Below are 142,931 nucleotides of genomic sequence, written 5' to 3' on the forward strand. Positions count from 1 at the left end.
AGGTGACGACACTTGAAGTTTGAGCTCTTGTGAGGCTAAAGTGGCAACTTGTGATTAAGACAAAGTAGTGAAGGTAAAGTTGGATTGTGTTGTAATGCTCATTGGTGCTAACATCGTTGATCTCCATGTTGTCAAGTACCGATAACAAGAGAACACGTGGAAGATCCAATTGAAGAACTTAAATATTGCGAATCAAAGCTCTAGCAGAAATATGACTTAAAAGGGATTGACAAAAAGTTAGAACATGACTTAAAACTATATAGTTTCACTCGATGGGAACATAGTCACCCAAACCAACTTATTATTGGGGATATTTCTATGAAAAAGGTACACGTCGGTTTAAGAAAGTAGCTACTTGAAGTTGGGGTGAAAGAATTTGATAGTGAGAAAATTTTTATGGGTCAATGTAAGTGTCATGTGTTATTTACATAATATTCATATAAATTAAAATAAATAATAGTATCATTCACATATGTTTAATGGAATTGGTTTTCTCTAACAACGAAAAATTAATTTATACATCTTTAAAAGTTGAAGTTTAATTTGATTTTTTTTTGTAGAAGTTGGGAGTGAAATCAAATATTTTAGACTTACTTTTTAATATTCACCCATATTTTCTATTTTCATATTTTAATTGTAGAATTTATTTTATTTACGTAGCGCACGTGCGTAGTCGGCACGTGTTATGAGTACTTTCAGGCTTTCCTTCAGAAGTGTATCTTTATCCACTTCATGTTTTGTCCTTTTATGCCACCGGTACATCCAACCAAACCAAACACCACTCTCTTTAAAGACAAAACCAAGCTTGATCTGCACGTAGCGAAAACCCAGACTGGAGCTAGCATTTTTTTGTTTTTAAATCTAATGCTGGATTGCGTGTAGCAAAACAGAATCTATCCATTTTTTTAAGTAGCGAGGTATGACTATTTACAGCAATCTCTCCTTCAATCTCTCTCTCTCTCGAGAAAGAATCTAGGGTTTTTACGCAGTGAATCTTGCTTCCCAGCTGCTGGGTAAGAGAATCTCCAAACTGTTTGGCTTACTCCTTGTTGTTGAAAAGTTCAATTAGGGTTTTAGGGGGGCGAGGTGTGTGTTTGTCTTCACCTTCTTTCATTACGCTTGGGGTTTTTCTCTTTCCTTGCGTACCTACACGCATTTCTTTTCATAGGTTTTTAAGGTTTCTTGACTAATTGTTGACTCTGCTGGGTTTCTTATGTAGTTATGTATGAATGCGAGAAGCATGTACCTATACACGTCAGTACTGTATGTATACACGTGTCTGCTCTGCTGTAATCTGTTATTCTTCCTCTCAGTGATTCTTTGTTCGTGAGTTTAACTTCGTATGGTTTCAAGTCTTTTACGGTTGTTAAATATTAGCCTTTTGTTTGGTAGCTTAGAATTCTGTAGGTAATTAAAAGTTTTTCAATTAATTGTACTTTTCGTGCTATCTGGTTTCGAGATTTCATGTCGCATAAGTTGATCATTTGAAGTTACTTCTCTTCATGGGTTGAATAGGTGAAGTCATCTTCTGTTTGAATATCTGCGTGCCAGAAAGATTATAATCGGAAATATGAACTATAACTTCTTCTTCGCCCGGAAAGTGTTTTGTTTTTAGTGTTTTTGGACTTCTGATTATATTTCCATTTGCAAGGGTGCGTTACATGTTGGCCTTTTTATTAATTGAAAGTGAATGAATTTTTTGGTTTCTTTTCAGAGTACCATGAATTATTTTGTGAGGTACTAGTGGCTGAGAGGGGGGAGTATCATATCCTTGTATAATGGCTACAGAGAGTCCAATTAGAATGCCGGAAGCCAGTCGAAAATGGCCAAATCACAAGGAGACTGCATCTTTTGTAACACCAACTGCTAATATGGCGGCAGAGGAGTTAGTATTGCTTAGGAAGAGTCCTATCGTTCATGGGAATGGAAAGGATACAGTTCCTAATCGAAGTGGGAGTGCACCCCCTAACATGGAGGGCTCGTTTTTGGCTATAGATAACCTCCTGTCACAGCAGAGCTTTAGCATGAATTCTAGCTTGCCAAGTCTGAATGGTGCTGCCGATCGGTCGTATTTAGCCTATTATCGCGCCAATGTCAATCTGAACCCTAGAATTTCTTCAGCACGGATCTCAAGGGAGAATCAGCATCTCATGCACCATATTGGTGAGTATGATAATAATTGGGGATTCACTTCAGTAGACGATGGTGGTAATGGTTCCTTGCGTTTGTCTCAAGGTGCCCTTTCTACACACAAGGAAGAGTCTGAGGATGATTGCTCTCCGCAACAGTCCCCTGATGGTATTTTGGATCAGACAAATCGGTTTTGGGCTGGACATAATGCAGCTCATTTGGCAGGCCAACAGCATAATTTGGTTGATTTCATACAGGTAAGAACCTTGACAGACAATATGTTCATGAATTGCATTATTTATACTTCTGGTTTTCAATGATGAATTTATTCAAATTTGTTTGTAAATTGAATCTCCATTACGAGGTTTATTCTTTTGGTTTTGAATGATGAATTTATTCGTAAGTTAGCAGTGTTCTGACATCTGGAACTCTTATGCTTGTTGGTGGGTAATTGAGTTGATAGGAAGTTGCCACTAACCTTTTCCATTTTTCTTTCACATTGTTTGGCCGTAAATGCATAGTTCCTGTTGCAAATTTACAGGAAGATGTTCCCAACATTTCGTCACCTCTACATAGTCACTCTCATTCTTCAAGCTATGAAATAACAGAAGAAGCAGATGATTGTGGGGTTGGTTCCAGTTCCCTGCAAACTACAGTGAATGCTAGCACATCACGTGCTGATCCAGGTAATACAGAGTCATCATCAGATGATGATCCTGCATCTTTTTCAAGCTTAGCATCATGTGGTTGTTCTGGAACAACTCCATCCATGCAACCTATTCAAAAAGTAGTTCCAAATGATACAGAGATCTACTTAAAGAATGAACTCTTGGTTGATAATGTCTCCAATCCTGATGTTCCTACTCTCATATCTGACATGAAGAATCTTAACATGTCTAACTTGCCCAATTTCGAAAATCAAGAAACTCAAGAACATAGGCCGAACAATTACCAAAATATTTTGCTTCAACACCAAGCACATCAACAGCGAAGCAATTCCATTCAATTTCAAAATGCCAAACCTCAGATGAATTCTCAAGGTGTAAATGGTGCATTCATTGGCTCAGATCAATTTCTTCATGCCTCATCCAAGTTCTCAGCAGAGATACAGCCTATGCTCCAATCATCGGGGTTCACACCTCCACTGTACGCAACTGCGGCAGCATACTTGACTTCACCAAATCCATTTTATCCTAATGTACAGGCTCCAGGTTTATATTCTCCTCAATATGGTTTTGGTGGGTATCCTTTGAATTCCTCTTTTTTCCCACCATTTGTTTCTGGGTACCCTCCCCATGATCCTATTCCATTTGTTTTTGATGGTACTGCTGGTCAAAACTTTAATGGTCAATTGCCTGGTGTTTCAAATGGAGGAAATGTTGTACATGGAGTGGATATGCAGTATTTCAACAAGTTCCAAGGACAAGTTGGATTCGGTGCACAACCTTCTTTTACTGATCACCTTTATATGCAATATTATCAACAGCCTTTTGGACAGGCATCTAACATGCCTGGACATATTGACCCTTCTGCCTTAAGAGGGGGTGTTGCTGGGAACCAAAATATTACACTTGGCTTGCAGAAAGGATCAGATATCTCTGCTTCCTCAGATGAACGAAAATTGTATCATCAGGGAAGTGGTCTGAGTAACCAGAATGCTGGTAGAGTGGGAACAATGAGTCCCCAGTATTATGGAAACCAGCCAAATCTGAGTATTATGATGCAGTATCCATCTTCAACACTTGCTAATCCAGTTCTGCCAGGATCACCAGTTGGGGGAACTACTCTTCCTGTAGGGAGAAATGAAATGAGATATCCATCTGGTACCAGCAGATATACTGGTCTGTATTCTGGATGGCAGGGACAGAGGGGATTTGAGAGTTTTAGTGATCCCAAAATATGTAATTTTCTTGAGGAGTTGAAGTCTGGAAAAGGCCGAAGGTTTGAGTTATCTGATATTGCAGGACATATTGTTGAATTCAGGCAAGTTTTGTTTTGTGCTAAGCTTATTTTGTGTTTTATAGATGCCTCTGGTAATGAAATAATTAAGAATTTTCAACTTCAGTGCTGATCAACATGGAAGCCGATTTATTCAGCAGAAGTTGGAAATTTGTAGTTTTGAAGAGAAGGAATCTGTATTTAAGGAAGTTCTTCCACATGCCTCCAAATTAATGACTGATGTTTTTGGTAACTATGTTATTCAGAAGGTTGGTCTTCAAAATGTTTATCATTTTCTTAAATTTGTTTAATTGCTTGTAAATGAGGCCACTTCATTTTGTTAATTCTTTCTCCTTTGTGCTCTAGTTTTTCGAATATGGAAGCTCAGAACAGAGAAAGGAACTTGCAAATCAGCTTACTGGTCAAATATTGACTTTAAGTTTACAGATGTATGGTTGTCGTGTGATCCAGAAGGTAAGTTCTTGTGCCTCATATATGTTGTCTTTCAAACCAGATAGGTATAACTATTTATGAGTTTCACTTCATCTCTTGTTTATCTCTATGTTTACTGCATTCTGTCTTCTTCACTATTCTGCATGATTTTTTCTTTATTATATGTTAAATAAACTTTGATAAAAAAATATTCAGAATATTCTACCCTAATTTTTCTTTTACATAAAGATTTATATTAAAATTGTCTACTTGTGGGTTCAATTATTGTTGGTTTGGTCTCCCTATTTACTTTTCTAGTATGTCCTTGCTTTATATGAGAAATTGTTTGCTTCATTTGCGTAATAATTTAAATGCCTTGCATGTTTATAAGTGGCGTTAAGGTTCAGTCGATAAATGACATGATCCACTGTCTGGGGGTGGTGACTTAATTTCTTTTCCTATGATAGATGCAGTCATTTTCTTTAAGAGTTCCTTTATAAGGATGGTTGACGACCATTTTTACTAAATTGTTTCATTGGTAACTGTTTCATCCCAAAATCTCATGGTTTCATGGGTAAAACATGGTGTTGGAAAATGTGGCTTTGTCACTCTGGCATATTAACTTTTTATTGAAATTTTTTTTTTTTTATGAGTGATCTGCCTTCCTGAAAAAGAAGTTTTATACGTTGACCTTGGAGATTTGGAGCAGTGTACTCAGGGGAAGAATGGGAGATAAGTTTGGACGAAGCTCACTTTTATATAGCCAGTATGTGTTGTCTACTATGTCATTTAGTTACATTTGTTTGTTTTCATGGAAGCTAAGTTGTACATTTCGGAAAAGGCTGCCTTACTAGATCCGCTGGAAGTAACCTTCTCATCTATGCAAGGAAGGCCCCTTACTATGTGTTGTCTACTCTCTTTCAGAAAAAAAAGAAAGTGATCATATTTTATTGGAACAAAAAAAAAAAAAGAGAAGAAATATTATAAACAAGGACACAATCGCAGAAAAACTTATACAATAGAATCCATCAACGAGTCAATGATGTCCCCAAAATCTTCTCCTCTAAGGAGTGGAAGACCTTTATCAAATACATTATGTAAAGACCCAAACCTCATTCTAGGGATTTTGGGCATTTAGTCCGATTATAATAATTTAGTAATTCTGAAATTATCATTGCGCAAGAGAATTAAAGGTTTGAATATTACATTTCTTGCATGTTTACTTAAAAATACCCAAAATAGGGGCTAGTGAAATGTTTAGAACTTAAAACAAAGATAACTACTACAATAATGAGTAACCTCAATTCGAATATGACGGGGTGGATAGGGATGATGTCCTAATCTATTCTCTCACTGTTCTTAATCTGGATCTGGATCTTAAATGTCCTTATTTAAAATGGTAATAAGAAGGGGGTGAGCAATACTAGCTTAATTAGAATGCTAAAAACCTCACCGCCAACACAGTAACCAAAAGATTGTAGAAAACTATAAAACAACTGATGGAGCACTCACTTTGTATTAAAAACCATACTGGTGTGGTCGCACTCTTCCTTTTTATGGAAAACAGTTTATTACTTACCTCCTTATTAGACAACTTTCATGCACAAACATTTAGATATATTCAGGAATATAATAAAATGTAATTAATTGTTTACCATTCCCTTACACATCTTTTAGTATTATTTTCGTCTACCGGTATCGATGGGCCTATAGGAATTCCTCTTACTCGTGGATACTTACATTTCTTTCACAAATATTGACCGTCCCATACCTCGTCCGATAATGGGCATCACTTGAACTGGCTACTCCATACCGTGTCCGATATGAATACCGCTTTTATCGGCCGTTCCCATACCCCATTCGGTATGGGTACCATTTACAATCTCCCAACCCCATACGACTAAGGTTAATGTCCACGATAGGAATCAGTCTATATACTCCCCCTCCTGATATCCAATGATGGTTTTATTCACCTCATTGCTCGATTTTATTTTCATCAACAAACCTGCTCTGCATCATACATATTTCCAAACAAGCCCATACCATCTTTCATTTTTAATTATTGAGATGCAACGTATGCATAAAAAGAAAAAATATTAATGCCAGAATACGTAATCTGTAATTTGGTGTGCATCATAGGAGAGATAATCATCGAATAGGCTAAAACAAATACAATGGAATTAAAATATCTTAAAATATCACACGACGAAATAAAGTAAATTCAATTAGATTCAAGTAATACAAAATCAAGTGGAACATAATAAAGTAAGAATGTTTCAAATGAAATAGAATGTACAAAATATCATAGTAAAATAAAATTATATGAACCAAAGTAAAACAAATAAAAATAGGGCAATATATTCACAAGTATATGTATGGAATAGGTTAAGAAAAGAAAAAGGCAGAATAAATTAGAATGACAATTAGTGTTTTGTTAGCTCCCTTGGGAAGTTTTATCCAACGTCTCTGACGCATATGGAAGTCCTTTTGTGTGAATGTGTTTCGGGCTCTTATGGTATGTGTAGATTTCAAACGTTTGCCCATACAAGTAACGACGCCAGGTCTTCAAGGCATAAATAATTGCGACAAGCTCCAAATCGTGAGTGAGGTAATTTTTTTCATGAATTTTCAACTGTCTGGACTCATAAGTTATGACCCTCCTGTACTATATCAAAACACAATCCAAACTTTGGTAGGATGCGCCATTGTATACCGTATATTTGCCTGTTCCATTTGGCAGAGCCAATATTGGTGTAGTCGTCAGTCGCTCTTTGAGTTTTGTAAAACTTCTTTCACATTTCTCGTTCTACTCAAACTTGACATCTTTCTTCGTGAGTCGTGTCAGGGGAGCATGACGCTTGAGAACTCTTCTACAAACCTACAGTAATAACCTGTCATATACAAGAAACTCATAACTTCCTTGATCGTGGTCAGTTGCTTCCAACCCATCACTGTTTTAATTTTGTTTGGATTCACTGATACTCCTTCTTTCGATACTGTGTGTCCCAGGAAAGAAGTTTGTTCAAGGTAAAATTCATATTTACTCAATTTTGCGTATAGTTTTTTCTCTTTGAGAATCTGTAAGATTTGGGTCAGATACTGAATGTGTTCTTCGCTGCTCTTAGAGTGAATTAGGATATCATTAATAAAAATTATGACAAACTGATCCAAGAATGGTCTGAAAATCTTATTCATTAAATCTATAAAGATTGCAAGCACATTAGTCAATCCGAACGGCATAACAAAGAACTCATAATGTCCATATCTAGTTCTGAAGGTCGTCTTAGGAATGTCTTCTGCTTTGATTTTCACTTGATAGTATCCTGAACGAAGGCCGATTTTGGAGAAAATTTGAGCACCCTATAACTGATCAAAAAGGTCATTAATCATGGGGAAAAGATATTTGTTCTTAATTGTGACTCTATTCAATTCTCTGTAATCTATGCACAACCTCAAAGTCCCATCTCTCTTCCTTGTGAATGTAACTCCAGCGCCTCAAGGTGATATGTTGTGTTGGATAAAACCATGATCCTGATAGATCTTTGATTTGTTTTATCAGTTCTTCTAGTTCGACACGGTTCATCCGATATGGGGGAACCGAGATAGGTTGGTTGAAAATCAATAGCGAATTTTACCTCTCGATCTACTGAGAGTTCTGGTAGTTCATCAGTGAATACATCAGGAAAGTTTCGGACGACAGAATATCTTGGATGTAAATCTCTTCCTTGGGTTTGCCTATCGTAGAAGAATTAAGTCAATAACATACGATCAAACTCAATATATTACCACCATGCGCCAATAATATCTGAGATTTTATTAAGTAGTAAAAAGTTTTTCATTAGAGATGTTGAATATAAATCTCTTGTGATAATGGTCAACGATAGTATGATAATTCGTTAACCAGTTTATCTCTAGGATTACATCAAAGTCTCACATATTTAGTGTTATTAAATCTACGCTCAGTTCCCTACCTGTCATTTCTATAATACAAGATTTGTTTATAATATCTTCCAGTAATGTTCCGTTCCCAGGTGTAGACACTAATAATACAGAATTAAGATATTCAGGTAATACATTTAAATATTGAGTAAAAGCATGTAAAACAAATGGATGCGAAGTACCAGTGTCAATTAAAACATGTGTAAGATGTTTGCAGATAGTATACATACCCTGAATCACATCTGGGTTGGCTTCAGCATCTTACTGAGTGAGCTGTAGACTTTGCCCTAGATCGCAGGGCTGACCTGATTCTGATTCTTCGGGCACTCTCTGGTGTAGTGTTGAGCACTCCCGCATATACGACATGTATTGTTGAGACGATAATAAGATCGGTCCCGATGATCCTTTCCAGAGTGCTAACAAATTTTATCACATCCTGCTATCGGAGCCTGGATAGGAGCCTGAGGTGTGGACTTTGGCCTCTTGTTCTGCTGGTTTGATGTAGTGGGTGCTGGTCTGCGATGCGAAATCAGGAGGCCTGAAATTGCCCATTGTTGGGGAAAAAATATGGATGTTCCTCTCGATCAACTGTGCCTTGGGTAAGATATGCTGAATATGTGCCAAGTTTAAATATATACAACTGTTGTTTGATCTCAGGGCGAAGAACCCATTCAAACCTCCTTGTTTTCTTGCCTTCATCTATCATACTTTCAAGGGAGTATCGACTTAATTTCAGGAATTTTTGAGCATACTCTGATACTGACAAATCTCCTTGGACCAGTTGTGCAAATTTCATTTTTTTCAGATGTCAGAAATGTTCTGGGAGGTACTCAGCATTGAAGGCTGTCAAAAACTATTTTCAAGTGATCGGAGTGGACGGAGTAGACTGCTTGAGTTGCCATCAACATCCTACCTCACTTACGAGCATATACGTGATAAGTACAACCTTCTGTTCGGGAATCACCCCAAGTATTGCAAAGGTCTTCTCTGTCTCTGCCAACAGTATTTAGCTTCCGTAAAAGTGGATGCTCCTGTAAAAGTAGATGAGTTAAGTCTATTATACTTCTCGATGTAGCCCGAGTCCATCGTATGCGGAGCTCATCTTTCTGGAGGAAAACTGGATTATGCTGGGGAGAACCGGGTGGCCTTGTGGTAGCACTAGATTGTATGGTGGAGGTACTGGATTGTTCTGCGGAGATGTTAGATGGTACTGTGGAGGAACGGGGTTGTACTGTGGGGTACTGGATCTTCTTGATGTGGAGGTGACTTATACTGTGGTAAGGGTGGAGGGAGATTAGACATCTCCCTTCTCTCCTCCCTAGCTTGCTGGGCAAAAATCAGTTTTTCAAGCATTTCGAAGAGTCGATCAACGTCCTCCCGTAGTGATCCCTCCTGGGCTGGTCTGTTTAGTGGGGACCTTCCTCTCCTCATGTTTTCTTACCTACCTTACATGACAATAGTTTGAGATTCGAATTGCATTAAATTTATTATAACCCTATGTGCAATGAATGATTCTGAGAAATTCGGCTTTGATACTAACTTTAAAGACCCAAACCCCATTCTAGGGATTTCGAGCATTTAGCTCGATTATAATAATTTAGTAATTATGAAATTATCATTGCACATGAGAATTAAAAATTTAAATATTACATTTCTTGCACGTTTACTTAGAAATACCTAAATAGGAGCTACTGGAATTTTTAGAACTTAAAACAAAGATAACTACTACAATAATGATTAACCTCAATTCGAATACGGTGGACTAGATAGGGACGATCTCCTAATCTATTCTCTCATTGTTTTGGATTTGGATTTGGATTTGGATCTCAAACATCTTGATCTGAAATGGTAATAAGAAGGGGGTGAGTAACACTAGCTCAATAAGAATGCCAAAAACCTTATCACCAACACGGTAACCAAATGATTGTAGAAAACTATAAAACAACCGATAGAATACTTATTTTGTATTAAAAACCATGCTGGTGTGGTCGCACCCTTCCTTTTTATGGAAAATAGTTTATTACTTATTTCCTTATTAGACAACTTTCATGCACAACATTTAGATATATTCAGGAATATAATAAAATGCAATTAATTGTTTACCATCTCCTTACCCATCTTTTAGTATTATTTTCGTCCACCGGTATTTATGGGCCGCCAATAGAGATTCTTCGTACTAGTGGATACCTACATTTCTTTCACAAATATCACCCGTCCCACACCGCGTCTGGTAATGGGCACCACTTGAACCGATCACTCCATATCCTGTTCGATATGAGTGTCGCTTTTATTGGCCGTTCTCATACCCCGTTGGTATAGATGCCATTCACAATCTTCCAATCCCGTCTAATATGGGACTTTCCAATCCCGTACGATTGAGAATCCTATCCATGATAGGAATCACCCTATGTACTCCCCCTCCTGATATCCGGTGACGGTTTTATTCACCTCATTGCCCGATTTTATTTTCATTAACAAACTTGCTCCGCATCATGCATATTCCCAAACAAGCCCATTCCATTTTTCATTTTTAATTATTGAGATGCAGCGCATGCATAAAAAGAAAAAATATTAATGCTAGAATACGTAATATGTAATTTGGTGTGCATCGAATAGGTTAAAACAAATATAATGGAATTAAAATACCTTAAAATATCACATGACGAAATAAAGTAAATTCAGTTAGATTCAGGTAATACAAAATAAAGTGGAATGTAATAAAGTAAGAATGTTTTAAATGAAATAGAATGTATAGAATATCATAGGAAAATAAAATTATATGAACCAAAACAAAACAAATAAAAATAGAGCAATATATTCACAAGTATATATATGGAATAGGTTAAGGAAAGAAAAAGATGGAATAAATTAGAATGACAATCAGCGTTTTGTTAGCTCAATCAACAACCTGGAAGATTAAATTAAGCAACACGCGGCACGGGTTAGATTTAGGTTTAGTCAAGTGTATTCATACATATGCCTATATATACACATACCACTATATTTATTACTATCACTATTATTATTATTATTATTTTATTAATATTATTATTATGATTATTATTATATATATTTTTCTATCTTTTTTTTTTATCTTCCAGTAACTGTTACGAAGGGAAGGGTTTGGGCATCCTTACACAATTGGAATGACGGGGATATCATTCCTCGTAGTTGTCGGTCGAGGTGGTGCTCCTCACTCTCAGTTCCCACCATTTCCTCCCTATTTCCATTTTTTTTATGCGAATGAAAAAACCAAACCTTCAATGCATACGGGAAGGGAAAGGGGACAAGGGAAGGAGAACGAGCTCACCGAAATCGGGTCCCGGTTTCGGATCGCAGACACGCGCCTCCCCCTACTCGACTACAGTTTTCTTGAGTCAATCTAAGGTAGAAAGGGTTAAAAAGGGGTCAGGAATGGATAAATAGGAGAAAAAAAGGGAAAATCGAGCTTACCAGCGTTATCCTCAGCTTCTGGCACTGCAGTGCCATCGTTCCCTGGTGCCTGTTGTCTTCTTATCCGGTTGACCTGGTGGCTAGGGTTTGGGAAACTAGTCGAATGAGAGGTTTAAATACCTTTCTCCCCTCAATCTGGGCTGTCCATCCAGGCCTTCGTGGATCAACAAGAGCCGTCCTATCTTTCCTATTTTGGCCAACCAAGATTCTCCTCCCTTACGTGTTTCCGACCGTCCGATCAATCAGTCTTGCGAATCAAAGCCGTCGATCATACGACCGTTGGATCCATCACGTGGGCGATCAGGGCCGTTCGTTTGAATTCGGGCGGGATTGAGATGTCGCCGTTCGTGCGAGTGGGAATGTATCCGAGCCGTTTGATCCCTCAGGCACGCGGATTGCCAACATAGCTCCCGCGTGGGAAGGTCCGCTGACATGCTTGCCACGCGACACGTCTTGATTTGTCATGCTGCTAATGTGACCATCCTATGTGGCCCGTCTCCTTTAATTTGCAAAATTGCCCCGTTTTTTTCAAATTCCTTTCAAGCGAGTCCCCTTTTTATTTATAGATTTGCCCTAATTTTCGAAATTTATTTCAAAGTGGCTCAAAAATTATTTTTTGTTATTATTATTATTATTATTAGTATTATTTTGATTATTATTAATATATTTTTTTTATTGTTAATTTAAATAAAATAAAATATCGATTTCTTTAATTCGAAATTAATCATTCCCAAACTCGAGATTTTACACACTAGGTTTTAAACCAATAAATCCCAAATGTAACTGCATTGGATTTAATACCCTCGAATACTCTTCTGTTTCTTTCTTCCAAAGGGATCAGAATATGTCATGGGGGTGAGGGTGAGCCACTTGTTCTTACTCTTGCATTAAAATGAACCTTCTCATCTTCATTTGTCTATTTATATAGTTAGCCAGAAGCTGAGTAGCTGTCAAGGTATCAAGCAAAAATAAAATCATTGGCATAGTAATTGTTGATTGTGATTTATGATCCTATCTGATTTAGTGATTTATGATCCTATCTGATTTAGTGATTTATGATCCTATCTGATTTAGTGATTTATGATCCTATCTGATTTAGTGATTTATGATCCTATCTGATTTAGTGATTTATGGTACAGTAATTATCAGCTAGCAATTCACATTCATAAGCATACATTTATGCATGTGTAGGGCATCTATCTTCTCGATCCATATGATCTCTTACCACTTTTATCATTACTGTGGAGTATTTTTCTTTCTCCTTGTTGCTTGAAATCAATCACCCAACCATCTGAATTTTGCTTTTTTTCTATGAAAACCAAATTTAGTTTTGAGGAAAAGGAAGTCCCTTCCTTGAGCTCCCTTTTTCTTTGAGAAGATTCCTAGAGCTATCTTTGAAATGGAAGGATGTAGCCGTAAAAGGCACCAAGGAGGTGCAACAAATGTAACTAGAGTTGTTTGTGAATGAGCATATGCTCTTTTTGAGGTGAAAAACATATAACACTAGAAGGCCTTTTTCTGGAGCTCTAACATTCAACTCATCATGGCATGGGAAATGAACCTTCTTATGTTGTCTCATCATGTAGTTGGAGTGAAGTATGCTTGCCAGATAGAACCTATTCAGGGGGGAGGAATGGGGTTGTGATCCTAGTCGGGTTTAATAGAACTCGCCAAAGGTAAGTGGCTGTGGAGGTTTATGGGGTCCAGGGGAGTTGTTGTTGGAGAGTTATAGAGGTGAGACATGGGGTAGAGGGGCAGGGTTAGTCCACCAGGGTTCCAAGGAGTTGTGGAAGAAAATTTGCATGAGAAGAGTTTTTTGTTCTTTTTCTTTTTTTCTCTTCAGGAGTGTATTAGATGGAGTGTGGGCTCAGGAAAAAAGGTGAGTTTTTGGAGAGATGAATGAGCAGGAGGAATTCTATCTGTACGACTCCCAAATATTTATGCTGTTACTTGCAACAATGAAGTGTTGTGTGTAGAGTTGAATAGAGACCTAAACGATTGGGGGATTGTAAAATATATGGATTTAATGAGCATCTTTCAATGATGAAAACTCTACACTGTGATAAACAAACCACTTTGGCAGCTGAAATCTTCTGGAGTTTTCTCAGTGAAGTCTCATCATGACCACTTGTACATCGAAGTGGGGAAGGGGGCTGAGTTCCCAGCCAGGTCGATTTGGAAGGTTCAAGCAGCCCTAAGGATTGCCTTTTTGTCTTGGAAGGCGGTTAGCAAATCATTCTTACTTTGGACAAATTAACGCGAAGGGGAAAGATCCTTGTGAAAGGATGCTATTTATGCAAGAGAGATACAAGATCCTGCACTCATATTCTTTTGTGGTGTCTGTTTCTGTTTTGCTTTGGACTTTGGTTTATGGTTTATTGGGGTGAGTTATGTCATTGCTGGTTCAGTTACGGAGGAACTTCTAGTGTGGAGTGGCATCGAAGGTTATAAGAGAGTAAAACCTATCCCTCTGTCATCTGAAAAGAAAGGAAGAGAAGGGCGTTTGAGGGCAATGGATCTAATTTTGATATGAGGATTCGTGGTTGCAGACTCTTTAAGTTTTTTTGATAAGGGGTCATCCCCTTTATTCTAGTGAAGATTTTTAGGACCTGATATATACTTTGATTGGTCTGTAACTACTTGTATGTGGGTCGTAACCCGTTTGTGCTCTTGAATATAAGTCACATTTTATTTAAAAAAAATTAGCTGGCAACATACGAAATGCAAATGAAATAGCAACATATTCGCTGCAAGGTTGTGATGTTTGTGGTTGCTGGTCATCTCATATTTAGGGCTATGGTAATTTTCGTCTTGTCATTGACATTCATAAATAGACAACCGTATACGCTTGTCTATGTTTCTAATGACGAAAACAGAAAAGACAGTAACATCAACAGGCATTAAGGCAGCGGTGCCCAAGTAAAAGGAGAGCAAAAGCCCGAAAAGGTGATTTGTCTCTCTCCTTCCAGATTGCATAAAAAGATGGGCATGAAGATAGGGGTACATAGATTCTTCCTAGATTAACAAACCTTAAATCAACACCCTTCACCCAGCCAAAAGAAAAAAACCCCCAAAGGACATAACTCATCGACAATTGGACGCAAAACGAACCATGTTAGATTGAGGAGAGAAAGCATGGAATCCTATAACCTTTTTGTCTCTTAGCTGATGTAGGACAAACAGGATGATTTGTTCAATTAGAGATTTGAAGATAAAAACCTATATATTACAATCTAGCATAAACCTATATATTACATCTAGCATTTCTTAGACATTCAAGAAGTCTTAAGCATCGTAGTTCTTAAGTATCTGATTGCATCAAATAATCAAGTATTGAGAAACTCTTGAAGTATGTTATTGAAGAATTGAATTCTATCCCGTCGTTTGTACTATTGAATATTTTTGTTTCTCCTTGTGGCAAGCAACTGCGCTGCTGACCTATCTTAGAAGACATATTAGTGATTACTACATTTAGTTATAAGTCTTTTATTTTGTGATTGATAAGTAACAAATCACATATATTTTCTTTGTTAGTCGTGTACCAATCTTTTTTCCGCATAAGTTGAGCTTTCCTATATTTGAAACCTAGCCATGTTTCATCTGCTTGCATGGTCCAAACAGTACCATTATCTTGTCTTATCTTATGGCTTTCTCACAAACCATTTAGTAAGTTTTGGATATACCCAAAGATCAGTTTAAGGTGTAGTTTACCGCTATCACAATTTTATGATACAATATACTGGCTTTGTGTATGCCCATGTCACTTTTAGTTGTAGCATGCTATATATTTCTAATGATTACAACATACTGCAATAAGGGGAAAAAAGGTGCTTTGTCTTCTCTCTCTTATTCATGCTTTAGATACCTTAAAGTTGTTCTTCTCACAAACCATTTACTATGTTTGGTTATACCCAAAGATCAGTTTAAGGTGTAGTATACTGCTATCACATTTAATGATACAATCAACTGGGTTTGCAGTATACCCATGTCTCTTTAAGTTGTAGTGTGCTATATATTTCCAAAGATTACAAAAATACTGCAATAAGGGCATAAAAGTGTTTTATCTCTCTCTTATTCATGCTTTAGATACGTTACAGTTGTTCTTCCATTTAAGTTAGATATTCTGCTTTATATATTTTAGCTTAATATTTATTTGGACTGTCAAAACTATGTACTTAGCTTCTTGTTAAGATTGTTTGCCTTAATAATGAAAAAAAATGTATATCCTGATTAAATGCTTGTGTAGGCTCTTGAGGTTATTGAGCTAGAGCAAAAAGCACAGCTAGTCCAGGAATTGGATGGGCATGTTATGAGATGCGTACGTGATCAAAATGGAAATCATGTGATTCAAAAGTGCATTGAGAGTGTTCCAACAGATAAAATTGGATTTATAATATCTGCATTCCGTAGTCATGTTGCAACACTTTCTATGCATCCATATGGATGCCGTGTCATACAGGTAATGGAACATAAAAAGCAATGTGGGAATATTATCTTTTTGCCTTCTCCTCTCTATTTTTCCACTATATGTGAATATTTCGACTCTTGGACTGTCTTTTGGAGGGGAATACTATGAGATATCCTGTGGTTTATTTCCTGTAGAGAGTTTTAGAGCATTGTACAGATGATCACCAATGCCAATTTATAGTGGATGAGATCTTGGAGGCTGTTTGTTCACTTGCTCAGGACCAGTATGGTAATTATGTAACTCAGGTTAGTATGTCCTTTCTGCTGTTTCTTTTCACTTGGCAATTCTAACTATTAATATCCATGTATGGGTTCTTTCTATTTTTTTATCTCAAAAAAAAAATAATAATCTGCTCTTCTGAAAACCCATAATATTTTTTTCAATAGAAGAATTTATCGATTTTTCAAAAAGTTACAACTGTATTTTCCTAGGTAGGTCTTCTTTTATATGGTTAATCTCCTGCTTATAGCTGTCCCTTTTCTTGGCATGGGATGCTTAAGGATGCCAGAATTCACCATATGAATTTTTCTTTCTAACATATGATTGATTTGCAATCCAAATGGAGATGTGTAACCATTTATTACTCTATTGTCCGGCAGTCCAACACATTTGGTCTATGGTTTATGGGCTATTGGCGGTTAGTTGGGTAATGGCTGGTTCAGTTAGGGAGGAGTTGGGCTTGGAAAGGAATTAGGAGAAATGGTAGATTTTTCAATTTAATTCCGTTGAGATATTTTAGATTATTTGGAAAGAAAGAAATAAAAGAGCTTTTGAAGGCATTGAAGGGGATATGGGTAAACTTAGAGATAGATGGTTTCACTTGTTTGGGTCTATAATTTTGGGGCATGATTTGTATAGGGCGGAGGATTTTGGGTATTTGATTGATTGCTTAACGAATATTTTATTTTTGTATATGGGATGCATTCCTTTGGTGCTCTGTTAATAGCACTACAATTTTTTTATTTTTTTATAAAAAGGATTGATTTGCAATACATTCTTCAACAACCATCTTTTAAATAATTAATTTTGATTTGACCTAATTTGAAATCTCTCTGTAGGCATTTTCTGTCAACATTAATCTTTTAGTTCTTGGTATATAGATTAGAGGTTATCTAGTTTAATGGAGCCTTGATCTTTTTGACTGTATTAATTATCCTTGCTTATCTTCTCTCTCCACTAGTCACCCTTAATCTACTTGGACATGTGCAATCAATATTTTATATAAAATTTTCCTAGTAAACTTGGCTTCCGAAAATACAGATAGACAAGAAATAACAGTTTTTTTTTTTTTTTTTAAGAAAATCTTCTTTCTCCTTCATCCACACTTAAATCTACTCGAACCTGTGTAATTTAATATTTTCTATATAAAAATTCCTAATAATCTTTGACTTCCTAAACTACAGATAGCCAAGTAGTAAGCAAATTTTTTAGTAAATCTGTTCCTTATCCTCATCTAGTTCATGTCATTTTTTTTATAAACTGCATTTAGTCCCTTTGAGATATATTTTCATTTATTCTTTCTTTTTGTCCTATTCCAGGAATAAATGTTAATTGTTGTCTATGCTTTGCTTTTGCAAATTACACATCATGCATCAGAATTTCATTTTCAGCGGAACTTCTGGTTTCAATTTCTTGATGCTGATCCAATTACAGCATTATTTGCAGCATGTATTGGAGAGGGGAAAACCTCATGAAAGAGCAAAAATTATTAGCAAATTGACCGGACATATTGTACAACTTAGCCAGCATAAGTTTGCTTCCAATGTTGTTGAGAAGTGTTTGGAATATGGTGGTCCTGCAGAGCGGGAACTAATAATTGAGGAGATCGTGGGGCATAATGAGGGAAACGATAATTTGTTGGTAAGTTATTGTTCTCAAATATAAGACTATAATTATTGATAATATTGACCTGTCAAAATAAAAACGGTTGATCTTCTGAGGTAGTTGATACACATTTTTTAGACTGTCAAGATATTTTGATTTTTTTTCCTCGTTATTATAAGATAGGAATTTAGATTGCTAAAAGAAGTGATTCCTAGCATGATGCAAGGTTTCATCCCAACTTACTTTTATGTATGTTATTTCAAATTTCACTTTGTTTCTGCATTCTTTTTATGTGCATGCTCTGTTGTAGATACTTCTAAATTCAATGTTATAAGGGAATGTTGATACATTTATGTTTGTTGTGATTCGGCCACTGTAAAAATGCTACTTCATACTTGTGGATGTAAATAAAATTTTGAATTCAGCGCTAAGATGTGCAAGAAGGGATTTTATGGGCTTAATTCTGCTAATATCTACTGGTTGAAGAATATTCTATTTAGCCTTTCGCAGATTACAGTTTAATACTCCTTGAGTTTTCTTTTTTCTCATTGAAAATAGTTTAATGTAGTTTCACAATTGATCATTTTCCATTGTATTGTTAGCTTTTTGGGGACACCTAAACTTATAAAAATGTAAAAATGGAAGTTTCTAGACTAAATAATCAAATTTTATGTAAAATGACAAAAATAAAAACTAGATATGTTGAAATTGAAAAGCAAATTGCATGTATTAAATGTTAGAAAGACCAATGTATTACTTTGTATTTTGCCTTTGTTTATTTTTTGATCTTCAAAAAGTTTGTGATAAGTGTAAATTTTCAACCTTTTGGTTACTGATAGATTAAATAACAAACCCAGAAGGGGCATAAACGGTACATAAGTCCTCACTGTGATTCTGTATTTTCCAAGAGATATCGTCATTGTTGAGTAGGTTGTTCTATCTCTATCTTCTTTTTTTGGGGACTTTTCCCTCTCTGCAATTACAATTCATTTTGACCATGTTGACCATTATTGTGATTTTGCATATTTTCTTTTCAGCTATAATTTTTTGGTACCAGAAACTGTCCTTTTCCAATAATTATTCTGGATATTGTTTAGCAAGGCAAAGCACAATGCAATATGATAACGGGACAAGACTACTATGCATTTCATATGAATGCTTTTTCTTTTTAAATTATATTTTGGAGCTTGTATTTTGCTTACCTGCAGTTTTTCCCCCCAGATAATGATGAAGGACCAGTTTGCAAATTATGTTGTCCAGAAGATTTTTGACAGGTGCACTGATAATCAGCGGGCAGTGTTGCTTAATCGAATCAGAATACATGCCCATGCTTTAAAGAAATACACTTACGGGAAACACATTGTTGCTCGGTTTGAACAGCAATTCGGAGAAGGTGTGTTTTCCTTCTAATCTGATGTCATCTTGAATGTAAGTAGGGAAGTTTTTGGTATAACTGAGCACTTTGAAGGACTGATCCATATGTGGCTGTTCTGTTCCCTTAATGTTTTATATATAGACCTAGAAGCATTTTTTGTGGCTTATAGTAGGTGGTCTAGATGAGTGGTAAGCAAATGTCTTGGACAATCTTTATTTGTTTAAGCCTGTGTTAAGTGGTTGTTGTAATGACAAAATCCATACATATTAGTTGTCCTTTCCAAAATCCTTTCCGGCATCAGTAGCTTTCATTAATCGTCTGAGAGTCACTTCCATGTGCAGAAAATCAAATATCGGGATCGTGAGCCCAGATGAAGAGAATTATTATGGGATTCTTGCCTCTGCAGCTCCGGCTGAGATGAATTACCGTGCATTATGTCAATGTTTGGGGATTGAAATGAGAGCATAACACAGTTGTTTTCCCCCTTCATCCGAAAACGCTGACATGATTACGTGCGCATTGATAGCTTCAGCTGTTGGAAGCTCAATGATGGGTAATAATAGAGGGTTGAATAGAGTGCAAAGTTGGTAAATATATGTATATCTGGTTTTAGGTATTTGCAGTATATTATTAAGAAAAGGAGGGAAAAGAGGGTAAAGAGTTTTTTATTTAGAAATTTCTCACTTTGGAACGTGTTAAAGGGGGAATTATTCGGAAGGAAACTCTTCCTGTTGTGTAAAAATTGCTTAAAACGACATTGTTTTCAGTGTGTTTTCTGACTTCTGATAAGGAAAAATGAAAAAACAAAGTGCATTCTCGTACTTATTTCTTATAGGAGTAGAGTTAACCTACTTTTTTACTATAATAACTAATGACAGTTTAATATTTGGAAGTCACTTAATTGGTGCTCATGCTTATTTCATAAATATTCAGAGTTAGTTGGATGGAAATAATTGTCTGGTCTATACTTATTTTTTAACAAGTTCAAACCATATAGTTAAAAAATTATAGTTATAAGAGATTATATATCGCACACTCTGGTTTTATATATATATATATATGCACACACACACGTGTATATTGGTCGGAGTGCTTGGTGATCAGGTAATAAAAAAGGTTAACTAAAAAAGTGTAAAAAGTTTTTCGAAAATATAATTAGCTTTTTAATAAAAATATAAATATCAATGTTAACTAAAATAGAAAGAAAAAAAACAAAACAAAACAAAATTTTGAAAGAAGTAAAAATTTAGATTTAACCCGTTTAAGATTGATATAACTGAAATTCAATGGTGTGGTAAACTATATTTTTTGGTAATTGGAATCTCTTTCAAACATGGTTGAGGTGTGTGTTGTGTTCTAGGTCATCTGGCAATAAATTACTATGATCATTCTATGTGTTTTGGTTGTCTATGTATCTTCTTGTAATAGTGAGAATTCTAATGAGTTATTCGTGTAATTTCAAAGAAAAATTTAAAATTTTAATAACTTTAAATTAATGATTGTGTTGGGACAAATAAAAAATTGGGGATACCTGCTAAAGGATTATGGATGCTTCGATTTGACTGAAAACTTACGAAAAATTCTAGTATGTGAATTTTTGGGATAAATATGGATTAGAGAATTTTAAATAATTAGGAATCACATGCTGGGCCAAGGTGTAATGGGCCCATTATCTATTCGGTCCTCATGAAATTACCTGTCCACCCCTTTCTTTGTATAAAATACCAAATTTACCCTCTGATAAATAGTTCGTCAAATTCCAAAACCCTGCTTCTCACTTCTCCCGCCCCAACACAGTTTGCCCTTCTTTCTACTCGCCTTCTTTCTCGCCGTCGCATTTATTTTCGATGAGCCATTGGATTAAAACTGAACTCAAGTGATAGGGCTTACTCCAAAGTTTGAAACCAAAGGTCTGGTGCGTCTCGCTCTTCTCGGCCTACAGCTCTCTCCAGCCGGTGAGTCTCCGGCGGATCAAGGACACTGGTTCTTCTGAAGTAAACGGTTTTCCTGCGTTTTCTCGTACTTCCTCGACAGCTTTCTGAGGAATTCCCGACCAGGTAGTCGCTAAGATCTTTCAATTATTTTGTTCTTCTTCTTCGTTTTATCTTTGGAAGAGGAAGCTCAGACTAAAAGGATGCAAAACGAAGAAAATTCAAAAGAGTTTGTTCTGTTTGGCTAAGAAATAAAATCTAGGTCTTCTAATTTGGTGTTTGTAAGGTTGTTGTGATTAGAGGAATAAGCTTTAGGTTTTAGTTTTCTCACTGTGATACACTCTGTCAAGACAGACAGGTTTAGTGTCGAAAGCTAGGTTTACTCAATTGAGTTGACATGTCAAATCGGCCCGAGTTACAAGCGCCGCCTGAGATATTTTACGACGATGCCGAGGCCCGAAAGTACACTTCTTCTTCTCGTATCGTCGAAATTCAGGTTTCTGATAAATCTTATGGACTATCTATAGTCTGCCTCCTTTTGCTCTTTTTCTCTGCTTCATCAAGCTTTTGATAATATGTTTTCTCTGTGTAACTACGTGATTTTAGGCAGAGCTTTCGGAGAGAGCTCTAGAGCTTCTAGCTTTGCCTGATGATGGAGTTCCCAGATTGCTTCTCGATATTGGTACACTTCTCTCTCGAGCGCGTCTATCAATGACTCAATCGTCCTTAAATGAATGGAAAAAGAAGTTGTTTTTTTGGCATCAATAATGCGATTGTTTGAAAAACATGATAATGTGTTTTCTCATAGTGTGATTTATGAACTTACATGAAGAAGAATGAGATACTTAAACTCTATGTTGCTTCTGTTAAGAGAAACATCTTTTGCTTCTATATGACAAACTGTTCTTGGGATCTTTCATGTTGAAATAATGAAGGATCAAAATTTTGTTAACATTTTCTCAACTACTAGCCATTTGTTAATGAACATTATAAATAATGATCTTCTTTAGGTGTTATCTCAAAGAGAAAAGATCTTCTTTAGGTGGACTTCATTGTCAGTCTTTTTGCATTATTTCTTTAGCACTTCAAGTGTTAAGGTTTCAATTGGTTATGTTATTGACTTCAATTTTGATATTAGTAGCTTTGGCTCATGCTTTCCCTAAATCATTATTTTCAAATTTATGATGATAGGTTTTCTTTTCTCTTATTCTTTTTCCAGGCTGTGGATCAGGGCTTAGTGGGGAGACGCTATCTGAAAATGGACACCAGTGGATTGGTTTAGACATCTCACAATCAATGCTTAGTGAGTAACTATTTCAGTTTGAAGGTGCTTGCTTCATGTTCTTGTTCATATTTGACAGAAAATAACTTTTTAAGGAAACATTGACTTGTAGATATTGCATTGGAGCGCGAAGTAGGAGGTGATTTATTACTTGGTGACATGGGACAGGTATCCACTCTTATTTGTGCTTTATCTACTTCATTGACTTCTGAGTTTGGCTAATGGTTCTGAAAAGCCTGTTAATTGGTATTTCCATGTTTTGTGGTTTCACATTTAAGGAGACTTGCAATGTGGTTATTCTTTCTAGTTGTTTTGGTTAACAGTAACCTGGATGATAATGGGTATATATTGCATTTCAGGGCTTAGGATTTCGTCCTGGAGTTATTGATGGGGCCATTAGTATCTCTGCTGTTCAGGTTTGGCTTTCACCTTAGCTTTTTCTGCTGTGTTTTATTTATTTTAACAGATTTTTTTTAATGATTCATTGCTTTAACTAATAAAGCTTTATAAGCTGTCATGTTGTATATCTTGTTCTTGCTTTTCTAAAATTTCCTTTTCCAATTTTTTATTTGACTCTTATCTGAGGGTTCTTTTTAGTTAGTTAAATAAAAGGCCGATTCATTTGATATTCTGTTCCCAAATTCTAATTTCCATATAAAGACTGATTCATTGTATTTATGGTGATGCACTAAGCATAAAATATGCAGATTTCAATTTTTGCGTCTTGTTTTCCAGCACCCTTGAACTTGTTCCTGAGAGCTCTAATATGAGATTTGCTATAGCCATAATTGAGGCCTAAATTTACGACAGCATTGCCATTTTATTTAGTAAAATCATCTATTGCTTTTCATGTTCTAAATTTTATGAGCTATGTATGGTTATTGATGTTAACAAATATTATCTCAGTAGACAATACTTTTTCTTATCTTTCTTTTGGCTGCTTTTCAGTGGTTGTGCAATGCTGACAAGTCCTCGCATGAGCCTCGATTGAGACTGAAGTATGTTTATACTTTTTATCTACTTAATAGTTACGCCAAATAAAACATATGACATCTTTTTTCATGACAATCTAGGTTGATATGGAGGCAGCAGTTATACAAAATTAACTTATTGTTGGAACTTGGTTTAGGGCTTTCTTCGGTTCATTATATAGATGCTTGGCTAGGGGAGCAAGAGCTGTTTTCCAAATATATCCTGAGAATCTAGCTCAGCGGGAACTGATTTTAAGTTATGCCATGCGTGCTGGATTTGCTGGAGGTGTGGTTATTGACTACCCCCACAGGTATTCTTAGGTTTGCTTCATTTATTTTTTTGGGGGTAAAATTTTCATTTGAATGCAATCTTGCTAGTAGAGTAACATGTTTAAAAATGCCTCCTTGAATTTTTGAATTTCATATGCATGGATCTCTGTCTTTGCATGCCCACACGAAGACTACTTTCCACTTTACTGATCATAGAAAATCATCCAGGGCATGGATAACTCTTCCATATGCAATTTTTTAATGAGGTACAATTATTTGGACTTTCTATGGCCTTTTCACCATATCAAGATCTGAAAACAGCACGCCTTGTTCTAGAGCAACTTAAAGTCTCCAAGTACAACATTGTTCTTTTTGTTTGAGTTGGTTAATGGTAAGGCTTGGATGCTAGTGCTTGAGAATCTTATGATAGTTGAAGGAAAGATGCTAAATTTGTTAGTAAGACCCTTGAAGATATTATTGACATGCTTGAAGGAAAAATCTACAACTTGATGGCTGGTATAATTGCTTCGTAACTGACAGCATTAAGCTTGCAATCTATGACTGACAACTGTTTAAGCTTTTAGATACTTAGTAACCTTCAGATAAGTTCTACAGAAACATCTTAAACACATTCTGTCAATTCTTCTCATACACTAACGCAAGAATTTTCAACTCATGACAGTACCAAGAAAAGAAAAGAATACCTCGTTCTTACTTGTGGTCCTCCATCTGTAAGCACAGCCGTTCCTAGAGGGAAGGGGGAAGATGGAGAAAGTACCTCTGATGATGAGAGCAGTGGAGATGAACCTGAGACGGTAAGCTGTCGTGTTATTATTGTAATTGTTCATTTTTCTTGTTTGGCTCTTTCACTAGCTGAATTTCTTGTTAAGTTTTTGGAAAAAAGAAAATTGAAAGGAAATTTTATAAATGCTCTTGTTAAATTAAATTTGCTATGTAGCGAATGGTTCTCTGATTTTTTGCATTTTCTTTCTCTTGGTCATGCAGGTTTGCATTTCAGATAGGCATAGGCCTAGGAAAAAGCAGAAGATTACAAAGAAAGGCAAGGGTAGAGAATGGGTCTTGAGGAAGAAAGAACAGATGAGAAGAAAAGGCAATACTGTGCCTCCAGACAGTAAATACACAGCTCGAAAACGAAAGGCTCGATTTTGATCTCCACCTTGCATTATGTACCTTATGGGAAGCTCTCTCATTTTGCATGTTTTACTCTTCATACTGCTTTGTTCAACTAAAATTACTATTTCGTTGGTGAATGTAATGTTTAAATATTTTGCATTTATTGGAATCCTAAAATTTTGGAAAGAGGATTTCTTCTTTTCTGGAGTTGTTTTGTGTCACTTTTGTAGTTTCTTTCTGGAACTGAATCACTTCGGTAGATAATTTTGAAATATATATAGATTCAAGCTACGCATTTGTCTTACTCAGAAGTTGATTTAAATCTTAGTTATAAAAACTTAACACGCAATTCAAATGTAAGTTTTATATGTGAGTTAAGTTGGTTTTCTTTATTAATTTTTTGATAAGTAGATTGCGAAAATGAATCCGTAACAAAAGTTGATTTAATTAAGTTATCTTAAATTAAAATATAATAATTGAGTATTAATGTATTTGGACCATATACTGTTATCTTAGTTTTTTTCTTCTTGAATGCTGGCACTGTTATCTTACTTCAGCAATCAAACTTTTCTGGCGAGATAATTTAAGTTGTTTGTCTGCATAAAGAGCTGTTTGTGTTAACTTTTTAGGGTCTGACATGATTTGCCCTTTAAACAATTCACTTTCACACTCTGTTGATAATTTCATCTCATATTCACTTCAAACAAATTTGAATCATGCTGTAAATCCACTCTGAAAAAAAGAAAAAGAATTCCTGCAGTAAATGAATTTTCCTCAATGCCACATTCGAATCATATTACTAGATTACTGAAAATTTAACAATATCAATCTCACGATTCTGGTAAGGACAAAGATGAAAAAATAACCATATGCTTTCCTTGCAAAAACCAATGTCAACAACTGACCCAAACTGGCATTAGCAATCAGGCTCAACTGGAAGTAACCAGAGAGGTAAGTGGTGGCATGCAACAATGGCACTACTAATCAGAGGCTCAACTGGAAGTAACCAGTGAGGTTACTGGCGGCAGGCAACAATGGCTAATCACAAACCCGATTAGCCAGAAACTTAGACAAACCTAGAAGCCCAGAGTAAACCCAGAAGAAAGTGCACCCTGAGCCTCAGTAACTAAAAATGCAATCTGGTAACAGCAGAAGCAAAGAGACTAAATCCACCTATGGAATTCTATAGAACTGATTAAGATTCGCAGCTTTGCAACACCGCAGAAAATTAAACTAATAATCGCAAAGTAATCTAAAATGATGCAAAAAGAAGCAATATCCAGTTATAAGGCAATCATATTCAACAGATAAGCTTTTCAACAAGAAATCCAAAACAAAACTTTTCAAATAAAGATCTCTTTGATCAACATATCTTCTTCCTCTAACACATGACTAACACCTCCATTAATGTCTCAACATGTAAAAAGAAATCAGCTAAAAGTTCAAATATGGTAGGAAAAATTGAAATCAACTAACAGTATCTAATCGAAAAGAGACAATCCCAAATCATCATCTTCCTCCTCGACTTCTTCCTTCTTCTCCTCTGCTGGGGGTGCCTCAGCAGCTGGAGCAGCAGCACCTCCGGCACTGGCTCCTCCGGCTGCTCCTCCGGCAGAACCTCCACCAACACTGCCGCCAATGATCACCTGCATAAGAATAATCCAACTCAGATTAAGCACTGCAGATAATCAAGAGATCAACAGCAATATTAGACCGCTTCCAATTGGATCATAATAAGCTGCCATAGAAATGAAAATGTCATTGCAGCCAAATCTAGCCTTCCAAATAGTGTTTAATAATTCGGAAATCTAGTGGAATCAAAGTCCAATTTCACACTAACAGAATTCCAGTAATTCACATGACAGATAACGAGTAAACGCGAAATACTGATTCCTACATGTATGACAAAATAGAAAATAATCAGGTCACTCAAAGAGTTCGTGTTAGATCAATACCCTATTACATAAAAAGTACAGGATAATAACAATACGATGGAATCTCGCTGTTTACTTGCATTTTTTTAAGGAACCGGACAGACTAGACAAAAGAAAAAGAAAAAGAAGCGACAAAACAGAAGTCGAGGGCGAAAATTACCTGGAATATGGCAGAGGAAGGAGAGACGGTAGCGAAAGAGGATTGAACACCACCGGAAGAGTCGACGGCAGTAGCGGCCTGAACGAGCTTTCGTTGTAGTTCGTAAGTAGAAGGAGCGGAGGCCTCGAGGCCGCCCTCGTATTGCTTAGCAGTCCACTCACCACCACTGCTCCTGCACACAAATGTGAATACGCCCATTGCGCCTTCCCTGTTGGCTGATCGGAAGAAAGAAAAACCCTAGACTGACTGATAGGATGCTGCGCGAGAAGCCTCTTCCGGATCCCATTTCTTCGCATTCGTGCTTTTATATTATACACCTGCAGAAATAAGTGGCGAACCCTAAAGGAGACTATCGACAAAATTACTCTTTTACCCCTACTTGTTTGAGCTGGGCCGGCATTTGTCAGTTGGGTGTTTGGAAAACAAGATGTGTTTATTCTAGACATGAGGCCCATAGCTATTGTTGTTAATTATAAAATAATTTTAAATAGCTCAAATTTTAATTTTATAAAATTTTAATAAAAATATAACACAATCATTTTAAGCTTAAAAATACCAAATTGCTACATTTTTAAAATTATATATAATTTTATTTCACAATAATTCAAATTACTATACGTAAAATTATAATTTTTTTTCTTTTAAAAATTGTCACAAATTTAATATATAGTTTCAATTCCAAAAAACGAAAAAGAAAAAAAAAAACCAAAAATTAACGGGATTTGAGAGAAAAAATATATTCTAGTTTCAATAATTTTTTAATGTATTCTCCTTTAAATACATGCCTATATATATATATATATAGGCTATAGAGACAAGAAGTTGTAATTGGGCTAATGATGGTTCTAATCTTCCTCTCATTTTTCTGGATCTCCATTCTTCTAACTCTTTTAACTTTAATTTCTTAAAACTGAAAAGACAAAATTACCCTTATACATACATTACGCTTTTTATTCTGCATATTATTAGTTATTTCCTAATTTACCCTTGCTATCTTGCAAAGATCTAACAGTCATAAGCACAAATGCAAACACTAAATTGTGGCGGTAAAAGATCGGAGCAGGATCCATGGCAGTTCAGATGTTCTGGAAATTTAGACATGCAGTTTTCGTCGCAGCACTTCTCATTACAAGCTGCAGTACATCTATCGATTCCTACATTACATCGACGACGTGGAGGAGGAGATAAGCAGAAATACGAACACCTACACACCATCACCGAAGCCTCATCCTCTACACAAGTTCCATTGCCTTTCGGATGAATCGATTTGCAGTTTGAATCGCAAATATTATCGCAGTATCCCAAATCATCCGAACAGATTTCACCATCCACCAACAATCCTCTTTCTGTCAATATATGTGTAATCAGAAAATATAAGTAATTGTTAATTTGAAAAGGAAGAAGAGAAATTATGAAGAAAGGAAAAGTAAAGGTACCGAATGCGAGCAGTAGAATAATGGCGATGAAGGAGTACTTGGCCATTTTCAAAAACTCGAAACTGTTTATAGTTTGAATTGATTATGTGTTCATCTCACAATGTTCTCATTACCACTGCTATTTATAATAATTAAGCTAATAAAAATTCAAAATTCAAGCTATTAATTCTATGTATGGAAAAAAATTGAAAAGGATGATAATTTTTGGAAAGATTATTCCTTAATTAGTAAAGGTATCTTCAATGGGAAAGTATTAAATTCTCATGTTTATATATATATATATATATATCTTTTATAATTGGAAAAAAAATCAAAGAGTTCATTAATATCGTGATTTAATGATAAAAAGGCGGACCTAGAAAAATGGGGGTGTTTCTTTCAAGAGATGGTTTGCGTAAATACCAGGTTGGACGGGGGCGAAACCGTAATTTAATGTGAATTTCTTCCTGCTTCGTTTCTGTTACGGCGTAGCTGCAGCGACGCCGTTTTTCCCTGAAGAAAAAGATATATCAACGAAAAATCCTCTCTCTATTCTCTGTCCCTTGTCTCATTGAGTGTAAACCCTAACGAAAGTATTCTTGCAGTCTTGTTCGAGGAGTGGATTGCGTAAAGCGAGTTAAATCAGGTATACCTATCAGTGATCTCTATATTTTGTAGCAGCATTTGAAGCTGATTGTACTGCCTAAATGAGATTTTACTCCGGTTCGATTTTTTGGTTGCTTATTGAGATTTTAGTTGTGCGTTTTTCGATTTCTATTAAGTTAATTTCGATTTTGCTTTACTGACACTGAAATATGAAGAAATGAAGAACGAACGGTAGTAGAAGGGGAAGAAAAATAAATATGAAAGCTGAAATACGTGTTTGGTCCCGATATTTGATAAAGTACCAACAGATGAAATTAGAGTATACAAGACAGATAAGGATGAGGTTATTTGTGCGATTGATTAGAGAAGAAACAGTCCTTTGCAATTTAGGTCAATCCTTGCTGGAGTTGTGATTGTGGATGACATTGCTGTTAGTCTTTAATGGAACAAGGGTGTAGGAATAGAAGTGTGATTGTCACTGAATCTGTCTCTCTCATGTAAAAGAAATGCTCGGGGGGGACAAGAAGGTTTGAAGAGGGTATTGTTACGCCATGTCACTAGGTTATCTTTTCCCCATCATATTTTTTCTTTCTCCAGGATAGCTGTAATATATATATATATATATATATGTTAACCTATTTGTCAATTATACTAACATAGCAACCATGTGGGTGGGAAACAAATTTCTGCAGCTAGCATTACTCTAAAAGAATAACCAGCATCTGAATCCTTACACTACGTGATCACAAAGTTCTTTTCTTTTTCAGTAGCTAGGTTTTTACAGCCAACTCTTTCTTTTTCAATTTCGTTTTTGTAAAATTAATAGAAAGGTATCAGATCAAGATTTTCACATAATCCAGATTTTTAATTCATTTGTTCCAAAGATAATAGTAAGGGTTTTGCTCTAATGTTTTAAGTGCAGTTGTTCTGTTTTTCTTTGTTTTATCACATGTCATTTGTTTCAGTTTTCTATACCATACATGTCCAAAAGGTATTAGATTGTTTGTAATATCCTTGTGGTTCTTATGGGATCACTATTGTTGCTTTACTGGTGTTTTTAACTTAGCTGCCCACCATTTGCTAGAGAATTGTAATTATACCATGAAGAGGGCAATGCGATGGAGTGATCAGGAGGATGATTCATTATCTTCTGATGAATCCTCAGCATCATGTTCAGATTCTGAAGCTGTTGAAAGAGCTGACAAGGCAAAGATAAAAAAGTCTGCAGGTATTTTAACATAATGTATTGTTCATATTTTTTTATGTTGCCTAATCTAGGAAAATTTTTACTCGGGAAATGTATGGTTCTTTTTTATCCTTGCATGAGAATTAGATGCAATCCAAGATTTTCCATCTAAAAAAAAAATTAAAAAAAAAACTAAATATGAAGGATCCTGTTGATTTTTTCTCATTTGATATGTATCAACTTTGGATCTGTTTGGAATTTGGATGGCTGTCATGGGAATATCAATATATTCCATATTTTGGCTATTCAAGTGTTTCCTTTATTTTTGCTTTTGTTTTCTTCTTGGGTAAATGGGGAAAAGAATATTTGTTGATTTTGGTTTAGTTGACTTGTACAGTCAGGTCTAGGAAGCAAAAAAGTGGTGCTACTGCTATTGACTTTGAAGCATTGAAGCGTCATGGTTATAAAGGCGGATTATCTGTTCTGAATATGCGTCCACCAGAAGAGAAGCCAAACTGGTCTTGGTCTACAGGCAAAGAAAGTAAAGGAACTGAGGAAGTTGATGAACGTTATGAAGACCGACAGAAAACTAGAGCTGCAGTATTGAGTGGCGAACAGCTGACGAATGTGCAAACTCAGAAAGAAAAAAAGAATATTTCTTTCTCGCAGAAAGAGAAAAGGAAAAGAGAACTGGGTCAGGCTAGTAGAGGGAAGAATTATGTCGAAGAAGAGAAGAGATTATTACGAGAAAGTGGCATTTATTCAGGTTTTGATACATGAAATGATTTAACCATGCAAGTCAGTTTCTTAATCGTGTTAAATATATGCATGGCCTGGCTCTTATTACATTATGGGCTGTATTTAGCAAATGCCATAAGAAATCGGTATGGTTGTTTTCCCTTATTGTCATTGCAAGATAGAATTAGTTTCTTGAGGTTTTTATGAACATGTTTATGTTGTTTCTAGCCGCAAGATCTATATCATCAAAGCTTTAGATGTTTTCATATCATTAAAGCTTATTTATTACTGAGGAACTTAACCATTGAACATTGTTTGAAGATGATAAAGATGCATATTTTCTTTAATTCATAACCAGAATGCTGATATGGTAAGGAATCTCATCTACTCGTGCTTGTGCTTTGTATGCTTTTCCTGCAATGACTTTGAAGGCAGTCTCAGTTGGATGGAAACCATCATAGTACATATATTTCTGTAAGCTCAAGGTATCGATAACCGATAACATTGCGCTTAATCACTTATACAGCAGTTGGTTGTATTTATAACCTTGAATCATGTACATAAGAGAGAGACATTCACTTCTTAATTTTCAGTTGAATATATTTATAAACTGTAGTCACAACTTCTAGGAGATTGAGAAGATTGTTCTGTGGTTGACACTGGTTGTTATATTTGTAACCAGTAGCATATACAAATCATTACAGGTTCGTGTTCTTCCATGTAGAATCTCAAGTCAACAAAGAATATATACATATATATAATCAAATAGTGACATGAAGCGACATGTAAACATACATACATATATATATGCACATATTGTTCAGGTACAAATTCTTGGTTGGCATTGTAAAATAATTAAATTGAGTTTTAAGTTTTAGTAAATTTATTATATTTTTTTAATAAAAGAAAATTTTTATAAAAATTCTTTAATCAAAATAATTATAATAATTAACTGTTTGAACTAATTTTTTTAAAACAAAAAGAATAAATATATGTAATTCTGACATAAAACTGAAGATGATTGTGAATGTCCACAAATGACATGTTACAATTTATAAAAAGAATAAATATATCAAATATATATGTATATACACGTGCGATTTAGATATGCAGAAAGATGTATGTAATTTTTAATATAATATGGGGAACATTCATATACTTGAACTCTTCTTTTATGTTTATGTTTACAAATAATCACTAAACATCATCTTGTAACTAAAATATATTACATACAGTTTATACAAATTTTATACGATGCATTAATCTAATATTGACTAAATGCATGTAATATTGAATTAATCTTAAATTAGATTAATTTTATTTAGATGAATGCAGTGATAAATAAGAATTAATTATGAAATTAATTAGTGTGATTTTTCAGAAATTTGCACTAACTCATTGAAAACGTTAAAAAGATTACACAAAATAATTCCTTGACCAAACGGGTTACACGAATGTTAAAATTAAGTGTTTCTCATGCATTGATGGATAAAATGTGTTTAAAATTTTGAAACTGTAAATACTTAAAGTTGAAAATTAAAACTTTAGACAACGTAAGCTTTTGTAACTTACGAATTTATTATTATCCATCTAGTTATTTCTTCCTCTGCCGCTGCTTTAAAAACAAGACACTTCACTGTTCTTTCTCGCACAAATACAACAACAAAGGTATTTTTCTTGTCCTGTAAATAGTTTAGTTAAAAATGATTCAGAAATGGTTTCCACCAATGATAATATTAGTCTTTGTAAAGATTTTACAAATACAACAAATGGGTTTTTTTTTTCTTTTCTTTTTTTGCCTATACAAACACATATATACACACACACATGCACATATATATAAATAGCGGTCTTTAAGGTTTCATGTTTCTTAGCCATCCGTTGTTGGATCCTGTCTTCCCTAATAAATCTCTGGTTGACTCGTTGAAATACTTTTCAACACAAAATCATATTTTTGTGTTCGTTGTCTCACAGATTTTCTAGTAATGGCGATTACGGATAAGGGATATTTGTGCGTGCTGCTGTGTGCATTTTTAATACCGGCAGTTGTAATAGCCGCCCCCCAAGTGCCATGTTATTTCATTTTCGGAGATTCTGTGTTCGATAACGGCAATAATAACTATCAACTTACCGTTGCTAAAGTTAATTATCCGCCTTACGGTGTTGATTTTCCTACCGGTTCTACCGGAAGATTCAGCAATGGCCGTAATCTCCCAGATTTTGTCGGTCTGTTCTTTTTGTTTTCTTCACTTTCTATATAAATTAGCTACATATTTATCTGATTTATATTAACTTAATGTGTAAATATTAAAGAGCAAAATTGTATTACATGTAAACAGCAAACCTTCTTGGCTTCACCAATTATATCCCACCATTTGCCACCAGTGGAAGAGGCCGTGGTGTACTTCAAGGTCTGAATTATGCCTCCGGCGGTTCCGGCATTCTCAACGAAACTGGAACCCAGATGGTAAATAATTAATTTACAGTAATTTTAATTTTACCCTCAAAGTTATTCCAAATTATACACACGAATGGTGTGTGTATATAACTAAATTTTGGTCTGAATGATGTGAAATATAGGGAGGTATAATAAGCTTGCATAATCAATTAAAAAATCATGGAGTTACAGTTTCAAACGTGGAAAAATTATTGGGAAATAAAGAAGCAGCCAAACGGTACCTAAACAAATGCATTTACTCAATTGGAATTGGTGCGAATGATTATATCAACAACTACTTCAGGCCTCAGTATTACAATTCCAGCAAACAATTCAACCCACAACAGTTTGCTGACCATCTCATTCGCGCCTATACCGGCCATATTATGGTATATCTATATACTCATCCCTTCCTTCATTAGTTTTTTTCTTCATTCAACATTTGGAGTCAGTCAAATTAAAATTTGACTCGGTTACTAAATCATACATATTACAATAATGCTTAATATTACACTAAGATACATGCATTAATAATGTCTTTTTTACTATATATGTGTATGTAGACTTTGTATAATTACGGAGCAAGAAAGGTGGCTCTTTTCGGAATTGGCCAAATAGGTTGCACTCTCAGGGAAATAGGTGAATTCCATGCACAAGGGTGTGTTCCGGAACTCAACAATGCTGCTAAACTTTTTAACGAGAGGCTTATTTCGTTAGTTGATCAACTCAATCGAAATTCAAAAATTTCTAAATTTACCTACATTAACATCTATGGCAGCGAGACCACTGATTTCAAATCTTTAGGTAATCATTTCCATATGAACGTGAATAATATTCAATTTTTTGAATTAGATTTCGACAACAATTAAAAATTTTTGTTTCCACAGGTATTAAAGTTGTAAACGCAAGCTGTTGCGAAGTAGCACAAGGTCAAGAGCTTTGCCTTCCATATAGAACTCCTTGTAAAAATAGAAATGAATATTTGTTTTGGGATTTAGTTCATACGACAGAAGCTATGGACCTGCTACTAGCAAAGAAGGCATATGGATCTCCTTTCCCGACAGATGCTTATCCCATTAATCTCAGTGAACTAGCTCGACTCTAATCACGAAATAAATAAGGATTATGCCGGAAAAAAAATATTTACCACGATCTAATTGTTAAAAACGATATCTAGCAAAACATATATACCGGATACTTAGAAGTGTCTATGTAGGTATATTGATAGATATTTTCTAGTATGGAAATAATGGTAATAAAATTTTTTAGTCCGCATGACTTGGAAATTGTCCCAAAAGATGTAGTCGGGAGCTAGAGCTCAAGGAAATTTAATTCATCTGCTTGATAATTTTAACTCTATTCTTTTTATCTTCATACGTTAAATCGAAAAAGTTAATTATTAATAAATTAATTTTAAAGAGCTTAATTAAAATCTCGTAATTAATTAGCGTGACTTTTATAAACGATTGTAATATATTATTTTTAATTTTTTAATGGATGTATAAAATTTTTAAATAGGTCGATGTTGAGTATTTTTACTAAGAAATAGATAATATTGATGTATACCAATAAATTTAACATTAAGTTAAAGTTTTAAATTTTTTGAATTATATTCTTCAATTTTTATTGAATCAATAATAAATATATTTATTTGTTTTAAAATATTGTGCTATTTTAAACTAAGCTATATACATATAAATATAAACACACATATGTATATATATACTTGTAAATCACTATATATATCAAAATTAATTGTCACATTTACTTGCAATACTTCTTTATTTATAGTGTATTGATTAACTTATAAGTATAATTAAATTATTAAAGAAAAAAAAAAAAGAGTCTCCGGGTAATTATTAAGCTTAATAATTGAATTTCGGTTAAAGAACTAAAATTTTGAATAAAGAATTTGCCGGAAATATGAAAAAAAATCTGACGGTCGGTAAAATTAAAAAAAAAATAGAAATATTATAAAAACAATATTATGCCGGTAAAATCATATGTTAATTTATAAATATATATTTTTAGGGTCAGTTAAAATGATTTAGTATTAAATTTTTTTAAAATTTTACTTGTAAATCTTCGTCGTATGAAACTTCTAATGGAAATAGGTTGAATCTTAGCACAGCATGACCGCATAGCGCAGTGGATTAGCGCGTTTGACTTCGGATCAAAAGGTCGTGGGTTCGACTCCCACTGTGGTCGGTGTTCTTTAATCAATATTGAACGCACTTTTTTGACCAATTATGATTTTTCTTAAAGCTAACAAAATCAGTTTTTGCGTTTTTTATTATCATATACGTGCGGGTACTTCTTAAAATCTCAATTTTGAACAAATAAATGAAAAAATTATTTATTTATATAAATTTAAAATAAATGATATATTTATTAATATTTTCAGGATGAATTATTAAATTAATCTTCAATATTTGTTAAAAAATAATTATATCTCTAATATTTTTTTTGTTATAATTTATTTTTTAGCGTTGTTCATTGGTTTTAGTCGTTTATTATTTTTTATTTATTTTATTAATGAAAAAAATTAAAATAATTAAATTATATTTAAATATTTTTAAAAATAATAATTTTTATGGATTAACTAAATTATTACGTTATTAATTTAATTGATTTATTAATTTAATTAATCAACTAGAACACTTTTAAAAATATATAAACATAATATAATTATTTTAATTTTTTTGTTAAAATATAAAAAGAATTTTAATATTTAAAATAAAAATAAAATGTTAGTGATCAAATTATAATAAAAAAATATTAACAATCAAATTGTTAACAAGTATGAAATTTTAAAATTAATTATTTATATTTTATTATAGAAATAGATAATTGTAATGTTTTATTAATATGAACAAAATTAAATGAATATCCTCTTATTAATGGTTCAAGATTTAAATGGCTGGAGTTGGCGTAGAAGAAATAATTTGTTCACGATTGTTCCAACATCGTATTCTTCTTTGGTTCGCCACTACTTTCTTATACTTACCTAAGTTTTTGCATTTCCAATTTTTGCTCTCTTTATATTTTTATTAAAATATTGGATATGGAGGGGTCCCCATAATATATATGATAAGAGTATAATCTATATAAGTTTATGAAATTTATAAGTTTTCAAATAAGGTGAAAAATATACTTTGTTTATGTGTTTTTATTTAATATTTATCTTTATAGAAAAATAACAAGACTTTCTTTTTATTATAACTTATTTCAAGAGAAATTTTTTTATTTTTTATTTTTTATTTTTTTTAAAAAAAAGTAGCTTATGAGAGATTTCCTAAGCTTATAAGTTGCCAATAATATGAACCAAATGTTTTGGTAAACTCAAATTTTATTAGTTGTATGGTTAAAATTTTATATTGTCTGAAAAATTAGAGATGGGTTATAATTTTTTAAGTAAAATATAATTTTTACTTTTAAAAATATAATAATTATTTAACTACAAAATTTAATTATAATAAAAATAGTATAGTAGTATAAACTCTATGTACAGTTACAATTACAGTTATAATATTATTCGGTCTATAAATATAATTATGGAAAAAAAAGAATTGGCATAAGGTAGGGTCACCTCATCAAATCGTACTTTAAATTTTATGTCTATATGTGCAATGTGTGCTTTTCATTTGCCTAAAATTATATGTGAGAAAGTAGATAAATTTGGCCAGATAGTTTAGGTGACTTTAAGAAAAATCAAACTCACTGATTGAACTCCTATCATTTGGTCCACCATCTATAAACCAAAAACTTTTTGAGTTCTTATATTTATGATATTAAAAAAATTTATACTGTTATGAATTCAACAAAAAGAATATACTTTGGATTACTCTTGTTAAAACAAAATATTTTAAATCTAATCGAATTTTTCCTATATAACTTAAGAGGTAAGATTCTCCGTAAAAATGAATGTTACAAACTAGTCCAATAATTGCTAAAAGAGCATACAAAATAGTAGTATGATAATATAATTAAGATATGAAGATATTATTAAATTCATATATAATCCCGTAAATTAAATCTAATAGATTTTTTTTCAATCAAAATCTGTTCATAATTTATGTACAATATGCAAAAACAAGATCCAATTATGAAGATAGAATGGCAAAGAACTTTCTTTTATGTATCAATAATAGCTTGCCTATCACGGAAATGAATAAACTAAATTCGAACATGAACACTGACCATGAAGGATGGCAACCCTTTGAATTTAACCAATGAGCATGATGGATCTCACAAAGTGGTGACTATAGTTTTCTTTTCTCAATCAGAAAATACTTGTTGATAGCAACAAGTAAAAAAAGATTCATCATTCATTCAACTTCACTGTAATGCAATGATAAAAAGTATCAAGTTATTAAAGTTTGTGATTGGAATGTATACAGCAATTAACAAACATTTGATGAAAATATTTTCTTTATCAACCCGTTAATTACTAAAAGTGAAATCTTTATTTTTTATCTAAAAATAATGTATCATTTAAAGTTTAAAATTTGCAGTTATAAATGACTCTTAAGAAGCTGTAAATCCTATTATTTCAACTAACATATACCCCAATTAGGTTATTGAAAATTAAGTTATTAACGTCGTAAATTTGGTTACTTTTTTTGTTAAAGTGCTATATTTTTTGGGTTTTAAATTAACTTAATGGTCTAGTCCATTATCTAGTGAAAGTAGGCAACCAATCTATCTTTTGATTGTTTAGTTCTTGTAAATATTTTAAATATTATATATAATTAATACATGTTTTACATTTTAATTAAAATAATAATAATAATTGACACAACATATGTGATAGCCTATGCCCTGTCCTAGTTACATTAAGATAGAATGTCCACTATCCTGCACCAAAATAATGTATCTAGAATACTTAACCAATTCTCTTAGTCATTAACTATAAGATAAACGAGTCTTGTTATAATGGATATAACTCTAGGCTCGTAGCAATTCTACAAACATAACCAAATACATAAAAGTTCTACCACTATTTTAATACAGTTAGTTATACTACTGCATCTCAATTTCAATAGTAATATATTGTTTCTTTTAGGTTGGGTGCTCCGTTGCTAAGCATTTCGGTTTTGATTTATGTCTCAAAGCATCTGAAAATGAAAGTAATGAGTATACATAACCCAGTAAGATAAAATTTAGAACTAAAAACTAAAGAATAATAATTAGCTAAACTCCCTCCTCAATATTATATATCTACTTCATTCTAAATACCATTCATCTTTTTCTCACTAACCACACTCTTTCCCCACTCAATACCTTCCTCACACCCACACTTAATTCTGATTATTACCTACTACCTCTATCACTCTATTTTCCTCATCCCGTGCCAACAAATGACAAACCGACTCCCTTCTACCTCTACAAACCCTCTACCGTTACCCCCCTCAACCCACCAACCATAGAACGTGAAAACACTCCACACTTTTGACCCTATTACCATAATAATTCAACACTAATCCACCAGTCAATACACTCACGCATACAACCTCCCAACACAACCAACCAGTCTCTCACATTCCAACATCCCAATACTGGCCCACAAGGACCACACACGCATACCATTGGTGAATCTGGGGTCTCACCCCAATAACAACCACAACCACAAATGTCAGCCACCAAGCGACCCCATGCACCAGCACATCACAACATCATATACACACCACTATCCCAGCATCAAATGACCACTAAATGGCCACTCTGAAACTCACCAATATCAGCCAACAGCCTCGCATGCACTTGACCAGGTAAGTGCCTTGTCAACCACCGAGTGGCCATACATACCGCATGCCACTACTCATCACTCTGCCACACCAAAACCTGTAAGCATCGGCCAAATGGCCTCACACACCCACGCACCTACACATACACATACTGTGAGCCATTAATCGCTATACCAGCACACCAGAACCTGTAAACATCAGCTAAATGGCCTCACACACCCATATTGTAATAACCGGATCCGAAATTTAGTAAATGATTAATTTTAAAATAAAAAAATATATAAAAATATAAATTTTAAATTTATAAAATTTTATTTAATGCAAAATTAGAAAAAAATATGTGGATGATGAAATTAAAAATAATTTTGGAAAAAATGAGTAAAAATTTGGGTTATGTGTGTATTTTTAAAAGAAAAATTAAAAACTGGAGATTAAAATGCAATTAAAAAAAATTGCACCACGTAGGATGTCCAGTCAGCAGTCCCGACGAACTGGAGCGCGCCGTGTGGCAAGGCACGCTGACTCAGTGCCACGCGGAAGGCCACTTTGGTAACTTGTGTGCCTGCGATCGGACGGCCCGAATGCGTTTCGACACGCGTGGACGGTCCAGATCCGTTCCCTATTCAAGCGCGATCGAACGGTCGCGATTAAACGCAATGAACGATTCAGATTCGTTCACTCTTTAAATGCGATCGTATGGTGCAGGTCAAATCGCGATAAACGGTCTAGATTCATTTTTTCTTTAAACGCGATCAGACGGTCGAGATCAAATGCGATGAACGGTCCAGATTTAAGAGAGACGAATATAAATATCTCATATCACATCGAACCCAAACCCTAGCCGCCAGCCCCCCGCCGGAGAAGAAGAACTAGTTACTAGAGAAGGGAGCTGACCGCCGTCTCCCTCGCACCGGAACCACCTCCGACTGTTAGAAAAAGTAAAAATTCTCCTATATGCTCGGAATTTGATTTCGAACACTTCCATGCTCAAATTGGAGTAAAAGGAACGTCGGATGAACTAAAAATTGCGGGTAAAGCCCGACGGTGCAGCCACGGACAAAAACCAAAATCGCCTCCGATGAGCCCCTTTCTGTTTCATGTTTCGTGTGATTTTTTCACCATTATGTTCACCATTCTGTTTTCTACAGATTGACTGTAGAAAAACGCTAAGTCATGAAGGTGAGCCGGCAGAGCTACCGCACCAAAAAATTCTGTCGCCAGTAAATTTTTGTTTTTCGACTTTTTTTGGCCAACTGAGTTCCTCTAATGTGTTTTCTTACAGGGATGAGTATATAACCGGCTGAAACTGGTCAAAACTAGCTGAAAATGGTCAGTCCAAGGCAAACTGCCGTTGTAGCAGTGCTGTCGTCGGAGCACGGCGATGCCACCATGTCGAAATTCTGAAATTGGCCGAAAAAAATTTTTAACACCGATTTTGAGTTTTATGAGGTATTTTTAGGTACGTGAAGCGTATTTTAATCTCCGTAAAAAAATTCAAAAAACACATGGACCACCAGTAAGCGCAGTAAAAAGTTCAGTATTTCAGACACCGATTCGGGTAAGAATCCCTCACCTTATTACCTGTTATAAAATAGAAGTTTAATTATCAATAATACGGTATTTTGTAAAATTTCAAAAACTTCGAGAATTAATTACAGGTTACTAATGGACACATAACCGGTTATTTATTATTGTTTGTTCTGTTTAATCAATTGTTTGATTTTACAACTTTAAATACATGATAATATACTGAAATTGGTAAAATGATTGAGTTGTGTTTACTTGATGTATGTATTGTTTGTCTTGCGCTGATTTACGATTAAATTGTGAAACCGAAAATTAAATATAAACAAAAAAATTGATTAGTTAAGTGAGTGAATGAATGATAGCCTTACTGGATATTCTGAGAGATGGTGGACGGACTGGGTACATAGAAAATCTTACTATGAACGTCACCTCATACCGGACAGGGTATCGAAAATTGGTATTTTTAACGCTCACACTGGACGAGGTATGGAGACGGCGTTCACCCTCATACCGGACAGGGTATTGAGGGATGATATTTTTAGCGCTCATATCGGATGGGGTATGGGGACAGCCGGTTAGTTGACAAGGTTGGATGTTGGTTCATGCGTAGTGGGACATCCCCATGGATACCCATGGATACTAGTAGACAAATAAAAATAGAAAATTGTTATTCTTACTTACTTGAATATGAGATTGTGATGTTCTTGAGCTATTGTCTCTATAGGTCGGTTTTGAAAATCTCGCAACGGTAAGCATGCAATAAATGATTTTACTTATGATAAATGAATTTACTTAAATTAAGAGCTCAATTTGTTATTTTTATGATTTTTACCCACCTTCAGTTTCTGTATCGGTGAGTAGTGTGATATTCTTACTGGGTTAGTGTAGCTCACTCATTCATTAACTATTTCAGATAAAAAAAATCAAGATTTAGATCCCGATCAACAAGGAGGTTGTAAATAGTTCACTGTCCGGACTCATTCAAAAGCTAGTGAATGTCGTTATAAAATGCTTAGTTGTTTACTTTTTGTTTATTTTTTTAATTTTTGTTTGTTCTTTTAGAATAGATATTTCCGTATCCCTATTGGTTATTTTAAATTATTGTGTAAGGAATGTAAATTTTAACTCTATTATTTTACTTTCGCATTTAATTTATAATTTATTTTATTTTAAGTTCCAGACCATTACACATGTACCTATACATACACCCACTGCGAGGCATACTGGCACACCTATACATTCACCTATACATCTAGTGTGTACAAACCTCTCCCATCACGTCTTGGTTACACATCAATTCCTCTTTCGAATGCTTTATTCTAGCCAACACAACACTAATCTTGAGTCCTTTCCGCTTCTATCTCTCGTACATACGGTATGCTCCTACCTACTATAACCATATTCATCCCTACAGCTCAAACGAAATGTTCTCTCTCTTCTTCAGGGTTCGACCACACCTCCTCATCTAAAACACCTCACATACTTCTGTCTTCCTATCTCGGTGCATCTTAGCTAACCTGCAACACACCTGCAACACAAGATTTCACAGTGTGTTGCCCTAATTAAGTTTGAAATTCCAAAATTTTCTTATATCTCACTTTCATACTCCTTTGTCTCACAAACTCTACTACAACCTCACCCCTTTCAGCAAACTTCCCGTTGATCGTCTCTCGCCCTACTTGGTTCCTTCTCTTCCTCCCGCACTCCCCGTCCTTCCCTTTCCTTTGTTTCCTTTCTCTCTCGCTCACTCTCTAATTTTTTTTCCTTTTTCTTTCTCAGCCTGATCCCCCTTTTATACTCAGTCTAATCTCAAATCTAAATCGTTGAATGCCCATCTAATATCAACCGTCCATTCTCCCTCCTATATCTAGGCTATTACAACATACAAAAAAAAAAAAAAATAGAATAAGCAAATTAAACAATTACATACTAAATGAAATTCTTTCTCATAATCTTTATTGACTTTGACAATATTTCCTAAGGCCGATATTTACTTATTTATTTATTATATATAGTTCCATGCTTGATATACACACGCAACGAGTTTAAAAGTCCATTAGGAACTTAATAAAAATATTATACCGTTGTTATTTTTCGTGGTGCTGTGAATTTTTTAAATAAAAAACCATAACGTATAAAATTACTTCTCATGTTTTTTTTTTGAAATTTAAATCAAAATTATCAGAATTAAACCTAAAATAATTTGTAGTTCAAAAACCCAAAAATTGATTAAAAATATTTATATAATAAATATTAAATCAGAAAACTCAAATGACATTTCTCAATTAAATTCAGTATGTAATCATTTTGTAAGCAGCCTCCAGACTCAATGTGGTTGCTGCTGGCGGCTCTGTTTGGACCACATCGGCGGCACGATTTGGAATTAAATAAGAACAGGATTTTCTTGTATGCACGATTTTTTACGAAGAATCTTTCAGATTTGTTTTTTTAAAATTCTGAAATATTATTTTATTAAATAATCAAAATAAAAAATACATTTTGTTACCGACTGAAATAAACTATTCTGGTATAGTTATCCCTGAATTATTATAACATGATTTTCTATAAAAAGATTACATGAAATTAGTGAAGACTAATTATTTATGTATTACTAATAATATATTAATTTAGGGATTAACATTTTTGTAGTTTTATCTAAAATTATGAATTTAAATTTTATTAAAAATATTGTGAGTATTTCAATAATAGTATTTAATTTAATAAATTATGATATATTTTAACAAAATGAATATTTTTTAAAAGATTAAAATTTTTTTAATTAAGGATTCACAACATAATAAAATATGTTAACGCATAATTTAGAAGATTTACAATCATGGTATAAAAGAAATTTGAGGGAAAATTTATTTATTTGAACACTAATTTACAGCATTTTGGGTATATTTATACTTTGTTATTAATATATATGGGTTAAAATTGAGAGAATCATTTTAAGTTGTGTTTGAAATAAAATTATATTTAAAATATCAGAAAATTCTGTCTAAAATTAAGACATTGTCCTTATAATTTTCATTAAATTTATCAAAACATAATAATTATTTTAGTTTCATATAAATTTTCATATCAATTTAATTTTAAAACATCTCTCTTAAAAAATTTACCTTTATCTTACAGTCAAACTAAATGTAAATAATTTTTTATTCTTAATCATATTGGAAAATAAAAAGTAAAAGAAAAAAATTGAGAAAATGTGTGTATTGTAGGGAGAGAAGAAAGAAAGTCCTTGTATGAAGCCCCACCTTTTTTTGCCTTTATGGCAATGCATGAATAATGGCCGGTGACCGACTTTCTTCCTCTTTTTCTCCCTTTCAATCGGCAAGGTCAGCTCTTTCTCTCCATCGCTAACTCATCGCTAATCTAATTATAGTCTTTTCCTCTGCTCCCAATTTTTCTTTTTCCTTCCGTTTTCTTCCCAATTTTTCTTAGAAATTTTTGTTAATTTATTGAAAAATATAGAAAATACAAAGATACACACCCTTACATTAATGTGGAAGGAATCTGACACCAGCAACACCAACAAAGTTTACCTGTAAGGGAGATGCTTGACACAAACAAACACATAAAGGTGTCTCCTTTTTTTTCTATTCTTTTTAAATTTTTTAACATTTTTAAGCTTTTACTGTTCTTTGATTCGCCTTTCAAGGAATACCCAGATGGTAAATTATGGTTATATTGGTGTTTTCCTCTCTCCTACGGTGCTGTTTTGTCAAATGGTGTAAAACCCAACAATATAAACAGTAAAGAACCTATCTTTTTCTTTTTATCTGCTGGAATTTCGTGAGAAAATGTTTTTGTTTTTAAGGTGTAGTTGTTTGATTTTCTAGCTTGGAACTGAAAACAGATGATACGTAATTATTAAACAATTAAAGAGATTTAATTAATTATTTTCTTTTATTAATTGGGTCGTTTGATTAGTACATAACTACATGTATATACACGCATGTTTATGTGTATATAAATAGTTTATTGCAATTTACAGTTCATGTCTGTTCTTGTGGGGTGGCTTGGCTTTTGTTGCCGTTAGTGATAAGCACGCCTGGCACTCATCATTTCCCTCCAACCCACCCTTCTTTCTCTCTCTATCTCTATATGTTTTTCTCTCTCTAACTTTAATTTCTCTACAGTCTTCACCTCGTTTTCTCTTTCTAAAAACTTGATGAGCTATCTTCTGCTTCTATAGAGAGCCCCACTTTCCCCCTTTTTCTCTCCCTTTCTTTCTTCTCGGCTTTTCTTTGGTCTGTTGAAAAAAAATCACCGTATAATTTTCTCTGTCTAATTTTTCTTCGTTAGATTGGATCTGGGTCGTGCTGAGAATTGGATTATATTCTTCAAAACCAGGTATTTTCGACTATATTTCGGAGATTTTTCCACTTTTTTTTAGTAAAATTCTTAATTTTGACTGGTGTTTGCCTTCTGGGTATCCGGAATTAATGTTCATTTCCATGAATTTTAGAGAAATGAACATTGAAATCGATTTGCTTTTTTTGCTTTTCTTTTTGGGTTTTTGTTGTATCGACGGATTGATCTGATTGGTGGATTGGTGTGATTCGGATTGAGTTTTGTAGATTGATCTACCATGGATTTAGGGGCGTCTTATTGTCTGTTCCCTGCTTATTCTGCACCTGTTTATGCCCTCGGTGAAGTTTCGCTTGTCTGGTCATGCGAATTTGAATGAGCATGCTTTTTTCTGGGGGGCTTACATGGTGTCAATTTCCGATATTTTGGAAGCTGGGATATATATAGGCATTAACTTTGATTTGATGGAGCTTCCCTTGTTGGATTTCCAATATCATTTTCATTAGTGTATATGAAATACATATATAATTGACACGTGTTTATGTAGTTCTTCAGTGGGATCTGCTTCACTTTCTGAGAGACTTGCCTCTTCTCCCTGCGAACAAATCTTCATAATTATCTTTTATGTTTGAATTTTTTTCCCCTTTCCTCTCTTTTTGGGTTGGGGAAGTTGATGTTTCATATGTTAATTTACTAAGTTTTAATTGCGTCTTTTTTAATTTTAACTATCATTTGCAAGTGTTAGTTTTTTTCCCCCTCTTCTACTTTGTCTTAGGCTGGCATTTGTGTAATATTTCATTTGGCATGGGCAGAAATGCAATTAGCTTTGGTACTACTGGTTAGAAAGAGTGTATTGGAAATAGGGGTTAAATTTCTATTCGGAGTTGATATTTGTACATATCTTTTTGACAATAACTTATCATATAGTATCGCAAAGCTGGTTTTTAGATATCAAATTTAGTTACTGTGGTTGGTTGAACTGTGTAGCTTGGAGAATGTGAAGTTCTATAAATTTCAAGTAGAAATGGTGTGGATGGAGAAAAGCTTGATTATGGGTTTGTTAAATATATCATTTTTGAGAGTTAGCTTTCCTGTAGCTGCTAGCATTGAACCTGGTTCCTGCCCTTACCTTTCCTTTTAGTCTTTAGCGAAGGTATGAACATTTGGGGAGTATGAGCGCTTAGGTTGACATTGCCTTATTGCTGGTATCAAAATGTTTATTGTATTGAACAGGGAATATACTACAGTGTCATGTTTGAAAATGAGGAACTGTTCTGCCATGCTAGAATAGGTAAGTATTGGATTTCCAACACTTGACCTGTCCTTTTGGCCTTTGCTAAAGCGTGGGTATATGTTATATCTATTAGACTAGGACTGGATAAGTAGGTATTGAATTGACTTGGAACTATACACCATTATCTTATGTTTGAGAGAACAAAAGGAATGGATAGTTGGTGAATTAACTGCCATGCTAGGATAGACAGACACTGGGTTTCTTACCATTGATAAATCATCTCTAGTAAAGAATCTTTTACTTTAGAAGACAGTATCTCTAATCAGTCTGCATGAGGAAGACATTATATGAAAGCAAGTTTACAATAATATAGGCAGTGCATGTATTTTTTGCTTAATTCTGAGTCAAATGAACAGATCTTGTGTCAGTTTATTTTGGTTGGTCATATTTTTTGGGATCTCTTTAATGGACTTGCTTTGAGATGATGTTTTGAGCTAGGTTTTTATCTGCTGCCTTTTTGGCCTTCCTCCCACACACGTATATGGAAATTTATTGTGTTATTCCTTTTGATTCCCAGTCAAATGGAAATTTGTTTCAGGGTAATTTTACACTTCTAAGGAAAAGTTAAAGCTGCAAAAAAAGTATGGCTGTTTCCATGAGAGATCTAGATTCAGCTTTCCAGGGAGCTGGGCAGAAAGCGTATCCTTTAATTAAGCAACATTTTTAACATGAATCATCGTCACCCATGATTTTATGCTCATGAGTTTCTGCTTATAAATTGTTAGTCTGAGAGCTTTATTTGTTCATCAAATTTTTGCTAGAGGTAAATGGTGGACAGGTCATGATATGAACTCTCCAATCATGTTGTGACAGCTTGACAATGTGACTGCTCCCAAACACAATAATATAATTATATCTGCTGCAACTGAGTCTTGGATGTTTGCTTTTGGTTGATCTCTGTCTTGCTTGTAGTCCTTAAAAATTTACAGTGGAATTGAAATATGGCGCATTGAAAATTTTCGCCCTGTTGCCGTCCCAAAGTCCTCCCATGGCAAATTTTTCACTGGGGATTCCTACATAGTTTTAAAGGTAAGTTTTTTTGCTTTTTTGTTTTAATCTGTTCTTCTTGTTTTATGATTTACTCTGCATCTGAAATAGGCTACTGGCACAGTGCAGTGGTGGCAGCTACACTGCTTCTCTCGAAAAAATTAGCTAAGCTGTTAGTTATCTTGCCTAGATTCATTTTAAAGATTGAATGATATGACTATGGTAGAAGTTATTATGGGGTTCAGAATGTAAGTGCTTAACATGTTTCTTACTAACCTCTTTGTTTTTGTTGATCAATAAACAATTATGATAATAATGGGAAAAAAGGCTTGTAAAGCAGATCAGGTGTTTTTTTTTTTATATTTAAAAAAGCATGTGGAGGCTTTAAGCTGTGAAACTCTGCTCTTTGACATGTAGTCTTTGCTTTTTGTCAAAACAGATTATAGCTTTGAGGGAGTAATATGAACTAATGCATGTAGACTCTGCAATTAGTCATCTGAATGTTTTATATACAGCCTTCCCTTGTGTGCAACTCTTGACTTGGAATTTAACCTTCTTTTGTGCAGACCACAGCCTCAAAAAGTGGTGCACTACGTCATGATATCCACTATTGGCTTGGTAAAGATACCAGTCAGGTTAGTTCTTTCTAATATGTTTATGAGTGTTTCGTACAATGATTTTAGTGCAAAAAAAATATTTTTGTAACCTTGTCTTTTTTAAATTAGGATGAAGCGGGTACAGCTGCTGTCAAGACAGTTGAACTGGATGCAGCTCTTGGAGGGCGTGCTGTGCAATATCGTGAAGTCCAGGGCCATGAAACAGAGAAATTCTTGTCATACTTTAAGCCTTGTATTATACCTCAAGAAGGTGGAGTTGCATCTGGGTTCAAACATGCAGAGGCTGAGGAACATAAGACACGTTTATTTGTCTGCAGAGGAAAACATGTTGTCCATGTGAAAGAGGCAAGTCAACGGGCTTAGATTCACTACTGTTAGTGACTTCTGATATATGTGCTCTTTTGAAGCTGATATTTTCGCTATTGATGACAGGTGCCCTTCTCCCGATCATCTCTGAACCACGATGACATTTTTATTCTTGATACTAAGTCAAAGATATTTCAATTTAATGGTTCTAACTCGTCTATTCAAGAGAGGGCAAAAGCACTTGAAGTTGTCCAGTATATTAAGGATACTTACCATGATGGGAAATGTGATGTAGCTGCCATTGGTAAGTGAAACTTTTGAAATTGATTATTGAATGTCTGTTGCTTTTTTTGAGCCTGATTTCTTGCCTTCCATATAGAGGATGGGAAACTAATGGCTGATCCTGAAACTGGAGAATTTTGGGGCTTCTTTGGTGGCTTTGCTCCCCTTCCAAGGAAAACTGGTAGTGAGGAGGACAAGACTGCTGATTCTCATATTACTAAACTATATTGGTAATTTTTGTCTCAGTTACTCTGCACATTTCACACCTTGCACAGTGGGGATATACCAAACATGCCTATATGCATGCCAATTCCTCTGTATGTGTGTGTCTCTTTTACTTAAAAAGCCACCTAATGTTTTTAATAAAAAATTTGAGAAAATGTCGTTACATATTTTCCAAAGCGAATTATTGGGAAACTTGAAAGAAAAAAAAGGTTAATTGCAAAGCCAGTGATTGTTACAAGAACTGTGATTAATTCTGCATTCCTTGTATTAGGCTGGGTTTGGTTCAATCCAATTCCCCTGCAATTTCGACACAATAGTTGCAAATCAATTTCAGCTCAAGTTTGATGTTTGGCTCAAACTTATCCAAATCCAAATTATTTTCAATTCAGCCCAGAATTTGAGTTTCTACCTCTAAATTTTCTGATCACGATTCATGCTTGCCCAAATCAGTACTTTTTACTATCTAGAGAAGAACACCCTTGATTAATTTTATTGTCCCTAAGTTTTCCTCTTATAGAAACAACCCTCCCTCCCTGAATGTCTCGCATTCCCTTCTGTCGCATCTTCCCCCGTCCACATCAGCAGCACCTTTCTCATCCTCTTCCATGTCTTTCTTCTACCAAAGCCTTTTCCTCTGCCAATAGTCCTTAGCAGCACCTTCTCCTCCAACTAGCTGGAGCAGTTTCACCATCACCGCAAGCATTAGTAGTGCCTCCAGGGGTCCTGTACAAGTCTTCTCTGCCAGCTTTTTGATCTCCACCTTGATCGTCACAGCATTGCTGCACCATAAGCAACTACTCTTACACCGCCACACCACAAGCAGCACCTCTGCTTTTGATTTCTTTGCATTTGATCCTGTAGCTCCAGAAATAGGGGATCCAAGTGAAGAACAAAAAAAGGGAGAGTTGGGTCTGAAGAACATTTTACTTAATCTAAAATTTGAGTATAATTCATAAATATTATTTTAGACATTATATGTAAGATAATTTAGTAATAGTCAAGAGATATTTTTTCTTTAAAAGTAATTGATGGAAAATGTTAGGAGTAATTTAGTCTTTTTAATTTTTAAGTCCCTTTTTATTCTGTTTTAAATCATTTTAAACCAAAAGTTGAAATTGGAAAGTAATTCTTATTTATTTACTGAAGCGAACATAAAAATACAATTGGTTCCAATCACAATTCTAATTCTTTGTTGCTCTGATCAAATCAATTTTGCTTTTTAAGTGTTGAGAAGGGGCAGGCTGAACCTGTTGAGGCTGACCCTTTGACAAGAGAATTGTTGGATACAAACAAATGCTATGTTCTAGATTGTGGGTTGGAAGTTTTTGTATGGATGGGAAGAAATACTTCTCTTGAGGAAAGAAAGAGTGCAAGTGGAGCTGCAGATGTAACTACTTGTCTTTTGTTCTCCAACAAAGGTTGTAATGTTAATTAAAAAATTCTCATACACTTTTCTCTTGTTGTTGATATGGCTGAACAGGAGTTACTCCGTGGTTCTGATCGACCAAAATCCCACATAATTCGTGTAATTGAAGGATTCGAAACTGTGATGTTTCGGTCGAAGTTTGACTCCTGGCCTCAGGCAACTGCAGTGGCTGTGTCAGAGGATGGTAGAGGCAAAGTTGCTGGTAATTAATCAAAGTACTCTGCTGATGTTTTAGTTCTTGCTATATGGGTATCTCAAGTAGAAATACTTTGTATTATGTCATTACATTGTTTGGATAATTTTTATTTGAAATGCTAATTTTCGTGTCTTTTTTCCATGATTTAATAGCTCTTCTGCAACGTCAGGGGCTTAATGTCAAGGGTTTGTTGAAGGCTGCTCCTGCAAAAGAAGAACCTCAACCACATATTGACTGTACAGGAAATCTGCAGGTGTGCACACATGCGCATGCTGTGAAATTGTCATAGACAATACTTCTTCCAGAAGGAAAATCTTAACTTCTTTTCAATCCATAATCTTTATTATTTTCATCATCATTATCATTGTTATTATTAATACTATTATTATTAAGTCTTCTGCTAGGCATACCAGCTTACTTTGCTTTGAATCTTCAAAGTTGCGTTTCTTGTCTTTTATGGGCGTGTTTAGAAAAGAAAAGTGCTTTAGAATGAATTTTGAAACTAAATAATGAACTGTAGCAAGATCAGAATTTCTGCATTGGTGCATGCCTTCTAGTGCAACACATCTAATGTGTTGGAGTGCAAAAATTGTGATGGGAAAACTACATTGAACCTCTAGGAAAGGATTAAAGTTTTTGTCATAAATTTCGTGTGCTCTTCTAGAAATCTTGGTGATGTAGGATGCAACTTAGGGATTTGAGGATAAAAGCATTTATATGACAGGTTTTTTAGACATTACATCAGAGAAGCCTTAACCTGTGCACTAAGAGTTTCATTGCATCATAGAATTAGAAAATTGAGAAGTTCTCGATATATTTTAGTGAATAGCTGAAGTTTATAGTGCCTTCTAGTGCAACACTTATAATGTGCAGGAGTGGAAAAATTGTGATGGGAAAACTACATTGAACCTCTAGGAAAGGATTAAAGTTTTTGTCATAAATTTCATGTGCTCTTCTAGAAATCTTGGTGATGTAGGAGGCAACTTAGGGATTTGAGGATAAAAGCATTTATATGACAGGTTTTTTAGACATTACATCAGGGAAGCCTTAACCAGTGCACTAAGAGTTTCATTGCATCATAAAATTAGAAAATTGAGAAGTTCTTGAAATATTTTAGTGAATAACTGAAGTTTGTCCCAAAAGCAAAACTAAAAAAATGTAACAATTTTTAAATAATATAATAATTTTATAATATAATCTTTTTATATTCAAGGCTAATTTATTTAGGCAAAATAGACATTCTGCATTTTTCTCCCATGGTTAGAGAAAAATCATCAACGAGTTTTAAAATGGCGAATGATTTAAAAGTAATAGGTGAAAGGACAATGAAGTAATAGGTGGTTACAAGACTCAGCATCTTCTTTGCAGAGGAAGCATCTGTTAGCCAGAATAATACCTTTTTCCAGTCCAGTATGCTAGTTGTTCTTCTTTGGACATTGGTAATGCATGTGTCCACTTTGTCCACACCTAAAGCAAACAATTTCCTAACCTCTGGAGGGAGTTTTGAGAATTGATGTTAATCTATTCTTCAGCCACCTTTTGATTAAAAGGTATTTTTAGGAATGAATTCCATAACCAGCCACTCAATGTTCCTTGAAATTAGACATTTCATATATTCTTCTACATCCATGACAGCTTGGTAAGTTTGGGCTGTGGGTATAAGAAGTTGTCGAATTAATTCTCTTTTAATTTCAGCCCTCCATCTTGCCTTGAGTCAAGATACTGCTTGACTATTATCTTCTATCAACTGCTTTTGAAATTTTTCCTCTTCAAACTTCTGTATAGTATTTAGTTATGGATATGTTTGCCTTAAATTGAAGTGTAAGTTTGATCATGAAATTTGTCAAACTAGTTCGGAGGTAAATACTTCATGAAGTGTGGCTTTTATCTCATCCCATGTGTCAATTTTTGGTTGTATGTTTCTGGTTATATTTTCATCAATACTTTTGTATAGTACAACCAGTTTTTGATAAGTTTGACTCTTTGTGCATATGACACATCATACTAGTTAAGACATTCTTCTATTATGTTAATTCAATTGAGAACGAAATTAGGATATCTTCTTCCATCACTGTAGGAGTTTCGACATCTACCTTTTTGTAAAGTCTCCAGCATTATTCAGTGTGTTTCCTATCAGCAGCTTGGGCAACTTACTAATTTTGAATTGATGAAGCTACTTGTGTAGTGTGCAAACATCTTAGTTCTGTCAAGATTACATTGGTTGTATTTTGCATTTTCTTGAGTCTGCTATTGAACTTCAAAATTGTATAACAGTTTTCCATTTAATAGAATTATAATTTATAATATACTTAGGCAATCTAGACTTGCCATTGTGGAGTAAAATTGAAGAAACACGAGACAGTCAGAGCAAAAGAGTTTAATTTTTTAAGAAACTACACATTGTTTGCTAACTCTTTTGCAAATGCATCCTTAAGAAAAGTTGTATTTCTTCCTTGGTAGCAGAAATTTTTATATTCTGATCTTGACTTTAATCAAATGACAGTATTATTATGCTATCTTCCCTCTTCAAGGCATGTGACTAATTTGGTTTATAACAATGCTATGTAAAAAAGCATTTTGGTTCTTAATATACGGTCAGTCATGCTTTCTAAATATGCTCCACTTCCATCACAGGTTTGGCGTGTGAATGGGCAAGAAAAGACACTTCTTGCAGCTGCTGATCAATCAAAATTTTACAGTGGGGATTGCTATATTTTCCAGTATGCATATCCCGGAGAAGACAAAGAGGATATTCTAATTGGAACATGGTTTGGAAAGCAGAGTGTGGAGGTAAATCGAACGCGATTTATCTTTTTCTTAATGGGAGAATGGATTTTGCACTTTGTTTTCTTATCTCAATTTTTTTGAGTGTGTCAAACTGTATTAAGAAAATAGTTTCTGTTGACAGCCAGTTGGCTTGGTATGAGCTGTTCTCCGACTTTTGAATGTGCGAGTCCACAATGCTGGTTCAATGCACATTACGTGAGGGTTTTGGTTATCTTTTCCTCCATTAAACTAAGTCAATTCCCTGCTTCTATTGTTCTTGCTGAGGAGGGATTTATCTTTCATTTCTTCATTCTTCATTCCTTTGTTTCTTGTCCTCTTTGTTAGGAGCACCAAGACATTTTGGAAGTGATGCATTTGGAGCTTTTGTTTATTGAACCTCCTTTTTTTTGTTTGCTTTTAACTAAATTAATCAATATTTTCTAAAAGAACAAGTCAATTTGGCGGCCGTACTTATTCCAGATAGATATATTTTCTTGTGTGCGAGTCATTCATTGGGATTTCGTAATGTTAACATACAGGGGCTTCTTTTCCTTTGGGAGGTGGGGGTGGGGTCCAGGTGGGGGGAAGTCTTGATGCTATCTATATGTATCAAACTCTACCTTCTGATGATTGAATATCTATCAGTATGAAGCCTAATAAGGTATTATAATGTTTAGCAAAACTTAAGCCAGATGTCCGGAGAAGTGCATGATAAAATTTTATTATAAAATTTATATGCTTTTCTTTCTGTTTTCCAAACTCTTTTGTTCATGTATGTGATATAATTGAAAACAAAAGCTATGAATATTAAACTCCTTTGTTATCATATTTTGGCTGTTCTTTTTTTCCCCCCTGAGATTTTGGACATAGTTGTAGAAAGTAGAATACATACATATATGTGTACGTGGTGTGGTAATTTTGATGCCAATACTTGGTAGTAATGATATTTTGCATATATTGCTTTTACTCACTCATGCACTTACTACTGGAAATAGGAGGAAAGAGCTTCTGCCATTTCAATGGTGACCAAGATGGTTGAGTCGATGAAGTTTTTGCCTGCACAAGTAGGTTTTCTTGGGCATGGGATTCTCTTATTACAAGATGAAAGAATATATTTTGACTTTGTATTTACCGTTTCAATTTTTTTTACTAGGCTCGCATCTATGAAGGAAAGGAGCCCATTCAGTTCTTTTCAATCTTGCAGAGCTTCATTGTTTTTAAGGTTTGTAGGGTTCTTATCAAGACTCTCAATTTTCTACACTTCACCCTTTCCATTTTCATTTTAACATAGCTACCAAACCAACTTGTGTGAAATTTGTCAGGGTGGTCTTAGTGAGGGGTACAAGAAATACATCGCAGAGAATGAAATCCCTGATGAGACATACAGAGAGGATGGTGTTGCATTGTTCCGAGTTCAAGGTTCAGGACCTGAGAATATGCAAGCAATACAAGTTGATGCAGTATGTTATGATTTCTTTTATCACAGTTATGGCTATAGAAATCATTATATTATTGTCCTTTTTTCATCTAGTAGAAAAAATAAATATTATAGAGAAAAGGCATCAAGGTGGTGCTACCCACGTACACAAGCAAGAAAATTACAGGGAAGGATCAACCTAAATATTAAAAAGGTCCCAAGACCTCCTTCATTGTAAAGAAGGTGACCGTTGAACAAAAGATGCAAGGTTTGGAACCAACTATATTGACTTCTAAAAAAATTGATGAAACAACTTTCAAAAATTTTCTGTATATTTTCTCCCGAAATAGAAAGTGGGGTATGATGGCAATCATCTTTTTTCTTACTGTCAGCTCGGGTACCATTCCGAGCTAGTAATTCAAGAGAATAGAGCCACTCACCACCCATTTAATGCTCGTCAAACTAGTTGAACACTATAAGAGAATAAGGTTAGGGGGTTCCATTGATTTGATAATATACATGCCTCTCTTTCCTAAGTTATACATAGTGAGGATGTGAACCCAAGCAGCTTCGCAAACAAAATGGGCTACCCAGGTAGAGGCTTTGCATTTCCCCACGGTTTTCCATGGAAACCTGTCTCCGAATAGAAGGAATCAACTGAGAACTTTCCACGCTTGGAAAGCATCCAAACTGGCTCATCTTCACATTTTGATGCATTAGGCAATTATCCAAACAAGAAAGGACTAAACTCCTCCACCTTCCAATCAAGTTATTGCTCTTTGTCTTGCTTTGGGAGTAGTTGAGAAATGTGACCATGTTATGCAACTTTGTATTGGGAATCTTGATTGATGGATTTCATTATAAAGTCGTGATGTTAAGGAAGACCAGACTTTCTAATCTTTAACACAACTCAAAATGATCCTCTTAGGTTAAAGCATCTTCCATTATTATTACTAAAACTTAGTTTCTTTCTCATTAGTTTTTGCAATTTAACTTTAAGCTAGTTGTTTACTGAAAATGAACATATATATATATTTTTTGAAATAAAAGTATGGTATGTATTATTTACAAGCACCAAGAGAGTGCCAAGCCATGTACAAAATTATTTACACCTCAATCAGGATATCAATAAGATTTCCAAAAGCTTCTGTGGTATGCATAGAATGACTCGTAATTGATAAGCTCACGATTTGGAACCATCTATCCTTAATCCTATCAAAGTTAGCTTCTACCATCTCAAAAACTCCTATTTCTTTCTTCTCACACAATGCAGAAAATAGCAAGGAGAATGAGACCCACATGCTTTTTCCCACCGCAAATATCCTTCCATGACCAGACTCATCCTTTACATTGCCCACCATGATCCAACTGATTCCTAGTAACTTGTACGCCCATGGATATGACAGCAATATATGATCGAAAGATTCTTCCACACTCATGCATAGGAAGCATCCATTTACCAAAATTTTTTTCCTTCTCCTTAGCTTGTCAATAGTAAGTATACACCTCCTCCCTGCCTCCCAAGCGAAAAAACCATTCTGGGTAGAGCATTCCTCTTCCAAATTTGCTTGTACGGAAGGCTGATATCAGAGGAGTTATTTTAAACCAAGTAATTGTAGAAAGATTTTACCATGTAAATAGCCTCAGCCCTTAGGCTCCAGACAGGTTGATCATTACTTTCATTCAGATAGATTATGGATATAGCACTGAAAAGAACTATATTAAATTGTTAAATTTTTGGATGCAACAAACAGTAGCCAATGCTCTATTATCTTGTCATTCAATGATTGTAGTCTGCAGCTGTATCTGGTTGGTCCAATATACTGCTGATTTGATGTTATTTGCAATTTAGGTAAAATTTTTTGTTTTCCTTTTATATGCCTGAAATATCTGGGTTTCTAGAGCATAAAGGTTCAAACTTCAGAGTGAAATATATTTTCAAGTTTCTGGTTCTCTAAGCAGAAGTATTTGTTCATTACTTGTATTATTTTGGGTGTATGCACAAGCTCTTTGTCCAAACATCATGTACTTGTTCTTCCTTCTAAGGTTTAATTAGCATTTTTGGGGTTCAAGTTTAAATAAACAGATCCTAAAGTAATTTTGTTTGTGACTTTTTTTACATGGTGCTGCAAAGAGGAGAAATAACACTTATTCATACTTATTTATTTCCAAATGAGAGTTGGTAGAACACATCTCATGGACAGGATAGATAGAATTGGATTTTCAAAACACCTCCTTGGAGAAGGATATTTCATCTACATTACGGGTTTCTTTATCATTGTTCATCAATGATTTATCTGTGCTATTGCTATAAAATGAAAATAAAAGACATCAATTTCGTATCTTAGGCCTGTGGTTTTATTTTTATCTTTAGTTATTCTTAGTCACATAATTGTTCAACTTGTCGCTTAAACCATCATTAGTACCTGGAGTGGAACCACATATTTTCTAGTTCTTAAAGAAAATGGCAAGATACCTGCTCTTTCTTTGCCTTCTGGTTTTATGTAACTAGCCTATCTAATTTTTTTGGTGATGATCTAATTCAGGTTGCATCCTCGTTAAATTCCTCCTATTGTTATATACTACATAGTGGTTCTACTGTCTTTACATGGTCTGGAAACCTTACAAACTCAGAGAACCAGGAACTTGTTGAGAGACAGCTTGATCTGATTAAGGTGGGATTGTCTAAGTGATTTTTTCTTTTCTTTTTTGTCTTCTTATACAGGTCTAATCATGTACTTAAATTTTTTTTATAATGGACTGAGTTGTAAGAATAACTAATATCATCATGGGTAGGATATATTGTCGTTTTAATTGCTACTTAAATTAGAGAACTTCTTGGGGGTCTGAATTTCTTTTGCACAATCTCTGCTTGCTGCATTAGGAGGCTTTTACTGAATTCACTCTTGGCTCCTGAAGGCTTTTTAATGATTCATTCTGGTACCTTGTTTGTTCACTGCAGCCAAATCTTCAGTCCAAGTCACAAAAGGAGGGTTCTGAATCTGAAGCTTTTTGGGCGTTGCTGGGGGGAAAATCCGAATATTCCAGCCAAAAGATTGTATGGGAGGCTGAAAGTGACCCTCACCTATTCTCTTGTACGTTTTCCAAAGGTATGGTAAACCATTTGCATTGATGATAATCCATCCTTTTTCTTTCTATTCTCTCTACTTAACACTTACTTAAATCTTCTTTTCTCCCTTTCTTGCACGGCCATCATTCCTGCCAATGGTTGCCAATCCAGGGAATCTGAAGGTGTGTATGCTAAATTTATGCTATTCCATCTGTTGTGGCATAATTTTTAAATTATACTTGGTTGTACTTGTTCTGATAGACAATGTGTGAAATTACCTTATAATGTAGGACAAATAGAGTTGATTTGTCCATATATGGAATTGAGGATAAAAACCTAGATATCACGTCTAGATTTGTTAGAAATCACATCTAGGAAATCTTAAGCATCATGCGTAAGAGTGGTTGTATAACACAACCAGAAAATTGAAGAACTCTTTATATATATTATTGAATACTTGAATGCTCCCCTCAAAGAGGTTAGGACCATATTTATCGAGTGCTAAGTAAGTCTTTCCCAATTAGATTAAGAATATCCAACTAATTTAGGAATACTATTTCTAGTAAAAAAATATTAATATTAAAAATATTAGGAATATTAATCCCAATGCAAATAAGAAATATTAAAACAAATAAGAAAAATACGTATTAAAAAGAATAAAATCCTGAAGTTATCGAACTATAATAATAGACCTCTAAATGGTATAATAATTTTATATTTAAAAGAATTATAATTTCTAATCTATTTATATTAACTCACTCAACATCACCTTAACAAGAAGATGCAATCAAGTATGGCAAAATGTACACTCAAAGATACTGTATGAGAGCATATGTACATGAAAAATGTCTTATGCTGGTAGAACTCTTAGTTTCCCATGGTTTTGAAATGAGTTTGCTTGCAGGTGACAGAAATTTATAACTTCACCCAAGATGACTTGATGACAGAAGATATATTCATCCTCGATTGTCACTCGGATATCTTCGTTTGGGTTGGGCAACAGGTTGATCCCAAGAATAAATTGCATGCTTTAACTATTGGCGAGGTAAGATGAATTTTATTTTTGTGGGAACAATTCTTCACTTGTATTCATGTCTAATGCTTTTTTAAAGTACTGCAATTCAATTTCTTTGCTGCATAATGAGCACCTTAGTGGAGATGGTGCCGGTAAACTATATTTCCTTGAACTATTTAGAGCTTAAACCTTAATCATCAAAGTGGGAAAAAGCCCTGAATCTGTTTTGGTTTATTAAGTATTTAAAGCTTAAGTCATTTGTATCTAGGCTTTGTCCCTTAGACTATTGATACTTGGATTCATATTACAACAGTGAGTTCCTCTTCAAAATGTTTTACTGTGCCCTTGAGCTATTTGTTAAGATTCTTAATATGAAGTTAGTTTCCTGCAACATTCTTAAGTTCTTGGTGTTCTTTCCAACAGAAATTTCTTGAGCATGATTTTCTCTTAGAAAAATTGTCTCATGAGGCTCCAATAGTCATAGTCATGGAAGGCAGTGAGCCTACTTTCTTCACACGGTTCTTCACATGGGATTCTACAAAATCTGCAGTAAGTGACGTTTGGGTTACTTTATTTTAGCTCTGAAACTTTATCAGTGTCTGAATGTTTTAAGAGCTGGATGCAGATGCATGGAGACTCATTCCAACGGAAACTTGCAATTATTAAAAATGGTGGAACACCAGTTCTAGATGTAAGATTCCATCCTAACCTTATTATGGCTTCAAAGGATCATTGAGTTTACAATATACTGTTTTTTCTTTTGATTAACATGTAAATAAAAATCTAGCTTAGATGCTTCGTTTAACGAACTACAATAGCTATCTGAAACTTTCATGGCGCTCCCTCATTTTGAATTGTTCTGTTATGAAGTGTTATAAGCAATTGGGAACTTTTGGCCCCAATTAACATTTTCTCGTTACCTACTTTCTTCTAGCTTGTAAATTCTCTTCCTTGATGTCTCATGCATTATTAGAAACCCAAAAGAAGAACACCTGTATCATACAGTGGAAGGTCCAGTGTGCCAGACAAATCACAGCCGCGCTCTAGAAGCATGTCTTTTAGTCCTGACCGAGTTCGTGTGAGGGGCAGGTCTCCAGCTTTCAATGCATTAGCAGCTACTTTTGAGAACCCTAATGCCCGAAATCTGTCAACTCCACCCCCAATGGTTAGAAAGCTCTACCCAAAATCTGTTACTCCAGATTCAGCAAATCTTGCTTCCAAATCTGCTGCTATAGCAGCTCTCAGTGCGAGCTTTGAACAACCACCACCAGCACGGGAAGCTATTATTCCTCGATCCCTTAAAGGTATGCTTGGAATTAATTGAACGCGATAATTTGCCACTATTTTTTGGTGGCTAATATCTTCTTGAATTTACATTTTCTTTTTTATGGACTGAAGTGAGCCCAGAGATAACCAAACCAAAACCAGAGTCAAACTCAAAGGAAAACTCAATGACCACCAGAATAGAATCCCTCACCATACAGGAAGATGTGAAGGAGGGTGAAGCTGAAGATGAGGAAGGACTTCCAATATATCCCTATGAACGCCTTAAAACAACATCTACGGAGCCAGTTACAGAAATTGATGTTACCAAACGAGAGGTGCAGGGTTACTTAGCACTAGATTATTCAAGTTAATATATAATATATTCTGGTGACGATTTACATATTTCTTAATCGAAATTCAATTCATGCAGACATACCTGTCATCAGAGGAGTTCAGGGAGAAATTTGGAGTGGCAAAGGACGCCTTCTATAAATTGCCAAAGTGGAAACAAAACAAGCTTAAAATGGCTGTGCAGCTTTTCTGAATCTTCCTCCAAACAACTTCTTCTTCCTCAGATCCCTGCAAATGGAATTGCAGGTTGAAAGAAAGCTTGCTTATATACATGCATGTGTAGAAATTCTTCCCTACAAATTTTGCATTTTTTAATTTTTGGTCCAATTCGAGTCCATAACATTCTAATATTTCGCTCTTTCTTTCAGTGTGAAAATCTAAACCGGGTTTCTCAGGAGAGAAAGGGACAGCACCAGTGCATTTTTAGCTGCTTCTGCTCCCAAGAAGCTAATTTTATCCATTGATAAAGCAAACAAGAATTCTTTTGTCCTCCCATTTTTTATCTGGTGGTTTGAAAGTCTTAGCAATTTTTTTTGGGCTTTTTCTGGTTGAGTTAGTTGCTTGATATTCTTTATGGTCACAGGTTTGATTGAGCTTGCAATTTTTTTCCTTTTGGGGTTTCATTTTTTAATTAAATTCAAGTAGAGTGAATAGTGCTTGCAATGCAGACAATGTAGGTTGTATTGAACTGAACAACTGAGGATGAAGTGTGTACAGCTGAGTGTAAAAACTAGTCCACTACCTATCTGTTTCCCTAATAAGATGAGTGTGGAATTTTGTTTTTGACTTTTTTTTTTTTTTTTTTTTTTTTTCTCCCAAAAAGAAAATCTCATTTGAACCTTTCATGGGTGTGAAAGTTAAGAGTTTAATTTTAAATCTTGTATTTGTTTTTGGGCAATTTATTATTTTGTTATTTAGTATTTTGTTATTTATGTATAAGAATATGTATAATATTACTATTTTTTTTTAATTTTTTTTTTATCAAGTGTTATTCTTTAAAAGTTATAATATGTGTAAATTATCTTTAAAAAATTAATGTTTTTATAGAAAATAATAAAAAGAGGAACAGAAAAAGGGAAAAGAGTTATAAGCTTGGGACAAACAAACCCAAAAGACAAGCAGATTGGTCGAGACTAAGAAAGAAAGGCCCAGTTGTTTTGATTGGTCTGGGCCAAACCGAATATAATTTATTTATTTATTTTTTATGGTTGTAATTAAATCTAAATTAATTTTAAAGGAACATTTTTGTTAAGTTTAGGATTAAATTTTCAAATGTTTTCAATTATATCGATTTAATATTTAATTATTTCTGAAAATATATATATTTTTTAAAAAAAGAGTCTGCAATTGGTGAATTGAATTATTTTAAAATGTCGTGGGGTTTATCAACCTGTAAATGACTTGATTTTATTTGCAAAACTAAAGTTTCAACTTTCGAATTTAATGAAGTAAATTACTTTAAACTGTCGGGTTTAGAAAGTCATAATCATTCAATGAAAGCAATTAAATTAAATTAAATTGATTAAAAATGGTCAGATTAATTTCATTATAGGAAATATTAAACATGCATTAACTATAAACGTGCGCCTCTCTTTCTTATTGGGAAAACCAGCGCAACAGGACAAAATGACGTCAATAATCTAATTAAATAAAAAATTATTAATAAAAATCAAAAACAGAAATAATGACAAGAAAGTGTAGTGTTACTGTACAGTCAAGTTTATAATTTTTATTCTGAGGATTGCTTTGAACCGTTGATGATTGTTTTTGAAGTCACTTGCTCTCGGTACTAATATCTAACCTTTGAAAATTCAGTAATTGGATCTCATATTGTGAGCTCGATCCGAGCGTAACATTCTAAGAAATGGAGTCATAAATAGAAGAGACGAGACTACGCGAGACAGAGATGGAAAAGTTGCAGAGCTTTTTGGGACTGTGGTAATGAGATTTCATCCGCCTTTTCTTTTTTCTTTCCTTTTCAGTTGTTTTTAGTTTAACACACACTAGTTAACAAACAGAAAGAAAAAGAAGAAGGAAGAAGCAGCGATCAAGAGGAAGGAGGAGAAACAAGGAGAGAGAGAGAGAGTAGAGAGAGAGGAAATCGAGATTTATCATGTCTGGCGAGAGGGTTGCGGTTGAGCTCTGCAAGGGCGTCAACGGCCTCGACAAAGTTGTGCTCCGCGAAGCACGTGGCAGCTCCGCTGAGGTACTCTCTATTGCCTTCTTTTTCGTCCTCATTCTCTACATTTCCGTTCCCTTTCTCTCTCTCTGTTTGTCCTGTACTCTCTGTTACTTGGCTTAGCTGACAGTGATTTGATCAATCTCTTCTCCGATCGGTGTATCTCATTGGTTCTAATGTATGATTTTTTTATCTCTTATGAATTGTGTTACGATTTTTATCATTTATGCGTATCTTTTAGAGCACTGTTTATTATATGCTTACGCTATTTGGGATTCCGTGGGTTTAGTAACTTAGTGGCTTGATTCGATAATTCTCCTTGATGTGTGTATAATTCTCTTCTTGTGTGTGTATCTTGTGTACCTATTTGATGTCCATATTATTATAACACACGAATGGATCTGTGCATTTTTACTGTTGAGTCTGTGTGTTCTGAGTGAGATATCCTCGATCTCTCTTGTTGATTACTTGAATGTTTATGAAATGATGGATAATCTGTTTATGAATTTAGTTTACTGAAAAAAGAAATCGAAAAATGAAATCGCAGTGATAGCTTCTATCTACAATTTTCTATACATTGAGGTGCTTCATGTGAAAATGATGAAATGCATCCGCTATGGATGCCAGAATCTTATATTGAATCTAGCTTGTCTGAAATGATCTTACTCGATCCGCACTTGAACAGTGCTAGTTCTTTTTTGCTTTGGATTTATTTTAGGATTTCCAGAAAATATAACATTTGTCAAATGATTATAATCTTAATTGCAAACTTAATTTTCTGGTGTGACACAAGGCAGGACTTATGACATGGATGGAATTTTTTCTTCTCATTTCAAGGGGACGAGGAAGTCTAATTTTGGGATCATTTTTCATTGGACATGTTGGCTCTTTTGTTGCTATGATGCAATTTCAGATAGTTGTGAATAGGAAATTAACTAACTGGTGATGCATTTTCATTCTTATACGAAAATCACATGTCTGCAAGAAGTAGGAGTTAAAGTTGAGGCTTCCCTTTCTTTATTAGAAAATATGTTGTGACTCAACCCAAAGAAAGAACATTTAAATTCAATAATTTTTAAAGATTTGGTTTAAGTTAGGTATGTCTTGAATCCCAGTCACAAGTTTGTTGAGGTAGATTTTGAGTTTGTTAACTAATTAATAATTAAGTACCATTTTCATTTTTAGTACAATTTTCAAGTGCTCTTGCCATATCTAAAACATGCTAAGTTGGTCTTTTTCCTTATGGAAAATGACATGCACTTCAATACGACTGATAATCACTTCAATCTAGTATTAGGAGAATTGATTTGGCCTGAAAAATTGTACATAGACATGAACTACATCCACTTATTTGGCTGTAAAAGAAGACACTGATAAAACTTGGTTCTTTTTGTCGTTCTATGAAACTGGTGCTATTGTCTTCATTATATACTTATGTATACGCACATAAGCTTTGAAAATAAGTGTTTTTTAAGGAAAAATGAACTATGTAAACATGAATATAGTTATCTAGTTAAACTCCTGCAAAATTGATTATGTATGATTCTCTCTTGTACATGTTCCTGCTTAGTTATCATTTGTCATTGCTGAATCTTATTCTCTAAGACTGATTATAGCTATATCTCTATTTCAGGATGTTTAAAAAATTATTACTAAACATGATGGTTTTCCCCATATTCTCACAACTTATATGCACACATCTCACACTTCTCTTCTGTCTGTATTCATTTGTTTATTTATTCATTGGTTTCCCAGGTGTATCTGTATGGGGGTCAAGTGACATCTTGGAAAAATGATCATGGGGAGGAATTACTCTTTGTCAGTAGTAAGGTGCTGTGAGATTTTCTTATGATAATTCTCTTTGAATTACTAGTGGATGCCTTGAGGAAGAATGCCTTTTCCAATAATAAGGTGCAATGCAATATTCTGTTATTTGATTTTTGGGTGGATAATAACCTATTTGTCAATAGTTAAATGCTGTTAGATATTCTAATGACAATTCTCTTTGGATTACTAGTAATAAGGTGCTAATGCTATGTTCTAAATTTTTATTTTTTTGGTAGATAAGTATATTTATTCGATTGCTGTTCTAAGATTTTGCTTGTGCATCATTATCTGTTAGTTGGAGCTAAATTGGTCTTAGATGATAGGACTTAGATTGGGTCGTAGAGCATAGATTGCATAATATTGGTGGAATATCCTTGACTGGTGTGTTGTTTCTTGTTATCATTATTGTTTGCTAGTTGTTTTTTTTATCAATTATTAAATCATCATTTTTTTTCAAAATCATATGTTTTTATTTAGAAATAGTGGGCACAGAATTACTTAGTCATTTTGAAGTGACCATGGCAGCAATTTTTTTTTTTCTTCCAGAAGAAAAAGCAGTAATAACAACAAGGGGGTGTGGCCCAGCTAAAAAAAGAAAAAAATAAACTAGGCAGAATTTACCAGTTAATTAATAGGTCTATGATGTGCCCTAAATCTTTTGCTGAATTAAGTGGATGTCCCTTGAGCAAAAAAGGGACTGGAATCAAATATATCAAACTCTGCCAAAAGAAAAAGAAACATCCTCAAAGGCTCTTCTATTTATTTTCTCTGAATTATCAGCAAAGTAGCTGAAGGAATAAGAAAATTAAGTTTCTTCTATCTCTAATCAAGTGACATGGCTTGCCACAGCTACAACTCTTTTGCTAGAGCCTCAGCCATGACCTGGTGCTCTTTGAGAATATTCAGGATCACAGTCCATAAAAAATATGAAATAATGCATCTTAACAACTGACCGTTCCCATAGTCTTGCCTTTTTCATGTGATTATTGGTAGTCAGATTATTCCTGCTGGCCGCTTCCTTAGTGAGGAAAACACTTCTAGGAGACATGTTTTTCCTCCAAATCAGCTGCCAAGGGAAAAGGACAAGAACCTTGGTTGGATGAATGCTGAAACATAGAACCATTCAACAGCGAAGGAGTCTTTTGACAAATGTTCCATACAAGTTCTTCCTCCCTAGACTGGGAAATCTGCCTAGTGTCAATTATTTGGAGGGAGTGCATGTAGTCTCCTTCCTCCTAATCATTTAAGTCCCTCAAAACCTCCCAGTCCTGCTCAACAGTGGCAGCAATTTTTGGACCTCTGTTTCAAAGTTTCCTTTCCATACATATAACTAATTTTTTTTTTTGAAATAACACACATATAACTAATTGTTTGCTAGTTTGGTGTAAATTCGACATTTTTTTGTCATAAAATTTTGGGACCACAACTTACCTTTTAAGTTTTTGATCAGAAGGAAAACCTTTTTCTTTGTCATACTTTAGGGCATATTGGCTCCATGATCAGTATCTGCCCTAATCTAGTCAATGAGAATACGCATATTTACCCTTCTGCAACACTACCCGGTTACCTAAATTCTATCATGTCTCTCAATGATTTTACAACATCCATTCTCTTATTTCACACTTTCATCATTCCGGCTTAAAAGGGCTTCGACATTCATAGAATTCGATGATTTCGGGAGTGTATCCTCATTTTGCTAGAATCAAAGATATGGCATATGTCTAGCTACAATAGTTTTAGTATGTTGACTGTTGATGACTAGCATTTGGACATGTCATTCCTGGAGATCGCAATTCAACATGGTGGATAAATACCCTTCTCACTGATAATCTAAAGATTTATGGATGTGCATATAGGATTAGAATTGTTTCAAATTGAAGTTGCAGTTTTTCCAAATTAAATTCAGGTTACTTCTTTTTTTTTTTTTTATTCTTAAATCGGTTTAACCCTTTTTTTTTCAATATGGTGGTCTTTTCTTCTTATTTTGAGGATTCACCAATATATATATACACTCATATACGTAACAGTAATTTTTTCTTTGTTAGCAGAGACTTATATGTGTATCCAGTTTCATACTTCTGTTTCTTGCAAATAACCAAATATGCTTTTTTTTAGAGAACAAATAACTACATGCACTGAATTGGTATTTGATGTTGTGCTGTGCAGGCTATATTTAAGCCACCAAAAGCAATCCGTGGAGGAATCCCAATATGCTTTCCTCAGGTATATATCTTCTGCAACTTTTTTTGTCCTCCTGACTATTTCTGTCATTTTGGTAATGTAAGGTTTGCTCCACATGCAGTTTTCAAACCTGGGTCCTCTAGAAGCACATGGATTTGCCAGAAATAGGTTCTGGAGCATTGAGACTGACCCACCTCCTCTCCCTACAAATTCTTCCAGTAAGGCTTTTGTTGATTTGCTCCTTAAGCAGTCTGAAGAAGATATGAAGATCTGGCCTCACAGGTGAAATTCTTGAGATCTCTCTCACGGTCACTGAATTATTGATGCAATTTCTTCCCCTAAAGACAGGTAAAGTTTCAAGATTTTGAATTTATTTATTTTATGTTTCACTAGTTATGAGTTTCGCTTGAGGGTTGCTTTGGGACCTGGAGGAGATCTTATGTTGACTTCTCGCATCAGGAACACCGGGACTGATGGGAAGCCATTTACATTCACATTTGCATATCACACTTATTTCTCTGTTTCAGACATCAGGTAATCAATGATTTTCTCTTGGTGTGCTTGATTGAGGAATTAGCTGTTCATGGTATTCCTTGAATGTAGCTGTATTCTATTTTTTGGTTTAAACTATTTAACTCCTGGTTCAAAGTTTAAACCAAGTTTTAACTTACCCTCAAATAATGTCCTATTCAAGCTCTTATTTATATTTTATCCTAACATCCACATTTTATTATTCTCAGAATCTTAAGTTGCCTTGCGTTGTATAAGGCACAGCTATTTTCCTGGAAATTAAAATTTCTCTTCATTCATCTTGGTTTTTTGCATAACCAACATGTCTACTTCATGTTACAGATCTTAGATTAAACAGAGACTATTATCAAGTTTAAATTCTATGTTTACCAGATAGTCATCATTATCTTGATTCAGTGTTCATGCCCTCTTGTTTATTTGGACCACCCAAACTTTTGAAGTTTTTCAACATTACAGGAAACTTACCTCCTATTGTACTTCACAGACAAATTTTGGTACTTCTGTGATTAAATTAAGATTTGCGATGACATCGCTGATCCATGGTTGTTTTATCTAACTGCCATAAGTGCAATGCTGTATCAAGCAATTGGTCCCAACTTGAAATTACCATTGCAGGATAACTTTGTTTAGGGGCCTAATGCTGAGGTTCATCCATTTTGGTTAATTGCCAAGCATGTTCTGGCATCGTAAAGTTACTTGATATTTTGCGTCCATCAAGTGCCTTATCTGCTATATTGAAATTTTAATAGTTAATTGCGCAATGTACTGTCATGCTTTTTCCTACAAGTTTAGATTGATATGTAACTTGATTAGTTGCTCACGTTCAGTGAAGTTCGTGTTGAAGGATTAGAGACACTAGATTATCTTGACAACTTGCAAAATAGGGAGCGTTTTACTGAACAGGGGGATGCAATAACATTTGAATCTGAAGTGAGTTCATGATAAACTTTTTCCTTCATTTGGCTATGCTTCCATATAGTTCTTGTTGGACTAATCTTTGAAGGTTAAATAGGTGGACAAGATATACCTCAGTACTCCCACAAAGATTGCTATTCTAGACCATGAAAAGAAGAGGACATTTGTAATACGCAAAGATGGACTTGCTGATGCTGGTTAGATTCATTATTCCTCTGATCTTATCATTGTTGTTACTTAGAGGAGGGAGCAATTTTTGGTGCTCGTACATGGTTTTCTACTTGAGCTTTTAGACGTTGCCACTAGTGAAAATGTAACTATCGTAAATGGGAGAACTCTCTTTAATTGCGAAAATGATATCTATAAATGTTTTGGAACAGGACAGCTAAATTTACTGGTAATTTCCATTGAGATTATCCATAACTCTTCCTTTTTCGTATTTATTCTCTTACATGCAGTGGTGTGGAACCCCTGGGATAAAAAGGCAAAGGCAATGGTTGATTTTGGAGATGATGAATATAAGCATATGCTCTGTGTGGAGGCTGCTGCTATTGAGAAGCCTATCACACTGAAACCTGGTGAGGAGTGGAGAGGAAGGCTGGAACTTTCTGCTGTTCCTTCCAGTTATTGTAGTGGCCAACTTGATCCTCAGAAAGTACTTCAAAGCAGCTAAAAACATCTTTAGTTCTGGCCATACTATGTACAGGTAATTTGCTTGATCATTGTAATTCTTTAATTTTTTTCTATACAGGACTATACTAATTTAAAATTAGCTATATCATTGATCTTTCATTTTATTGTTTCCTTCCTGCATATGCTTTTCTGTTAGATAGAAATGCTTCTCCAAATGCAATGTCCAATCATTTTCTTTATAATATCACTGCACATTTATTTCTTTTTTTTCACAAAAACAAGATTAAGTAGTCTATGCCTGATAGAAATGTCTTTCTGAAAACATTGGTCATGGGAATTTATTTTGCAGGTATTTTGTTGCCACATGTGGGTGGATTACGGTAATGGATTCGTAGCCCCTTTTAATTTTATATTTTTCTCTCTTGAACTTTTGTTGGGTGGAAAAGGACGGTTCATGAATAGCTGAGACTTCTGTGAAATAATGTTGCTTTTAGTGGTGATTGTTTTTCAACCGAAAACCAAATTAGTGACTGTTCCGGTCATGTTGAGATGGAGCAAACAAAGCATAAATAGAAAGGTTGAACTTGAACATTAGTACTGCTGTGACAAATGTGAAATTTGTTATCCTGATGGAAATGGAATCACTTAGCACTGAAAAATGAAAATCAGTGTTTATCTTTGTGTTCTTATGATGAGATTCTTCAACAAATTACTGTGAGCGTCCAGCAAACGAAGATATAAATGACAGACAATGATTTAATTCAGTTAGGTCGGTTCTGAAGAATTTGTCCGCAATATGTCACTATTTTGCTGTACGAGAACTATTTACTTTTGAATAAGCTTCCTCGTTTCTGTTGTTAGTAGCGTTGAATATCCTAATCGAACTGTTTCTTATTTCTTGAACCTTTACCCTCCAATGGGCCCAGCAGAGAAGTATGTTTACGTGTTTCCCATATCTGATCAGTTAGCATCGAGGACATGCTAAATGATTAATTCTACAGAGTCTAGTGGAAGGAAAATGTTTGATGGTGTTTCTAGATGCTTTGGGTAAGCCTCGCTCGTCTGATAGGTTGCTCAGTGTTAGTATATAAACCCTTTTTTTTTTATTAAAAAAAAAAAAAAAAGTAAATATCACAAAATAAATCTCTTGTTGCAGTCAAAGGTAAGTACGAGGTAGTATGGCAGTGTTCGGATATGTGCAAACCCCAATTGAGGTGCTAAAGGAAAATTAGACTTCGAATTTTTCAATATTTTATTTCATGGATATAATGTACCTTCTCAGATGAAACCAAATGCATAAATTTAATGACATGTATCAATTTGGTCTATTAATAAATCAACGGAATTTTTTTATTTACGTTTAGATCTAGCATTGTTTTTTTTTTTTTTTTTTTTTTAATTTTATACTATTTTTTTTGTAAGACTACATGAATTAAATTGAGAATTGGATGATTAATTCTCAATTTGATAAACTTACAAAGTTCATGACTACATAAAATCATTATGTAAAGATTATTAACATGGGTATTATCGGTTGGTAAAATTCATCTACTTAAAAAAAAAAAAGAGGGGGGTTTTGTTTTATGATAAAAATTTCATTAATCTCATTTCAAGAAGAAAAGAAAAAAAAAAAAAAAAATGAAATACATTAGCTAAATCCTGTACCTAAAATTTTACAAGAATGTAGTTTAATTAAACTCACGACATTCAGTTAAACAATTGAATATCTCTCTCAAAATTGATGACTATAATGAATTATGGTTAAGAGTAAAAATCGAGTTTTTTTTTTTTGTCATTGAAATAACTTGACGTAAATTAAGTTATTTTTTTTAATAAATTTATATTTTACGTGAATTAAACAAAACTTGTGACCTAATTATCTTATTTGGCATGGTAGTAACACTTATTTGTAGGATGAAAATGGGTATCTAACATTCGATTGGAGCACCAAACTGAGAGGGATATGGGTATAACACAAACTGGCCTCAGATCCATCTTCTAACTCCCTGATTATATCCCGTAGAAGAAGTAAGGTAATTATTTTTCTTGAAGTTATTATTATAATTATGGGTTAAAATTTTACATGACTTGAAATCATAAGGAAAACACAACTTCAAAAGTGATTGGCTGGCAGTTTTTGTTGAACTGTTAGTTAGCTGTAACTTGATAACAACTAGATTGATTGATTGACTGACTGACTGATTGACTTAAATCATAAAACTATTTTTTTTTTTTTTTAAAAAAATAATTAATTAATTTGATTAAAAATTTTAATTTTTAAGATTTTGTTTCTCCATGACTATGCACGTAAAGTAAGAAGACAACTTTCCTCAACCTTTTGACTTAATCCAAAATGCATATACACTCACATGGTCCATGTTCGCTATCCCTGTTCTTTCACGTTATATTGGATTTCAATAATTCCAGACTTTTCCATACACACACACACTTGTTTACTTACAATCAACTAATCAGTTATTCTTAATTTGTTTTAGTGACACAGTAATTTATACAAACGCAATTCCATATATATATATATATATATCAACTTTTTGGAATGTAAATTATTTTTTAGATCTCATTGTGATTAAGAAAAGAAGATAAACTATTTCTTGCTCTTTTGAATTATTTATATACAAAGCTGGGTCTTATACAATATATGTACATATGCTTTATAAAATTAAAATTGTGGCTTGAGTGCCACTTGGACGATGAAGTCGGAAGAGGGTGTTATTTTGAGGAGTAGTTGGTCGCAGGAACATGCAGTTGAGTTGGTAAAGACATGCATTCATGCTTAAAATATTAATCCAAGGAATTAATTAATTCTGCATTCTTAACACCAAGGCAGCTTATAATATATATATATATATATATATTTATATAATGTAATATTTTCATTAGAATTTAATTCATCGAAAAACTTGTAAGATCTTTACTTAAATTAATTATATACATGTATGTGACCTCTTCCTTCCCTCAATCTGTCAAATTTTATTTTATCATTAGCAGCCAGAGTGACCTCTTCCTTCTCTCTTCTTCTTTTTTTTTTTTTTTTAAATTATTAATTAAATAATTCTAAGATATCTATAAATTCATCCCAACCAACTTAAAAACTAATTAAGCTAGAAAAATCAACAGCCATGGAGATCAAATCGATCAAATCTCAAACCTTTATTGCTTTCTCATTCATAATTCTCTTCTTCGTAGCTTCTGCTTCTGCTCAAGCCCTCAGACAGAACTTCTACCAAAACGTATGCCCCAACGTGGAGTCACTCGTCCGCTCCGCCGTCCAAAAGAAGTTCCAGCAAACCTTTGTCACCGCCCCTGCAACTCTCCGCCTCTTCTTCCATGATTGCTTTGTCCGGGTAATTATTATCCACAAACATACAATTTTTGCAAATATTAATTTGTACGTAAACTATGATAGCATGTTTTTTATGATTTCTCCGTTTTATTATAGGGATGTGATGCGTCAGTATTGATAGCATCAGGTAATAATCAGGCCGAGAAAGATCACCCGGATGATATATCACTTGCGGGAGACGGATTTGACACGGTCATCAAGGCCAAGGCTGCGGTTGATAGTGATCCAAAGTGCAGAAACAAAGTTTCTTGTGCTGATATTTTAGCTTTAGCTACCAGAGATGTTGTTGCATTGGTACACTAGTATTAGTATTGTCATTTACACGAGACATAAATGTAGTGTGTGTGTGTGTGTGTGTGTATATATGTATGTATGTATGTATGTATTTTACATATACATTATTACATATAAATATATGTGGAATTATAAATATTGCAGGCAGGAGGACCATCTTATAAAGTTGAATTGGGGAGACGAGATGGAAGGATATCTACCATAGCCAGTGTTCAACACAACCTTCCTCGACCTGACTTCAGCTTAGACCAACTAAATAACATGTTTGCTCGTCACGGTCTCACCCAACCCGACATGATTGCCTTATCAGGTATTATATATATATATATATTTTGAAGTCATATATGCGCATTGTTATCATATGTTCTAAACTATGCACGTATATGTATATATATGTATATATGCTTATGTTTGTGATTGAGCTGCCAAATTATAAATGTTAGTGGTCTAAGGCTAATATATAGTTCATTTCAAAGAAAAATAAAAATTATAAATTTTACTAGAAAATTATAAAAGTTCATTTCAAATAAAATTCTATACAAACTTTGGAATGATGATTTTAGATAAATTTTTTTAACATTTTTTAATTAAATTAAATATATATTCTTAATATTGTACAAGTTCATATTCTAAATATAACCTAATTATAATTTGTGATATGATGTTGATGGTAAATGAAATTAACTTGAGAAATTGTAAGATTTTCACTTCAAGGCAAATTTACTAGTAGAAAAGATTTCAATACTTGATTTGAATTTAGATGATGTTCCATCATTCTTGGTCACATCAAACAAAACGACGGATCCCCCTATTCAACCAGGGGTGAAGTCCGGTTGTGAGATCAAGTTTTTATGAAATGGATAGTAGAAATCTCTATATTAGAAACTAAAATTAAATACTCTAAATTTAAGTTTAAAAATATAAATTATTTTTTAAATTTAGATTCATTTAAACCTATCAGTGATGAAGTTCTTCAACATAAATTGTTGGTTCGATAGAAAAAATAACTTGACTCAATTACAAAAAAACTCAGTTTTTATTACCTTTCAAGTTAAATTGACACTACTTATGTATTTTTTTTTTTGAATAGGTGCACACACAATTGGATTCTCTCATTGTAGCAAATTCTCAAAGAGAATTTACAACTTCAATCCTAAAAGTCGAATTGATCCAACATTAAATCGTAATTATGTCTTTCAACTCAGACAGATGTGCCCCTTAAGAGTTGACTCGAGAATTGCTATCAATATGGATCCAACCACACCTCAAACATTTGATAATGCTTATTACAAGAACCTTCAGCAAGGAAGAGGACTCTTTGTGTCTGATCAAGTATTATTTTCTGACCAAAGATCCAGAGGCACTGTTAATCTCTTTGCATCAAACAATACAGCCTTCATAAAAGCTTTTGTCATAGCAATAACGAAGCTTGGTCGTGTTGGAGTTAAGACGGGAAGACAAGGTGAAATCAGAATAGATTGTACACGTCCAAACTAGAAATTTATTATCACACTTATTCAGATTTTTTCCTTTTTTTTTTCATCTCATATCATCTTGAGTTATCTATCTTCTTAGACTTAATTCAATCTAGTTTGGTATTTTAATCTAAGGATTAATTCATCATTTGTAAGTGGATTAGTTCTTTAAGATGATGATCATTGTGATCACCATTTGAATAAATTAAATTGATACAACTGATAAATACATTTGATTAGAGACCAGGAAAATAATTAATTTTTATTTTACGGTAATAATATTATATAAAGACAATCACATTGATGAACAAAAATTAGTAGGTTTCAATATAAAGGATTTAAGTCACAAAACCGATTGGGCTTGAGTTCTTAAAGAACAAATTTTTTGGCCCAAAAATTGTAATACCCTTAATTAATTTTAATGTAATTAAAATTAATGTATAAATATAGTCTTTCAATTTTTGAATTTTTATTTAATGTAAAAATGAAGAAAAATAGGTAGATGATGAAATTGAAAATAATTTTGAAAAAAAAAATGAAAATATGGATTCTATGGGTGTTTTTGAAAGAAAAATTAGAAATTAGATGTCAAAATATAATTTAAAAAAATTATGCCACGTAGGACGCCCAGTCAGCAACCTCGACGAATTGGAGCACATCGCATGCCAAGGCACGCTGACGCAGTGCCGCGCAGGAGGCCACACTGGCGATTTGTGTGCCCGCGATCGAACAGTCCGGATTTATTCTGGCGTGCACGGGCGATTCGGATCCGTTTGCCCTTTAAACACGATCGGACGGTTCAGATCAAATCATGATGAATGGTCCAGATCCACTTTCTATTTAAACATGATCGGACGATCCAGATCAAATCGCGATGAACGGTCCAAATTCACTTCCTATTTAAACGCGATCGGACAGTCCAAATCAAATGTGATGGACGACTCAGATTAAAAAGAGACGAATATAAATAACTCTCTTCACACCAAACCCTAACCCTAACCGCCAGACACCCCCCGCCGGAGAAGAAGAGCCAGTCACCGGGAAGGGAGTCGACTGCCGCTTGCCGCTGTGCCGGAGCCACTTTTGACTGCCAAAAGGGGTAAACAATTTTTTATTCGCTCGAAATTCAATTTTGAATACCATTTTCAACGTTTTGTTTCGTGTAATTTTTTCACCATTGCAATTATCATTCCTTTCTCTATAGATTGATCGAAGCAAAACACCCAACCGCGAAGGTGAGCCAGCAGAGCCACTACACCGAAAAACTCCACCGTCAGTAAGCTTCGATTTTGCGACTTTTTTCGACCAACCGAGACCCTTTAATGTATTTTATCGCAGGGATGGGTACAAACCTGACCGAAATTGGCCGAAATCGGCAAACCCAAGACAAACTATCGTCGCGTGCAGTGGTGCCGTCACCGGAGCACGACGAAGCTGCTGTGCCAGAATTCCAGAATTGACCAAAAAAGGTTTCTAACACTGATTTTGAGTTTTTTAGAATATTTCTAGATACTTAGAGCGTGTTTTAATCCCTGAAGAAAAATTTTGAAAACCCGAAAACTGCCAATAGACACAGTTAAAAGTTTAGCCTTCGGACACTAATTCGAGTAAAAATCTCTCACCTTATTTCCTGTTATAGAATTTAAGTTTAATTATTAATAATATGGTATTTTGTGTAATTTAAAAAATATCCATAATTAATTACATGTTACTAATAGAGCTGAAACCAATTATTTATTACTATTAGTCGTGTTTAGCTGATTGATTAATTTTACAGTTTTAAATGCATGATAATACACTGAAATTGGTATAATGATGTGATTGTATTTTCTGAATGCATGTATTGCTTGTTTTATGTGATTATAGTTAAATTGAAAAATTAAAAATTAAAGGTAAACAACAAATTGTTTGATTAAGTAAATGGATGAACGGTAACCTTACTAGATATCCTGGGAGATGGTAGACGGACTGAGTACATAGGGAACCTACCGTGAATGTTGCCTTATACCGAATGGGGTATCGAGAATTAGTATTTTGGCGCTCATACCGGACGGGTTATGGGGACGACCCATTTTACTCTCATACCGGACAAAATATTGAATGATGATATTTTGGTGCTTATACCGGACGGGATATTGGGACGACCGGTTAATTGAAAATATAAAACAAAAGGGTTCACGCGTAGTTATGACATCTCTATGGACCCCCATGGATACCAGTAGGCTGATAAAGAAGAAAGTTGTTATTACTGACTAATTGCATATGAAATTATGATATTGTTTGTGTTATTGACTCTATAGATTGGTTTTGAAAATCTCACTATGGTAAATATACGGTAATGATTTTATTTATGATAAATGAATGTACTTAAATTAAGAGCTTCATTAGTTGTTTTCATGATTTTTTACTAACCTTCACTTCTGTATCGGTGAGTAACGTGATATTCTTACTGAGATAGTAAAACTTACTTTTTCGTTAACCATTTCAGATCAAGATAACCAAGATCCACAATAGGATTGCGAGTAGGATACCCATTTTTTATTTATTTCTTTAATTTTTCGTTATTTCTTTTAAAAAGGTCATACTCGTAACCCTATTTGGTAATCTGAATTATTGTGTAAGGAATGTAAACCCTAACTATTTATTTCGCTTCCGCATTCAATTTATAATTTATTTCATTTCAAGTTCATGGTGATCATTGTGATCACCATTTGAATAAATTAAATTGATACAACTGATAAATACATGTTGATTAGAGACCAAAAAAATAATTAGTTTTTATTTTATGTACTAATATTATATAAAGACAATAACATTGATGAACAAAAATTGGTAGGTTTCAATATAAAGGATTTAAGTCACAGAACCCATTGGGCTTGAGTTCTTAAAGAACAAATTGTTTGGCCCAAAAATTTTATTAGATTATTGGTATTTAAGCTTTTAAACAATAACAAATAATGTTAGAGTATGTGTGATTTGATTATTTTATTAATTATAATTTGTGATTAAAATATATAATTTTAACAAAAATATTAAAAAAAAGTTGAGTAACAAAAAAATATTATAATAATTAAATCATATTAAAAATGTATATGATCCTGAACATCTTATATAAGAGTTATTTTTCGAATAAATTCAAAAACGATTAATATTATGATACTCGTCCCCTATCAACTTTAGTATTTTTTAGAAAATGGATTCAACCCCGTCAATTAACATGCCATGAGAGCTAAAAGTCTAATATTTGAATTATAATTATTTTTTTGTTAATTTATTTCAACATAACATAAAGTTGATCTATACTTCGAAAATACTTTAATTTAGTGGTTTGAACCTTAAAGAATTCTTATAAATTTTTTAAAAAATTAATTTAGTTCTATTATTTCACAATTAATAAAAATAAGTATAAATTAGGTTGTCATTAGTTTATTCTAATTGTGCTAATAAACTAAGTTGTAAGTTCAATACGAATACATATTAAGTTCAATTCTTATGATTGCAAGAAGTGACACAGGATTCTCACATAGTGGTGGATGGTTTTACTTATAAAGCATAAGCTTTGAGAATGGACACGATACTTCACCCATGACAAACGTTAGGCTTACTAATCGAGCTCTTTGTTCCGCGATTCAAGAGTGGCAGGAACAAAACTGAAAAAGGTCTTAATTTTCTTCAACAAGGTGCAACAATGATAGGATTGAAGAACCTGATTATGGTAGGAGAATAGTTGATGATATGATGATAATTTATGTTTCCAATAGATACATATATGTGACAGCTGTTACTTGGGTGCTTGGATGTATTGTTCAGTTGGTGAGGTATGACTTTCTAATGTAATTTGCAGCAAGTAATTTGGTGTTTGATTTTGTTATTATAACATTGAAGCCATAGCTTCTCCATTTTTGAGAGTAACAGAGAAAGAAACTGCTAACAAGAACCACAAATGAGACTGACCCACTTAACTTTTGTCATTGCATTGAGAAATCTCTTTTTTAAGAATAAAAAAAAAAAAAAGTTGTCTTGAGTTAGGTTTCATTTAATTTAAAATGAATAACAATTCAATTTATATTATATTCAATAATTTATAAGGAAAAAACTATCTTAGAAAGAAAGGGATATAATTAAAAAATATATGAAAATATATTATAGATTTAATTTAAAAAATATATATATAAATAAGTGAGCATTAAATGATAAATTATCATTTTCAACTCAATCTAATCACGTTTCTCTTTATAAAATTGAATTTGCTTGAATTTTAAATAAAACATTATGACAAAACAAAATGGAATAGGATCATACTCTCATATCATATATTGAATGCTATTCTTGCTTCTGTTATGTATGTTTATTATTTTAATTTTATAATGATAGTCTCATTATAAATTTATTTTAAAAAACATTTTGAACCAAGTTTCTACAAATTATAACAAAAAATAAATAATCTATAACATAATCTAAAGTATAATATAAAAAAATTAGTATTTCAATAAAAAGTATATACCACATTTTGAATTAAATTATAAAAAAACAAATAATTTATAATCTAACCTAAAACGATGACTAGTCTTACATTTATTTTCTGTCGGCAAATATAAGAAGGCCATAAAATCCAAATTCTTCGGAGAGGTCTTCCGCTTTTATACGGATAAATTTCCACAGGACTAAGCTTATTAATAAACATTATTCGCAGTAGTGTCTGTAATAATGCGAGATTTAGTATTTTTAATATAAATAATTATTTTTACATAATTATTGGGTCTGGGCTTAACTGAAAGAGTTTTTTAATGTTGGGCGGGGTGTTTTTTGTTTTGGGTCTTTCATAGCTATCGGGCATGGGCTTAACTGAAGGAGCTTTTTAATATGGGCTTGGAGAATATTATGGGTCTTTTTTGTTTTCGGTTTTTAATAACTGATTTTTTGTTTGGCATAACTGAAAGGATTGTGCCCAAATCCAGGCCCATACACAGCAGACATACCCAGATCAAGGCCCAGGCAGTCCAAGGATCAGGCCCAGACCCAAGCCCAGACCCAAGCCCAGACCCATATCCAGAGCCAAGCCCAGATCCGGACCCAGACCTAGACCCAGACCCAGACCCAGATATAGGCTTGGCCCAGAACCAGGCCCAGGCTAGGCACATATCCAGGCCCAGACAAAGCCCATGCTTAAACTGGCCCAGCCTAGACAGGCACAGACCCACTCCTAGACCCCAAGCCCAGACCCAGGCCCAGACACACACCCATACCAGATCTAGGCTTTGGCCCAAATATAGGACTAGGCCAGGCCCATACCCATGCCCAGGCTCAGACTGGTCCAGCCCCAGTCAAGCCCCGATCCACATCCAAGCCCAAGCCTGTACTCAGGCCCAGACTCAGACCCTGGCCTAGCCAGGTCAGGACTAGGCCCAGGTCAGACCCAGCCCAGACCCATATTCGGGCCAAGGCCCAATGCCAGGTCAGACCCACCCCGGACACAGGCCCATGCCCATACCCAGACTTAGGCCGAGGCCCATACCCAGACCCAGGCCAAAACCCAGGCCCAGAGCCAGACTGATGCCCAAAACCAGGCCCAGAGCTAGGCCCAATTGAGGCCCATATAAGCCCAGTTCCGGGCCCATCTTACGTAAACTATTAACAATCTAAATTACTACATTTACAGAAACTATTTTACACCCATCTTTATGAATTCAAAATAATGCAGTGATTCTCCATTTTCGACATAAATCTTTTGTCTTCCTCCTATAGTTCCTACCGGCTATCACCATTATCAACTTGACTTGGAAACTCCTTCCCGTAAACAAGGAAATTAGCGGGTAATTGAGCATTCCGATTCTTATAGCTTATATCCATGTTTCCTCTTCTCTTCCATGTAGACAGCTCTCGGTATCTCGAACAGGTACGGAGAAAAAAGGCACGCATGGTTCATGATGATACAGTGTGTGTTGCTGTAGGGAAAGATGTCGAAGAAAGCAAGTTGACTCTGTTATGGGCACTGGAGAGTCTTCAAGCTAGGAATATTTGTATTCTTCATGTTCATCAGCCAGCCCAGATGATCTGCAAATTTCTCTACAATAGTAATTTCAGGGTTTATATGCAAATGTATGCATGGGTGATGTTCATGTCAGTGCAGATTTTTATTTCCTTGTATTTTTTTATTTGAATTAGAAGTTTTTCGGAGATTTCATGAGTAGTGTCGCATTTGGTATTTTAATCTACATCTTTTAAGGTAATGAGAAAGAGAAATTCTATAAAATGCTGTTAATTTGATTTGCTTTTCCTCTTGTGATTGTGGTAGTTAATGGGAATTTTCTGATGGACGAACTTGGAGAAGATGAACTCAGGACAATCAAAGAAGTGGAGGGAAAAGTTATGCATAGAATTCTGGACGATTACCTTGACATTTGTCGCCGAGCAGGGGTACTGTTCTCTCCCAATCTATGAACTATATGTATTGTTTTGTTCTCCTGCCTCCCTCTAGCGGTCCGCGCCCTTTCCCCATTATTTGAAGATTTACAATGTTATTTCTCAAAGGTGCCGCAAATTATTTTAGAGTCCATACTTATTTCAACAGGTGAATTGGTGAAGTTAGCAGCCCATACATATATATATATATATATATATATTTAAGACTTTGTTTTCAATTTGTGGTGGTGTTGAGTTTTGTTATTTAAGTAGGCAAATTAATTCAACAGTTAGTGAGCTAGAAAAATAAACTTAGTCCCCAATGTAACCCAATTCTCACAAAATTCTGAATAATGCAGTTCCGAGAGCAAAGTACATATATATATGTATATAGTGACTTAGAAGAACCTCCTAAATAACACGTCTTAACAAGTTTCTTGGCCTCAACTTGAAAAACAACACTGCTTGGTTTGTGAAGACTTTTCTGATGATAATAACCCAATGCCAAGTCTTCTTCAGAGTATTTGCTGTCTGAAGGGGAATTTTTTGAATCTAGATTTTTTCTTTTCAATGGTTATTATTCCTGCTGGGTAAACTACCACTGTAGTGTTCATCTTTTCAGGTCAACTTCAGTTTGATTTATAAGTGGTCGTCAAAGCAACAAATAATAGCTGTTTATAAAAATGGTTGCTCTGCTTGTACTTTCACTTAATCTGGCATACATGTCTTCTTTCTGCAGGTGAATGCGAAAAAACTTCTTATTAAGATAGATGTTGTTGGAGAGGGAATTGTGGACCTTATTTGTCAGCATAGTGCGAAGAAGCTTGTGATGGAAGCAGCAGCTGATAAGCATTATTCAGTGTAAATGAATTAGGAAATGATGTTCATTTAACTTGAAAATCATTGCATTCATTTACTTGTTTATTTTTATTTTTTACCATGGATCTCAACAATAAAGCATTTGCATGATGTGGAGAGGATATTGAAGTTCAGATCTTGTTCAGGTCAATGGATCAGTGAAATTTGAAAATATTGGACTTTGTCGATGGCCGAGCGAGTTAGCAGTTAAATTCGCACCTGTGCTGGCATTGCTTATAAAAACCTTTAACTATGCAGGAGAATGATGGATCTCAAGTCAAATAAAGCTAAGTACGTGCTCCAGAATGTGCCTCGTCCTTGTCAAATTTGGTTTATCTGCAGAGGGCATCTCATCCATACATGGTAAACCTGTTCTTTTGTTTTAGTTGTTTTTGCCTATGTGTATTTGATGGTTGAGAGATTCATAGGCTGCTGGTTATAGCTAAGGTGCCTTTTGGAAAGACGACTTGGTTTCTTAATTTCCCTTTTTCTGTCTCATATTAGACTCCTTGTATTCTTCATGGTATTTTTCTTACTTAAGATATTATATTTCTTGACCTTATTGGGCTCTGTTTTTCTCACAGGAATGAAAGCGACATTGTTCAGCCTATATCTGAAGATCATCATTCACCTTCATCTAGTATTCTGGTATATATTCAATTGGTACATGTTACAAATTTTAAAATTATTCAATGAGTACCAAAAAAGCCATTTTTCAAAATTTTTTGCTGTGGCTCTTTGATTTTTTAAAGAAATGTCCTGCATGATGTCTAAAAATTTTGTAGGAAGGAGGTGGTGACGATCACTTCTATAATCAACTCTAAAAAGCTATGGAGGAGGCTGAGAAATTAAAAAAGAAGCATTTGAAGAGTCTCTAAGACGCATCAGATCTGAAGTCTTATTGAGGCTACCCGTAAGGTAAGCTAGATAATTTTTTCTAAAAGTTTATTACAGTTTATGTATATAATATAATTGTTGTAGATAGAATATGAAAAGACCAATGAACAATAAAGATTCATGATCATGAATACCGTTGTATATAGTAATATTTGATAAGAATGCTATCAGCTGAATATGTTTTGAATGATTCAACCAACAATATGGTGGTTTAATGGTGGTTAACATTTTTATATTTTATGTAAAAATTATGAGTGTGAATTTCACAAAGAATCTAGAGTTCGCTGCTTTATGAGTGTATTATAGTCTGGTAGTGATAGGTTTTTAGTATTTAACTCAATAAGACCAATAATTTAGCTCATTAGTGTATTGGTGAAATTGTAATAATTAAGTTGGAGTTAATCTTAACAACTCTATTATATTTTTGGGTGAAAAGAGTATTTTGGGGTAGTTACATTTTTTTAATTAAGATAACCATAACGGATTAAAATTTGATCTAATTTTTTTAATTTTTTAAAAAGAAATTGTGAATGACTCAATGGATAAGATCATAAAAACAATTCATGGAACTTATTCTTTGCAAAGGACTATAAATTGGTATAAATAGAATCACTATAAATTGGTTATATGAAAAAATTGAGGATTTAAATTCCCAAAGGTACTTTTGGTGCCTCCAAAATGGATGGTTTTATGCTCTCTAGATTGTGTTTAGTGGAATATCCAATGCGAACAGGCATCAATGTATTCTGCTGTCTTTTAGTAACTTCTTTTCCTTCAGAGCTAAAATTTGGAAATCTGATCCAATTCAATTTCCTAAAAATGGCAAATGATTACAGGCTCTATCATTGGAAATCTTGTACAATGAAGAGTTAAGACGCAGGAAAGAAATTGTAGAAGTGTTAGCAAGAGAAAGAGAAGATGCTGAAAAGATGAAGCAGGAGCGAGATGAAGAGTGTTTGATTGCTCTTGATCAGAAATTGCTAATGGAGAGCCAAGTCACAAGTTGTGATTGTATGATAAAACACTTGTAAGATGAGTTGGCTTCTGCTCTGCAACTATCACAGATTTTCAAGAAAGAGAGGGATGACTTTGAGGAAGCGCGTGACAATGAATAATTGAGGAGCTTTTGAAAAAACAAGCAGAAGACTCCAGTGTGGATGTGCACTAGTTCTTCTTTGAGTTTTCTGTATCAGAGTTTCAGGGAGCAACCTGCAACTTTGACCCATCCTTGAAGATTGGGGAAGGAGATTATGGAAGCACTTACAAGGGTATACTTCGGCACACCCCAGTAGCCATAAAGGTGCTGCACACAAATAGCCTACAGGGCCCCTCAGGATTTCAGCTGGAGGTAAGGTGCTTTAACTTGTAAGTGCGTTACTTTTCTGAATACTGTTGAGGTATTGATTTTCACTATTCAAGTTAAAACAGAATAAGAAACATTCTCTGTGTTATACTTCTTTGAATATCAGTGATGATATATCAGTGTAGTATTAAGTGCATTACTTCTTTGAATACTGTTGAGGTATTGATTTTCACCATTCAAGTTAATACAGAATAAGAAACATTATATGTGCTTTGACTTTTAGTTTGTTTTCATTCTGAATATTAGTGCAGTATTAAGTGCATACTTCTTTAATACTGTTGGGGTATTGATTTTCACTATTCAAGTTAAAACAGAATAAGAAACATTATCTGTATATTATGACTAGTGAAATTAAGTTCAATGATAAGTTTGCCTCTTACTGTTAATTCAGGTTGATGTTTTGAGTAAGTTGAGACATCCAAACCTGTTGAGTCTCATTGGCGTCTGTCCTGAAATTTGGGCACTAATTTATGAATACCTTTCTAACGGAAGTCTTGAAGACCGACTCAACTGCAAAGACAACAACCTACCGCTCTCCTGGCAGACTCGAGTATGCATAGCTACTGAGTTATGTTATGTCCACATCTTTCTGCATTCCAGCAATCCTCCGGCCATTTCAAATGGCAATATGAAACCAGCAAATATTCTCCTTGATGCTAACTATGTGAGCAAACTTAGTGACTTCAGTGTCTGCCATGTCCAACGAGATCATGGAAATGGGATCACATCAAGGTCTCGTAGAACTGATTATCTGATAGACACTATCCCTTACTTGGATCAACAGTTGTCTCAAGGCGAAGAACTATCTCCGAAGTCAGATGTCTATTCATTTGGTGTTATACTCTTACAGTTATTGACTGGAGGAAATCCTGTGCTAATAGTTAAGGAAGTGCAACAAAGAATGGGTGAAGGAAATCTTGACAGTCTTTTGGATCCATTAGCCGGAGGCCAGTTAGGCATGCCAAGCGGTTGTTTGATTTGGCCTTGAGGTGCTGTGAGATTAATCGTGGAAGCCGACCGGACCTTGTGTTTGATGTATGGAGGGTGCTTGAACCAGTAAGAACTTCTTGTGGACCCTCCTCATCATTTGTGCCTCCTGAAGAGCAGAACCAGACTCGGTCATATTTTCTTTGTCCCATTTCACAGGTAACTCCAGATCTCTTCTTCTTAACATAATTTTGGATTGTGATTTTTCTGTTAGAGTTTTGCTAAGATCCTTCTAATTATTATTAAGATCACTTTGCTATTTCACATATAGATAATAAAATTCCTAATTATTCCTCTCTAGAGATTGCCAATATGTATAAATAATAAATCTACGCTTCTTCTAAAAATAGATAATAAATCAGACCATCTCTTATCAACTTTAGTATTTTTTAGAAAATGGATTCAACCCTGTCAATTAACATGCCATGAGAGTTAAAAGTCTAATATTGGAATTATAATTATTTTTTTGTTAATTTATTTCAACATAAAATAAAATTGATCTATACTTTGATAATACTTTAATTTAGAGGTTTGAACCTTAAAGAATTCTTATAAATTTTTAAAAAAATTAATTTAGTTCTACTATTTTACAATTAATAAAGATAAATATAAATTAGGTTGTCATTAGTTTATTTTAGTAGTGCTAATAAACTAACTTGTAAGTTCAATAACAAGTACATATTAAAGTCCAATTCTCATGATTGCAGGAAGTGATGCAGGATCCTCATATAGCGGCGGATGGTTTTACTTATGAAGCATAAGCTTTAATGCAATGGTTTGAGAATGGACGCAATACTTCACTCATGACAAACCTTAGGCTTGCTCATTGCAATCTTGTTCATAATTGAGCTCTTCGTTCTGCGATTCAAGAGCGGCAGGAACAAAACGGAAAAAAGTCCTTGATTTTCTTCAACAAGGTGCAATAATGATAGAATTGAAGAACCTGATTATGGTAGGAGAATAGTTGATGATATGATGATAATTTATATTTCCAATATATATATATACACACACACACATGTATGACAAAGCCGTTACTGGGGTGCTTGAATGAATTGTACAGTTGGTGAGCTATGGTTTTCTAATGAAATTTGCAGCAAGTTATTTGGTGTTTGATTTTGTTATTATAACATTGAAGTCATAGCTTCATTTTTTAGAGTAACAGAGAAAGAAACTGTTAATAAGAATCACAAATGAGACTGACCCACTTAACTTCTGTCATTGTATTAAGAAATTTTTTTTAAAAAAATAAATAAAAAAAGTTGTCTTGAGTTAGGTTTTATTTAATTTAAATTTTATTTATATATTTTTAAAAAATTTAAATTTTATTTGAATTTAAACTAAATAACAATTCAATTCAGCCTTCAAAAAGGCTATTGTCACGACAATAATAAAGCTCGGTCGTGTTGGAGTTAAGATCGGAAAGTAACGTGAAATCAAAATAGATTTTACGCGCCCAAATTAAAAGTTACGATTTCACTTACTCAAATTTTTTTTTTTTTTTTTTTTTTTTGTTTGTCTTCTACCATCTTAAGTTATCTTTTTAGACGTAAATTAATCTAGATTAGTATTTTCATCTAAGAATTCATTTATTATCTGTATGTGGATTAGTCCTCAAAGAGGATGATCATCATTTGAATAAATTAAATTGATCCATTCATGCATACATGTTGATTAGAGATCAGAAAAATAATTAGATTTTTTTTAAAAATTTTATTCTCTAATATTATACAAAGACAATTGCATTGATTGAACAAAAATTGTGGGTTTCAATTTAAATGATTTAAGTCGCAGGATCAATTGAGCTTGAGTTTTAAAAAATCAATATTTTGGCTCAAAAATTTATTAAATTATTGTTATTTAAGCTTTTAAATGATTACAAATAGTATTATAGTATGTTATAATTTGATTATCTTATATTAATACAATCTTATAAGTCGATTTTAAGTTATAATAAATTGTATAATTTTAACAAAAATATAAAAATGAGTAGCAAAAAATATTATAATTATTAAATTATATATTAAAAATGTATATTGTGATAACTTGAAAATATTTTTAAATTAATTTCTTATATTTAATATATTTAATATAGCATTTATAATTAAGGACATAGTTTATAGTCAAACGAAAAAATGATGGATAAAGATGAATGAAGTAGAATAAGCATGAAAAGATATGAAAAAAGGTGGGAACATTTTTAATGAAGTGGTATAATAAAAAGTGATAACTTTTAAATGAAGTTATATGTAAAAAATAGTAACTTTTATATGAAATGATATCACAAAAAGTGATAATTTTTATATGAAGTGGCATGTGAAAAGATATTTTAGATGAAATAGTATATGAAAAGACTTTTTAGATAAAACGTTATAAAAAAAGTGATAATTTTTAGGTGAAATGACATGAAATATGACAACTTTTAGATGAAATGGTATGACGGAATGGTAACAACTTTTCTTTCGTGGTTCCCTACTCCTATAAATAAGGGATATGAGAAGGGAGAAAGAGATATTCTGAATAAGAAAAAAATTGTGAGAAACATAGATGTGAATGAAGAAGAGGAAGTACAAAGTGTGTGATTTTTTAAAATATTTTGAGATTTTAGATAAAAATCTTGGAGAAACTCTGCTAAATTTGTGAAAGTAAAGAAAGAGAAGATAAAGGGAATAAGACTCACGATAAAAAAAAAGTTATAAATCATTAGAAATATAAGCTTTTTTTTTTTTAAATTTTAAAATTTAATTTCTCTTTGATTTTTTATATTAGTTTTTAACTATTGTGTTAGACATTTTTGAGTTAAGAAAGTGACCAAAATTTTTTCTAAAATTCTGCTTGAATTTTTAGAAGAAAAAAATCATAAATAAAGTCAGAACTCTACCGGAATTAAAACTATGATTGCTAAGGACCTAAGGTAAATATATATTATAAATTTATAGCTTACGTAGTTTTGAAGTATTTTATATATTTTGAGTATAAAAATGTGCAAGTGTTTAATTTATTTTTCGTATTTGCTAAGTAAGTATTTGTTAAAAGTTTTATTTTGATATAAGTGTTATTTCGTTTTATGTTTTCAAAATGTAATTTTGATATACATGCATCACTTATTATGGAAAAAAGTTATTCTGAAAGCACCTGTATTATGCTAGGATTCAATCTGTTCGTACATAACCGTTGCGTATTTGAGTGTATTAGCTAAGTGATAAGCGTGTACCTATACATAATTGTTTTGTATTCGTGTGTATAGAAAAACAATCTGATCTGCATACCCTAACTATTCTGTTTTTGAGGAGTAACAGTATTTTAAAGTACTCATGTATATCGTTCTGCGTTCGGGTACATGAGGAACTAGTAATAAGTATATGTGCTGATGCATAATGTATGATAACTAATTGATCATCTATAATAGTGATGAAGTATACAATATGAATATGTTTTTTGATTTGTGCATTTGTCTTTTGATTCGTATCTATTTTGAAAAGATTATATGATGTATGTTTTATTGTATGTAAAGAAACTATATATTGCATGTATTATGTTGTGATTTCATAATATTGTTTATTGAGATATTTTATCTCACCCTCCCCTATCATCTTGCAAATACTGAAGGTATCGTTGTAGAGTGAGCAGTGATACGAAAAAAATTTCTAAAGCTGAACTCTGACATTAAGATTACTATTTCGTACTTTTGTTTAGTAATGTAAATAAAAAAATGTAGAGTCTCGTATATATGTTTATATTTTACATTTAAGGGATGTAATACTTCTGTCACTTTTTTATAATTAATAAAAGTAAGTTATTTTACTTAATTTGAATCTATGTGATTTAAGTAAATATCATTCGGTCATTACTTTATAAGACAAAGTGTGGTCTGTAATATATATGATCCTGAACATCTTATGTAAAAATTACTTTACGGATAAATCCAAAAACCATTAGTATTATGAGGCCCAATCATCACATGTGCAACCTTAAAACTCGTTTTTAAGACACGATGACTTAAAAATGTCACAAATCATTGCTACTTAATTAATATCATGGTGGTATTTTGAAATTATATTTTATGGGTCTATATATTGTAATTATAAAACCATTGAAAATCTAATAATAAATGTCACGCCCCGATACTCAATATGAGGCGCAATTCTTACTCAAGATATTTTATACAGTGGGCCCACAAAATATATACATGCGTGGATCAAAAAATATAATATAACCTAGCATCCTATGTGATATGTACAGTAATTATATATACAAAACATAAGGTCAGAATTTAGAGTCTAACAGAACAAAATAAAACTTTTTGAACTTGCACAAAATAAAACTTTTCGAACTTGCACAAAATATACAAAAACAAGAACCCTTTTACAGGTTCTACTCGTCTGGCAATGGTGCTGACTCTTCATTCTCTTCTGAAAAATATCAAGGTGAAATTTAATGAGCTTCACTAACTCAATAAGTATTTCCGTTCTCTCAACCTAAATAAAATTTTATGCAAAATACACAGTAAGAAACAAAATTAATAAAAATATTTCGGTGCAAATTTATGTTCTTATTTTTACTATTTCACATGTTCGTGATCGATCTGCTCTCCCATATCATATACAGATATCAAATGTATATTCTCATACTCTTAAAAGTCATAAATAGACTTGAATATCAATCGTCATTTTAAAACATAATCACACATACAAAATATCACAGATACATTCGAATATCATTCATAATCTCGAAACATAATCACACACACAAAAAAGATCACAAATACACTCGAACAGTCATTTTTATGGTTTCATCGTGCGATGCTGTTAATTTTATCATCGAGGAAAGGCAAAATAGATCTCCCCATCGCATGGATAATACACATATAAATTACATAATAGCCATAACAGATACGTTTGCTAGTTGGCGTAGACTCACACGAATGCCTATCCACGTCTAGATTAGGTTTCAGACTTTGTTCATGTGCAGGTTCATCATGCCTGCTGAACTTCAGCCACACACACACACTCCCCTTATTGATTCAAACTAAACGAGAAGGAATTCAGGGTCCCTACCTTATTCACTCTTAGTCTCTCATTCCAAAATTCTCAGTTTGTTTAAATGATCATTTCTTAACCTCAATTATTTTTTTTCCTTTTTATTTTTATATTTTTATTTTATTTATTTTTCTTTTTCAATTTTTCCTTAATTGGAATTTTTTTTTTCAATTGCAGATTTCATTAGTCTAAATAATTATGTCCAAATAATTCTCAGTCCATTAGGTCTGTTTTCTGGTTTCGTCTCCTCAAAGAGTTTCAATTGCTTAGATTTACTGATCGTAATTTGGATTCTGTTTTTTTATTGAAAATTAGGTCAATATCCATTCAAATTTTAAAATTTATAATTTAATGAAATGAATGCACTTTTCGAAATTCAAACCCGGTTGAGATTTAGAAATACTTACCGTTCTATGCGTCTTTCCAGATCCACCTAAATGTCAAATTTTTCTATACACACGATATAATTAATTAAAATACTTCAAAATACTAAAAATTAATTTAATCAATTTACGGGTTCTGACGACCACCCAACGAAATACCCGAATCTATCGGGATCCATACTCGAAAAACCTTTTGCCTCTCCATTCAGTGAATCAGATTTTTATTTTCTCAGAAATACTTTTTAGCTTCCTGGACGGCAAATCAGATTCTTTTTTTTCGGTGAAGATTTTTCAGCTTCCCGAATGGTGAATCGGAACCCAAAATGGTGGATCGAGTTCCCATGCTTGGGTAAGACCCTTTGGCTTCCCGAATGGGCCGACTTTCCCCATTCCCGGGAAACCCCCTCGGTTCCCGCACGGGTTGACACCAGCCCTGTTCACCGACGCTCAACAACCAACCAAAACACACAAAAAAGCTTTACCTTTCTGACGTGGGGTGATTCGGCCTCGGCTTGGCTCCCGGTTGCATCCTCTCAGTCACCTCGTAACTCCCTTGCGTGCTTATGATTAGAATGGTAACTTTTACGCCTAAAACATCGATTAGTACAAAATAGAAATAGATTGAAAGAAAAATAGGGGAAGAAAAGACGAAAAGGATGAACCTTTAACTCACTTGCCTCGGTCTCCGCCGTCACATGATGTCTCAACCATTCTCTCTTCCTCATTCTTCTTTTCGGTTTGGCTTCCACACTCTCCCCCCTTCGCCTTTCTCTTGTTTTCTTCCTCCCTCGCAGTGGCCGTTCTTTGGCTCCCCTTCTCTTTCCTGCTTGACCCCTTATCTCTTGTCTTCTCCTTCCTCCTTTTTCTCTCATTTCCCTTCCTCTTTTCGGCTTCCCTCTTCCTTATCTCTTTTTTTTTCTTCTTCTCAGCTTCCCCGCGCGACCCTCTCTTTTTCCATCGTTTCCTGATTGCTCCTCTCTATTCTCCTTCTCTCTTTTTTGGCTACTCTTTAAAATGAAGAAAAAACCCTAATCTCTACTTTTTTATACATGTTCCCTCAACTGTTGGATCTTCATGACTCGATCTGGATCGTTTGTTTTCTTTTAAATTTCCTCCATAAGATCTCCTCAAGCAGTTCAATCTAGGCTGTCCATTCTCATATTTTCCTTTGCCCCTTCCACTTCTCCTTATTTATATTTTTGCCCCATTTTTTTTACCCACTTTCATTTAGGTCCCTTAAATTAATTAAAAGCCCCAAACTTTAAAAATTCCTTTCATTTACATCTAAACTCCAATTTATTTATTTATTTATTTTATATATATATTTAGGTAGATATTACAATTCTCCCCTCCTTATAAAAATTTGGTCCTCCAAATTTGATATGTCTTTATAGTAAGTGAGAAAATTGAGCTTGTATCAAATCTTTAGTCTCTCAAGTAGATTTTCCTCAATACCCATTCCTGTTTGTCCAATATTTCTACGGCATTTCCTGATAAGACATATCTTCTTCAATAAGAATCTCTTCATACTGAATTATATGTGATGGATTAGGCTAGTATTTACGTAACATGGACACATGAAATACATCATGAACGTTAACCAACTCTGGTGGTAATGCCAATCGGTAAGCAGTAGATCCATTTCTCTCTAGTATTTCGAATAGTCCAATGAAGTGAGAGTTCAAGTTGTCTTTCTTTCCAATTCTTATAAGGCCCTTCATTGGTGACACTTTCAAGAACACATGATCCCCTATTTCAAATTTCAAACTCCTTCTACGGTTATCTATATAACTCTTCTGTCTACTTTGGGCAGTTTGAAAGTTTTTCTTAATTAGGAAAATCTTAGAGGTAGTTTCTTCAATTAATTCGAGACTAATTAATTTCATGTCCCTAATTTCTTCCCAATACATAGGAGATCTACAAGGTCTGTCATAAAGTGCTTCATATAGAGCTATACTAATACTAGACTGATAACTATTGTTATAGACAAATTCAATCAATGGTAGATGGTCGTCCCAATTTTCTCCCATCTCTAATGCACAAACCCTAAACATATCTTCTAATGTTTGGATGCATAAACCCTAAAATTATTGTAGGTGAAATGTTGTGCTGAATGATAAGGTGGTGGTGCCTAAGGCTTGTTGAAGTCTCGTCCAAAACCTAGAGGTGAAACGAGCATCTCGATCTAAAATTACTGATACCAGGATTCCATGAAGTCTAATAATTTCCTTAATATATAATCTGACAAGTTTAGCTAGAGAATCTGTAACTTTTATTAATAGAAAATGGGTTGACTTTATTAATCGGTCAACTATCACTCAAATAGTATCATGGTTCAATCTAGTCCTAGGCAAACCTATCACAAAGTTCATAGTCATGTGTTCCCACTTTCACTCTGGAATTAGTAGAGGTCAGAGTAATCCCTTGGTTTTTATTGTTCGGTTTTAATCATCTGACATATGAGATATTTACTAATAAATTCAGAGATTTTTCTTCATCCCAATCCATTAATACCGAGGTTATAAACTCCGATACATTTTGGTGATGCTTGGGTGTATAGTAAACCTAGAATTATGTACTTCCTTTAATATGAGTCTCTTCAAGTTATGGTCATCAAGAATGCATAATCTTCCTCTGAACCAAAGCAACCCTTCATCATGAACTCTGAAGTCAGACCTTAAACCTTGTACAATTTCTTTCTTCAAGGTCCCTATAGTAGTGTCAGTTGCTTGAACATCTTTAATTTTCTGAATTAATACTGGCTCGATTCTCAAGTTGGCTATATATATTCTCCATTTGTGAATATTCCATTGTAATTTTTATAAGGTCTTTAGAGTCTTGCATTTGGAAGCCACTAGTTTTACAATCAAGTCAGATGTACTACGACTCAATGTATCAGCCACCACATTTCCTTTCCCCGGATGGTAGGATATCTTGCAATCATAGTTCTTAAGAAGATTTATCCATCTATACTGGCGCATGTTTAGTTCTCTCTGCGTGAAGAGATATTTAAAACTCTTGTGATCAGTGTAGATCTTAAATGTTTATCAATACAGATAATGACATCATATCTTAAGGGCATGAACAATTACAGCTAATTCCAAGTTATGGGTCGAGTAATTTCGTTCATGATTCTTCAATTGTCTCAACCCGTAGGTGATGACTTTGCTATTTTGTATTAACACACACCCTAAACCCTAGCCTGACGCATCAGTATATACGGCATAACCCCCTGGTCCACTAGGTAGTGTTAGTATTAGAGCTGTCATGAGTCAATTTTTGAGTTCTCTGAAGCTATTTTCACAATTTGAGGTCAATTCAAACTTAACATCCTTCTTAGTAAGCCGGGTAAGAGAGGTTGCAATCTTAAAGAATCTTTTCACAAATCAGCAGTAGTACCCAACCATGTTAAATTTTTTTCGAACACCTTTTACTATAGTGGGATGTTCCAATTCCATGATATGCTCAACTTTTACTGGATCTACAAATACTCCCTCTTTAGAAACTATATAACCCAAAAACGCGATCTGTTCGAGCTAGAATGCACACTTACTCTATTTTGTATACAACTTTTCTAGTCTAGGAGATTTAAGAACTTGCCTTAAGTGTTCAACATTTCTTCTCGACTCTTGGAGTAAATCAATGTATCGTCAATGAATATAATAGCAAATTGATCTAACCAAGGGTTAAACATCCAATTCATCATATCGATAAATACAGTCGGGGCATTCGTCAATCCAAAAGGTAAGACCAAGAATTTGTAATGGTCATACCTAGTTTTAAAGGTAGTCTTTGAAATATCCTCGTGTTTAATCTTCACTTGATGGTAACCACATTGTAAATCAATCTTTGAAAAGATCTGCGCCTCTTGCAATTGGTCAAATAGGTTATCAATTCTAGGCAAAGGGTATTTATTCTTGATGGTGACTCGGTTTAGTTGTTTATAATTAATACACATTCGCTTGGTTCCATCTTTCTTATTGACAAATGTTACAGGAGCACTCCAAGGAGAAACACTAGGGCGAATGAATCCTTTATCTTGGAGTTCTGTTAATTACTTCTTTAATTCTTCCACTTTAGCTCTCACCAGTTTGTAAGAAGCAATAGAGATTGGTTGGGTTCCTGGTTGTAGATTAATGAAAAATTCTATTTCACGGTCTGAAGGTAATTTTGGAAGTTCGTCAAGGAATACATATGGATACTCACGGACCACTAACACATCATAAAAATCAATCGTCTTATCTTTATCACCTACCACGTCAACCTTTACATGTTACGTTTGATAAATTATATAACTTAAATAACCATACTATGTGGTAAATAACATCGTTCAATTACGAAGTAAAAGTTTCTTCATCAGGAATATTAAATGCAACCTTCTTGTTACGACAATCTAAAGTCCCATGATGAGCCACTAGCCAGTCAATTTCTAATATTACATTAAAATCTTCTACATATAAAAGTACCAAATCTATTTTTAATTCTCTACCAGCTATCTCTATTATACAATTATTATAGATAACATCAGAAAGTAATACCTCTGTGCTTGGTGTAGATATTGTCAAGATATACCCCAAATAAACAGGTGTAACACCCAATCGTTGTGCAAAAGTGTGTGACATGAATGAGTTTGTGGAACCAGGATTTACTAATATCTTAGCTAGGTTCTTTGAGACAGGATACATACCTTGAACCATGTGTGGGTTTGCTTCAGCATATGCTGTAGTAAGTATGTACACTTGTCCCCCTCTTTGAGCTTCTGGCTGTTCCTTCATAAGTGGGCAATTATGAATCAAATGTTGTTGGCTACTACACTTAAAAAAGGATCAAATGACACGATGACATGACTGTTTATCATGAATTTTTTCCACAAGTACGATAGGTCGGTGCCCAACCAGGAGTTGATGGTGGTCTAGGAGATACCTCTATTACTATTATAGGCCTTTTATCTTATGAACTAAACCCTGAAATATGTCTTCTCGGAGGTACCGGGGGTCTAGAACTACGTCATTCAGAGGATAAACCCCTCAGTCTACTTTCTACTATTTCTACTTTCGTTAAAACCTCATCATAGGTCTTCAATTTTAGAACTGCAAGAGCATCCTGGATCTTTGGGCGTAGGCCCCAGTAAAATTTTCTTGCCCTCTGTCCTTCATCAGTCAAAATGGCTAGAGTAAAATGGGTCAACTCAGTGAATCTTTAAGCATATTCAACCACTGATAGGTTCTCCTGAGTGAGCTACATGAACTCTAACTCTTCCTAGTATCAGAGTCGTGCTGGAAAGTACTCGGCGTTGAACACCCCCAAAAATCCCTCCTTGGTGAGGGAACAAGTAAGGTGGTCTATCTGAATTCCCACCAACGGTCAACTTCACCAACAAGCAGGTACCTAGCCAGGATCACTTTCTGTTCAGATGTAACGACCCCAGAAATTTAAAAAGAAATGCATATAATAATTTTAGTGCGGAAGCGAAATAAAGGTTAAGGTTAACATCCCTTACACGATAAGTCAAAAGTACTAACAAACATCACAGAACAAATTCTTTGAAAGAAATACAAAAAATGAAAAAAATAAAGGAAACTATAAAGTATCTAGCATCTATTCGTAGCCTTCTTGCGGATCGAAATCAGGAACCGGGTCTTCCTGATCTGAAATAGTTAAATAAGGGATGAGCTACACTAGTCTAGTAAGGACATCACACTATATCACCGTCACAGAAGCAAAAGTTAGTAGAAAACAAAAAATAACCAATGGAGCACAAAGTTTAAACCAATACATTCATTAAAAATAAAACCATTTTTCCTTTTTCTTACCATTGGAGAACCTGTGAAAATAACCTATAAAGACAATAATATCATACAGATCATAACTTCATGCATAATCAGTAATATAGAACATATCATAAATTCATATTCATTAACAACAACTAATCATCACTGTTTTTCGTTTCACCAGCCTGCTAGTATCCATGGGGATCCATAGGGGTGTCCCCACTACACGTGAACCCTTTCCCTTAAACAGTCTTAATTACATAGCCGACCCTATACCCCGTCCGGTACGAGCACCAAGACATTAAATCTCAATACTCCGTCCGGTATGAGAGTGAAGCGGACCGTCCCCATACCCTGTCCGGTATGAGCGCCAAATGATCAAGTCTTCGTATTCCGTCCGATATGAGACAACATTCACGGTAGGGCTTTCTATGAACCCGGTTCGTTCACTATCTCCCAAGATATCTAATGAGGCTGTCACCTTATCTGTTTATTAGATCACATCCCTTTCCTGTTTATCCTTAATCTCTGTTACTAAATTAAACACAATCACATAAATAATGAACATGCACCCGGTAATACAGTCATATCTTAAATCCCAAAATCACATAGTGGTCAAGTAATACAGTAATACATGCATTTAAAACCATAGAATAGATAAACTAGATACCATCATGTATTTAAACTGTAAAATAAATCAACAGGAATCAACAGAAAACAATGTCCGATTTTGAGCTCCATTAGCAATCTATAATTAATTATGCATATTTGTCTAACTTGTACAAAGGATCGTATTATTATTTATTAAAACTTCACATCTATGATCGAAAATAGGGTGAGGGGTCCTTACTTGATTCGACGCCGGAAATTAGATGGTTACTACGCCCACGAGCGGTCCCTAGGTTCCCCGAATTTTTTTTCAGGAACTAAAATGCGCTTACGGTACCTACAAGTGTTCCAAATAAACCCAAAAATCAGACCCAGAGCCTACTCGGCCAATTTTAGAATTTCGGCACGGCGGCCCCGCTGTGCTCCAACGACGCTGCCCCCACCCGCGGCGGCGATCCTACTCGAGTTAGCTGTTTTTAACTGAACTTGCACCGGTTCCTGCGAGAAAATACACTTAGGGCCCTCGGTGGACCGAAAAAATGCAGAAAACTGAAACTCACCAGTGGTGGGGCTCTTTGGTGCGGTGGCTCCTCCGGTTCACGTTGCGGTTGGGTATTTTACTTCGATCAACCTGTAGAAAAGGAAACAGTGGTCACAACGGTAAAAAAATTACATCGAATAGGAATCAAGAAGGGCCTCATCGGAGGCATTTTTTGAAACACCCTACGGCAGCGTCGCCGAGCCTTGGCAGCGTTTTCTGGCCAATTAGCCAGTTCTTTTATTCCAATTTGGCCATGGGTGGGTTTAAAATTGAATTTCGTGCAAGAAAATTTTTTTTTACCTCGTTTGGCAGTCGGAAATTACTCCGGTTCGGCGGCGGGTAGCGGCGATCGGCTCCCCGGCGGATGGGTTGTCTTCTCCACCGAGGGGCTCTGGCGGCTAGGGTTAGGGTTTGGGTGTGGATGGGGTTATTTATACCCATCTGCTTTTGATCTGGGCCGTCCATCACTTTTAATCTGGACCGTTCGATCACAATTAAATAGGGAGTGAACTTAGGCCGTTCATCGCGATTCAATCTGGACCGTTCGTATGCGATTTAATTTGACCGTCCGTGCGCGATGCATATAATAAAAAGGGTAAAAAAATTGGTTAAGAATTTAATTGAAAATAATTTTGGAAAAAATGGGTGAAAATTTGGGTTCTTGAAGTATTTTTGAAAGAAAAATCAGAAATCAGGGGTCAAAATATAATTTAGAAAAGTTACACCACGTTAGCTGCCCGGTCAGCAGCCCCGACCAACCAGGACACGCCAGGTGGCAGAGACACTAACGCGAGAAGCCACACTGGGGGAGCCACGTGGGTGATCCGCATGCGCGCGATCGAACGACTGAGATCCATTCCCGCGCGCACGGACAATCCAGATTGAATCGTGCACGGATGGCTCAAATTGAATCGCGCACGGACGACCCAGATTCACTTCCTATTTAATCGCGATCGGAAGGTCCAGATTAAAAGCGATGGACGGACCAGACCAAAAGCGTATGAGTATAAATAACCCCATTCGCACCCAAACCCTAACTCTAGCCGCCAGAGCCCCTCGCCGGAGAAGACAACCCAGCCGCCAGGGAACCGACCGCCGCCACCCGCCGCCGTACCGGAGCAATTTTTGATTGCCAAACGAGGTAAAAACTTCATCTCTTATACTAAATTCAATTTTAAACCCACTCATGACCAAATCAGAGTGAAAGAATCGGTCGATTGACCAGAAAACGTCGTCGAAACTCGGCGGCTGCCGCAGGGTGTTTCGAAAAATGCCTCCGATGAGGCCCTTTCTGATTCCCGTTCGATGTGATTTTTTCACCGTTGTGACCACTGTTTCCTTCTCTACAGGTTGACCGAAGCAAAACACTCAACCACAACATGAGCCGGAGGAGCTGCCGTACCGGAGAGCTCCACTGCCGGTGAGTTTCAGTTTTTTGCATTTTTTCGGTCCACCAAGGGCCCTAAGTGTGTTTTCTCGCAGGAATCGATACAAGTTCGGCTGAATTCAGCCGAAAACAGCCAACCCGAGGTGGATCACCGCCGTGTTGGAATTCCAAAATTGGCCGAATAGGCCCTGGGTCTGATTTTTGGGTTTATTTGGAACACTTGTAGGTACCGTAAGCACGTTTCAATTCCCGAAGAAAATTTCAGAAAACCTATAGACTTCCCGTAGGCGCAGTAACCATCTAGTCTTCGGCATCGAATCAAGTAAGGACCCCTCACTCTATTTTCTATCATAAATGTGAAGTTTGAATAAATAATAATACTGTCATTTGTACAAGTTAGATCAATATGCATAATTAATTACAGATTGCTAATGAATGGCGAAATCGGATATTATTTTCTGTTGATTCTTGTTGATTTATTTTATAGTTTAAATGCATGATGGTATCTGATTTATCTATTCTATGGTTTTAAATGCATGTATTACTATATTACTTAACCACTGTGTGATTTTGGGATTTAAGATATGACTGTATTACCGGGCACATGTTCATTGTTTATGTGATTGTGTTTAATTTGGTAACGGAGATTAAAGATAAACAAGAAAGGGATGTGATCTAATAAACAGATAAGGTGACAGCCTCACTAGATATCATGGGAGATAGTGGACGGATCGGGTTCATAGAGAATCCTACCGTGAACGTTGTCTCATACCAGACGGGGTACGAAGACTTGGTCATTTGGCACTCATACCGGACGGGATATGGGGACGGCCCGCTTCACCCTCATACCGGATGGGGTATTGAGGTTTAATATCTTGGCGCTCATACCAGACGGGGTATGAGGTCGGCTATGTAATTAAGACTGTTTAAGGGAAATGGTTCACATGTAGCGGGAATACCTCTATAGATCCCCATTGATACTAGTAGGCTGGTGAAACGAGAAACGGTAATGATTAGTTGTTGTTAATGAATATGAATTTATGATATACTCTATATTACTGATTGTGCATGAAGTTATGATCTGTATGATATTATTGTCTTTATAGGTTGTTTTCACAGGTTCTCCAATGGTAAGAAAAAGGGAAAATTTTATTTTTAATGAATGTATTGGTTTAAATTTTGTGCTCCATTGGTTGTTTTTGGTTTTCTACCAACCTTTGCTTCTGTGACGGTGATATAGTGTGATGTCCTTATTGAGCTAGTGTAGCTCACCCCTTATTTAACCATTTCAAATCAGGAGGACCCAGTTCCCGAGCTTGATCTGCAAGAAGGCTACGAGTAGATGCTAGATACTTTATAGTTTCCTTTATTTTTTCTATTTTTCGTATTTCTTTCAGAGAATTTATTCTGTGATGTTTGTTAGTACTTTTGAGTTATCGTATAAGGGATGTTAATCTTAATCTTTATTTTGCTTCTGCACTCAAATTATTATATGCATTTCTTTTTAAATTTTCGGGGTCGTTATATCAGAAATCACCCCTAAAACTCGAAAAATTTCTTTCAACCATCCTTTAAATTCAATAAATTTCTTGGTGCTAGCAAATGTAGGAGGATGGAGTCTTATGAAATTTCTATGACAGTCTAGATCTATAATGACTGATTCTGAATTGTATGGAGCCAGTACTGGAGGAGGGCTAGGTATCCCTTCTCTAGGCTGGTTAACAAACTCCTCTACCATGTGGTATAACTAGTCAATATGCTCCTGTAAGGACATGTAATCAGGAGGTTGCTCTGATGAAGTCCGTCCACGTCTCATATGAAAACTCTTCATTCAGAAAAGAATGAATTAAAACATTTCAAAATAATGTTTCCAACTTCTCAACACCTAAATAGTTACAAAATATCATATTTAAACTCTAAAACCTCATGCACAAGGGATATTTATAGGAATGTGGACTCTGATACCACTTGTCACGCCCTGATACTAGATATGAGGTGCAATTCCTACTCAAGCCATTTCATGCAGTGGGCTCATAAAATATATATATGTTTGGATAAAAAAATATAATACAATCTAGCATCCCACGTGATATGTACAGTAACTATATATACAAAATATGATATCAGAATTTAGAGTCTAATAGAACAAAATAAAAATTTTCAAATATGCCCAAAATATATAAAAATAAGAACCCTTTTACAGGTTTTACTCGTCTGGCAGTGGTGCTGGATCTTCATTCTCCTCTAAAAAATTAACGAGCTTCACCAACTCAATAAGTATTCTTGTTCTCTCAACCCAGATAAAATTTCATGCAAAACACACGATAAGAAATAAAAGTAATAAAAATATTTCAGTGCAAATTCATGTTCTTATTTTCACTATTTTATATGTTTCTGATCGATTTGATGAATTCTCTCGAATATCATATACAGACCGCAAATGTATATTTCCATACTCTCGAAAGTCATAAATGCACTCGAATATCAATCGTCACTTTGAAACATAATCACTCACACAAAAGATCATAAAATACACTTGAATATCGTTCATAATCTCGAAACATAATCACACACACACACAAAAGATCACAGATACACTCGAACGATCATTTCTATGATTTCATCGCACGATGTCATTTATATCATCATCGAGGAAAGGTGAAATGAGTCCCCCATCGCATGGATAACACTTACACAATGGCCACAGCAGGTACATTTGCTAGGTGGCCCACACTCACACGAATGTTTATCCACGTCTGGATTAGGTTTCAGACTCTATCCATGTGCAGGTTCACCATACTAGTTGAACTTCAGCCACACACACACACTCCCCTCCTCAATTTAGACTAAACGAGAAGGTATTCAGAGTCTCTACCTATTCACTCCTACCATCTCATTCCAAAATTCTCAGTCTATTTAAATAATCATTTGTTAATCTCAATTATTTCTTTTCTTTTCTATTTTTATTTTATTTCTTTTTTTCAATTTTTTCTTAATTGGGAATTTTCATTTTTCAATTTCAAATTTCATCAGTCTAAATAATTCAGTTCAAATAATTCTCAATCCGTTAGGTCTGTTTTCTAGTTTCGTCTCCTCATAGGGTTTCAATTGCTTAGGTTTAATGATTGTAATTTGGATTATATTTTTTTATCGAAAATTACATTAATATCCGTTCAAATTTAAAAATTAATAATTCAATGAAATAAATGCACTTTTCGAAATTCAAATCTAGTTGAGATTTAGAAATACTTACCCTTCTACGCATATTTTCGGATCCGCCTGGATGTCCAAATTTTTCTATACATACGGTATAATTAATTAAAATACTTCAAAATACTAAAAAATTAATTTAATCAATTTATGAGTTTCAACGACCACCTAATGAAATACCCGAATTTATCGAGATTTGTACGCAAAAAATCTTTCAGCTCCCCGTTCGACGAATCAGATTCCTATTTTGTGATAAAGACTTTTTACCTTTTCAGACGACAAACCGGATTTTTATTTCCTGAGGAAGACTTTTCAGCTTCCTGAATGGCGAATCGGAACCTAAAATGGTGGATTAGGTTTCCATGCTCGGGGAAGACCCTTCGGCTTCTCGAATGGGTTAGCTTTCCCCATTACTAAGGAAACCTCCTTGGTTCCCGCACCGGTGGGTGGCCCAGCCAAGCCCGCGCGGCCAACCCGGCACCAGCCCCGTTCCCATACGCTCAAAAACTAACAAAACATACAAAAAAGCTTTACTTTTCTAGCGTGGGGTGATTCAGCCTCTGCTTGGCTCCCGGTTGTCTCCTCTCAGTCACCCCGTGGCTCCCTTGCGTGCTTGTGATTGGAATGGTGATTTTTACACCTAAAGAATCGATTAGTACAAAATAGAAATAGACTGAAAGAAAAATAGGGGAAGAAAAGATGAAAAGGACGAACCTTTACCTCGCTTGGCTCAATCTCTGTCGTCACATGGCATCTCGGTCGTTCCCTCTTTCTCCTTCTTCCTTTTGGTTTAGCTTCCACACTTTCCTACCTCCGCCTCTCTCTTCTTTTCTTCCTCTCTCATGGGCCCTTCTCTTTCCCACTCGGCCCCTTCTCTCTTTTCTCCTCCTTCCTTTTTTTTTTCTCTCATTTCCCTTCCTCTTTCTGGCTTCCCTCTTCCTTCCCTCTCTTTCTTTCTTCCTCTCAGCTTCCCTGCACGACCCTCTCTTCTTCCTACCCTTCTCGATCGCTCCTCTGTCTTCTCCCTCTCTCTTTTTTAGCTACTCTTCAAAATGAAGACAAAACCCTAATCTCTTCCTTTTTATACCTGTTCCCTCAACCGTTGGATCTTCATGAATTGATCTGGGTCGTCTGTTTTCTTTTAAATCTCCTCCATCTGATCTCCTCAAGCAGTCCAAGCTGGGCCGTCCATTCTCCTAATTTTCTTTGCCCCCTTCCACTTCTTCTTATTTATGTTTTTGCCCTTCTTTTTCTTACCCACTTTCATTTAGATGTCTTAAATTAATTAAAAGCCCCAAATTTTAAAAATTTCTTTCATTTACATCCAAATTTCAATTCTATTTATTTATTTTATATTTTTTAAGTGGATATTACAATAAAATTTAAAAAAATCAATTAAAAGCTATATGCTATGGTAGATACGGGTTCTAATTTTAGAAATTAATTATATGATATATAGTGTAGTTCATAAAAAGTTAAATTTTATCTTTATGTTTAAAAATTTTAAATAATTAATATTATATATATTATCAAAATTATTTTTATATTTAAACATTATATTGTAACATTCCGAACCCTAATGTTGGCGGGTATGGACGTTAGCGCAATATTTCCAACTAGTGGAACACATAAATATTAAACATGCAATGGAACTATACTTTAATACACATATCTTGTGACAGGATAATTATTTGTTTACAAATAATTAAGACATCTAAACTAATTTATAAATTTAAAATAGAAACTAACAAGGTTTTCTTCACCATTTTCTATTGATATTGGACTTGTTTCTCTTTTTCTCTAACTTGGATAAAAGTGAATTGGGGTGAGCTTCACGAGCTCAGTAAAAAAAAATGATTCTATTACGGAGACTTAGGTACATATATTTATGCAATATATAAAATGTAATAATATTTGTCATTAAAAAAATATTAAACAAAGCATCACAAACAAAATATACAACAAAACAAATCATCATACGAAATATATTTTAATCCTCACTCTTATAACATAATTCTTATTCTTATTTCAAATCAAACTTATACTCGAAATATTATAATACACTCAGAATATCACATCTAAGGTTTTATCGCGCGACGCCATTTATATCGTCATCGAGGAGAGGCGAAATGGATCCCCCTATCGCATGGATAGTGCACACACAAAATCTCACATTGGCCACAGTAGTTACGTTTGCTAGGTGACCCACTCACAAACACATATCCACATTTGGACTAGGTTTCAAACTCTATCCATGTGCAAGTTCATCATACCCATTGAACTTCAGCTACACACGCACCCTCCTCTCCTCGATTCATACTAAACAAGCATGTATCGAGGGTCTTTACACTCTACACTCTTGTCAAATGTCTTTCATTCCTCATTCATTCATTTCATACCTAAAATCTCAATTTTACGCATAATAAAATATAAACACATAGACCATACACCATATCATCATGCACATCAGAACCATACATTTCCCAAACAACTTTTTAAGTCATCCTATACTAGATCACACAGCAAGTACAATGTGTTGTACATCTACACCATATCTATAATACTCGGGCCAAAAATTTGGCCCGAGATTAATTTTAATATTTTAAATATATAAAAAAAATTATTTTAAAAATTAATTTTTTTTAATTTTTGTTGAATTTATAGGAAACAAATAGGTTAGGGATAAAATTGAAAACAATTTTGAAAAAAAGGGGTGAAATTTTTTGTTCGATGAGTGTTTTTGAAAGAAAAATCGGAAACTGAGAGTCAAAGTGCTAATAAAGAAAATTTTGCCACGTAGGACCGCTCAGTCAGCAACCCTGATAAACTAGAGCATGTCGCGTGGTAAGACACGTTGATGTCGAACGACCTAGGATCGATCCCGCGTGCGTTGACGGCCCAGATTTGTTCTCTCTTTAAACATAATCAGACGGTCGAGATCAAATCGTGATGAATGGTCCAAATTTATTTTTTTTTCAAATGCGATCGGACAATTGAGATCAAAAACGATGAACGGTCCAGATTAACGCGAGATAGGTATAAATATTTTGGATCACACTGAACCCAAATCCTAGCCGTCAGCCTCCCTTCAGAGAAGATGAACCAATTGTCAGATAAGGGAACCAACCGCCGCCCGCCGTCACACTGAAACCACCTCCGACCTCCGACCACCAAAAAAGGTAAAAATTCTTCTATCCGCTTAGAATTTGATTCGGAGCACCCCCTATGGCCAAATCGAAGCAAAAGAGATGGTGGTTGAGCCGAAAATCGCAGGCGAAGCTCGATGTCACCGCCGCGGTCAAAACCCGTAACCTCCTCCAGTGAGCCCCTTCCCGTTTTTTCTTTCGTACGATTTTTCTACCTCCTCCAGTAAGCCGACAGTGTAACGGCCTCAAAAATTTAAGTGAAGATGTATGTATTAAAAATTTTAAATGCGGAAGCGAAATAAAAAATTCTGATTAACATCCCTTACACAATAACCATAAACGTATTCAACGTATGAAAGAATAAGCTAATTAAAAGAAATACTTGAAATAAAAACTATAAATAGAACTATAAAATCTTTAGGCGTCTAACTCGTCGTCTTCCTGTGGAACGGGCTTGGGAACTACATCTTCCTGATCTGAAATAGTTAAGTAAGAAATGAGCTACACTAGCCCAGTAAAGAATCACATTATCTCACTGCCATAGAAGTAAAGGTTGGTAGAAAACAAAAACGACCAATGGAGCATAATTTATAACAAACTCATTTATTAATGATAAAAACCTTTACTGTCCACTTACCTCGGTGAGATTCAAGAAAATATCATATGGAAACAATAACATTATAACCATCATAAAATCATATATGCTTTGTAACATAACACATGTCATACTTTGCACTTCAATAATCAGACAACAAATTTTCTCTTTTACCAGCCTACTAGTATCCGTGAGAATCCATAGGGGGTCTCCGCTACATGTGAACCATTAACATTAATAATCTGATTACAGGGTCGTCCCCATACCCTGTCCGGTATGGGCGCCAAAACTATGAATCTCAATACCCCGTCCGGTATGAGGGTAAAATGGGTCGTCCCCATACCCCGTCCAGTATGGGTGCCAAAACCATAAACCTCAATACCTCGTCCCGTATGAGGGTGAAACGGGCCGTCCCCATACCCCGTCCGGTATGGGCGCCAAAACACATAAGATCTCCATACCCCGTCCGATATGAGAGATCACGTTCCTGGTAGGGTTCCCTACGGATCCAGTCCGTCCACCATCTCCCAGGATATCTAGTCAGGCTGTCCACATTATCCATATATCAATTCACATAACCTTTTTTCCATTTTTCTTGGTCTCAATTATCCAATCATACACAAACACATAAACCAATAATGAACACTAAACAAAACAATACAACATCGGGTTCACCACAATTCAAACCATAATAAAAGTAACCATGATTCATGCATACGAGACCATAAAATAAATACATCAAATACCATACTGCATTTAAAACTGAAACATAGATCAAACAACAATTGACCGAAAAATACATCAGATTCAGGCTCCATTAGTAACCTTAATTAATTATACATATGTATTAATTCATAAAATACCGTTTTATTATTTATTAGGCTTTAATACCGTGATAGAAAATAGGGTGAGAAATCCTTACTTGTTTCGGGGTCTGAAATTGACTCTACAGTGCGCCTACGGACTGTTCCTAAATTCTCTGAATTTTCTCCGGAAAATTAAAATACACTACCGGTACCTGCACGTGTCCTAAAAAAACCCCAAAACACACCCAGGGCCCCTTTTCGGCAAATATCAAAATTCCGGCACGGCGACTCTGCCGTGCTCCGGCGACGGCACCGCTGCACGCGACGGTGATCCGCCTCGGGTTGGCCATTTTCGGCCAAACTTGCATTGGTTCCTGCGATAAAATAACCCTAGGGCCCTCGATGGGCAAAAAAATCACGAAATACTGAGACTTACTGGTGGCAAAGCTCTCGGGTGCGGCGGCATCTCCGGCGCGAGTCACGGTTTGATGTTTTGCTCCGGTCAACCTATAGAGAAAAAGACGGTGATCACAGTGGTATAAAAATTGCATCGAATGGGAACCGAAAAGGGCCTCATCAGAGGCAAAAATCGAGGGAAGCCGCAGCGGCGCTGCTAGATTTCAGCGGTATTTTTCGGCCGATTGGCCAGTGGTTTGGCTCTCATTTGGCCATAGGCGGATTCAGTATCGAAAAATGAGCCAAGGGGAGAAAATTTACCTTGTCTGGCGGTCAGAAAACCCTCCGGTGCGGCTACCCCGGTGACTGGTTCTTCTTCTCCGGCGAAGGTACTGGCGGCTAGGGTTTGGGGTCGGGTGTGGGTGAGGTTATTTATAACCTTCCCCTTTTAATCTCAGCCGTCCATCTCGATTTAATATGGGCCGTCCGATCGCGATTAAAATGAGAATAAATTTAGACCGTCCATCGCGATGCGATCTGGGCCCTCCGTGCGTGATTCAATCTGGGTCGTCCGTACGCGTGAGATTTGGGTCGTCCGTGCACATGAGATCTGGGCCGTCCGGACGCGTGAGATCTGGACCGTTCGATCACGTGGATGCGGATCGCTCACAAGGCTTCGTCCCGCGTGGTCTCCCGCGTCAACTTCCTTGCCACGCGGCGTGTTCTGTTTGCCCAGGGCTGCTGACTGGGCTGCTGACGTGGCACAACTTTCCTAAATTGTATTTTGACCTCCAGTTTCTGATTTTCTTTTCAAAAACACCTCAATAATCCAAATTTTCACCCATTTTTTCCAAAATCAATTTCAATTAAATCCTAAAAATAATTTTACCTTATTTTATCATTATTATTATTTTTATTTTTATTAAATTAAATTAAATTAAAATCTTATAAATTAAATATTAAAAAATTAAACTAAAATTATAATATAAATTAAAATAAATAAATAAAAATAATAAATTGGGTGTTACAACCCCCCCCCCAAAAGAAATTTGGTCCCCCAAATTTGCCTCTTACTCTTGGTCGAACAAATGGGGATACTGGGCTCTAAAATCTGATTCTAGCTCCCAGGTAGCCTCCCTTTGCGTGTGGTTTTGCCAGACGACCTTTACAAATGATATTTTCCGGTTGCGGAGTATCCTACTCTTTCAGTCTGTGATACCGACTGGTACTTCTTCATAAGATAAGTTCTCTTGGAGGGGAAGTGGTTCATGAGCCAACACATGAGAGGGATCCGGGTTGTACTTACGTAACATGGATACGTGGAATACATTGTGGACCTTGGAGAGCTCTGGAGGCAATGCTAGTCTGTAGACAGCAGTACCAATGTAGCACCCGGAAAGGAGGAGGAGGAAAAAAAAAAAAAAAAAAAAAAGCCACGTCAGCAGGCCCGGTCAGCAGTCCCGGTCAACCGGGGCCTGCCACGTGGCAAGACCACGTCACTCCGAAAGGTAGCCACGTTGGCGATCCGCGTGATCGGACGGCCCAGATCAATCGCGCGATCGGACGGCCCAGATACAATCGCACGGACGGCCCAGATTCAATCAAAAACGAACGGCCCAGATTAAAACAAAATGGACGGCTGAGATCAAAAGGCAAGGGGTTATAAATAGAACCCCCACACCAGACCACAAACCCTAGCCGCTTGCCGTTCGCCGGAGAAGACGAACCAGAGGCCGACCGCTGCCACCCGCCGCCGCACCGGGGAAATTTCCGACCGCCGATCGAGGTAAATTTCATACCCCCGACTCGTTTTTCCACGATGATTCCTCCTATGGCCAAATCGAAGCCAAAATCCCGGCCAAACGGCCGGAATACGCGGCCGAAGACCAGCGGCGCCGCCGCGCCCCCTCTCGGTTTTTGCCTCCGACGAGGCCCTTCCCGGCCTCCGTTTGATGCAATTTTTATATCACCGTGATCACCATTCTTTTCTCTACAGGTTGACCGGAGCTGAATCACCAAAACACGAACCTCGCCGGAGAGCCGCCGCACCCGAGAGCGCCGCCGCCGGTAAGCTCCGTTTTTCCGTGATTTTTTGGCCCCCCGAGGGCCCTAGGGTTGTTTTCTCACAGGGACTGATGCGAGTGTGGCCAAATTCGGCCGAAAATGGCCGAAAACAGCCAACCCGAGGCGACTCGCCGCCGTGCCGGAGTTGCGATTTGGGCCGAAAGAGGCCCTGGGCCTAATTTGGGTTTTTTCTGGAACACGTGCAGGTACCAGTAGTGCGTTTCAGTTCCCCGAGGAAAATTCAGGGAAAATTAGGGACAGCCTGCAAGCGCACTGTGAAGCCGTGTTCGGACCCCGAAACGAGTAAGGACCCCTCACCCTATTTCCTATCACGGTATTAAAGTTCAAAATGATAAAACGGTATTTCTTGAATTAACGAATGTGTGAAATTGGTTAAGGTGACTAATGGAGCCCGAGTCTAGTGTGATTGGTGATTTACTGTTATTTGGCATGTTTACAGCTTTAAATGCAAAATGAGGTTTGATGTGTTCATTTTACAGATTTGTGTGCATATACTACGTTTTTATTAATCATGGGTTGAATGACTAAAAAACTGATACTGTATGTTGTCTGTTTGGCATGAATTACTGTTTTGCTTGTTTGTATGTGAATTGATGATGCTGACTGAGGAAAAGGAAAATGAAAGATTGTGTAGACTGATAATTGTATTATGGGGGTCAGCCTGACTAGATATCCTAGGAGATGGTGGACGGACTGGGTCCGTAGGGAACCCTACCGGGATTGTGGTCTCACATGCCGGACGGGGTATGGAGATCTTATGGTTTTGGCGCCCATACCGGACGGGGTATGGGGACGGCCCGTTTCACCCTCATACCGGACGGGGTATTGAGGTTTATGGTTTTGGCGCCCATACCGAACGGGGTATGGGGACGGCCCGTTTCACCCTCATACCGGACGGGGTATTGAGGTTCATGGTTTTGGCGCCCATACCGGACGGGGTATGGGGACGGCCCTGGAAACTGATTATGAATGTTAAAGGTTAACGGGTAGCGGAACCCCTATGGACCCCCACGGATACTAGTAGGCTGGTAAATGAGAAAAAGATATGTTGTACAATGATTGAATTACAAGAGGCGTGATAAGTGTTATGTTTTACAGCTTATATTATTCCATGATTATGATAATGTTATTGTTTTTCTTATATTGTTTTCATAAATTCCACCGAGGTAAGTGGATGGTAAAGGTTTTCATGTTAATAAACGAGTTTGTTGTAAATTATGCTCCATTGGTCTTTTTGTGTTTTTCTACCCACCTTTACCTCCGTGACGGTGAGATATCGTGATGTTCTTACTGGGCTAGTGTAGCTCACTCCTTATTTAACCATTTCAGATCAGGAAGACATGGTTCCCGAGCCCGTTCCGCAGGAGGACGACGAAGGGGATGCCTAGAGACTCTGTAGTCATACTCATAGTTTTATTTTCGAGTTTCTCTCTTAGTTAGTTTAATCTTTTATATTTTAAGTACGTTTTTGGTTTTTCGTGTAAGGGATGTTAACTGAAATTTTGATCTCGCTTCCGCATTTGATATTTTTAAATACTCATTTCATTTTAATATTTCCGGGGCCGTTACAGTTGGTATCAGAGTAGCGTTTCCTCGGACCCATCCCTTACACAATAGTGCCTTAGATAAATACTGACCGATATATCGTTACTCAATCATTCCTTGCGAAAACAGGTACACGGGAATGAGGAGAGGAAGGCCCCCACTAAACCGAGCAGCCCAAGATAATTCGCTTCGGGAGGATTTGGACAGATTATATGAGATGGTGGAAGCTCTCCTAGCTGCCCAGCGAAGGCAAGAGGAGAGAAGGGAGTTACCCGGACCTCCTCCGCTAGCGCAGGTTGAGCCCCCGCTACAGCAGGCTGATCCCGACCCACCCCGGCAGGAGCCTGTTCCTCCACAGTACCACCCGGCACCACAGCCGCGGTACGACCCGGTACCACAGCCACAGTACCAACAGGTGCCGCCACCGCACATTCCAGTGCCCCCACCACATCAGCAGGCGCCACCACAGGGTCCCCCAGTTCACCCTCAGCCGGTCCCAGTCCCTCTACCTCGGGATCCCGCTCCCTCCTTGATCGACCCCGGTTTCATAGAGAGGTACAGGAGACTGAACCCTTCTACTTTTTCAGGGGGATCCTCTTTCGAAGAGGCCCAATACTGGCTGGCAAAGACTGAGAGAGCCTTTGAGACCTTGGGGGTAATTCCTGAGCAGAGGGCTGCCATTGCCTCCTACATGCTGGTAGGGGAAGCGGTACGCTGGTGGGAGCTCAAGCGGCCCACCCTACCTGTACCAGTTACTTGGGAGCAGTTCCTAGCGGCTTTCCATGCGGAGTATCTCCCTAAACACATCCAACATTTAAAGGAAATGGAATTTGCTCAATTGGTCCAGGGTAATATGACAGTGTCGGAGTATGCCCGCAAGTTCCTGGAGCTGGGCCGACATGCCCCGTAGACATTGTTGGATGAGGGCCGAAAGGCCAGGAAATTCCAGTGGGGCCTCCGCCCGGCAATCAGACAGCACTTGTTGGTGATGGAGCTCGAGACATATTCGGCAGTCCTGGCAAAGGCGCAGATCATAGAAAGGAGTTTCGACACCCGCCCTCAGCTAGCGGGAAGTTCCCGACCTTCAGCCCCGCTCCGCAGGCCAGCGCCTACCATGCCTGTCCAACCCAGTAAGAGACCCAGGCCTGCCGTTCAGGGCCCTCCTCAGGCTATGGGGGCAGCTCGTGGGAAGATCTGCCAGTACTGCGGCAGGGATCATGGGGACCGACCCTGCTACCGCCTCAACAACACCTGTCGCATATGCGGCAGTGCCCAGCACTATGCGAGGGAGTGCCCTAGGAACCAGAATCAAGGGAGGCCTCCAATCCAGGGCAGAGTTTACAACCTTACCCAGAAGGATGCCGACGCAGACCCGGACGTGGTACATGGTAAACCCAAGGAGGAAGTTTGTATCCAAGAGATTCCAGTAGTCCGAGACTTTCCAGACGTATTCCCGGATGAACTGCCCGGTCTACCAGGGGACAGAGAGGTCGAGTTCACCATAGACTTACAGCCAGGAACCCAACCCATCTCGGTAGCTTCTTACCGAATGAGCCGCATCGAGATGGAAGAGCTAAGGAAACAAATCACTGAGCTACAAAACAGTGGCTTCATTAGACACAGCATTTCCCCATGGGGTGCCAGGGTTACTTTTGCAAAGAAAGGGGATGGAACGTTGAGACTGTGTATTGATTATAGAAGGATAAACAAGGTAACAATTAAAAACAAGTACCCTCTTTCCCGGATTGATGACATTTTCGATCAGTTGCAGGGTGCACAGGTCTTTTCTAAAATAGATCTACGATCAGGTTACCATCAGGTAAAAGTGAGAGCAGAAGACATCCTCAAGACGGCATTCCGAACCAGGTACGGACACTATGAGTTCCTGGTTATGCCGTTTGGGCTAACCAACGCCCCGGCCATCTTTATGGATCTAATGAACAGAATCTTCAGAGAGTTTTTGGATAAATTTGTCATCGTGTTCATCGATGATATCTTAGTCTACTCAAAGAGTAAAGAAGAACATGCTCATCATCTTGCCCAAGTCCTCCAGATACTTAGGGAAAAGAAGTTGTATGCAAAGTTGAGCAAGTGTGGATTTTGGCTCGAGCAAACCGCCTTCCTAGGACATGTTATATTGAAGGAAGGGGTGTCGGTGAACCCCGAAAAGGTTGAAGCGGTACTTGGTTGGGAAAGGCTGACAACAGTTAAGGAAATTCGCAGTTTCCTAGGGATGGCGGGTTATTACCGCCGGTTTGTCGAAGGGTTCTCCAGTCTAGCGGCCCCTCTAACCCGACTCACAAAGAAGAATGCAAAGTTTGATTGGAATGAGAACTGCGAAAGGAGTTTTTCAGAATTGAAGAAGCGACTGACTACTGCACCCGTGCTGGCTCTACCGAGTGGATCAGGAGGGTATACAGTTTATAGTGATGCCTCCTATCTGGGCCTGGGTTGTGTCCTGATGCAGCATGGAAAGGTTATAGCATATGGGTCTAGACAGCTAAAGAATCATGAGAAGAACTATCCTACCCATGACTTGGAGCTTGCCGCAATCATACACGCCTTGAAAATCTGGCGCCATTATTTGTATGGAGAGACCTTTCAGATCTACACCGATCATAAGAGCTTGAAGCACATCTTCACTCAAAAGGATCTCAACATGCGTCAGAGAAGGTGGATGGAACTCCTCAAGGACTATGATTGTGACATCCTATACCATCCAGGTAAGGGCAACGTAGTAGCCGATGCCCTCAGCAGGAAGAGTGCAGGCACCCTAGCCCATCTGATGGTTTCAGAATGCAGGTCCATTGGGGCTACGCAGCAGGTTCGACTGCGAGATCTGAAGAGGGCCACATGTTTGAGCCACCTAGCAGTCCAACCCGAGTTAATCCAAAGAATAAAGGAAGCCCAGTCAATCGACCCCGCCCTAGTAACCCGCAAGAAGGATGCAGAACAGGGAGTGAACTCAGAATTTCAGATCTCTGCCAACGGATTGATTCGTTTCAAGGACAGAATGTGTGTCCCAGACGACAGTGAATTAAAAAGAGACATCATGGCAGAGTCCCATAGTTCAAGGTTCGCCATGCATCCAGGAAGTACAAAAATGTACCAAACTATGCGACCTCGATTCTGGTGGAATGGGATGAAGAGAGATGTAGCCGACTTTGTATCTAAGTACTTGGTATGTCAGCAGGTCAAAGCAGAACATCAACGCCCAGGGGGGTTGCTTCAGCCTTTACCGATTCCAGAGTGGAAGTAGGAACACATCACCATGGACTTCGTATCGGGACTACCCAAGGCACGATCGGGACACGATGCCATATGGGTAATTGTTGACCGACTCACTAAGTCTTCCCACTTCCTGGCCATCAGAATGACTGATTCTTTGGACAAGTTGGCAAGAATGTATGTCCGGGAAATAGTCAGACTGCATGGAGTCCCAGTAACAGTGGTATCCGACAGGGATCCCAGATTCACTTCTCGGTTTTGGAATAGTTTCCAGCAAGCTATGGGAACAAAGCTGTCCCTTAGTACTGCATTCCACCCCCAAACCGATGGACAATCAGAGAGGACAATCCGTACGCTGGAGGATATGCTCCGAGCTTGTGTCCTTGACTCCGGAGGCCATTGGGACGACCATCTACCCCTGATAGAGTTTGCCTACAACAACAGTTACCAAGCAAGCATCGGCATGGCCCCATACGAGGCGCTATACGGGCGTCCGTGCAGGTCAACGATTTGTTGGGAGGAAGTGGGCGATAGAAGATTGTTTGGCCCGGATTTGGTGGAAGAAACCACGTCCAAGATAGTTAAGATCAAGAAGAACATCCAGACAGCTCAGAGTAGGCAGAAGAGCTATGCTGATACCCGGAGGAGAGACCTGGCCTTTGAGAAAGGTGACCGGGTGTTTCTTAAAGTCACCCCCTTCAAGGGAATTAGTAGGTTCGGCAGGAGGGGAAAATTAAACCCCAGATACATTGGACCCTTTGAAATCTTAGAAAAGATTGGTACCACTGCCTACAGACTTGCACTGCCCCCTGAGCTCTCCCGGGTTCACAATGTGTTTCATGTATCTATGCTGCGCAAGTACAATCCAGACCCTTCTCATGTCGTGGCTCATGAACCGCTTTCACTCCGAGAGGACTTGTCTTATGAAGAAGTACCGGTCAGTATCACGGACCGAGAAAGCAGAATACTCCGTAACCGGGAAATATCATTTGTAAAAGTCTTGTGGCAGAACCACACGCCTAGGGAGGCGACTTGGGAGCTGGAATCAGAATTTAGGGCCAAATATCCTCATCTGTTTGATCAAGAGTAATGAGGCAAATTTGGGGACCAAATTTCTTTATGGGGGGAGAGTTGTAGCACCCGGAAAGGAGGAGGAGGAAAAAAAAAAAAAAAAAAAAAAAAGCCACGTCAGCAGGCCCGGTCAACAGTCCCGGTCAACCGGGGCCTGCCACGTGGCAAGACCACGTCACTCCGAAAGGTAGCCACGTTGGCGATCCGCGTGGGTGAAATCCGACGGCCCAGATCAATCGCGCGATCGGACGGCCCAGATACAATCGCACGGACGGCCCAGATTCAATCAAAAACGAACGGCCCAGATTAAAACAAAATGGACGGCTGAGATCAAAAGGCAAGGGGTTATAAATAGAACCCCCACACTAGACCACAAACCCTAGCCGCCTGCCGCTCGCCGGAGAAGACAAACCAGAGGACGACCGCCGCCACCCGCCGCCGCACCGGGGAAATTTCCGACCGCCGATCGAGGTAAATTTCATACCCCCGACTCTTTTTTCCACGCTGATTCCTCCTATGGCCAAATCGAAGCCAAAATCCTGGCCAAACGGCCGGAATACGCGGCCGAAGACCAGCAGCGCCGCCGCGCCCCCTCTCGGTTTTTGCCTCCGACGAGGCCCTTCCCGGCCTCCGTTTGATGCAATTTTTATATCACCGTGATCACCATTCTTTTCTCTACAGGTTGACCGGAGCCGAATCACCAAAACACGAACCTCGCTGGAGAGCCGTCGCATCCGAGAGCGCCGCCGCCGGTAAGCTCCGTTTTTTCGTGATTTTTTGGCCCCCCGAGGGCCCTAGGGTTGTTTTCTCACAGGGACTGATGCGAGTGTGGCCGAATTCGGCCGAAAACGGCCGAAAACAGCCAACCCGAGGCGACTCGCCGCCGTGCCGGAGTTGCGATTTGGGCCGAAAGAGGCCCTGGGCCTAATTTGGGTTTTTTCTGGAACACGTGCAGGTACCAGTAGTGCGTTTCAGTTCCCCGAGGAAAATTCAGGGAAAATTAGGGACAGCCTGCAAGCGCACTGTGAAGCCGTGTTCGGACCCCGAAACGAGTAAGGACCCCTCACCCTATTTCCTATCACGGTATTAAAGTTCAAAATGATAAAATGGTATTTCTTGAATTAACGAATGTGTGAAATTGGTTAAGGTTGCTAATGGAGCCCGAGTCTAGTGTGATTGGTGATTTACTGTTATTTGGCCTGTTTATAACTTTAAATGCAAAATGAGGTTTGATGTGTTCATTTTACAGATTTGTGTGCATATACTACGTTTTTATTAATCATGGGTTGAATGACTGAAAAACTGATACTGTATGTTGTCTGTTTGGCATGAATTACTGTTTTGCTTGTTTGTATGTGAATTGATGATGCTGACTGAGGAAAAGGAAAATGAAAGATTGTGTAGACTGATAATTGTATTATGGGGGTCAGCCTGACTAGATATCCTAGGAGATGGTGGACGGACTGGGTCCGTAGGGAACCCTACCGGGATTGTGGTCTCACATGCCGGACGGGGTATGGGGACGGCCCGTTTCACCCTCATACCGGACGGGGTATTGAGGTTTATGGTTTTGGCGCCCATACCGGACGGGGTATGGGGACGGCCCGTTTCACCCTCATACCAGACGGGGTATTGAGGTTCATGGTTTTGGCGCCCATACCGGACGGGGTATGGGGACGGCCCTGGAAACTGATTATGAATGTTAAAGGTTAACGGGTAGCGGAACCCCTATGGACCCCCACGGATACTAGTAGGCTGGTAAATGAGAAAAAGATATGTTGTACAATGATTGAATTACAAGAGGCGTGATAAGTGTTATGTTTTACAGCTTATATTATTCCATGATTATGATAATGTTATTGTTTTTCTTATATTGTTTTCATAAATTCCACCGAGGTAAGTGGATGGTAAAGGTTTTCATGTTAATAAACGAGTTTGTTGTAAATTATGCTCCATTGGTCTTTTTGTGTTTTTCTACCCACCTTTACCTCCGTGACGGTGAGATAACGTGATGTTCTTACTGGGCTAGTATAGCTCACTCCTTATTTAACCATTTCAGATCAGGAAGACATGGTTCCCGAGCCCGTTCCGCAGGAGGACGATGAAGGGGATGCCTAGAGACTCTGTAGTCATACTCATAGTTTTATTTTCGAGTTTCTCTCTTAGTTAGTTTAATCTTTTATATTTTAAGTACGTTTTTGATTTTTCGTGTAAGGGATGTTAACTGAAATTTTGATCTCGCTTCCGCATTTGATATATTTAAATACTCATTTCATTTTAATATTTCCGGGGCCGTTACAACCAATCCTGTCTAAGATTTCAAAAGGTCCAATAAATCGGGGGTTCAATTTTTCCTTCCTGCCGAACCTACTAATTCTCTTAAAAGGAGTGACCTTAAGGAACACACGGTCGCCTTTTTCAAATGCTAAATCTCTCCTTCGGGTGTCTGCATAACTCTTTTGCCTGCTCTGAGCCGTCTGAATATTCTTTCTGATTTTAACTATTTTAGACGTGGTCTCCTCTACCAACTCCGAGCCAAACAATCTTCTATCGCCCACTTCTTCCCAATAAATCGGTGATCTGCATGGACGCCCATATAACGCCTCATATAGAGGCATGCCGATACTTGCTTGGTAGCTGTTGTTGTAGGCAAACTCTATCAAGGGTAGATGGTCGTCCCAATAACCCCCGGAGTTAAGGACACATGCTCAGAGCATATCTTCAAGTGTACGAATTGTCCTTTCTGATTGTCCATCAGTCTGAGGATGGAAGGTAGTACTGAGAGACAGCTTTGTTCCCATGGCTTGCTGAAAGCTACTCCAAAACCGAAAAGTGAACCTGGGGTCCCTGTCGGATACCACTGTTACTGGAACTCCGTGCAATCTAACTATTTCTCGGATATACATTCTTGCCAACTTGTCCAAGGGGTCGTCATTCTGATGGCCAAGAAGTGGGAAGATTTGGTAAGCCAGTCAACGATTACCCAGATGGCGTCATGTCCTGAACGTGCCTTGGGTAATCATGTTACGAAGTCCATGGAGATGTGTTCCCATTTCCACTCCGGAATCGGTAACGGCTGAAGTAGCCCACCTGGGCGCTGATACTCTGCATTGACCTGCTGACATACCAAGCACTTGGATACAAAGTCGGCTATCTCTCTCTTCATCCCATTCCACCAAAACTGGGGTCGCATGCCTTGGTACATTTTGGTGCTTTCTGGATGCATGGCAAACTTCGAGCTATGGGACTCTGTCATGATGTCTCTCTTTAACTCACTGTCATCTGGGATACACACCCTGTCTTGGAAATGGAGTAATCCATCAGCAGAGATTTGGAATTCTGAGCTCACTCCCTGTTCTGCATCCTTCTTGCGGGCTACCAGGGCGAGGTTGACTGACTGGGCTTCCCTTATTCTCTGGATTAACTCGGGATGGACTGTCAGGTGACCCAAACATATGGCTCTCCTCAAGTCCTAGAGTCGAACCTGTTGTATGACCCTAATTTGCCTGCATTCTGAAACCATCAAATGAGCTAAGGAGTTCCATCCACCTTCTCTGATGCATGTTGAGATCCTTCTGAGTGAATATGTGTTTCAAACTCTTATGATCGGTATAGATTTGAAAGGTCTCTCCGTATAAGTAGTGGCGCCAGGTTTTCAAGGCGTGTATGATTGCGGCAAGCTCCAAGTCATGGGTGGGATAATTCTTCTCATGATTCTTTAACTGCCTAAACCCATATGCTATGAAATTTCCATGCTACATCAAGACACAACCCAGGCCTAGATAGGAGGCATCACTATAAACTGTATATCCCCCCGATCCACTCGGTAAAGCCAGTACGGGTGCAGTAGTCAATCACTTCTTTAATTCTGAAAAACTTATTTCGCAGTCCTCATTCCACTCAAATTTGGCATTCTTCTTCGTGAGTCGGGTTAGAGGAGCTGCTAAGCTGGAGAATCCTTCAACAAACTTGCGGTAATAACCTACCATCCCTAGGAAACTCCGGATTTCCTTAACTGATGTCAACTTCTCCCAGCCAAGTACCGCTTCAACCTTTTCGAGATTCACTGATACTCATTCCTTCGATATGATGTGTCCTAAGAAGGCGGTCTGCTCAAGCCAGAATCCACACTTACTCAACTTTGCATATAACTTCTTGTTTCTGAGGACCTGCAAAACTTGGGCAAGATGGTGAGCATGCTCTTCTCTGCTTTTTGAGTAGACTAAGATGTCATCGATGAACATGATAACAAATTGATCCAAGAACTCTCTGAAGACCCTGTTCATCAGATCCATAAAGATTGCTAGGGCATTGATTAGCCCAAATAGCATGACCAGGAACTCATAGTGTCCGTACCTGGTTCGAAAAGCCGTCTTGGGGATGTCTTCTATTCTTATCTTCACCTGATGGTAACCTAATCGCAGGTCTATTTTAGAGAAGACCTGTGCACCCTGTAGCTGATCGAAGAGGTCATCAATTCTGGGAAGGGGATATTTGTTCTTGATCGTAACCTTGTTCAATCCTCTGTAATCAATACACAGTCTCAACATTCCATCTCCCTTTCTTGCAAAAGTGACTCCGGCACCCCAAGGGGACACACTGTGTCTAATAAAACCATTGTCTTGCAATTCAGTGATCTGTTTTCTCAGCTCTTCCATCTCAATGCAGCTCATGCGGTAAAGAGCAACCGAAATGGGCTGGGTGCCTGGCTGTAAGACTATAGTGAACTCGACTTCCCTGTCCACTAGCAGTCCGGATAGTTCGTCCAAAAATACATCTGAAAAATCTTAGACTACCGAAATCTCTTGGATACAAATTTCCTTATTGGGCTTGCCTAGTTAGAGAAAATAGCAAGATTAAGGTACTAAAAAATTAAGAAAACTTACCATCCAGGAATAAGTACTAAATGATTTTATTAATTTGTAAATGGCTCCTCATTGGGAGGATTAAATACAACTTTCTTGTTAAAGCAATCTACGGTGGCGTGATACGCCGCTAACCAATCCATTCCTAAGATTACATCGAAATCTCCCGTGTCTAACCCTATTAGGTCTACACTCAGTTTTTTATTTGCTATCTCCACGGCACAAGCCCTGTAGATAACTTCTCCTAATAGTGTTTCACCCCCAACAGTAGACACAAATAACAATGAATCAAGTTTATCAGGTGATACATTAAGTTTGGAAGCAAAAACATGTGAAACAAATGAATGCGATGCACCAGTGTCAAATAAAACATGAGCAATATGGTCACAGATAGTGTACATACCCTGTACCACGTCCGAGTCGGCGTCGGCATCCTGCTGGGTAAGGTTATAAACCCTATCCTGAAAAGGAGGTCTTCCTTGGTTCTGGTTCCTTGGGCACTCTCTCGCATAGTGCTGGGCACTACCACATATGCGACAGGTGTTGTTGAGGCGGTAGCATGGTCGGTCCCCGTGATCCCTGCCACAATGCTGTCAGATCTTTCCACGTGCTGCCCCTGGAGCCTGAGGAGGGGCCTGGATCACTGGTCTGCGCCTCTTATTTGGTTGGACCGGCGCAGTAGGTGCTGGTCTATGGGGTGGAGCCGAGGGTCGGTGACTCCTTGCTGACTGAGGACGGGTGTTGAAACTCCTATCCACAATCTGTGCCTTTGCTAGAACGGCTGAGTATGTCTTGAGCTCCAGTACCAATAAGTGTTGCTTGATCTCTGGGCGAAGGCCCCACTGGAATCTCCTGGCCTTCCTACCCTAATCTATCAATGTCTCCAGGGAATATCAGCCCAACTCTAGGAACTTACGAGCATATTTCGATACCGTCATATTTCCCTGGACCAGCTGAACAAACTCCATCTCCTTCAGGTGTCGGATGTGCTCAGGGAGATACTCCACATGGAAGGCCGCTAAGAACTGCTCCCAAGTGGCTGGTGTAGGCAGGGTGGTCTGCTTGAGCTCCCACCAACGACCTGTTTCCCCTACCAGCATGTAGGAAGCAAGGGCAGCTCTCTGCTCGGGAACCACTCCCAAGGTCTTTAAAGCTCTCTCAGTCTCCGCCAACCAGTACTGGACATCTTCAAAAGAGGATCCCCCTGCAAAAATGGAAGGGTTTAGTCTCTTGTACCTCTCTATGTAGCCTGGGTCGATCAAGGAAGGAGCTGGGTCCCGTGGAAGAGGGACTGGGCCCAGCTGGGGATAAATTGGGGGGCCCTGTGGTGGCACCTGCTGATATGGTGGGGGCACCAGATTGTACTGTGGCAGTGCCAGGCAGTATGGTGGCTGGGGCGCTGGTTCATACTGCGGCGGTGGTGCCGGGCGGTACTGTGGTGGAGTGAGCTCGTGCCGGGGTGGCTCGGGATCCGCTTGCTGTAGCGGTGGCTCAACCCGTGGTAGTAGGGGAGGTTCAAGTAACTCCCTTCTCTCCTCTCGACCTTGCTGGGCGACCATGATCTTTTCCAGCATCTCAAATATTCTGTCCACATCTTCCCGAAGTGAATCATTTGGGGCTGCTCGGTTTAGTGGGGGTATTCCTCTCCTCATTTCTTTGCACTTGCATTTCACACGGAAGAGTTGAGTAACGGTTTATCGGTGGGTATTTCTCTAAACATTATTGTGTAAGGGATGAGTCCGAGGAACGCGGCTCTGATACAACCTGTGACGGCCCCATAAATTTAAGTGAAGATGTATGTATTAAAAATTTTAAATGCGGAAGCGAAATAAAAAATTCTGATTAACATCCCTTACACAATAACCATAAACGTATTCAACATATGAAAGAATAAGCTAATTAAAAGAAATACTCGAAATAAAAATTATAAATAGAACTATAAAATCTTTAGGCGTCTAACTCGTCGTCTTCTTGTGGAACAGGCTCGGGAACTACGTCTTCCTGATCTGAAATGGTTAAGTAAGAAATGAGTTACACTAGCCTAGTAAAGACATCACACTATCTCACTACCACAGAAGTAAAGGTTGGTAGAAAACAAAAACGACCAATTGAGTATAATTTATAACAAACTCATTTATTAATGATAAAAACCTTTACTGTCCACTTACCTCGGTGAGATTCGAGAAAATATCATATGGAAACAATAACATTATAACCATAATAAAATCATATACGATTTGTAACATAACACATGTCATACTTTGCACTTCAATAATCAGACAACAAATTTCCTCTTTTACCAGCCGATTAGTATCCGTGGAGATCCATAGGGAGTCCCCGCTACACGTGAACTATTAACATTAATAATCTGATTCCAGGGCCGTCCCCATACCCCGTCCGGTATGGGCGCCAAAACCATGAACCTCAATACCCCGTCCGGTATGAGGGTAAAACGGGTCGTCCCCATACCCCGTCCAGTATGGGCGCCAAAACTATAAACCTCAATACCCCGTCCGCTATGAGGGTGAAACGGGCCGTCCCCATACCCCGTCCGGTATGGGCGCCAAAACACATAAGGTCTCCATACCCCGTCCGATATGAGAGACCACGTTCCTGGTAGGGTTCCCTACGGATCCAGTCCATCCACCATCTCCTAGGATATCTAGTCAGGCTGTCCACATTATCCATTTATCAATTCACATAACCTTTTTCCCATTTTTCTTGGTCTCAATTATCCAATCATACACAAACACATAAACCAATAATGAACACCAAACAAAATAACACAACATGGGGTTCACCACAATTTAAACCATAATAAAAGTAACCATGATTCATGCATATGAGACCATAAAATAAATACATCAAATACCATACTGCATTTAAAACTGAAACCTATATCAAATAACAACTGACCGAAAAATACATCAGATTCGGGCTCTATTAGTAACCTTAATTAATTATACACATGTATTAATTCATGAAATGCTGTTTTATTATTTATTAGGCTTTAATACCGTGATAGGAAATAAGGTGAGAAATTCTTACTTGTTTCGGGGTCTGAAATCGGCTCTACAGTGCGCCTACGGGCTGTCCCTAAATTCCATGAATTTTCACCAAAAAACTGAAACGCACTACCAGTACCTGCACGTGTCCCAAAAAACCCCAAATCCGACCCAGGGCCCGTTTTAGGCCAATATCATAATTCCGGCACGGCGGCTCCGCCGCCCACGGCGGCGATCCGCCTCGGATTGGCCGTTTTTGGCTGAATTCGGCCAATCTTGCATTGGTTCATGTGATAAAATAACCCTAGGGCCCTCGGTGGGCCAAAAAGTCACGAAAAACTGAGACTTACCGGTGACGGAGCTCTCGGGTGCGGCGGCTTCTTCGGCGCGAGTCACGGTTTGATGTTTTGCTCCGGTCAACCTGTAGAGAAAAGGACGGTGATCACAGTGGTATAAAAATTGCATCGAACAGGAACCGGAAAGAGCCTCATCGGAGGTAAAAATTGAGGGAAGCCGCGGTGGCGCCGCTGGACTTCGACGGTCCAGCTGATTGGCCGGTGGTTTGGCTCCGATTTGGCCATAAGCGGATTCAGCATCGAAAAATGAGCCAAGGGGAGAAAATTTACCTCATTTGGCAGTCGGAAAACCCTCCGGTGCAGCGGCGGGTGGCGGCAGCCGGCTCCTCCGGCGACTGGTTCTTCTTCTCCGGCGAGGGTACTGGCGGCTAGGGTTTGGGGTCGGGTGTGAGTGGGTTATTTATAACCTTCCCCTTTTAATCTCAGCCATCCATCATGATTTAATATGGGCCGTCCGATCGCGATTAAAATAGGAATAAATCTGGGCCATCCATCGCGATGCGATCTGGGCCGTCCGTGCGTGATTCAATCTGGGTCGTCCGTACGAGTGAGATCTGGACTGTTCGATCGCGTGGACGCGGATCGCTCACGTGGCTTCGTCCCGCGTGGTCTCCCGCGTCAGCTTCCTTGCCACGCGACGTGTTCTGGTTGGCCAGGGCTGTTGACTGGGCTGCGACCTGGCTGCTGACATGGCACAACTTTCCTAATTTGCGTTTTAACCTCCGATTTCTGATTTTCTTTTTAAAAACACCCCCAGAATCTAAATTTTCACCCCTTTTTCCCAAAATCAATTTCAATTAAATCCCAAAAATAATTTTACCATATTTTATCATTATTATTATTTTTATTAAATTAAATTAAAACTTTATAAATTAAATATTAAAAAATTTAACTAAAATTATAATATAAATTAAAATAAATAAATAAAAAATAATAAAAATAATGAATTGGGTGTTACAGATAGAGTCACCGTTCTCGGAAAACTCTGCCGCAGGTAGGTTTTTATTTTTTGATTTTTTCGGCCAACCGAGGCCCCCTAACATATTTTTCTGCAGGGATATGTATAAAGCCGACTGAAACAAGCTAAAAGCTGCCAAAAATGGCCAAGCCGAGGCAAACCGCCGCTGCGGGCAATGGTGTCGTCGTTGGAGCACGACGGCAAAAACCCTGAAATTGTCCTAAAAGGATTTCTTTTTCACTAATTTTGGATTCCTATGGTATTTTTAGGTACGTGACAAGTATTTTTGATTCCGCATGGATAATTCAGGAAACCAGAGAATCACCAGTAGGCGCAGTAGAAAGTTCAGTATTTTGGATATTAATTGAAACTTAATAATTAATAATTGTGTGTTTTAATAAAAAATTATAGAGCTCTAAAAATAATTACAGGTCACTAATGGAGCCGGAACCGGTTAGTTTACAGTCGTTTTATTTTTCTATTTATTTTCCTATATTGGCTATATTTGTTTACTATTATATTGTGCGTAACTCAATTAATGGTTTTAGGGTTTTTTTTATTATTTTGTTATTTGTTTCCCCAGCATTGCGTGCCGGTATCGCGATCATTGGTTATTTGGCAGTGTGAAACTATATCGTTGTTTAAGTGAACAGTGAGTATAAAATGAGATATGGTTATTGCATGGTTGATTATTATGCTGATGGAAATCCGTATAGGAAAGACTTACTGAGTACCCAGGAAAGGGCGGACGAGCTTGGTATATAGGGAACCCTACCGTGAATGTTACCTCAGTTGGACGGGACTGAGAAGTTCCTTACCAGGAAGGTCTGGGAGATATAGTTCACGCTCATATCGAACACGGTATCGAGGTGGTGGCATGTTTGGCGCCCATACCAGACGAGGTATGAGAATGACCAATTAACTGTTTAATTAGATATTGGATTCACGAGTAAGAGGACATCCCTATAGACCTTCAGGAATACTGGTAAGCAGGTAAAAATGTAAAATTATCGTTTCTTATTATCTTCTATATGATAAATAATAGTGCTTGAATATGAATTTTCATAAGTTATTGTTGGGAGAGACTTATTATATAAATATGAAATAAATGACTTTCTTTATAGTAAATGAATTTACAATAAATTAAGGGCTCTATTGGTTGTTTTTCTAATTTCTACCAATCTTCAGTTTTTCGTATCTGTGATTAGTTTGATATTCTTATTAGGATAATGTAACTTACTCTTTCTTTAATTATTTCAAATCAAGATGACCAAGATCCATATCCCAATCAACTAGAGAGTTATGAATAGTTCATTATCCGGACTCCCTTTATATCTTTGATTTTCATTTGCTCTTTTAGAAAGAATATTTTTATACCTCTATTGGGCATTCTAAATTATTGTGTAAAAAATGTAAACCCTAACTTTATTATTTCACTTCTACATTTAATTTATGGCTTTATTTCTATTTAAATTCTGGACCTTTACAATATCACACAGCTAGTGCAGTGTACCCAATTTCACACGTATACATACTAGTTATACATTTCACATGCATAACATATGTATGCAGATTTTAATACATACATATATATTACAATACAGACATGTACCCTCACTACATGTCTCACACATAATATATATTTTTATTCACATACACATGATCTCTATCAATACATGCACACATTCATACTTAAACACGTACACATAATCACAACACACTATACGTAATTATTCACGTATTTGTTCTTATCAGTTCTGTTCTTATCAATTCTTATATCATTCATTGTATATTTGTATATATATACACATACATGCATAACAACGTATACATATACTATATAAATACAAACAAATATAAATTAGACATATTAATTACATATATTACATTACACATATATTTAAACATTCATACATAATACATTATATATATACACATTACATAAACATATAATTTGTCTCTATATGGAATACACATAATTCTGACCTATAGTGTGATCAGGAAAGCTTTGAAAATCTTTTTCTAGTTCGATCTATGGTCATATGAAAAATTCGAATACCGTTTGGATAATTTTTTTCGTTTATAATAGAAAATATATATATTAAATTATGAATAATTTTAAAAATTATATTACGCGAAATTATAAATGAATTTTACCTTCGGACACAGTCCCGGTCGCCAACTTCATCACGCGCCATCACACGCGTATCACTGAAAATGTCAAACATTGATGATTGAATCAGCATGTGTTTTTACATACCGCGCATCAACATTATATTTGGTTGTCACCCTTCCATTTTTCTTCCTTAATTTAATTTAATTTTTTTTGTTTTCTTTCTTTTTTTAATCTTTTCTTCTTCTATCTTTTTTTTTTCCTTTTTTTTTCTTTTCTGCTTCCTTTTTCCTTCCTTCTTCTTCTTCCTCTTTTCCCATAGCTTCCATTTTTTTTTCTTCCTCATTTCCCGCAACTCCTCTTCTTCTTCTTCTTCTTTTCTTTTTTCTTTCTTCTTTCTTTTTCCTTTATTCTTCTTCTTCTTCCTTTTTTTTCTCTCTCTCTCTCCTCTTTCTCTCTCTATCCGACCATGATTCTTCTCTGTCTTCTTCTCCTTCTTCTTATCCTCCCCTTTTTTTTCCTTTCTTCTTCTCTTCTTCTTCTTCTTCTTTCTTTTCCTTTTCTTCTTCCTCTTTTTCCCACGACGTCTCCCCTTCCGCCGCATCCCACCTTCGTGACTGTTGCTCATTCCTCCTCCTCACGCGGCCAAGGCTCTTTCCCTCACTCCGCTCTCTCGGCCCTGATGTCGTTCGGCCCTCTCTCTTCTCTATCTATTTTTTATTCTTTCTCCCTTTTTTTTCCTGATATTTTCTTATGTATATATACACATATATTTATATTTGCCGCTTAAGTCTTACACATCCCTTTTTTTTATATAATTAATTATGTATATTATTTTTTTTATGTTTTCTTTTCTGTTCTACCCTACTGGTGTCCAACTAGATATTACATATATAGTGTTTGATTTATAGTTCTTAAAATCTATTTTTATATTTTAAAAATTAAAATTAGTTATTATTATATATTATCATATTAATTCATTTATATGTTTTAAAATTTAAATATATGATTTTTAAAAAAAAATTATCTCTACATGATACATAAATTCCCATACTACTTATATATATACATATACATATACATATATATATATATATAGATTTAGTGATCAATATGTAAATTTACTTTTTTATTATATAGATCACCTCCCATGAAAGAAGGAAGACAAATCATTTTGGTTATTCCAGTGGCAAGTTAAGTTGACACTTAACAGTCTACGGAGTAGTAATTGCAGTTGTCAAGGACAAAACATGATGGACCCATTTCTTGCAGGCCTTTTCTTTTCGTGGGTTCTCAATACATACCACCTTTTAAAAACAAATTCCTTCCCAATTTTTATTTTTATTTTTATTTTTTAAAAAAATTTATTTTATATAAAATTCAACAATCATATATATTTATTCTAAAAAAATATTTTATATATATTTTATAAAATTTTGTGATTATATAAATTTTAATAATATCTAGAGTTTATAATTTTACTGGTAATGTATTATCTTATTTGATCATAATTTAAAAAAAAAAAATTTTGTTGTTATCCGTAAATATAGATAGATTATATTAAATCTTTTATTTTTTTTTATTTATTTTATTTTATTATAATTGTACGCATTTAGGGATTAATTTCTTTAATAATTTTTTAATATAAAATATATAATTTGGTTATTACACAAGATATTATTTTGATCGAGACTATTTGCACATATGCAACTAATTCATGGATTTGTAAATTTTAAGATTATTTTAGTAAATTTTTGCAATATTTTTTTCAAAATTTGAGTTAAATTTTCTTTTCTTGAAAATAAAAAAGAAAAAAAGAGTTCTTGAAGGTTCAAAATCTAAATGTGTAACGAGGGAAAAACAAGACGGGACAAAACGCACAGTATAATCAACTTTTCTTTTTTAGTAAAACAGGAAACTCAAACGTGATTAAGTGAGAAAAGGGTATACTGAGTGCATTTCAAAGATTTGGAAAAACAGTTTCTATTTTGGTAAAGAAAAGTTTATTTGCGCTCTCATATAAAATTATTTATTTAATTTTTAAAAATTATTTATATTTTCTTACAGTGAATGTATTCATACAATATAATTAATTAATATCTAAATTTAATAAAAAGAACTAACAAATTACAATATCTACCAGTTTCATACAGTTATTAGAGTTATGAGCTAGTGTTATTCTTCATTTTTAATATAAATTCAGTATTATCTTGGTGGTTAAAGTATTTTGATATTATTTAATCACTAATTAGATAATAATTAAAGAAGAAAGAAAAATCCAAATCAATGTCATAATATTCTTTAATTAATTCTTCTCAGCAAATCCAATCATTTCCATGATCATTACTCTTCTTAATTACCATCTACTAAGACACAATAATTAACAAGGAAATCTAATGATTAAAAATAATTTGTAGATCATGGTTATCTATTTACAACATTTGCACACATCTCTCCGATTTATTAGATCAATCTAGCAATTAAATTACTGATTAGGAAAATTGAATGCATGATTATATATATCATGATCAATATAAATTCAGTGGTGTCACAGATTTTCAGTCAAAAGGATGTTACACATACACACAGAAAATTAAAATTAATAAAGTCAGATTAAATTAATTAATCAGGTTCTATTAATGCTTAAACCTTGAAAAAGCCAGTGAGGCCGCTTTCTTTCCTGATCAAATGTTGTACTAGAGCTGCTGATTGGAGTGTTAGGCCCGGTACTACTGTCTCCTCTATCCGATTTGAAAGAAACCGATGAATTCTCGAGCTCCGGCCTAATACTTAATTCCTTCTCATTTAGCTGATTATACCTTTTTGATGATGATGATGATGATAATCTGTTAATCTTGCTTGTGCTACTTCCTCCAATGCTTAGTGTCAGTTCGATTTCGCTGTCTTCATCAGATCCTGCATTGATGCTCGTTTTTTCGGTTTTCTGACTTGGCCTTGAATAATCTTGATCAAGAGTTGAGATTACGTCTTCTTGATCTTGAGTTGGTATTCTTTCAAGATCAAACCCTCTAGTCATAACTCTCATTGTGTCTGGTCCTGAGCAGCTGCCTGTACTTCTCTCCCTAGAGCTAATTGGATGATGATGATGATGATGATGATGATGATCTCGGAGACCTTCAATGGTGAAACTGTATCCAAAACCAGCTACCCCTTGTGATGTTGATGATGAATATTGATGACATTGATTAGTATTATCAATCCCAGTTGACGAAATCCAGTACCTATTTTGTTTGATCTCCCTCTTCACCTCATCCATCAGCATCTTCTGTACACTATACAGCCTATGGAGCTCCCTTACCTGCAAATCCATTCAAATTCTTCGTTAATTTCTCCACAGTCACACCACTTTGTTTGCTTCCGGACCATTGTTAGTCTTGTGATAACGAAAAGGACTATAAGAACCTAAACAAAGACTGCAATCCCAAAAAAATTCAGTTTTGAGCAAAGTTAACGAAATTTCTAAGTATCCAACAAAATAGTGGAAAGATACTGAAAAAGAGTGCAATTGGAAAAAAAATTTAGTTTCGAGTAAAGTTCAGAAAAATCTCTTTATCGCCTATAAAATGATTATTAAATTCTTGAAGCTCATGTCATATTAGCAAAGAAAAGCAAAGGAATCCTACGAATTTTGCGGAGAGAAGTTCTAAGTTTTGAGCAGTGATAAAAAAATCTCTACCCATTAAAATAGTGGAAATATGTTGGAAAAGAATGCAATTGGAAAGAAAATTTAGTTTCGAGCAAAGTTAAAAAAAATCTCTGATAGCCCATAAAACGATTACAAAATTCTCTAAGCTCTTGTCCTATTAGCAAAGGAAAACAAAGAAATTCTAAGAATTTTGCAGAGGAGAAAAGAAGAAAAGAGACTGATTTGATGTTACTGAGGTACCTTACCTGGTGTTTGAAAATGTCTTCATGCAGCTGCATTGTTTTTCTGATGGACTCCATGTTGTGCTTTTCAAGTAATTTGTCCATGGAGTTATAATGATGTCCTGCTACACTCTTAAACTTATACTTATTCTCCTTTATGGGTCCTGATGATGAAGAACTTGTATGGAGAAAGTCCCAATCATTAACAAACACCACACTGGTACTACTCCTTGCTAATGGATTGAATATTGAGTAATCAAGTTTGGTTCCCATGCCTGAAAAAATAGTATTAATACACTTCTCATAGTTTCAAATTTTTACATCCATCTAAGTTATAAACATACACATATATATAGTAATGAGATAGAATAGAAAAGTTCTTTTCTGGGTTCACAGAAAGTGATAATGGGTTGGGTGAGATTCATAAAAAGGTATAGCCATAAGAAGGTGGAGACAGAATATGGTTGACCCAGAAATTAGGAGTAGTCCAATAGTACAAGTGTACAACAGTATCTTTAGCAAAAAAGAGTAATGGACAGATTTTATCATCCTGAGTCATCTCCAACCTTTTGCTAAAACCAACTAGAGTACTTCTAGAAAACAAGAGAAAGCTTAATCTTCAACTTCACTCAATATATATGTGTATATGTGTAGTGCTTAATCTTGGAAAGGAGGAGGAGGAGGAAAAAAGAGATGAACCAGCAAATGGGTTCCCATTTTAGGGTACCAAATGCAGGACATATTAGGGATAAGGCCTGTTTGCCACATGAAAAAAGTAGTCAAAAAAAGTGAAATTCTTTTCCTGGGTAAATATATAGATGTATCGATCATCAGACAGAAAGAAAAGGGGAACAAAGGAAACTGTACTGGAATTTATATTGGGAGTCTTGAAAGTGATCGGCAAACAGTATTGGCAGAGAGACGTACATTAATGGAGAGGTGAATTTATCAAAAAGGAAAAAAAATGTGGGTAATATTGAAACCATAAAAAGAAATTGCGGGTCTAATTGTCTCTTTTTTTTTTTTTTTTTTTTGTATATTAATTAAATGTATATATATATATATATATATATATACGTACATCTCTAGTGATTACCATGATGAATAGAATACCCCATGTAATAACAGTAGTCTTCATCTTCATGAAAAAAGATGATATTGTACTGAAAAAAAAAGTGACCACTTCTTTCTGTTTCTTCCATAGCCTGGACCTATAGCCTTTATTTTTGAAACCCACATGATGAGATCACAGACATGAATCACTATTAGGTGGAGCTTAGGACAAACTAGATTATATGTATATAATATATATAATAGATATATAGATAAACACTTGAAGAAAAGAGAATATGGGGTATATTGTGATCTTCTCTTCTGTTCAAGAGAGAGACAGATCAATTCTGTTTTTTAGTAGCAAGTTGCACTACACTAGCTAGTGTCAATTATTTGACCCAGTAGAAAATAAGAAAATATCTCTTTCGCTTTCAACTTCTTGTAGTAATTTTATCTAATCTTGATTTTTGCGTACTGAAACTAAATTTTTCTCCAAATTGATCTTAAACCCTATTTTTTGTAACCTGTCTAATTATGATTCGGTGAAGTAACTTAAAGACTAGCAAGAGATAATTTAAGAAACAAACACAAGAAACCAAGATTCATATCCTGCAAATGAATCAGAAATACAAAACCTTCAAGAACTGATCTTGATATATTTATATATTTATATATATATATATATAAAATTATGTGTCTACTTATATTACCTGAAACAAGAAGTGGGCAGATGGCAATTTTCTTCTGCGAAGCTGATCATTGAACATGTTCTTGATTACTCCTCTGATCATCCATGAGTCTGCTCAGACTCTCATCAACAAAACCAAGAGAACTCTACGTAGATGAGGACGGAATTGTGTGTGTGTGTGTATATGCCTCACGATGAGCAAAACACAAAGATGTTGTGAAGTTAATTTAGGACGGAGCAAGCTAAGTAGATTACAAAATCTGACTGCTAAAGATGGAAATCAACAAAGCTCGTTTGACAGGCCAGAACCAGTCTTCAACTTCTAAATTGTCTTACAGAAACAACAAAGCATACTACCCTCTGATCTCCATCTTTTTAATTATATTTATATATACACACATATATACACAATCATGGTATCTAAATAATTCAAGTTGACAGGCTGTGAAGGAAGGAGGCAAGCGAAAAAGCTGGACTAGCAATATTTTTGTGTATATGTTATATATATTTAGAGAGAGAGAGAGAGAGAGAGGTGTTTATATATATAAATATACACACACAAATACATATACGTTTTATGTATTATTATAAGTTGATTAAATAATGTGTATCTATATAGTTTATAATTTACAGCATGTGTTAGTGTTAGTATAATTTAATAGTAAAACTGGATCCAAACTGTACTGTGGAAGGAGATTAGAAGAAGGGGACAGGAGAGTTTGTGATTAGAAAAAAAAAAAAAAAAAAAAAAAAAGAGGAAAGTTTGTGAACAAGATATTCCAGACAACACTTTGCCGGGCATGATCATGAAGATACATATACACATATAGACATATGTGCATCATTATATATATGTAAAATACGGACATCTTGTATTTATATACGTAAATATACATAACTAATAATAATTTATATGCATATATTAGTTGGTGGGTGGCTCTTGCCTAGAACCCAGAACTACATATATATATATATAAATATATACAGACATATATATATATATATATAACCTTGAAAACTCCAATTGGAGGGGGGGGGGGGGGGGGAAAGAAAGAAAGAAAGAAAGAAAAAAAAAAAACTCCAATTGGATTTAGTAATGAATGATGTGGAAATTGATGAATTAATATTCTCTCCGTACCAAGAAACTATATCCATCCAGTCAACTGCTATGATTGAGATTTTTCTCATGGGTTGCAAATTCCAGGTATTGGGATCCCATACGTGTCCCTTCTACTTCCCTTTCGTATTCATTTCCACACACACACATATGTACATCGCTTTATATACAAACTAAATTAATATTTTTTAAATTTAATTTATTAATATATTATTAAAATTATAGCAATCAAATTTATTATCGAAAGAAAAATTACATAATAGTTCAATTTTTTTAATTTTTTTATTTTTTCCTAATATTTTTTGTTTATTGAAATAAAAAAAAAAAAGAAAAGAAAGAAAAAGAATCAATATTATGTATAAATTCTTATCATCCTTGCAACTATAATTATTAAAATGGTGATTATGGATAATTAATGGATTTGGAAAAGAAGAAACTTCTCACACATCGCTTTCCTCCAAAAGCTAAGAGCTGGGCCAAGACATATCTCTCCCCAAGTAATTATATATCTGAAAATCCTTTTAACACTTTCACATTTTAGATCCTCATAAATCACACACACATGCTGCAACCCATATCATCATAACATATATATATATATATTTATATATAACACACTAATGCTTTTACCTTTTAAATTTGCTGTGGTCAGGCCTTACCTTTGTCTTCTATAAAAGTTTATACACACACACACACACACATATATATATATATATGCTCTTATACATGCGAAACTAATTAATTGAATTTAAGGGGTTTTTAGTACCATTCAAAAATAATAATTCATTGTTTTAAGGTTGGGGTTTAGTGTTAATTTCATATATGTTAGCTTTAATGATTTTTTAAAAATTGTCTTCTAACTCTTTTCTAGTCTTCATACAATATATAAAAAAAAAAATGCATAAAGTTAAAACTTCAGAAAATACACATAAAAAAATATTTCTATATACTAATCGGAATATATGAATTTCAATTCAATTATTTTATATATTATTAAAATTAGATATGAATCATTAATTATTTCTCTATAAAAATTAAACCTCCATCACAAATGATAGACCTAATCTGTTCATCTAGAATAATGGGTGGGCTCACATAACATGCGTATGTATATTTATACTTATACCCTCTATGTACATGTGTGTGTGTGTGTGTGTGTGTGTGTGTGTGTGTGCATATATATATATATATATGATTCATGCATCTTCCATTTTTGTTGGAGTGAAGTGTATTGAAGTTAGCATGTATTGTTTGGACATTGGGTACCACGACAAGAGACAGAATCTATTTTTTTTTTTTTTCTTCTTTCTTTTTCTCACATCAATTTTGTAAATTCCTTGTACGCAGTAAACTCTTATAATTAATTCTATATATACATACATATATATATATATATACACACTCATATATTATTCCACCTATATAATTTACTAATTCATGAACATTTTCGGTATCTTTCATTTTTAAATTTTTTTTTTTTAAATTAGAGACGCATCATTAATAAATTTCTCCAACCGACCCAGCATGACTTTTATTATTGTCCATGATCATTAATTCCAAAATATTATATTATGTTATTTATCAAGAAAATAATTATACAAAAGGGAAAAAAAATTATTATTATTATTTTCATACAACCTAATGTACAAAAATCTTACATTAAGTAAATGTAAAAAATAATGAGAATTTTTTAGTACATACAAATATTTATTGGACAATATTTTTTTAAAAAAAAATAAAAAGATATTTATTATTATTGTATTTAAAAAGATAAAATAATATATACTAAATGGATAAAATTAAATTATGAGAAGAAGAAAAAAATGGTGGGTTGAATCTGATGAGATAGATTAAGGTGGGGGGAGGGGACACGACACATGACTCATATACAAGTCTTTCTTTATCATATCAACATTGACTCAAATATACATATATATATATATATATGCATGATGATATAATCTATACTATAATATATCATCATATATATATATAATTTATTTATATTAAAACTTATAATTTAGTTAAATTTAATTTTTTTTCTAAAAGATAAAAAAGATAGAGAGAGGACAAAAGAAGTGACGGGGAGTTGAAGCAAAGCAAAGATTGGATTGAGAGAATAAGCACGCGTTGTAGGGTGTAGGAGGCACAACCAGTTTGAATGTGGACCCGCGGAGTTCGTCGCCACAACTTTTCCTCAATTGCTTTCATACCCTTCACCTCCCCTTATTTTCATTTTAGTCCTTTTCTACTACAATTAATTTCAATTTAATATCCTTAATTATTCCACTTTGGGTATTACCATCTTTTTTGAATTACAATTATAATTCTGGATAAATAAATAAATAAATAAATAGGGATACTTATTTCGTATATACATGTCAATTTCAAAATTTATAATAATTTTTTTATCAGTTATATTAATATTCGATTTCATAGAAAATTTATTAAACCTTTAAATTGAGTATCAATTTGAATTATAAATTAATTAATTAATTAATTATACTCAATGCGGTTCACTCGGAGTATAATTTTAAGCTTTTTTTAAAAAAAAAAAGTATATATATATATTTTATATTAATTTAATATGTAAATTGATTTGAGTTTGAATCATAAAAAAAAAAAATTATATTAAATTTAAACCTAATAATATTATGTTAGTGTGAATTCAGATAATCAAATATGGGGTTTGAATTATTCAATTTTTGCTACTTTAATTTAATGTTGAAAAATTAAATGATTTTTTTTTTTGCTTTTAAAATAAAGAAAAAAGCAGAAGGCCTGAAAATTCAAAAGGCAACTCCTTTTCTTGTTCTTCTTCACAGCCTTCATTTCTTTATTTTTTGAAAAAAGAAAAGATCAAAGTTGACATATATATATATATATATGTGTGTATATACACAACCAGACATTATGTAAGCTCCTAATATACAGCAAACATGACAGCTAGGTCATCAAACAATTAAATTAATTAAAGCTAATTATCTAAAATAATCCAGATTAGCTTGTCGTTAGATTGTGAACAAGTTATATGCACAACACATATGCTAATCTCCGTACGTATTAATTAATATGCATAACACATTCAATAATTATCTTTAATCAATATGCTTTGGGTCGTATAATTATCTTTCAAATAATTTAATCAAAATTGATGACAAAATCATCAATTAGTATATTGTTCGGGTGAGGATTTAAGCGAAAATCAGGAGTACTCCATGATAGAGACTAACATCAATATTTTAATATATATATATATATATGTGTGTATATGCATGCGTATATTTTTTTTTTGTATATAAAATATTTCGTGGTTGTGGGACAAGTGAGGAAAGTTAAAAAAAATTTGAACAATAAATAAATCATAAACTTAACAACTATTGGGCACAAGTGCTAATATAATCATCCATTATTAAATAAAAATGATTAATTATGTAATTGGAATCTTACTTAATGTGTCATTTTCTTAATTTATTCAATTTTAACTTTAGTAGCTGTACACAACTAATGACTATCCCATCTTCGGTGTTTACCTAGATTGATATACACACATCAAATCGGATGTTTCCATTCTAAAAAATAACAAATTCAGCTATACATACATACATATATATATATATATATATTGGACTATTTATTATTATTATTTTCTCATATAGATTATTAAGAGAGAAAATAAAATTTAAAAAACTTGGTTTTCAATATTGTGGTTCCCACGTCATAAAACAAATCGATCTTATTGGTTAATCGTTTGGTAGCAATCTTATTGACTTTAAAAATAAATATATACATATTAGTTATATATTGATATGTTTTTTGTACATAAAATTTTAATTAATTTAAATTTTAAATAACGTATCCATCGATCATGCATTATACTGAAATTAATTAAAAATAAAAACAAAGAAAATCAAGATTCAAATCTTATATCATATTAAATAATAATAAATTTAATTTAATTATCTTAGAATTTAAATTAATAAAAAATAACTCAATTTATTAATTTATTCATTCATTACCATCACGACTCATATTATTCAACAATTACGAATTTACGATAACATAATTACAATTTTGATCAAATTAATCCAAAGTTACCTAGTATATAAGAAAATTACGAGAGGGTTAAACAAAAAATATTGTTTTTTAGAAAAAAAAAAAAAAAAAAAGGTTGGTGAACTTTGATGATAAGGTATCAAAAATATTAACTATATGTGGGGGACCACGAAGTTGTGGGAGTGACACTTGGCAGACAGCCGACGATGGATGTGGTATGATTCATCATGTGGTGTGATCTACAAGTGGGAAAGATCCGGCGGTCAGTTTGTCAATTTTATTAGATGTTGATGGAGATTATATTATTATAACATGATAATATAAATATATGAACATTAATTTAATTTAATTTAATTTAATTACATATAAAATATATATAGATTCTTTTTAATTTATTATTCACTTATTTAGATTGCTGATTAAACAAGCACTTGACTCTTTGTCCGATTTGGAAAATCCTGTTCATGGAAATGTCATTTTGTTGGTAAATATACCATTCAATATATACTTATCAGAATATAAAAGCACCGCAATTGCTTGATTTTGATGTCCACCAACTTCTAAAACATGTCCCATGAAACCTTTTTAAAAATATTATTATTATTATTATTTTTTGTGGGCGCATGCAAAATTTAAGATTATGAAATTCTTATTTTGTGAATTTAGGTTTATGAAATGTTAAGCTCGAAAATTCACAAAACCCTCAAAAAATAAAGTATGTCGACAAAGTGAGAAAACAAATTAAGGTCAATAAATTCGTAGTGTGTTCCAATTAATTTTGTATTAATTGGGTTTTTTAGAAGTTGGTTTATTTAATCATGCCTCACATCTCATATTCATATTTTGTGTAAATGTTTTATATCTAAAACAAATTATGCGTTTTATATAGAATATATTTATATAGTACCCCATATATATATATATATATTAACTGTTAGATTATATTCAAATTATTTTTTATGCATATAAATTAATTTTTTTCTATCTAACTTTTAGGAATACTATATTATTTCATATTAATTATGATTCTTATAATAATCGAACATACTTATCAATTATACTAACATTATAGATTGAAAATTACAAAAAAAAAAAAAAAACCAACATTTTTTATTAGGTTTATATGGTACTATAGTTAAATAACTTCAAAACAAAAAGTAAATAATAGATTTTTTTTTTTATCATAAGCTATTCCTCTATATACATCCACACATATAATTGGTAAAACTATTATATATTATAGAGCTACTATGCATATTTTTAAAGAAATTATTACATATTATTTGAAGAATATAATAAATTTTTCTAATTGAAATTTATTTTTTTTATATCAAATGTCAGAAAATATCAAATTCAAAATAGTAACCAAATTCTAATATTAAAACTTTCAATAATTGTCTCTTCTCGTCACTACTAAATATTAACAAAGAATATTAAATAATCTAATAATGAACATCCTTATTTCATTTATTAAATAAAATATTTTAAATTCATTTTATATTATGTTAATAAAAACATTTTCTTGTGAAATGTCCTTATAACTTATCACGCTCCTCTTCTCTCTCTCATCTCTTCTAATTCAGTGCATCAATAAATGCGTTACAGATAGTAACACTCGATTTTGATATTCTACCTAATTTTTATATTTAAATTTTTTAAACATTCTCAAAATTTATGAATACATAATTCCTTTTAACACAGTTTAATTTTATTTTTTAAATTTTAACTATTACCAATTTAATGATAAAAAAAAGTTTGCACCCAACAAGCATATGATGTCACATGTCCTTATTCATTTTGTAAGGCAACGAATAAACAACTCTACTACTACAATATATATATATATATATGTGTGTGTGTGTGTGTGTGTATTGTCAAGAGTTAAATCAAAAAGTTAATGAGATAGTTTGTTAACTACATGATATCCTAATGCTATTTTAAGTAATACAAATAAGGGGGAGATCTTTCATTCATGTGCTTGATTGGGCTTCGTGCTATGACTAACCTTTTAACTACATACAAATATATGTATGTATGTATGTATGTATGTAAGTGTATACACACACATATATATATATATATATATATAGAAACTTGAAACCAAAACAACTTTTTGCATGTTGATTAGAGAGTGTAGAGAACTGTAGGTATACATTTAGTGTTTATGCCTGACTCCATTAATTTGTACATACATAAACAAGAACCACCCAAAAGGAAGAAAGAATATTCTCCTAAGCCTACTAAATGTTAATTAACTATGAAATTAAAATGTTATGCATTCAGTTCATCAACCAGTTTCCACATTCAATGCATCGGATTTCGAGTATGACTTCTTAACCAATAAAATTCAAATTTTATTTAATTAATTAAAAAAGGAATTTGTATTTTATTTAATTAATTAAAACAGAGAATCTTTCTAGTTTTGGTGCAAAGCTTATCTTCTCTGGATCCAATACCATCTCTTATTTTAGAACAATATCTTCTCCACCCACGTTCTTCTTAGTGCCTCTTTTTAATAATATCCCATTAATCTTTTTTAATTTAATTTAATTTAATTAATTAATTAATTAGGTGTAATTCTATCCTCTCTCTCTCTCTCTCTCTCTCGTTAAATTTTGTTCTTGGATCCTCAATTCACATCTTATGGTGTTCACTAATTTGTCATTTCATTAAGTGAAAATTAAAGTAGAAAGTGGGTTTATATGTTGGAAATCAAATGCTTCATTTTTTATTTTTATTTTTTCATATTAGCTTTTACCCAGTTGGGAAAAAGAACAAATATCTAATTTTTTCATTTTAAAAATAAATTATTTGTTTCACAACAAAATGTGTAAAGGTACAATAAATAACAATATATAGTAGATAATACTAACATAATAATAAGTGACAAATCACATAGAGTACAAAATACAAAAGAATGTGAATGTGAATATATATATATATATATATATATATATATAGCCATTTGATGGTATATCTAATTAGATTATATGGTAAACATGAATATTTTTTTAACCTATCAAATGCTTATGATATATAAATAATATTAGTCACATGGAAGTGATATTAATGTGGACGGTATTATGTTAAGGATTAAGCAAAAGGGAGAGGGACAAGAATCTTAATCTTGATTTGTATTGCTCTTATTGGATATTTTTTGTGTATGAAGTTGGACAAACAGGGCATCAATGTGCTGGATGAAATTATTTTTTTTAGTCATTAATTATCTAATCATTCTAAATTTATGTTCTCTATGTTAATTAATTGATTAATTAAGCACAAACTATAATTAACAATATATATTAAGCACTAATTAAATCTCTATTTAGGAAAAATTATATACATATATATATATATATTTATTTACGTCTCCTACTAAAGGAGATCAAAACTACCTACCTGAAACCATCAAATTGAAGACTATTTAATATTTTTTTAAAAAAAAATAGAACCATCAAATCAAATTAAACCTAGATTAAATTATTTTATAATCCGGTGATTCATTTTTTGAAATTATTAATTTATGATTTTTAATTAAGATAAGGGGGAAAAAAAAATATTTCATTTAAATATAAAAGGGAATTCTTGAGTAAATGAAAACAGGGATAACGGAAGGCCCATTGGGCTCAGCGAATATAGGGCCTATCAAAAGTAATTTGTTGGATTCCTTAATTATAAACAGGGCCCAAATATTTTATTGTGTTGCCCAAAATACCCTCATCGTTTAATCTTTATTACCGTCTCATCATCTTCTTACTAGTTTCTCTACGTGGCCTCAATTGTTTCTTTCCCTCTCTCGAGAGCTCAGTTTCTAGCCACAAAACACAAGAGCAGCCTGATATCAAATCGCTAGCCAATCAAATTACTCGTCTATCGATATTTTCTAGCCCATTACAATTTTCCCGGAAAAGAAAAACGATAATTCGAAAACAGGAACTAATAAAAGAATCAAATCGATTTTCCCGATGCTCTATTCTTCTTTCTCGGTTTCTTGCTGAGATGGGATTTCTCTGTTCTTGATTGGTAAGATAACTGAAATGGGTTCGCTCTCAACTCAAACGCATGGCTTCAAAACGACACCGAGCACCACAGCCATACTGAACCCATCTCTCTCTTCCTCCCACCGTTCCAGTTTGCGACTCTTCAGGGTAAATTTTCAACTCATCATTTCCATTTTAGTGGCTGCCACTGGTTAATTATTGTGTAAAAAATCTAACTGGGTTGTTTTGCTTTTTGTTTATTATCAAGAAACCCATTTCGGATTATTCCGGTTTCTCTTCAAAATGCAATTATTTTCTCAGGGGTATGTTGTCTAGGAAGCATTTTCTTGGAGTTCATTCAAATCGGAGTAAAAGAAAGCAGTCAGGTAACTTGCGACTTGTTTTTTTTTTCTCTTTTTTCTTTGCTTTCATATTCGTTTCACTGAATATATACATAAATATATTTACATATATTGACATATTATTTAAAATCCTTGGTTTTCTAGAAGATATCTGCTTATCTGCAGAAGTTCAAGGTTAGACAAATTAAGAAAGAAAAAAGTGAAAAATTTACGACTAAGAACTTCAAAAATAATGACTCTTATGATGGCAAAAAAAATTAGTCAGAGAGCAATGTAATGTCAAAGAAATTCTTAGTACTGAACTGCAACAAGGTCAGAACATAGGGACAGGAACTCTAATTTGCCCGAACTTCTTCTATGCAAGAACAAGATGAAATTCCTCCAAAAAAGAAGTTAATTTATAAATCAATTTTTACTTTTTTTCTTGGTGGAGTTCATTTGTTCCAACCATAGATTTAGGCGAATTTAGTTTCTGATGTATGAGGTTTTGGTTTTGGCATGATTTCAAACTTAAGGACACATCGTTTCGCCGAGTTGTGTGCTTCCATTAACAGAAGATAATGTGGAGAAGGTATTGGATGAGGTAAGACCAGGGTTAATGGCTGATGGAGGAAATGTTGCTTTACATGAGATAGATGGCTTAGTTGTGGTATTAAAGCTACAAGGAGCATGTGGGTCATGTCCAAGTTCAACAATGACACTGAAAATGGGAATTGAAACTCGTCTTCGTGACAAGATTCCAGAAATTATGGCGGTAGAGCAGATTTTGGACACGGAGACAGGACTTGAACTAAATGAGGAAAATGTAGAAAAGGTTAGGCAAGCGATCCTTTCAATTTTCCTGTTTCTTTCTTTGGAATCATTCCAATGAAATGTTAACTGATGAACACTTAATTCGAATGTAAAGAAAAGAGATTGAAGACAAGTTAGAAAATTCATGTATAAGAATTCCAATGGCACCTATACAAAGAAATTCTTTAATGTAAACCTCTACTAAAGTGGGTTTTTTTGGTTTCTTGAACATGTATATACATCTTTAGAAAGCATTAGCTTACTGTTTATATAGATTTACTAAGATGTCTCCTAATAAACCTGATGAAATTCTGTTAACTATTTAGCTTAAGAGCTCAAATTTTACCTTTCAGGTTCTTTCGGAGATTAGACCATACCTCTCAGGCACCGGAGGAGGTGAACTTGAACTTCTCCACATTGATGATTATGTAGTCAAGGTTAGACTGAGTGGGCCTGCAGCTGCTGTGATAACCGTTCGTGTTGCATTAACACAGAAACTCAGGGAAAAAATACCTGCAATTGCTGCTGTCCAGTTGATGGATTGACAAAAAAATCCAGAGAGACATCGTGCATAGTAAAATCGAGAAGAAGAAGAAGATAGTTGGAAGGAAATGTAATGTTTCCTCACAGGTTTTAATTTGTTCTTTGTGCATATTTACAGCTGTTTTCTGTATACAACATTAGGGGACACCCACTACAGAGAAAAGAGCAAATTGTTCCAAATTGAGCTGTACTTACATTCCACTTTTGATGTTATCAAGGGAAAAATTCAGTCTCCGTAACTTTTAAGGTTTTAGAAGAACTAATTACAATCACATGTCTGATCCTGAAATGTTAATCTCAGGCTTCCATTTCTGCAATGTAATCGAGTGTTGAGACAAAACCGGAAAAGCTTGGTTAAATTATATGTTTTATTCAAATAGTAATTACAAGCAGTACATAAAATGGATCTTGAAATTACAGCCAACAAAAGTTTCTAAGAGTATAAAAAACTGTTCTTTTCTTCTCTCCTTATATTTGTATATTGTCTAGTAATCATCATCTTGATCAACTCTGGACCCAAGGAATCTCCTCACAACAGCAGCTGCAGCACCAAGAAACAAGAACAGAGCTATGGTTTCAAAACCACCTCCAATGCCAATGGCAACACTAGGACCAGGTGCAAAGAATGAAAACGGGGACCAACCCCAGCCTCCGTAAAATGGCACACCGAACCCGTACCCATATCCTCCCACTAACGGAGGAGCAACCGGTGGATTTACATAAATATTGGTCCTGCACAGTAACATAACAGGCATATCATGATAAAAATGGAAATTTGGGATATCATAAACCATAATTCTCCGTATAACACTAGAGTTTATGCATTTCCCAACTTCCATCACAAAAATAATTTTGATTAAATTCAAAATTTTACTGATACTAATTTCTTCCTGCAGACACAATCATTTTCTCCAAATGGGAAAAAACAAAGAAACTAACCCAACTCTATTATTCACTCTTTTTCTTTTTACTTCACCTAATTCAAATCTACTACCGCACCCATAT

The 142,931-nt window shown here is 35.3% G+C and overlaps 11 protein-coding genes, 1 non-coding gene and 1 pseudogene across 24 annotated transcripts in view; 10 read left to right on the top strand and 3 right to left on the bottom strand.

The window, feature by feature from the left end:
* Positions 1-772: 772 nt before the first annotated feature.
* Positions 773-20,380, top strand: PUM6 (pumilio 6). 4 transcript variants are annotated; one of them, XM_088208399.1, is made up of 11 exons: positions 802-1,013; positions 1,715-2,163; positions 2,236-2,387; positions 2,672-4,113; positions 4,196-4,337; positions 4,435-4,542; positions 16,139-16,351; positions 16,495-16,605; positions 18,014-18,220; positions 19,406-19,577; positions 19,901-20,380. In XM_088208399.1, exons 2-11 carry the CDS (start codon positions 1,779-1,781, stop codon positions 19,921-19,923), a joined length of 2,955 nt encoding a protein of 984 aa, XP_088064525.1. In that variant the 5' UTR covers positions 802-1,013; positions 1,715-1,778; the 3' UTR covers positions 19,924-20,380. The 4 variants fall into 4 exon arrangements, with proteins under 4 accessions (XP_088064523.1, XP_088064525.1, XP_088064522.1 ...); XM_088208397.1 differs by having other exon boundaries at positions 773-917; positions 1,715-2,387; XM_088208396.1 differs by having other exon boundaries at positions 803-1,013; positions 1,715-2,387.
* Positions 20,381-21,323: 943 nt separating this feature from the next.
* Positions 21,324-25,354, top strand: RID2 (S-adenosyl-L-methionine-dependent methyltransferases superfamily protein). Its single transcript, XM_022037506.2, has 10 exons — positions 21,324-21,616; positions 21,845-21,986; positions 22,097-22,172; positions 22,710-22,793; positions 22,885-22,940; positions 23,132-23,188; positions 23,721-23,770; positions 23,902-24,054; positions 24,696-24,828; positions 25,019-25,354. Exons 2-10 carry the CDS (start codon positions 21,888-21,890, stop codon positions 25,181-25,183), a joined length of 873 nt encoding a protein of 290 aa, XP_021893198.1. The 5' UTR covers positions 21,324-21,616; positions 21,845-21,887; the 3' UTR covers positions 25,184-25,354.
* A 1,071-nt stretch (positions 25,355-26,425) lies between these two features.
* Positions 26,426-27,533, bottom strand: LOC110811092 (60S acidic ribosomal protein family). Its single transcript, XM_022037471.2, has 2 exons — positions 27,242-27,533; positions 26,426-26,793 (listed from the first exon to the last, which is right to left on the bottom strand). Exons 1-2 carry the CDS (start codon positions 27,437-27,439, stop codon positions 26,629-26,631), a joined length of 363 nt encoding a protein of 120 aa, XP_021893163.1. The 5' UTR covers positions 27,440-27,533; the 3' UTR covers positions 26,426-26,628.
* Positions 27,534-29,076: 1,543 nt separating this feature from the next.
* LOC110811048 (uncharacterized) lies at positions 29,077-31,474 on the top strand. 2 transcript variants are annotated; one of them, XM_088207373.1, is made up of 3 exons: positions 29,077-29,302; positions 30,329-30,490; positions 30,846-31,474. In XM_088207373.1, exons 2-3 carry the CDS (start codon positions 30,364-30,366, stop codon positions 31,226-31,228), a joined length of 510 nt encoding a protein of 169 aa, XP_088063499.1. In that variant the 5' UTR covers positions 29,077-29,302; positions 30,329-30,363; the 3' UTR covers positions 31,229-31,474. The 2 variants fall into 2 exon arrangements, with proteins under 2 accessions (XP_088063499.1, XP_021893099.1); XM_022037407.2 differs by having other exon boundaries at positions 29,082-29,302; positions 30,347-30,490.
* A 1,586-nt stretch (positions 31,475-33,060) lies between these two features.
* LOC110811064 (GDSL esterase/lipase At1g29670-like) lies at positions 33,061-35,021 on the top strand. Its single transcript, XM_022037436.2, has 5 exons — positions 33,061-33,412; positions 33,526-33,653; positions 33,767-34,012; positions 34,187-34,427; positions 34,511-35,021. Exons 1-5 carry the CDS (start codon positions 33,172-33,174, stop codon positions 34,726-34,728), a joined length of 1,074 nt encoding a protein of 357 aa, XP_021893128.2. The 5' UTR covers positions 33,061-33,171; the 3' UTR covers positions 34,729-35,021.
* A 736-nt stretch (positions 35,022-35,757) lies between these two features.
* TRNAR-UCG (transfer RNA arginine (anticodon UCG)) lies at positions 35,758-35,831 on the top strand. The gene has a single exon. It is a non-coding gene; the product is annotated as a tRNA-Arg (tRNA).
* Positions 35,832-44,906: 9,075 nt separating this feature from the next.
* VLN5 (actin filament bundling protein P-115-ABP protein) lies at positions 44,907-61,218 on the top strand. 3 transcript variants are annotated; one of them, XM_022037410.2, is made up of 24 exons: positions 44,907-45,256; positions 47,026-47,147; positions 47,438-47,537; positions 48,062-48,130; positions 48,221-48,457; positions 48,545-48,722; positions 48,798-48,930; positions 50,150-50,312; positions 50,406-50,553; positions 50,700-50,800; positions 53,182-53,337; positions 54,309-54,377; positions 54,467-54,535; positions 54,636-54,773; positions 57,277-57,405; positions 57,693-57,840; positions 57,972-57,982; positions 58,705-58,845; positions 59,239-59,364; positions 59,441-59,506; positions 59,789-60,119; positions 60,214-60,416; positions 60,512-60,678; positions 60,801-61,218. In XM_022037410.2, the coding sequence occupies exons 2-23, from the start codon at positions 47,092-47,094 to the stop codon at positions 60,623-60,625; spliced, it is 2,886 nt and encodes a 961-aa protein (XP_021893102.2). In that variant the 5' UTR covers positions 44,907-45,256; positions 47,026-47,091; the 3' UTR covers positions 60,626-60,678; positions 60,801-61,218. The 3 variants fall into 3 exon arrangements, with proteins under 3 accessions (XP_021893102.2, XP_021893103.2, XP_088062922.1); XM_022037411.2 differs by lacking the exons at positions 44,907-45,256; positions 47,026-47,147; positions 47,438-47,537; ... (3 more) ...; positions 48,798-48,930; positions 50,150-50,312 and having other exon boundaries at positions 50,394-50,553; positions 60,512-60,711; XM_088206796.1 differs by lacking the exons at positions 44,907-45,256; positions 47,026-47,147; positions 47,438-47,537; ... (3 more) ...; positions 48,798-48,930; positions 50,150-50,312 and having other exon boundaries at positions 50,394-50,553; positions 60,512-60,705.
* Positions 61,219-62,222: 1,004 nt separating this feature from the next.
* Positions 62,223-69,387, top strand: LOC110811086 (Galactose mutarotase-like superfamily protein). 3 transcript variants are annotated; one of them, XM_088207060.1, is made up of 10 exons: positions 62,224-62,370; positions 62,451-62,638; positions 64,367-64,441; positions 66,605-66,661; positions 66,741-66,901; positions 67,013-67,153; positions 67,978-68,080; positions 68,163-68,262; positions 68,524-68,771; positions 69,048-69,387. In XM_088207060.1, the coding sequence occupies exons 2-9, from the start codon at positions 62,546-62,548 to the stop codon at positions 68,736-68,738; spliced, it is 945 nt and encodes a 314-aa protein (XP_088063186.1). In that variant the 5' UTR covers positions 62,224-62,370; positions 62,451-62,545; the 3' UTR covers positions 68,739-68,771; positions 69,048-69,387. The 3 variants fall into 3 exon arrangements, with proteins under 3 accessions (XP_088063187.1, XP_088063186.1, XP_088063188.1); XM_088207061.1 differs by lacking the exon at positions 64,367-64,441 and having other exon boundaries at positions 62,223-62,370; XM_088207062.1 differs by lacking the exons at positions 62,224-62,370; positions 62,451-62,638 and having other exon boundaries at positions 64,383-64,522.
* Positions 69,388-71,813: 2,426 nt separating this feature from the next.
* On the top strand, positions 71,814-74,066 carry LOC110811065 (Peroxidase superfamily protein). Its single transcript, XM_022037437.2, has 4 exons — positions 71,814-72,063; positions 72,159-72,356; positions 72,501-72,666; positions 73,447-74,066. The coding sequence occupies exons 1-4, from the start codon at positions 71,839-71,841 to the stop codon at positions 73,851-73,853; spliced, it is 996 nt and encodes a 331-aa protein (XP_021893129.1). The 5' UTR covers positions 71,814-71,838; the 3' UTR covers positions 73,854-74,066.
* A 5,408-nt stretch (positions 74,067-79,474) lies between these two features.
* LOC110811066 (U-box domain-containing protein 33-like) lies at positions 79,475-85,452 on the top strand (annotated as a pseudogene). Its single transcript, XR_015813707.1, has 10 exons — positions 79,475-79,982; positions 80,099-80,248; positions 80,973-81,094; positions 81,350-81,454; positions 81,676-81,739; positions 81,877-81,883; positions 81,937-82,009; positions 82,825-83,336; positions 83,743-84,497; positions 85,046-85,452. The product of XR_015813707.1 is annotated as a U-box domain-containing protein 33-like (transcript).
* Positions 85,453-127,939: 42,487 nt separating this feature from the next.
* Positions 127,940-132,008, bottom strand: LOC110825736 (ras guanine nucleotide exchange factor Q-like protein). Of its 3 annotated transcripts, XM_088208130.1 has the most exons (3): positions 131,099-132,008; positions 129,355-129,610; positions 127,940-128,761 (listed from the first exon to the last, which is right to left on the bottom strand). In XM_088208130.1, the coding sequence occupies exons 2-3, from the start codon at positions 129,606-129,608 to the stop codon at positions 128,074-128,076; spliced, it is 942 nt and encodes a 313-aa protein (XP_088064256.1). In that variant the 5' UTR covers positions 129,609-129,610; positions 131,099-132,008; the 3' UTR covers positions 127,940-128,073. The 3 variants fall into 3 exon arrangements, with proteins under 3 accessions (XP_088064256.1, XP_088064257.1, XP_088064258.1); XM_088208131.1 differs by lacking the exon at positions 131,099-132,008 and having other exon boundaries at positions 127,940-128,881; positions 129,360-129,499; XM_088208132.1 differs by lacking the exon at positions 131,099-132,008 and having other exon boundaries at positions 127,940-128,766; positions 129,355-129,493.
* Positions 132,009-140,030: 8,022 nt separating this feature from the next.
* Positions 140,031-142,165, top strand: LOC110825144 (nifU-like protein 3, chloroplastic). Of its 2 annotated transcripts, none has more exons than XM_088207952.1 (4): positions 140,031-140,397; positions 140,551-140,615; positions 141,107-141,405; positions 141,737-142,165. In XM_088207952.1, exons 2-4 carry the CDS (start codon positions 140,555-140,557, stop codon positions 141,926-141,928), a joined length of 552 nt encoding a protein of 183 aa, XP_088064078.1. In that variant the 5' UTR covers positions 140,031-140,397; positions 140,551-140,554; the 3' UTR covers positions 141,929-142,165. The 2 variants fall into 2 exon arrangements, with proteins under 2 accessions (XP_088064078.1, XP_088064077.1); XM_088207951.1 differs by having other exon boundaries at positions 140,032-140,397; positions 140,498-140,615.
* A 111-nt stretch (positions 142,166-142,276) lies between these two features.
* LOC110825143 (uncharacterized) overlaps positions 142,277-142,931 on the bottom strand; it is a 1,357-nt gene continuing 702 nt past the window's right edge. The window contains exon 3 of the mRNA XM_022055603.2: positions 142,277-142,658. Within this exon, the coding sequence (XP_021911295.1) occupies positions 142,412-142,658 (247 nt within the window). The 3' untranslated portion in view covers positions 142,277-142,411. The remainder of the gene's footprint in view (positions 142,659-142,931) is intronic.

The sequence above is a fragment of the Carica papaya genome, chromosome 7 (assembly GCF_054855325.1).
Source record: "Carica papaya isolate Zhongbai chromosome 7, ASM5485532v1, whole genome shotgun sequence".
NCBI lineage: Eukaryota > Viridiplantae > Streptophyta > Magnoliopsida > Brassicales > Caricaceae > Carica > Carica papaya.

Coding starts and splice junctions, on each gene's coding strand:
- LOC110811086 (XM_088207060.1), top strand. CDS start 62,546: ATGTCTGGCGAGAGGGTTGCGGTTGAGCTCTGCAAGGGCGTCAACGGC. Junction 62,639..64,366: donor CACGTGGCAGCTCCGCTGAG/GTACTCTCTATT, acceptor TTGGTTTCCCAG/GTGTATCTGTATGGGGGTCA. Junction 66,902..67,012: donor ATGAAGATCTGGCCTCACAG/GTGAAATTCTTG, acceptor ATGTTTCACTAG/TTATGAGTTTCGCTTGAGGG.
- VLN5 (XM_022037410.2), top strand. CDS start 47,092: ATGGCTGTTTCCATGAGAGATCTAGATTCAGCTTTCCAGGGAGCTGGG. Junction 48,931..50,149: donor CATATTACTAAACTATATTG/GTAATTTTTGTC, acceptor TTGCTTTTTAAG/TGTTGAGAAGGGGCAGGCTG. Junction 54,536..54,635: donor AGAGCTTCATTGTTTTTAAG/GTTTGTAGGGTT, acceptor GAAATTTGTCAG/GGTGGTCTTAGTGAGGGGTA.
- RID2 (XM_022037506.2), top strand. CDS start 21,888: ATGTCAAATCGGCCCGAGTTACAAGCGCCGCCTGAGATATTTTACGAC. Junction 22,173..22,709: donor CAGATTGCTTCTCGATATTG/GTACACTTCTCT, acceptor TTCTTTTTCCAG/GCTGTGGATCAGGGCTTAGT. Junction 22,941..23,131: donor TACTTGGTGACATGGGACAG/GTATCCACTCTT, acceptor ATTGCATTTCAG/GGCTTAGGATTTCGTCCTGG.
- LOC110811048 (XM_088207373.1), top strand. CDS start 30,364: ATGAAGAGGGCAATGCGATGGAGTGATCAGGAGGATGATTCATTATCT. Junction 30,491..30,845: donor AAAGATAAAAAAGTCTGCAG/GTATTTTAACAT, acceptor TGACTTGTACAG/TCAGGTCTAGGAAGCAAAAA.
- LOC110811092 (XM_022037471.2), bottom strand. CDS start 27,439: ATGGGCGTATTCACATTTGTGTGCAGGAGCAGTGGTGGTGAGTGGACT. Junction 26,794..27,241: donor CTTCCTCTGCCATATTCCAG/GTAATTTTCGCC, acceptor ATTCTTATGCAG/GTGATCATTGGCGGCAGTGT.
- LOC110811065 (XM_022037437.2), top strand. CDS start 71,839: ATGGAGATCAAATCGATCAAATCTCAAACCTTTATTGCTTTCTCATTC. Junction 72,064..72,158: donor TCCATGATTGCTTTGTCCGG/GTAATTATTATC, acceptor GTTTTATTATAG/GGATGTGATGCGTCAGTATT. Junction 72,667..73,446: donor CGACATGATTGCCTTATCAG/GTATTATATATA, acceptor TTTTTTGAATAG/GTGCACACACAATTGGATTC.
- LOC110811064 (XM_022037436.2), top strand. CDS start 33,172: ATGGCGATTACGGATAAGGGATATTTGTGCGTGCTGCTGTGTGCATTT. Junction 33,413..33,525: donor TAATCTCCCAGATTTTGTCG/GTCTGTTCTTTT, acceptor ACATGTAAACAG/CAAACCTTCTTGGCTTCACC. Junction 33,654..33,766: donor ACGAAACTGGAACCCAGATG/GTAAATAATTAA, acceptor TGTGAAATATAG/GGAGGTATAATAAGCTTGCA.
- PUM6 (XM_088208397.1), top strand. CDS start 1,779: ATGGCTACAGAGAGTCCAATTAGAATGCCGGAAGCCAGTCGAAAATGG. Junction 2,388..2,671: donor ATTTGGTTGATTTCATACAG/GTAAGAACCTTG, acceptor GCAAATTTACAG/GAAGATGTTCCCAACATTTC. Junction 4,114..4,195: donor GGACATATTGTTGAATTCAG/GCAAGTTTTGTT, acceptor TTTCAACTTCAG/TGCTGATCAACATGGAAGCC.
- LOC110825736 (XM_088208130.1), bottom strand. CDS start 129,608: ATGGGAACCAAACTTGATTACTCAATATTCAATCCATTAGCAAGGAGT. Junction 128,762..129,354: donor ATTTTCAAACACCAGGTAAG/GTACCTCAGTAA, acceptor TTTGCAGGTAAG/GGAGCTCCATAGGCTGTATA.
- LOC110825144 (XM_088207951.1), top strand. CDS start 140,287: ATGGGTTCGCTCTCAACTCAAACGCATGGCTTCAAAACGACACCGAGC. Junction 140,398..140,497: donor CCAGTTTGCGACTCTTCAGG/GTAAATTTTCAA, acceptor TTTATTATCAAG/AAACCCATTTCGGATTATTC. Junction 141,406..141,736: donor ATGAGGAAAATGTAGAAAAG/GTTAGGCAAGCG, acceptor TTTACCTTTCAG/GTTCTTTCGGAGATTAGACC.